The sequence below is a fragment of the Bos taurus genome, chromosome 14 (assembly GCF_002263795.3).
Source record: "Bos taurus isolate L1 Dominette 01449 registration number 42190680 breed Hereford chromosome 14, ARS-UCD2.0, whole genome shotgun sequence".
NCBI lineage: Eukaryota > Metazoa > Chordata > Mammalia > Artiodactyla > Bovidae > Bos > Bos taurus.
Window position 1 is genome coordinate 13553816 of NC_037341.1, and position 144179 is coordinate 13697994.

Genomic DNA, 144179 nt, shown 5'->3' on the forward strand with positions numbered 1-144179 from the left:
GTCCAGGCGCACACAACACTATTTGCAGTCTGAGACACTATCCATCGCATTACCAAGACACTGATAACCAGTTTTCTTAAGGTACAGTTCCTACTTTGTTAAGATGGAACACATGGAAGAAGCAGAAGCATCTAGACTAGCCTGTGGGTGTCAACATAACAAACACACTGCCAGTGCATTAGGACAATGCAATTCAAGGGACTGGTAAAGGACTGTGGAAAATCTGAAAGCACCTGCCTAGCATTTACAGGCATCCATACTTCATTCCAGTTAGTTGATATCCTGGAAATGTGGGACCTCCGCCAATGATTTCAACAATGAGGTAGCCATCGCTAATCCCTGCTACACGTGCACCTTCGCTCATTTATATTAATGCTAAATCATTTTTTGAAAGAACAGGGAATATCAAATAATTCTGTATGGGTTATCTAAAGGTGTAATGAACTGTATGGTATGCTATTTCCTAAATCTCTAACCTCCAAAGAAAAGCCCACCACCTTGTTCAATAGGACTCGTGACTTGTCCAGAAATTCTCAAAAGTTATTTTTCCACCTCTTCTGATTTTAAGTTTGCTATCGTAAATACAAAATGCTCCAGGAACCCTGACGCCCTCCTACAGCTCTAAGGCTCCCTACACCGTGGCCCAAGTCATAACTTTAAATACCATCTGGGCTTAACAGCCATATTAACTTTGCAACACAGTTTTAAGCATCTGTTTCATCATCCTCATCTTCCCCAAAACTTCTGGGGCTGAAGACCATGTTGTGTCCACCTCTCTTGCCATGCCTCGCACAGTACTGGACACATAGTAGGCCTCAAGGTAACAGTTAAATTGGATTGAATGTTTTTTGGAAAGGGACTAGTAAGATATGATCATTCTTTGCAGAAGTTGAACATGTGATACACGAGGGCATGAGGTGCAGAACAGATATTCATTCATCATTTTCTTTACTCCTTATTCTTTGGGTCTGAAGAACCAAGGCCGGAAGATCTCTAAGGCATAAATATACTCGAGAAACTTCCAATAGTCTGATTTCCCTACATGTTATTCTGATTAAACATCCAAATATCAAAGGTAAAATTAAGTATAAGTACTAGTGACAATGCTTAAATTGTTTATGAGGCTGCTGCTGCTGCAAGTCGCTTCAAGTCCATGTATGGATGTGAGAGTTGGACTGTGAAGAAGGCTGAGCACCAAAGAATTGATACTTTTGAACTATGGTGTTGGGTAAGACTCTTCAGAGTCCCTTGGACTGCAAGGAGATCCAACCAGTCCATTCTGAAGGAGATCAGCCCTGGGATTTCTTTGGAAGGGATGATGCTAAAGCTGAAACTCCAATACTTTGGCCACCTCATGCGAAGAGTTGACTCATTGGAAAAGACTCTATGCTGGGAGGGATTGGGGGCAGGAGGAGAAGGGGATGACAGAGGATAAGATGGCTGGATGGCATCACTGACTCGATGGACGTGAGTCTGGGTGAACTCCGGGAGTTGGTGATGGACAGGGAGGCCTGGCATGCTGCGATTCATGGGGTCGCAAAGAGCCAGACACGACTGAGTGACTGAACTGAACTGATGTGGACAATGGGCTAGGTTTTGTGGGAGAACTAGGAGTTGACAGGCTGAGGGGGATCGTATCGGACTCTTTGTGACCCCGTGGACTGTAGCCCACCAGGCTCCTCCGTCCATGGGATTCTCCAGGCAAGAATACTGGAGTGGGTTGCCATTTCCTTCTCCAGTGGATCTTCCAGACCCAGGGATCGAACTTAGGTCTCCTGCATTGCAGGCAGACACTTTAACCTCTGAGCCACCAGGGGGTTTTATGAGGGGGATGGAGAACCTTCAAATAAAGTCGCTGACCACACTCTGTAAACTTAAAGGGTCAGGCAAATAAAAGGCATCTCAGGAAGAGAAACAATGTTTTCTAAAATCTGTGAGACTCAGGTGTCCTGGTGTGTCGTCCTGGCTTTAGTCATGGTTAGCAAGTCTCTCATCTTTTTTAATCCCACCTCCTTTTTATTTCTTTCCTTTCCTTTCCACCTCCTTCCTTTCCTTTCAAAGGAGAGAACATGCCTGTTCTCCCGTCCTCTGGGCATGATGTGCTATGCTCACTGCTCACATTATATATTGAAAGTTGTTATAAAAAGCAGAGAGCATTCATTAGTTGTGGCTAACATATCTGGCTGTGTATTGGCACCGTGAACCCAGTTGCATGATCTCATTATTCATGTATCTATAAAAGAAGGCTGGGATTTTCCCAATAGTCATGTTCGAATGTGAGAGCTGGACCATAAAGAAGGCTGAGCACTGAAGAATTGATGCTTTCGAGCTGTTATACTGGAGAAGATTCTTGAGAACCCCTCAGACAGAAAGGAGATCAAAGCAGTCAATTCTAAAGGATTCAACCTTGAATATTCATTGGAAGGAGTAATGTTGAAGCTGAAGCCCCAATACTTTGGCCACCTGATGTGAAAAGCTGAGTCATTGGAAAAGACCCTGATGCTGGAAAAGATTGAGGTCAGGAGAAGGGGGCAACAGAGGATGAAATGGTTGGATGGCATCACTGACTCCATGGACATGAGATTGAGCAATCTCTGGAAGATAGTGAGGGACAAAGAAGCCTGGCACGCTGCAATCGATGGGGCCGCAAAGAGTCGGACAGGACTGAACAACAATACCACCTCATCAGCTCTGGCTCTGTGTTGGCACCATAAACCCAGTTCTATTATCTCATTATTCATGTACCTATACAAAGACCTCTTTGATGGACAGAGTCCTGCCATCTTTAATGCTGAGACAGCTGGGTGGAAACTATTTGCAGGACTGTTCTGTCAGTTCAGTTCACAAGTTTTCTGTCAGTAGCCTACTAGCTTTTCCAGGATTACACTAAGTGCGTTTATGGGTAGGGAGATGTGTGAGCATACAGGAAAAATAGGGTAGCATTTAAAAGGAAAAGGCAGCTGCTTCCATGAGATGACCAGCTCCTGGTGTTCCGCCTCCTTTCCTCACTGTTCTTTCTCAGCCTCTCACATCTCTCCATTCCTGCCCACACTGAAATGCTGCAGCTCGGGGGTACCACCATTTTGGAACATTTTCTGTTCGTATTCTAAACTTACAGCCATTACCTTGAAAGAGTGGATTTCCCTGGAGTACAAGAGAAGAGAACTTTATTTCCTTATGCTTTCATATCTGCTCTCTGGGGCTCATTTCTCCTAGCCCTGAATGAAATCCAAGGCCATCCCACGATTTTTCTGATCACTCTGAGGTGGGGCTATGTGTTAGTCCTTCAGTCATCTCCTACTCTTTGTGAGCCCATGGATGTAACCCACCAGGCTCCTCTGTTCATGGAATCCTCCAGGCAAGAATATGGGGGTGGGTAGCCATTCCCTTCTCCAGGGTGTCTTCCCAACCCAGGGATCAAACCCAGACCTCCTGCATTGGAGGCAGATTCTTTACCATCTGAGCCACCAAGGAAGTCCCATAGCATCCATTAAAACCAAGCATCAAAATTAATTGAACCTAGAACCAGACATTTAACGTATTGTATCATAAAGGATTAAAGCAAGATTTTTTAAAGGACACATTTGTTTCCATTCATTAAAGGATAATTTTCAAAAAATATAAAATCATACAAAATGAACATGTGTCAAAGATTTTATCTACTTTATTAATTAAAACAAAAATCCATAAGATGATTAATACAATTCAAAGGAAAATCTGAAGAGCAGACATATTTACAGTCACTCAAGAATGCTAAAATGAATTTGCTAATACTTACAAAACTGGTTGATAGCCTGTAAGGCAGCAAACTGTAGAGTTTTGCTGGTGGCTTAGCAGTAAAGAATCTGCCTGCCAATGTAAGAGACTCAGGTTCAATCTCTGGGTTGGGAAGACCCTCTGGAGAAGAAAATGGCAATCCACTCAAGTATTCTTGCCCGGGAAATCCCAGGGACAGAGGAGCCTGGTGGGCTACAGTCCATGGGGTCGAAAAAGAGTCAGACATGACTTAGGAGTAAAAAACAACAACGAGGCAGCAAACCAGTTTTCTATGGGGCAGGAATCAGGTGCACCTCTGCTAGACGCAACTCATTTGCATTTCTATGGGTAAAAATAATTTGAATTATCATCATATCCTTGCTAGTAATCAGTTCAGTTCAGTTCAGTCGCTCAGTCGTGTCCGACTCTTTGCGACCCCATGAATCGCAGCACGCCAGGCCTCCCTGTCCATCACCAACTCCCAGAGTTCACCCAGACTCACGTCCATCGAGTCAGTGATGCCATCCAGCCATCTCATCCTCTGTCGTCCCCTTCTCCTCCTGCCCCCAATCCCTCCCAGCATCAGGGTCTTTTCCAATGAGTCAACTCTTCACATGAGGTGGCCAAAGTATTGGAGTTTCAGCTTCATCATCAGTCCTTCCAATGAACAGTTCTTCTTTGGAAGAACACCCAGTCCTTCCAAAGAACATCAGTCCTTCCAATGAACACTTCAGCATTAGTCCTTCCAATGAACAGCTTCTAATGAACACCAGGACTGATCTCCTTTAGGATGGACTGGTTGAATCTCCCTGCACTCCAAAGGACTCTCAAAAGTCTTCTCCAACACCACAGTTCAAAAGCATCAATTCTTTGGCGCTCAGATTTCATCACAGTCCAACTCTCACATCCGTGGTACTGGAAAAACCATAGCCTTGACTAGATGGACCTTTGTTGGCAAAGTAATATCTCTGCTTTTCAATATCCTATCTAGGTTGGTCATAACTTTCCTTCCAAGGACTAAGCATCTTTTAATTTCACAGCTGCAATCACCACCTGCAATAATTTTGGAGCCCCCCAAAATAAAGTCTGACACTGTTTCCACTGTTTCTCCATCCATTTCCCATGAAGTGATGGGACCAGATGCCATGATCTTCGTTTCCTGAATGTTGAGCTTTAAGCCCACTGTTTCACTCTCCTCTTTCACTTTCATCAAGAGGCTTTTTAGTTCCTCTTCTTTCTGCCATAAGGGTGATTTCATCTGCATATCTGAGGTTATTGATATTTCTCCCGGCAATCTTGATTCCAGCTTGGGCCTCCTCCAGCCCAGCGTTTCTCATGATATACTCTGCATATAAGTTAAATAAGCAGGGTGACAATATACAGCCTTGACGTACTCCTTTTCCTATTTGGAACCAGTCTGTTGTTCCATGTCCAGTTCTAACTGTTGCTTCCTGACCTGAATATAGGTTTCTCAAGAGGCAGGTCAGGTGGTCTGGTATTCCCATCTCTTTCAGAATTTTCCACAGTTGATTGTGATCCACACAGTCAAAGGCTTTGGCATAGTCAATAAAGCAGAAATAAATGTTTTTCTGGGACTCTCTTGCTTTTTTGATGATCCACCGGATGTTGGCAATTTGATCTGTGGTTCCTCTCTGCCTTTTCTAAAACCAGCTTGAACATCTGGAAGTTCACAGTTCACATATTGCTGAAGCCTGGCTTGGAGAATTTTGAGCATTACTTATACTAGCGTGTGAGATGAGTGAAATTGTGCAGTAGTTTGAGCATTCTTTGGCATTGCCTTTCTCTGGGATTGGAATGAAAACTGACCTTTTCCAGTCCTGTGGCCACTGCTGAGTTTTCCACATTTGCTGGCATATTGAGTGCAGCACTTTGACAGCATCATCTTTCAGGATTTCGAATAGCTCAACTGGAATTCTATCACCTCCACTAGCTTTGTTCGTAGTGAGGCTTTCTAAGGCCCACTTGACTTCACACTCCAGGATGTCTGGCTCTAGGTGAGTGATCACACCATTATCATTATCTGAGTCATGAAGATCTTTTTTGTATAGTTCTTCTGTGTATTCTTGCCACCTCTTCTTAATATCTTCTGCTTCTGTTAGGTCCATATCATTTCTGTCCTTTATCGAGCCCATCTTTACAATTAATAGAGTTGTAAAATAGCCTGCTCCAACCCTGGTGGCTCAGAAGGTAAAGAATCCACCTGTAATGCAGGAGACCTGGGTTTGATTCCTGTGTTGGGAAGATCCCCTGGAGGAGGGCATGACAACCCACTCCAGTAATCTTGCCTGGAGAATCCCCATGGACAGAGGAGTCTGACGGCCTATAGTCCTTGGGGTCACAAAGAGTCGGACATGACTGAGTAACTAAGCACATTCCAGCAAGACAATCAAAGATGCAAAGCTCTATAGAATCAGATAACCCTAAAGGGTTTCCTAGATTATGCTCAGCATTCCCCTGAAAGGATACCTAGTAATCTTTTATGCATTTCAAAGACTTTCATAATTTTCCTAATTGCAGTACTCTCACAGGAATATTTGTAATATTATTTTTCATGGTATATATGACTGACAATTTTGGTGGTATTAATAAGCAAATTTAAAGTTATTTTAAAGCAGTTTTCATTTCATTTCCATTTCAAACCATTACATTTTGCATTTTTGTCTGTGCTTTTTAGTGTATATAAAACAATAGAACTTACAAATACCTTATACAAAAATAAACACAAATATATATTAAATATTTAGAATTAAAAAATATTTTACCAATGAAGTACCAGTGAAGATGTACAGTTGCAACTTTGAAGATCGCTGTTCTGAGACTAAAATTCTCAGTATCTTCAAGACACAGTCTTTTAGCGAGAGTTCTCAGTCCTTTTTCCCCTTGTCAACTACACTGGCTATATCCCACACTGTTAGCTGACTTATTAGTCAGAATGGTTAGCTTGCTCAAGAACCACAGTCTCTAGCATTGAAAACTGGCTGCTTGAACATATTTCAGTAAGGGAGATCATTATATTGATAGAGTCTTAGTAGATTTATTGGAGGAGAGAAGGCAAAGGAACAAATGTGTGAGGCTACTGGGGTCTGTTTTAATGACGAGTCATTAATGAGTCATTCAATGGTTTTCTTGGGTTGGGCAAAGAGGTGACAGAATAGTTCCGGATCCGTGGCCAGAGCTAGGTGGTGATTTCTAAGCAAGTACTGAAGAGACAGTTGTTTGATGTTATTTATTGCACCAAGAAGAGTGTTTTCGCTCGAATAAGGATAAACTGACAGTAGAGTAGGCAAATTAATGGTTTTAGGAAGTGCCTTATAACAGTTTCTTGAGGCTGTAGAACAAACTGCCACAGACTTAAAACAACAGAAGTTTATTCTTTCAGAGTTGTGGAGGCCAGAAGGGTAAAACCTATGAGTTGACGGGGCCACACGCCTTACAGAGGCCCTAAGGGACACTCCTCTCCTCTTTCAGTGTCTGGTGGCTGTTGGCCTTCTTCAGCCTGTGGTTGTACCTCCCTCTGTTCCATCATCATGTCAGCTTCTCCTCCATGCCTGAATGTGTCTCTTCGCTCTCTCTCTCTTTTCTCAAAACATATTTTATTTATTTATGGCTGTGCTGGGTCTCCCTTGCTGCATGGGCTTTTCTCTAGTTGCGGTGAGCAGGGGCTACCGTACTTGCGGTGCAATAACAGAGGCCCTCACTGAAACGGCTTCTCTTGTTGTGGGCCAAAGGTTCTAGGGCACGTGGGCATCAATAGTTGCAGCTCCTGGGCTCGACAGCAGAGCCTCACAGTTGCGTAACTCCATGGTTGTGGAAAAAGGGCTCTAGGGTTGGCGGGAATCGGTAGTTACGGCTCCAGGCTCCAGAGCACAGGTTCCGTAGTAGTGGTGCGCGGGCTTAGGCGCTGCACCGCATGGGGATCCTCCCTGACCAAGGATGGAACCCATGTCTCCTGCACTGGCAGGCAGATGCTTTACCACTGAGCCACCAGGGAAGCTCTGTCTTCTGTCTCTGAAAATCCTTAATTCAATTACATCTTTGACCATCTAACATATTATCCATTCCTTTGGTGTGAAGGTGATATTCCCAGGTTCCAGAGATACAACATGGATGTCTTTTGGGCGATATACTGGGTTGAAGAGTATCCCCTCCAAACATCATGGCCACTTGGAACTGCAGAATATAGCCGTATTTGAAGTAGGGTCTTGGCAGATGTAAGTAGTCATAATGATGTCATACTGGGCCAGGGTGGGCCCTAATCCAGGGACTGGTGTCCTTATAAGAAGAGGAAAAAGACACAGAGCACACATGGAGGGGAGAATAGGACAGCTTGTGCTGAGGAGGGCAGAGACTGCAGTGGTGTGTCCACAGGCCAAAGAGCAGCACAGATGCCAGAGCCACCAGAACATAAGACCAGTTCATAGACATCTCTTTAGAGTTGGAGGCAACACACTAAGAGTGAGATGGCTTTTGAGGAGTCATGCCTGTAGCACAAAGTTCATGCCCCCATTTCCCCTTTTCCTTCTGTTGGAGCCAATCAGGCAGAAATTAAAGATCCTCTCTGATCGGGTGACATTTCCAGCCTCTTGGCCCTGCTACAATCTGTGTATTCTTTGTGGCTTTCGGGAAGTCCTATTTGTCAGCTTTGTCCCATCCTTTTCCCCACATCCCCATAAACCTAACACTACAGAGCAGAGGCTTGGGTTGCAGAAGGTGGCAACACACTGGTAATTCTGCTCCTCCACCCAGATCCACCTTCCACCCTTGTCCCTGCTCTGTGTCCCCAGAGCCTGAGCACACGACTGAATGATCAGAATTAATGTTGGTTTTCCTTCTTTCTCCCATCTTTCTGGCTCTCATGGAAGGAGCCTTGGGTAGAAGAGGATTCCCAAACATTGAAAATAGGCCTATATCTTATCCTCTGGCTTAGACAATGGCATTGTTTTTGCATATGAATACATGTGTTTGGTTTCCTTTCAGCAGGAATTGTTTTGACATCTTCTCTTGCCCTACCTCAAGTCAATATTTTCAAACTATACCTAACCCTGATCCGTTTTCCTTCTGGTTGGCAACCTGTCCTTTTTCAACCTGGTGCAAAGTTTTAGAAAAGAATGCCATTCTCATACATTCCAAGGAGCCACATGGAAGTGGGTGTCTATTGCTCTGTTCACTGTGGAGGGTCAAGAATGTGTGTCTGACACACCAGCCTGCTGGACATAAGTTACATCCTAAACCCTCTGTCTCCATAAATAACCCCTGGCAGTTTCATTACAGCCTGGGGTACCCCAGCTAACACTGGCAGCTAACTTAACACCAATCAATCTTTCTAATGCCTTTCATGGTTTGGTTTCATTAAGAGCCGAGGCCATCATTCACCCATGCCTGCTTGGCCACCATGTTGATTTGTGTCTCCTTATTGTGTGAACGCATATGCATCCCCGAAGACCCGAGATTTCCTCAGAAAGACAGTGCTGCTGAGTGCTCCCTATTTATGGCTTAGCATAAGAATATATATTGCCTTTTATTACATGGCCATTAGAGAGTAAAATCTGGGGAGAGATTTCCATTGGAGTGTAGTGAGCATAATTATAAACTTGGAGATGATGTGAAATATGCCCTTGCTAGAATATTCACTGAGTTTTCAAAGAGGGTTTTCTTCTGGTGACACCAATTAATCATGGCCCATGTGAGCCCATGATACTCCCCCCTCCTCGTTATTCCTGTTTTCCAGGCTTTGTTTAGCCCTTGTCTCTGTCCCTGTATCTAGCCAAGAATTGGCCAATTTGAATGAAAAAGAGACCATTGATAGGTCTCTGGTAAAACCTCAGCAAAAGGAGTGTTTCTCTGTCAGTTTTGTGTAGGATTCTGAGGTGAAAATCTAGGTCTTGGGGGAGAGAGGAAGTAAAGGGAATGAAAAAAAAAAAAAAAGCCTCTGTAACAGAGGGTCCAGGAACCACTTTATCCGGCTCAGCACGAATACCTGCAGCATGGGCACAGCCTGCCCCCCAACCCCCCAGAGCACCCTCTTTTAGTGAAACTGGGGGTGAGGAAAATTGGTACTTAAGTTAAAGCTTCAACCAAGCAGTTTTTGATTACATAGCTAGAATTTGCTCACCAGATCCTCATGGTTCATACTAACCTTGGCAGGGTCTCAATGGCCATTTTTCACACTTGACTTATTCTTGAATAATTTCTGAAACACATTAAGCCTAGAAAGCTTTCCCTCTAACCTCACTCACGCATATTTTTCTTTGCCTCTCTACATTACCCCTAAGCCTCTTCGGGATTTTTATCATAAAGGCCACAGGAGAGCCCATTCATCTTTTCTGCCTACATTTGTGTGTCCACTGTGGACATCAATGGGTGGGCTGAAATGGGCTTACTAAGACATGCAACTGAGGGGTGGATAGAACCTAATCTTCCCAGTCTTGTCCTTTCCACCCACCTGCTCCCTTAGCCTGTGTCAGCAATTAACTCCCCCTTCCCCACACCTCCATCCCTTCCATATCCCTAGTGGCTTCACACAGCCAGCTCTCCTCTGTAATCCCTTGCTTCTCTGTCCATCACACAAGCACAAACCTTGATTAGTCTCTACACTCTCTATGGCAGAAACAAAACTAAACTAAACACAAACAATTATAGCAACAAACCCTTCTGGTCCCTTTGCTTTCTGAATCAATGATTTGTGACTGAGTGTGTGTGTGTGTGTGGGGGGGGGGCGGGTGTATCTTAGGATGATGCTGAAAAAGTAAAATCAGAATCTGTAGTAAGGGAGTGTACCTTGAGGCCACATTCAGCATTGTGATTTTACATTTAAAAGATACAGCCTCCCTAGCAAAAACCTGGTTTTATTATCTATATTACACAATGTAAACAGAATTCGATAAGACCTGGAGAAGACTCCAGGAAAATGTCTTCTTTTTTCATTTTATGAAACAAGTTATACAATGTAAATATGACTTGGAAAAACTGGACAAGAAAGAAAAGTAGTTATCTGCCATTACCTGAGAGAAGGTTCACACTGCCTTGATGAAGGGATAAACACTTCGAGAGAGTGTATAAAGATTGTGTTTATCCATTTGTTTCACTCCTTGGGTCTGTTTGGTTAATGAGTTACCCCTCACCATATCCCCTCACCAGGATTGTTTGTAGTGAAATCCTGGTAACTTCTACTAACAAAGCAGTTTGATAGTAAGGGCTGAAAAACCAGAAATGGTGGCAACTTGAGCACTGAGCAAGTTTTCTGATTCATTTCTTCAGGGGTTAAGAAGTTTTCTATCCCATGCTCAAAAATGACCAAAACATCAATGCGTGTCTTCCTTTCCTTGGTTTAAGATATTTGCCCCTGCTTGAAATGGAAGTATCAGTAGGAGATATTGTTCTTTTAGCCAAATTTTAGTCACTATCAGCTCAGAGTGACTGGGTTCCGTCCTAAGAACAAAAGGATGTGAGCAAAGCATGGAGAGGGTGTTAGTACAGTGAGCAGTTAAAAGAGGGAAGGGAGGTGTCCAGATTGATTTTGTGTGTGTGTGTGCCAGTACTTCTCTGCTCCTTATATCCTTATTCTTTGCCATGTAACAAAGTTGTTCTTCCCTTGAAAGGATAGGGTTGTGGGTCTGCAAGGAGATCAAACCAGTCAATCCTAAAGGAAATCAACCCTGAATGTTCTTTGGAAGGACTGATGTTGAGGCTCAAACTTCAATACTTTGGCCACCTGATGCAAAGATACGACTCACTGGAAAAGACTCTGATGTTGGAAAAGATTGAAGGCAGGAGAAGAGGGCAGCAGAGGATAAGATGATCAGATAGCATCACCAACTCAATGGACATGAATCTGAGCAAACTCCGGGACATAGTGAAGGACAAGGACTTTGGTGTGCTGTAATCCATGGGATTGCAGAGTCGGACATAACTGAGTGACTGAACAACGATGACAGAGGAAAAGTTTCATGACACTGGATTGGGCTACAATTACTTAGATATGACACTAAAAGCTCAGGCAACAAAGGAAAAAACAGATAAATTAACTTCATCAAGATTAAAAACTTTTGTTGTATCAAAGAACAATATGATAAGATCAGGCACATTCAGGGTGATAGGACCTTAGAGACAAAACATAGTTTGGACAGAGTGAAAGGCAACACATAGAGTGGGAGAAACTATTTTCAAATTAGATACCTGATAAGAGATTAATTGGGAAAGGAAATGTCAACCCACTCCTGTATCTTGTCTGCAAATTCCATGGACAGAGCAGCCTGGCGGGCTACAGTCTATGGGGTTCACAAGAGTTGGACATGACTTGGCAACCAAACAACAACAGATGAGATTATTATACAGAATATTTAAACAGCCCCGCAACCCAAAACAACAACAAAGCAAACACCCCTATTAAAAAATGAACACAGGACTTTAACTGACATTTTTTCCAAAGAAGATGTACAAATAGCCAGAAAGATGCTCAGAATCACTAATCATTAAGGAAATGCAAGTTAAATCCACAATGAGCTACCACTTAATACCCATTGGGATCATTATTATTAAAAAAAAAATAAAATAACAAGTGTTAGTGAGGATATGGAGAAATTGGAACTTTTATGATGTGCTGGTAGGAAGGTACTGTTATAGCCACTTTGAGGAACTGAAAAATGGCAGTTCCTCGAAAAAATTAAATTGAACTACCATATGATTCAGCAGTTCTTTTAACTATGTACACCAAAATTGAAAACACGGATTCAGATACTTATACACTCATATCTGTAGCATTCAGTTCACAATTGACAGAAGGCAGAAGTAACCAGTGTTAGTTGACGGATACATGAATAAACAAAATGTGGTATACACAAAGAATGGAATATTATTCAACTTTATAAATGAAAGAAAATCTGATACATGCCAAACATGGATGAACCTTGAAAACCTGCTGAGATAAGCCAGTCACAGTACTGTGCACTTAAAAAGGTAAAAGTTTATGTTATATATAAGAAGAAAAGTGGAATTGCTCAGTCATGTCCGACTCTTTGTGACCCCATGGACTGCAGCCTGCCAGACTCCTCTGACCATGGAATACTCTAGGCAAGAATACTGGAGTGGGAAGCCATTTCCTTCTCCAGGGGATCTTCCCAACCCAGGGATCAAACCTGGGTCTCATACATGGCAGGCAGATTCTTTACCATCTGAGCCACAAGAAAAATATACATAACATATATATATATATATATATACACACACACATATGTTATATACATATATGTATATAGTGTGTATATTATATATGTATATATTATGTATATTTGCCACAACAAGAGGTGGGACTAGCCATAGAAGAGGAGGAAGTGATATTCATTGGAAGGACTGATGCTGAAACTGAAGCTCCAATACTTTGACCACCTGATGTGAAGAGCTGACTAATTGGAAAAGACCCTGATGCTGGGAAAGATTGAAGGTAGGAGGAGAAGGGGACAACAGAAGATGAGGTGGTTGGATGGCATCACTGACTCAATGGGCATGAGTTTGAGTATGCTCTGGGAGATAGTGGCAGGCAGGGAGGCCTGGCGTGCTGCTGTTCATGGGTCGCAAAGAGTTGGACACAACTGAGCAACTGAACAACAATAAGCCATAGAGAGGAGGAAGTGATAGTGTGCAGGACTGACCCTAGACTTTGTGAGGCCTCCTGTGCTTCTGCTTGCTGTTTTGAGCCATAGCCAAAACATAGCCATTGGGATGTCCTTTCAGGCTAAACCCTAGAATGACTAAGCACGCATGGAGCGAATTGAATCCATGCCTCAGCTAGGAATCAGGATATCTGTATCCACAGTTTAAGGTGGAACCATCTAGATGAATGCTGCCTAGGTTGGCCAACTCTTGATGACCTGCAATTGGTTAAATGAGTTTAATAATTATTATTGAAGCCTCTAATTTTGGAATAGTTGTTACACAGCCATGTTGCGAAGCAAGAATTAAGGTGGAGAAGAGAAAGTCTAGTAGAGTACTCCATGAAAGAGCAATACTTTTAGCCTCATAATTGTCCCAGTGCCAGCCATTTCTCCTCTAGTGAAGGTATGTTTAATCAGGGTTATCTCTGAGGATCACCAAAATTTCCCTTGCTGCTTCATCCATAGACTAAAAATAGACTCAAGTGCGTTAGTTCTGTTCGATGCCTATGTATCAACCACTAGCTTTGTCAAAACACTATTTATGTTGTCTTATGTGGCTCTTCATTGCTCTTAGGATAAATTCCTAGTTTCCTGATACAGCTTTTACATCTTACTTGCCTGGTAACTTCCTCTCCAGTGTCACCTCTTACTCAGTCCCTCTCATTTTTATCCCTCCTGTCATCTCTTAGTCTCTCTGTTTGTCTCTCCTTCCCTGATTTTTTTCTCTCATTCTTTCTTTGGGCTTTCAGATTTGGTACCCCTCTAACTGGAACATCCATCCACTCTGATATTTTTTCAAACTAGTTCCTGATCATCCTTCCATTAGGTCTTAATTTCAGTGTTACTTTCTTCAAAGGGTCTCCCATGAACCCTCAGAGCAGAGAAGATGGCACATACTCTGCACTGCCGTTGACCCCTGTAACATCCTAACTTTACAAAACACATGCTTGTGCTCAATGTGTCTGTCTTGATCACCCCATCTTCTCAGTTTAGCTGGTACCAAAACATAGGGGAAATGCAATATACTTTAGTTTAAAACACTATAATCAGATGAATTAATGAACCAAAGTTATGGCTCTGAGATCGCTATGTTCTCTTGTCAAGATTCACTAATGGATTCTATTGGTCAAAATTCTTCACTCCAGCTTATAGAAATTTAAATTGAATAAAAACTTAAAGATCATATAATTCAATTCAAATAAGCAAGCTGAAATTTCTTCGAAGATAATTTCCTGGGAGGTATTTCTGTGGTATTTCTAAACTGGCTGCTTCAAAGAGAATTATAAAATAATAAGTATTTTGCCCCTAACCTCTGGATTTACTAAATAGAGCATTTATTCTTGAACCTGCCTTTTAACTGAGTAATACAAGTCAGGGGCCCATCCATAGAAAAGGAAATTTATGGGCTTATGAGTCTTCATTTGCAGTTCTTGAGAGTATAATGATGACTTCTGATTTAGACATTCCCCAGAGATGCGGCTGAGCTGGTGCTAAAAAACCTCAGCTATTTACTAGGATATCAATCCCTCTCATCAGGACATTAATTCCTAGGAATGTTTTAGTCTCTCAATTGGTAATTTCCATCACTCATTCCATGACTAGCAATTAATATTCATTAAGGGTCCATGCTGCTGCTGCTGCTGCTCCTGCTAAGTCGCTTCAGTCGTGTCCGACTCTGTACAACTCAATGGACTGCAGCCCATCAGGCTCCCCCGTCCTTGGGATTCTCCAGGCAAGAACAATGGAGTGGGTTGCCATTATCTTCTCCAATGCTTGAAAGTGAAAAGTGAAAGTGAAGTCACTCAGTCGTGTCCGACTCTTCGAGACCCCATGGACTGCAGCCGACCAGGCTCCTCTGTCCATGGGATTTTCCAGGCAAGGGCCCATAAGACACCTAATTCTCCCGTGTACTGGGCATGTATCTACCGGGGGTAAGAGAATTTGATCAAAGCACCAAATCTTCCTAGGTCATCTTATTAAATAGTCTTTTTTTTTTTTTTCAATTTAAGCAAGTTGTTTTACACTGCGACTTGATACACACACACATTTCCACTTCAAGGGTCTAATTGATTCATCATTGTGTTACATTATTATTCACTAAGTAATATATTATTTAATTATAATACATACAAATGAGATTATTAAATATTACTCACTAAATAATATAATAACTTATGAGAAAGTAATTTATAAATTCTGAAGAATAACATACATATTTCATAAAAGTTCTTCTAAGAGCATAAACTTGTTCATCAAATTCAGAAATATGAGGAAAAGTGGGCCTTCACTTTTCTGATCTGACTGCGTCACTCTCTGCTTGAGAATTCTTCAAGGGTAACCTTGGCATTGTAGGTGATACCCAAATCATCTTTCTGGGCCTGCTCCTGCCCCACCCCTCACCTTGTACCTTTGAGTTCCTGCTCATCCTCTCTCCTCAACCTAGGCAGCTTTTCCACCTAATGAACCCTTGTACTTTCCTCAAGGCCTAACCTGAAGTCACACTGTTCACAGGCCTTCCCTACCCTGTACTCCAGGTAGAAGGTATTCCTCTCTGTACACGTTCATAGCATAACACATGCAGTCTTGGGACAGCCCCTCTCCATAGTAACAGACGTGTCTCATTCATCTTGCCATTTCCCAGCCCCTCAAAGAACGGCTACTCACAATGCTTGTCGCCTCCCATCTTGCAGCATTATAACCAACAAGGGCGTCCTTTTCCTTCCAGAAATGGTCCCTTAAGCCTATCGTTGGTTTCAGAACAATGGGCTGGAGGGATGCTGGCCAGGGCTTGATCTAGGTTGGCCATTTCATATTGCAGTGGCTCCAGGATTTGGGGGCTTTAGGAAATAGACAATTCCAAGAGACAGGGGAAGACCCTGTATCCCACCTGGATATAGATTCCCATGCAGTGCACATTCACCATCATCCCCCAGAGAGATTTGGAAAGATCTGCTGTCATCCTGGGGCTTCCCTGGTGGCTCAGCGATAAAGACTCCTCCTGTCAATACAGGAGCTGCAGGACATGCAGGTTCGATCCCTGGGTCGGGAAAACCCTCTGGAGAAGGAAATGGCAACCCACTCCAGTATTCTTACCTGGGAAATCCCATGGGCAAAGGAGCCTGGCAGGCTATTGTCCATGGGGTTGCAAAGAGTCGGACACTGCTGAGCATGCATGCAGGCATGCCACGATCTTCCTAGTGTGGATAGCTCTGTTTCTGCAGGTACCAGACCCTCCCCTCCTGGAACACAACCACTCTTGCAATGACAGTGCTCTGAGCCCTGCTCAGAAGCGAGGAGGAAAGGAAAATCTCGTTTGTGGAGCACATGCTGTGTGTTTATGAACATCAGCTCGTTATTCATAACATTCAACAGATGAGGTGACCAAAGTGCCGAGGTAAAGGCACTTGATTAGGATCACATACCCAGGGAACTGTGGGAACTCCAGTCACTAGAACTCAGTCTCATCTTTTTCCACCTCCTTACCTTTGGAGAGATCTCTTATAAAATTCCACTCCAGTCACTTGATTAAATCTCCCTGGAAACCTACCCTAGACTTGTATGCCCCTAAGCAAAATGACAAATGACTAAAGGGGAATAGAAATCATCTTTTAATCATCTTTAAGGCCATAGATGCACATAAATGACTTTCTGGGGGGAGTAACAGTGCTTTCAGAGGGCAATCTAAATTCTGGCTGAATACCATCAATAACAATAACAATAGAATAGAGAAAGCAGGGACCACGTGGAAAAGGCTGGTAAGGGCTTTAACACAGTCAAAAGTTTATATTCAGTGAGGGAAATTAATATTTCACATTCACTTTCTTTATTAGCTTAGACATCTGAAGGTCATGGGGAGAGTTTTTCAGGTTACCAGCCTGGCAGTCTTTATCTGGAGATGAGACACTGGGGACTCCCAAGGTGAGATAGAAGATATCCTCCAGGTAGCCAGATGAGATGACTAGCAAGGGATGGTACATAATAATTAGCAAGCTCATTACCACCTGCCATTTCAGAACTGCCTGTCAACCCAGATTCATCTGATGTTCAGTTGCTTTTTGTGAAATGAAGGAGAAGGGTTTTGATATTTTTCTGAAGGTCCACCTAACATTGGGAGATCAGTGTGTGTGTGTGTGTGTGTGTGTGTGTGTGCGCGTGCGTGCGCACGCACGTGTGTGTGAATTCCTGATCAATTGAGAGCTGCTCCGGTGGGGGCTGTCTTATTTTTAATTATACTTTGAGTGAAGATTAATCAGTTAAACAGGATTTCCTGGGGCTCTTCTGGAATGTGGAACATTGAAGAAGACAGTGAAGCGGGTCAGGAAGCTCAGCATGAGCCTTTTAAATATTTTATAAGGAAATAGGAAATAGTCTTTAATAGCAACACCTCTACAAGTATTGAATGGGTGAGATACACACGTGTTCATATGACTTTGCTCATGGTTGGATTGTCAGCTGCATAGTCAGAGTTGGATGAGATACAGCCTTTCATGGAGTATTTGTTGAGAGCCAGGGAAACTTGGGAAGATGACTAGAAGATGAACATTAAAGATGAGCAGGGGTGCAGGGGAAGAGTGGCAGCTCATAGGTCTGCTTGTCTGTTTATCCAGAGACAGAAGGTTAAAAGTTGGTTGGCTTTTGGACCCTCTGTGTTGGGAAGTTTGGAAGACTGAATGCACTGGCTTCAGCCCCTGAGGTAGTAGAGGCTGGCATTTATTCTATTAATAGCTATGCTTTGGTCTTTGCATAGATGAAAAATCACAATGCCCTGCATGTCACATGTTTCCATCTTGTTTCCTTCCACCCAGATAAGTACTCTGGGTTACAAGCTCAATAGTAGGGGGTTCATTTATTCTCTTGATCATTCATTTACTTACATGTTCATTCTATTTTTCAGCATATATTTTACTCAATAAACTATTTTGGACAACTTATTCTGTGCCAGGCATAGCATTAGCTCCTGAGGACACAGAAATGAAAATACACAGTCTTGTCCCACAGGGAACACAGAGGCTCTGCAGATAGTATATGAATTTCAATCTATCTGGGGAAAATCTCCATAAACAACTGTTCTTCTGGTGTCTTCTGTAATAAAGGCATATCAAATATGCTTCAAATGCATACTTTCTATGATCACAGGCCTTCACTGATGCTGTTTCCTGCCTGAAACATCTTAATCATCCTACTTGTATGCCAGGATCCTCATCTGCCCCCGTTCCCTCCACAAAGCCTTCTGACCACTTGGGTAAGACTGTTTCCATCTGCATTCACTGAAACTATCTCTGATCTGTTTTGGATGTGAACTGCCTTGCATGTGACTTAATTGCTTTAGAGGATTGTATTCTGGACAGCAGAAATGTTATATTTCTATGCCTTATAGAGCAAAGAGCTTGTAACACATTCTGATGCTTTTAAATGGTTAAAATTCTTTGACCCGCCTCATTTCAAGAGGTGATGCCTGATACCCTTACCCTTGCATATGGGCTGTACTTTGCCACTTGCTTCTATTAAACAGAATAAAGCTGAAGTGATGGTGTGCAGTATCAGAGACCAGGTACCAGAAGACACTGTGGCTTATTGCTTGCTGTCTTTTGAGTCTCTCCCTCAGGGAGAAAGCAGTGACTATGTCATGAGGACACTCAAGCAGGCTACAGAGAGGCCAAAACAGAAACTGTGGGCTCCTACCAAACATCAGACTAATTTTCCACTGATGCGAGGGGGCCACATTGGAAGCAATTCTTCCAGTTCCACTCGAGCTTTCAGATGATGGTGCCTGAACTGATAATTTTTGACTACAGTCTCATAAACAATTCTAAGGCAGACCACTCAGTTAAGTCATTCCTGGATTTCTGACACTCAGAAAGTGTTGAGATAGTAAGTGTTTGTTATTTTAAACTATTCTCTGCAACTCTGGATTCAGTTGGGTATATCTTTCCCTTTCTCTTTTGCCTTACATTTCTCTGCTTTTCTCAGCTATTTGTAAGACCTTCTCAGACAACCACTTTACCTTCTTGCATTTCTTTTTCTTTGGGATGGCTTTAGTCAACAATTTTAAGCTATAAAATGCTGATGTAATCTGGTATACAGCAATGGATTACCAATATCCAATACTCATGTATTGTTGTTGTTGTTCAGTCACTAAGTTGTGTCCAACTCTTTGTGACCCCTGGACTGTCGCTAGCCCTCGCTGCCCCTCATCATGCCCCAGAGTTCACCCAAGTTCATGTCCATTGAATCGGTGATGGCATTCAACCATCTCATCCTCTGCTGCCCTCTTCTCCTTTTGCCTTCAATCTTTCCCAGCATCAGGGTCTTTTCCAACGAGTTGGCTCTTCACATCAAGTGGGAAAAAATTAGAGCACCAGCTTCAGCATCAGTCTTTCCAATGAATATTCAGGGTTGATTTCCTTTAGGATCGGCTGGTTTGATCTCTTTGCAGTCTGAGGGACTTTCAAGAGTCTTCTCCAGCACCACAATTCAAAGGCATCAAGTCTTTGATGCTCAGCCTTCTTTATGGTCCAAGTCTCACATCCATACATGACTACTGGAAAAAACTACAGCTTCGATTGATTATAAGGACCTTTGTCAGCAAAGTAATGTATACTTGCTCATTAGACTACCAATGACATCCATGTTGCTGAATCCTATGGATACTTTTGAGTGTTCATTTTACTTGTATCAACGTGGCACTCAACACAGAAGTTGAATATGTCTTCCTTCTCTTTGAAGAAATTTTATGAAATATTCCTGGTATATGATTCAAGGCTTTCATTAATCCCATTCTTCTTACCTCCCCAGAGGTAATCATATCTTTCTACAGCTTACTTTCTGCGAGTGCAGCATTATTAAGTTTATTCAAATTTATTAAGGTCTTTGTTGACATATGTAGTACTAGAACATTCACTCTAACTGGTGTCCACTATTCATTCTATGACTATGCCATAATTATTTATTTGTTCTCCTATGAAGGCATTTAGATGATTTTTAGTTTTTCACTCTTATTAATACCACTGTGTTGTCATTCTTGTAAATGAATCCTTAATTCCACATGTAAGATTTCCCCAGGGAACACATTCATCTTTAACTTTCTAGTTATTATCAAAATAGCCACTATGGCTGTGCTAATTTATGCTTCCATCTGATGTACACATTAAGTCCTGTTTTTCCTCATCCTTACAAGACTTTTATATCACAAGGCTTCTTTTTTCCCCCCTCTTCCTTCCTTCCCTTCCTCTTACTTCCTTTGAATCTAAGTTATAGCTCTTATTTAATCATTCATTTTGTGTTTCTTAGCTAGTTACATTTCTTTATCTATGACATTTATTTATATATATTGCCCATTTTTTGCCTTTGGTCACGTACATTTTTTGGATTGATTGATGAGAGTTATTTACATATTTTATATACTAATGTTTTCTTAAATAAATGTATAGCTTGTCTGAGACTTGGTTTATTAAAACTGTGATATATTCTATATGTGGAAATTAAGGATTTTATGATGTACTGCTAAGTCACTTCAGTTGTGTCCGACTCTGTGCGACCCCATAGACGGCAGACCACCAGGCTCCCCTGTCCCTGGGATTCTCCAGGCAAGAACACTGGAGTGGGTTGCCATTTCATTCTCCAATGCATGAAAGTGAAAGTGAAGTCGCTCAGTCGTGTCCGACTCTTCGAGACCCCATGGACTGCAGCCTAGCAGGCTCCTCCATCCATGGGATTTTCCAGACAAGAGTACTGGAGTAGGCAACTGTAAAATCTTTTGTAGTTTATGCATTTTTTGTCCTGTTCATTCCATGGCATGAAAAGAAATGATGGTGTGCAGTATCAGAGGCTAGGTCATACTTATAAACTTTTGTATACATACATTTACAATTGTTACATATTTTTGTATACGTAAATTTTATTTCTTCATATTTAGGTGTTAACGTATAACGTTGACATAACTGACAGATAACATTGTGGCAGTTAGGTATTCAGTTTGTTGATTAATTAATTTTGGCCACACTGTGTCTTCGTTGCTTCGTGCAGGCTTTCTCCAGTTGTGGTGAGTGGGGGCTATTCCTCGTTGCGGTGCACAGGCTTCTCCTTGTGGTGGCTTAGCTTGTTGCAAAGCACAAGCGTTAGGTGTGAAGGCTTCAGTAGTTGCAGCACATGGGCTCAGCAGTCACGGCTCTCGGGCTCTTGAGCAGGGGCTCAGTACCTGGGGTACAGGGGCTTAGTCGCTCTGCCGCATGTGGAGTCTTCCCAAACCAGGGACTGAACCTGTGTCCCCTGCACTGGCAGGCCAATTCTTATCCTCTGCGCCACCAGGGAAGTCATTGCTTTTCGCTTCCTCAGGTCTTAGTGCAAGGTTCACTTTTTCTAGGAAATCTCTCATGACATGCTTATGTTTGAAGTATCCATGAAACCTGTACTTCTCCTATGATAGCACTTATTCTGTTTTAAGCTGGTACTTTAAAGATTATCTGCCAACACACTGGACTTGAAAATTCTGTGTGGAAAGTTTCCACACAAATCTGACTCACACTTGTTTTACAAGAACTTAGCCCAACATTCAGTGCTCAGTCACTAGGCTGGCAACGAGCATACTTTCAATCAGTGGATGCATATCCTTTCCCTTAGAAGCACAAAATATCTGTGCTTCCATTAGACCAGTAACTATTCAAAACTTTGGATGGAGGTCGAGGTGGGCTTCACTTGGTATAGTAAATGTGTTTCTCAAGGAGTAAATTGAATTATGTTTAAGTGTTCTAAAAGAGATTGCTATTTAAAGGGTCCATTTAGTAGATCTTTTCATGAAGTGAAGAATGTGATTATAAAAGTAAGCATTGCTTATCCTTTTGCGTCTCCAGGCTTTTAGAGTCTGCAGAGCCTTGGGGTGGGGTGACTGTGCCTGCTTGTGGTTGTGGGGGTGTGGGGGTAGCAGTTCTTGCTAGACCTGAGATAAGTTTAAACACGGCTTTGATTGTTAACCTAAGTGGTGTATTTTAATGAAACCAGGCAGAATTTTCATCTCCTGTAACAAAGAACCTGCAGGCCAGTGCAGGAGGCATAAGAGAAGGCATGGGTTCAATCCCTGGATCAGGAATATCCCCTGGAGGAGGGCATGCAACCCACTCCAGTATTCTTGCCTGGAGAATCCTATGGACAGAGGAGCTTGACAGGTTACATTCCATAGGGTTGCAAAAAGTCAGACATGGAATGGCACCCCACTCCAGTACTCTTGCCTGGAAAATCCCATGGATGGAGGAGCCTGGTGGGCTACAGTCCATGGGGTCACTAAGAGTTGGGCACGGCTGAGCGACTTCACTTTCACTTTTCACTTTCATGCATTGGAGAAGGAAATGGCAACCCACTCCATTGTTCTTGCCTGGAGAATCCCAGGGACAGGGGAGCCTGGCGGGCTGCCATCTATGGGGTCGCACAGAGTCTGACATGACTGAATCGACTTAGCAGCAGCAGCAGAGACCTAATATTAATATTTTAATCTTTTAATTTACTGATGAGAAAACTGAGACCACTTATTCTTTTCTTGGAAGAAATCTAGTATTTATGGGTAGTCCCTAGAATGACCACATCCCAGAATATCAGGATTGAGATCAACCTGTTCAACCCCCTCATGATATAAATGGGGAAACTGAAGCCCAGGTGGTAAGGAACCTTGTCAAGTCCAAATGATTATTTATTGATTAGCTGGACTGCAACATAGATCTTAGGTCTCTTAGCCCAATGCTTTCTCTAAGAGTTGATTTTCTGTTCAGAAGTTACAGTCCCAGGATTCAGACCCAAGTACACATCTTGGTTGGGAATCCACAACTGGAAATCAGAAAGACCTGAATTTCAGTCCAAACTCCCCTACTAAACATCTCAGTGATTTTAGGTAATTTACACTCTTCTGTTAGTGAAAGCCTCAATTTATTTGTTTGCAAAATAGAGACAGTTATAATGTTACCCACAAGGGCTTCCATTGTGGCTCAGATGGTAAAGAATCTGCCTGCAGTGCAGGAGACCTGGGTTTGATTCCTGGGTTGGGAAGATCCCCTGGAGAAGGGAATGGCAACCTGCTCTAGTATTTGTGCCTGGAGAATTCCATGGAAAGAGAAGCCTGGTGGACAACAAGTCCATGGGGTTGCAAAGAGTCAGACATGACTGAGGGACTAACATACACACACATATAGTGTTACCCTTTAGAGTAGTTATGCTGCCTCTTGTGAGGCAATGCATATGGGAAGCTTGTATGAGGGCCCAGTGTACAGAGGGAGCTCAGAAGCAAAGATAATGGTAACAGTGACAATGATGATGATTTTAATGATGTTGGATCTCTTGTTACTTCTTCTCACCCTTAGATGAAAGGACACAAGTCCATTTTCTGTAATCTAAGATTACAAAATAACTAAATAACTAAAAAATGAACCCTGAATTAAAACAATGAGCTAGAAAGAGATGGTTCTTACTCTGGAATAGAAAGATATTGACTGCATTTAAACTTGTTAAAAGTTAATGTGCTTGCTAACAGCCTCCAATCTAACAGACCTGCTGTCTAGCTCATGCATCAGAAAAAGTATTGAAGAAAGACTTACATGTTTGTTTGTTTGTTTTTTCTCTTTTCCAGTTCTGTTTTCTCCTCTGCCTTACAAATGAACAAATATCCAGCCCTCAAATTAGTAAGTGGTTCAGATGGTAAAGAATCTACCTGCAATGCAGGAGACCTGGGTTCGATCCCTGGGTGAGGAAGTTCCCCTGGAGAAGGAAATGGCAACCCACTCCAGTATTCTTGCCTGGAGAATTCCATGGACAGAGAAGCTTGGCAGGGCTTCTGGGAGGGATCCATGGGATCACAGAGTCGGACACAACTGAGTGACTGACACTAGTACTACAAATTAATAAAGCAAAGCCTTACTTTAAATCCAACTCCCAGCAAAGGTCAGAGAAACATTCTCTAGGTTCCAGAGTTAAGGATGCTCACATTCTGACTGTCTTCTCTTCCTCTGTCTGCCAGCTTTGAATGCTAGGAAATGTGAGAGAAGAGAGTGAGTTTTGCAGCTTCCAGGCAAGCTGATGCCTAAAGCTTTCTGGTTCCCAAGAGAACATATTCTAAAGATCACTGTATTTTTCTTACGCAATATCCCTATTTCTGCCTCTTTACATTTAAAAAGAAGATTTACCCTCTTGGCTGTTTCCCTATAGACTATCAGCTCACAGCACGGAAGGGGAGGGCACTGTCTTGTATCATGAGATGAAATTTGAGCATGACCACGGTCATTTGGAAGAGTGTCACAAAGTATTGGAGTGATCAGTGATGGCACTTAGGCTATGGTAATGGATTTCTACCTCGAATCTGGAAAAGGTTCTGAACCATTAAACAACTTATGTTCTCTCTACCATTCAGTGTGGCCTCCGAGGAGGCAGACATCATTCAGGGTAAATACCCAGCAGTCACATTGTCATTGATCACCTGGCTGAACTGAGTGGTACTCACTCCTCCAGCTTTGGCATCACCCTTGCTTGGATCTTGGCATCTTCTTTAATTCTTTCATGTTGTCCTTGACTGTCTATAGTGACACTGCTACTTGGATGGAGGACTGGTCCCATTGCTGTCTTTTAGATGCTGGTACTGATGTTGCTCGGTGGTTGTTTGATTCCTTAGTCCTTCAACATGGTGAATGAAACTCTCAGTGCCCAAGCTGTCCCATACTTCTCACCATTCACCAAGCGTGTTGTTTTAACTCATCCATCAGGTTACCATCCCTTTGCTGTAAGGATGCCAGAACCATCCTCTTTCAGGGCCTCCACTAAACAGACAAAGCATACATCTCAGTCTAAGGGAAACAAACCATGGGGTGAGCAGCAACAAATTGGATTTCTTTTTGAAGTTTGCAGACCAAAACAGACTGTTTGTTTTCCCTAGAGAGTTTTGAGAAGAGAAAGGCTGTATGGCATAAGAGGTCGAGGGTTGAGTGTAGAGGGCCATTTTAAACCATGTGCAACTGATGAGTAAATGGAACAATATTTGGAACAAAACCAGAACAGAGAAGACACATGTAAAAGGCAGAGATGACATAAAAGAGGAGTGGAGACTGCCCCTTGTGTACTAGAGTGAACATGGCCACACTCCCATGTGTGTGGAGCCCCCTGGAGGCCTGGGAGTCAGACGCTACACTTTCAGACTCTTTTTCCTCCCCTACTCTCCCTTCCCCTGACCTCCCCTCTCTTTCACGTCTTTCTTTTCCTTCTCTTCCCCTCTTTCCCTTCCTTCTTTTTCTTTTGGTTTGGATAGATTAAGTAGGTTTGTTTTCCTTACAATTACAGTTGTCTTTCCAAGCGCACGTGACATATGCTTCCCCGTGCTTTCTCTTTGCATGTGCCAGCTCTCTGACATTTCTGCCTGTCCACCTTTATTACCTGAGAACCCATATGCACCCAGTCATTTTAGCCATTTAGTCAAAAAGAGTCCCCAGTCATTTTCTTGCATACTCTCCGGAGAAGGAATCTGACCGATGGGCTGTGGATTGGTTCCCACTCGTCAGATTTCACCCCTAGCAGTGTGTCCTCTCCTCTCTTCAGTAAGCTCTTCTTATCGCATCCCTCTCAGGATCATTATGCCTAACACTGGGATTAGCAGAGCTCAGGTGCTTGCCACATGCAGTGAATGACTGCAAGACCTGAGGGGAAATGAAAACAATGTACCTCAAAGTTACCATTTTCTTGCAATTTAAAATTTCATTTAGGGAAAAGTCTTTGTCTATATTGATTAGAAATCAATACAAACAGTGAAGAGAAGCATATGATAGATGATATTTCGTACAAGGAAAACATTGGCATCCTTACAATGATAAAACTTAAATACTGGTAAGAGAATCAATTTTCACGGTTACGTGTATTTACCACATTGGTGAAACCATTTACGGCAGAAGCAGCGACCTCCTGGATCGTTTTTCTTGGATCCTGCCACAGCTGTGTGGTTATAGTGGTGGCCTGTGCTGACAGCACCTAAGTTGGCTAATGGGGCTGGGAAGTGTACGGTCAGCTGGGCTGTGTGTCCTCAGCGGCTTCAGTCGTATCTGACTCCTGGCAACCCCATGGACTGTAGCCCACCAGGCTCCTCGGTCCATGGAATTCTCCAGGCCAGAATACTAGAGTGGGTGGCTGTGCCCTCCTTCAGGGGATCTTCCCAACCCAGGGATTGAACCCACATCTCCTGAGTTTCCTGCATCGCAGGTGGATTCTTTACTGCTGAGCCACCAGGGAAGCTAGGTCAATCTAAATTTTCCTCTGAGAGTATTTTGACTTCCCAAGAGAAGGAAAGCAGTCATTCTTTTTGGGTCAGGTTATAAGAGATGGGGTCTGAGAGTATCCAGCCACCGTATTTCATCTATATTTTACCTCTGCCCAAAAGATAAAGCCAGTATGAGAGACTAAGCATGATTCTATTCCAGGAGAGAGAAGCAGAAATGAGAAATGGATGGTGGCTTGGCTTCTAGTTATTTCTGAGACCTGCTGAAGCTCAGCCCTTCATGCATTTAAATGAAGTTTGCAATCAGTTGCCCTTTGTGTTAAATGTAAACCTACCCAAAGTTGGGTTTCGTCACTGGTCACCAAGTATTCTGATTATATAGATGCTAACTATACCACTGGCTCCTTAGGACTGGCTATGCCTGATCTCTTTCCCCAGCATCTTGATTCGTTTTTCACCAACTCAAGAATACACTTTAGAATACAAGATAACCACTAATATTGGTAATACATTGCTTTTTGAAAAGCTCACTATTGATCATGATAAGCCGTTATGCTGTGACTATAATGATTTAGACCCTGCCACTAACTACATGTGATGGCCTGGGCCAAGTCACTTCTCTTACCTGGGCCTCTGTTTCATCTGTAAGATGAAGTATGAGAATTAGATGCCATAAATCTCCAAGTACAAGTTTCCATGGTATTAAATGAAAGTATTTAGAGACTAACAAATGTTCAGAATCTAAACCAAGGATTGCCAATGGTCAGGCACCGTGTTCTCCAGGCTGGAGCTATGGAGAAAACACAAAAAGGAATCTGAAATATTTGCTTTTTCAAGCATGCCTTCCTCTCATCCCTCACCCATTTTGATATACCCAGTGCTGGATCTTGGGAGAGAAGTTAGAAATAAACACAAAAATTACAGGCTAAAAGCACATTTATGGAGCAAGGGCCGAAGTGGAGGAAAAGGCTCTGGAAGCGATGAAACCAGATGAAACAGCCTTTCTCAGCCCAGATCCATGTTGCTCTGGCCTCTTGGTGTATCAAGTTACTTTGGATCTCTCCATCCTAGTTGATCCTTCATATCGTTACCAGGGTGATACTGCTGAAACTCAAATCCTACTGCAGCATCATTTCTGCTTAAAATTCTTCTGAGATTCCTTTTGCCTTCAGGAAAAGCCCAGACTTCTTTATGGCACATCAAAGCTACAAGGCCCCCATCACCGTTCTCATAGCTCAACGTGCCTGCCCACCCCCTCCAACCCCAAAGCCTTGTGATTGCAGGACATGCTGGACAGCTCCCTGCTTATGAACAGGCTAAGCTGTTCATCACCTCTGTGCCTTTGAACAAAGCAGTTTCCTCTGCTTGAGGCTCTCTTCCTCCTTCCCACCCTTCTCTCCCTTTCCTGCCTGGCAAATTCCTCTCCATCTTTTTTTGCAGCTAAAATAGCATCTTCCCCTTGGAACAATCCCTCACACTCTCCTCTCTCAGGCATTCAGTCTCTGCTTCTGTTTTCACACTTCCCCTGGCTTATTGTTTTTATTTATTTGCATCTCTGCCTCCCTGAGAGACTGGCAACAACTTGAGGGCCTCGTTCATAGTAGGTCGTCAGACACTCATTGATAAATAAATGCTTCTGAGATACAGAATCAACCTAATTGTCTTCTTACTTACCTAAAAGGAAGGAGGCTAAAATGTAACAAACATATGGGTTCCCTAAGGAAATCTCGTGAAGAAACATCAGTAAATGTCGAGAATTTGGCTTTGGGGTCATGGACAAAGCCCAGAATATATGTTTTTGGTTTCTGGTTTTTCAGACTCCTGGGGCCAATGACTTCTAGAAGCTGAGCTATTTGACTGCATTAGTCATGACGGCACATCACCTGGTGAAAATCAAAAGGCTGCAAATAACCTGTGTGGTGTTAGAAGCGCTCTTTCTTACAAGTAGGATTTATGAAAATCTTAAAGGACTGTGGGAGAGGCACACTCATCGAGTGCGTGATATTCAGGTAACATTTTCAGAATATTATGGCACTTCTATCAATCACTCTGACACCGAGTGTAATGGCCTCCACCCTCTCCTTGCTACATTCTTGTCTGATACACAGATAAAATACAGGATGGAAACGAATAATAAGGTGTTTCCATAGTTCTGAAAAGAGGAACGTGTCCCTTACCTAAAAATGTCCAGTTGTTTAATGGCAGCTTCCTCCTGACACCCAGGGCAAGGCTGGCCTGCCTCCCTGTGTGCTCACAGTCCTGCGTACCTTTCCTTCCTGGCGGTGTACTCAGTTTTCAGTGTACGCTGTCAGCGCAAGTGTTTGCGTATTGCTCTTCTCTTTCAGTGGGTGGTACGCTCCGTATGGGCAGGGGTCACAGTCTTAATACCGAGCGCCGAGTCTGCCACTCAGTCGAGTCTTGCTGAATAAAGATGAGTAGAAGAACCTGTCCACATAGCATGTGCGTGCGTGTATATGTTGTGCGTCTGTGTACGTGGGGTGGGAAGTAGGGACTTGGGAGGTGGAGTACATGCAAGTGATCTGAGGAGCCGGATCTGTTAATTCTGGGCCCTTGATGCAAGTCAACAAGCTTCTTCTCCCCAACCCTGCCAGTTTACAAAAGCAAGCTGCAAATGCTCGTTAGTATTCTTGGCAAATATTCCTCAGACTGCCTTTTCTGCATGAAGACTACCCCATGCTTTACTTTCTGTAGTTTATGTTATGAGAATAATGGATTTTGCCAGCAGCTGTCCAGTAAGAATGTACAAGATCATTTGGAATGTGCTTTTAAAAAAATATGCAAGTGTCTCTTCCTTGTTTCCTTAACAACATAAAACAGGTTCATAGCAAGGGATGCCCTCTGCTTTACTGATTGAGAATCACTATTCCAGGTGATGGCTAAAGGCAAGCTCCAGATTCCTTGAGGGCAGAGACCACACTGCCTCTGCTTACCATCTCATCCTCGTTGTGGTATTTGGAAGAGTGCCTGACACGTGGCAGATGCATAGTAAACATTTGCTGGATGAATCACTGAATCTCCCTTTAGAGTCTGTATTTGTACCTGCTTTGAGTGGTTTGGTTTGAACTCTTGGCTCTGTACCTTAATGCCCCTCTCTGTCTCCCGAGGACGTGACTCTCATCTCGGTTTGTTTCTTATCAGCTTACACCTCAGTGCTCTTTCCTGTGGTTTGAGCCATCTGTTTGTATCATCTTGGCATCTTCCATCATCTCAGGAGAGCACCCCCTGCCTCAGCACCCTGACTTCCTGGAGCAGGTATTTGCTCCTGCCTTTTGGCTATGGTCTAAGTCTGATTATCTCCCTCTTCTCCTTGGGGTGTGAGATCTGGAAATGTTCAAGCTCCTGGAGCTGTGCAATGCACACAAGTGATGTTTGCCTACTTAACTAATGCACTTGGTGGCATTTGCAGTCAGGTCGTTATTTGTTGAAAGGACACTAGATACGAAGGCTCAGGACTCACATCCTAGTCTAACACCTTCTCCTCGGACAGTGCAGTAGTCAGAGTTCTCCAGAGAAACAGAACCAATAGGATGTGCACATGCTGTTGTTCTTCTTCAGTTGCTAAGTCTTGTCCGACTCTTTGAGACTCCATGGGCTGCAGCATGCCAGGCTTCCCTGTCCTTCACCATATCCCTGAGATTGCTCAAACCCATGTCAGTGATGCCATCCACCATCTCATCCTCTGTTGCCTCCTCTTCCTCCTACCTTCAATCTTTCCTAGCATCAGGGTCTTTTCCAATGAGATGGCTCTTCGCATCAGTTGGCCAAAGTATTGGGGCTTCAGCATCAGTCCTTCCAATTAATATTTAGGGTTGATTTCCTTTAGGGTTGACGGGTTTGATCTCCTTGCAGTCTAAGATACTCCCAAGAGTCTTCTTCAACATCACAGTTTGATTTCTTATAAGGAAATGGCTCATGTAATTATGAAGGATAGGAAGTCCAAAATCTGCCCAAAGTAGTCCAAAATAGGCCCCAGGCTGGAGACAAAGATGAGCTGATACAAATCAAGTCCAGGGTTGTCTGCTGCGGCCTTCCTTCTTGCTTGGGAGAGGTCAGCCTGTTGCTTGATCAGACTTTCAGCTGATTGGATGAGGCCCACCTACATTATGGAGGTCAGTTTGCTTTCTCAGAGTCTACAGATTGAATGTTAATTTCACCCAAAAGCACCTCAGAGAAACATCCAGAATAATGTTGGGCTATGTATCTGGGTACCATAGCTCAGTCAAATTGACACATAACATTAGCCATCACAGGAAGTCTCCAAGTAATCCTGGGTCTCAGTTCTTTTGTTGAAAAATAAGAAAGTGGAATTATATGTCTTCCAACTAAAATAATGAATTCTATGTTTAGGAACAAGGCTAACCAGACAGAGTTCAGGATTCAAGGGCAAAGGATGCTCAAACAGTTCTGCCTCTTTTGATGTCTGATGTGTAACACTACCTGATGCCTGGCAGGGAATCACTAATAATTTGAGGATGGGGCCAGAAGACCTGACTTTGAAAAGAGCCCACTCACACTTTTTGCTAAATGTCAGTGGGTATCACCTTCCCATATCAAATGAGAAAAAAAAAATCCTAATTTTAATTTTAGACACATTGCAATGATTACATTGCTATTATTATTCCTTGCCTTTTATTTTGCTCATTAATTTCCACATGATTTAATTGGCCTTTTGGGCTTTGAAATCAATTTGGTGTCTGTATCCTGGCATCTTCAAGAACTGTTTTTTTCTGGTGCAGTTGACTACAAATCATCCCCTTGGGGCCTGCCACCTTTTGGTCAATGCTACCCCATTCAATAGAGAGGACACATGTTTTTTTTTTTTTCCCTTCACACTTTGCATTTTCATCGAAAGTCTAGCGTGTGATAAATTGCCGAAGCTATGTGGCTTCTATTAAAGTATGGGCCTTGTACCTCTCCAAGAAAAGAAAAATGACCCATGATAAATTGGGGAGTATTTGTCCAGAATTCAGAAGAGGCTGGAAGAGAAGTTAAAGTGTAAACACCAATGTCCATTGAATATTTGCGCAGCCTTTGTAGTCAACTGATGCCACAGGGCAAGTGTGTAGATTTAGATACTACGGAGAGGACTAGGCCAGGAGGAAGAACTCCTGGCTGGGTGTGGTCTTCAGCAAACTGTAAAAGCAACCTCTAAGCTGAAAAAACAAAAAACAACAAACAAATAACTCCTTTGTTGCCAGGTGGAACACAGTGCTACTGGATTTTTCAATCAAAGCCTGAAATCTGGGGTTCTATGTAAAGTGTACTTTTTTAAAGGGCTAGCAGTTCATTCAAATTGAATGTGGGAATCCTGTGAAAACCAACACATCTTGTCTGCAAGCCTGGTCCCAGCCTGCCAGTGGCTGGTTTGTGGCCTCCCTCTGTCTTAAACTTCACAAAATTAAGAGAATGTACTAGACTGGTAAAGAGACATTCCAAAGGTGTTTGTTCCTTTTCAATATATAAACAGGATGCTAAACTCAGGACTCTGCCATCCACCTCTGTGTTGGCAGGCAGGGAAGACAAGATTCATCCTGAAGCTGGTAAAGCAGAAGCTTCAGGATTCCTCAGTCGCAGGGCCGTTTCCAAGGCCCTGGGAGAGCCTAGGCAAAGACGTTATATGATTTTCTGTTTCTGTAGAATTTGCAAGAGTATTTAAAATATTCTAGCTGCAATGCTTTAGGACCATGGTCTATATCCGCTCTGGGTTTTCACTTTTTCACATTCCCCCCAGTGGGCAGTGGTGGTATAGCAGCTAGGGGCATATTTTGGAATTCCGGATAGCAAGATCCAACTTCAAGCCTTCTCAGTCTTGGCACCCTTGACATTTGGGGCTGGATAATTCTTTGCTAGGGGTGTTGTCCTGAACACTGAAGGATGTCTGCAGCATTCCTGGTCTTCATCCACTGGGTGTCAGTAGCAACCCCCTTCCCTACCCACTCCTATAATTGTGACAAAGTCCCCTGGAAGGAAAAATTGAAGCCCAGCCATTGCAAGCACTGGCCTTGTGCTGTATCTACCTTGCATTAGAGCATAACCACGTGGCCCAGGGTCATACTCGTGTCCAGGTTTACAGTATTGCTAACAGTGTCAATACGGGCATGGCTTCCACAAATACCTGGACTCCTCTTAGTGTCAACTCACCCACTCTCGTGACACAAGAGTGCAAGACCAGGATGCCAGTATGGAGGCACACAGGACGGAGCAGAAAGAGAGGTTGGAAATGATGGCGTTCGAGGCCGTTTAGAAATTTCTTCCAAGTCTTACAAATCACGTATGCAAACAACTTGATGGAGATTTTCCAATGATGACAGCAAGTCCCTAAAATATATGTGGTTTATTATGAATTTGAAGGAAAATTATCTAACCTACCAATAATAAAAATAAATTCCAGAGGTGAGACTGAATTATATTTCTTTTTCACACTGTTGAAAATAGTATAAAGTTGTCTTATGTAGAGGAGATAAAAGAGTCTATGGCTAAAAACAGAAAAAAGTCTTACACAGAAGGATCAAGTAGTTAAAAACAATATTATTTTCTGAGTTTTATGTTTGTAGTATTTGTCAGCTTTTTAAATATTTTGTTGTGATTTATTGTCTAGGTTCAGTTCAGTTTCAGTTCAGTCGCTCAGTCGTGTCCGACTCTTTGTGACCCAATGAATCGCAGCATGCCAGGCCTCCCTGTCCATCACCAACTCCCGGAGTTCACTCAGACTCATGTCCATCGAGTCAGTGATGCCATCCAGCCATCTCATTCTCTGTCATCCCCTTCTCCTCCTGCCCCCAATCCCTCCCAGCATCAGAGTCTTTTCCAATGAGTCAACTCTTCCCATGAGGTGGCCAAAGTACTGAGTTTCAGCTTTAGCATCATTCCTTCCAAAGAAATCCCAGGGCTGATCTCCTTCAGAATGGACTGGTTGGATCTCCTTGCAGTCCAAGGGACTCTCAAGAGTCTTCTCCAACACCACAGTTCAAAAGCATCAATTCTTCGGTGCTCAGCCTTCTTCACAGTCCGACTCTCACATCCATACATGACCACAAAAAAAACCATAGCCTTGATTAGATGAACCTTTGTTGGCAAAGTAATGTCTCTGCTTCTGAATATGCTATCTAGGTTGGTCATAACTTTCCTTCCAAGGAGTAAGCGTCTTTTAATTTCACGGCTGCAGTCACCATCTGCAGTGATTTTGGAGCCCCCAAAAATAAAGTCTGACACTGTTTCCACTGTTTCCCCATCTATTTCCCATGAAGTGATGGGACCAGATGCCATGATCTTTGTTTTCTGAATGTTGAGCTTTAAGCCAACTTTTTCACTCTCCTCTTTCACTTTCATCAAGAGGCTTTTGAGTTCCTCTTCACTTTCTGCCATAAGGGTGGTGTTATCTGCATATCTGAGGTTATTGATATTTCTCCCAGCAATCTTGATTCCAGCTTGTGTTTCTTCCAGTCCAGCGTTTCTCATGATGTACTCTGCATATAAGTTAAATATGCAGGGTGACAATAGACAGCTTTGACGTACTCCTTTTCCTATTTGGAACCAGTCTGTTGTTCCATGTCCAGTTTTAACTGTTGCTTCCTGACCTGCATACAAATTTCTCAAGAGGCAGATCAGGTGGTCTTGTATTCCCATCTGTTGAAGAATTTTCCACAGTTTATTGTGATCCACACAGTCAAAGGCTTTGGCATAGTCAATAAAGCAGAAATAGATGTTTTTCTGGAACTCTCTCGCTTTTTCCATGATCCAGCGGATGTTGGCAATTTGATCTCTGGTTCCTCTGCCTTTTCTAAAACCAGCTTGAACATCAGGAAGTTCACGGTTCACGTATTGCTGAAGCCTGGCTTGGAGAATTTTGAGCATTACTTTACTAGCATGTGAGATGAGTGCAATTGTGCGGTAGTTTGAGCATTCTTTGGCATTGCCTTTCTTTGGGATTGGAATGAAAACTGACCTTTTCCAGTCCTGTGGCCACTGCTGAGTTTTCCACATTTGCTGGCATATTGAGTGCAGCACTTTAATAGCATCATCTTTCAGGATTTGAAATAGCTCAACTAGAATTCCATCACCTCCACTAGCTTTGTTTGTAGTGATGCTTTCTAAGGCCCACTTGACTTCACATTCCAGGATGTCTGGCTCTAGGTCAGTGATCACACCATCGTGATTATCTGGGTCATGAAGATCTTCTTTGTACAGTTCTTCTACTTAGTTTTGTATTCATAGTTGTATGTGTGTGTGTGTGGATGGGTGTGTGTGTATATATATATATATATATTTTTTTTTTTTTTGGTAAAGGCACATCTCCACTTGAATTACATATACTTCAGACCCCTTAAAACCTGGGTTTGTATCTGGATTTTGGATATCAACGTGAGTGGAGAGGAATCTCTGGAGTGTATATGGAAGTAATTTTCTGAGATAGTTGTTGGTGTGCCATGGATCACCCCTCCTATCCCCTGCCAGCCCCACTCTCCCCAGTCACCAAGGTGAGGGAAAAGGGTGTTCTGCTTTTCGTGACAAACAAAAAGAGGATGACTCAGAAAGCTTGATGTTTAGCTCCTGCAGCTGATGTAACAACAGGACCAGTGTGTGTGACAACAGGACCTGACTCTGTTTATTTTGTGTGTGTGTGTGTTAGTCACTCAGTCATGTCTGACTGTCTTAGCGACTGCATTGACTGTAGCCTGTCAGACTCCTCTGTCCGTGGAATTCTCCAGGCAAGAATACTGGAGTGGGTTTCCATGCCCTTCTCCAGGGGATCTTCCTGACCAAGGGACTGAACCTGTGTCTCTTGAGCCTCCTGCACTGACAGGCAGATTCTTTACTCCTAAGCTACCAGGGAAGCCCACTTGACTCTAGGCTGGAACCTAAAAGGGAGAGTCAGGTAGCTAGCTGTTCAGGCAGCTGAAGCCAAGGAGGGGTTACTGCATTGATCCATTTACACTCACAGAGTTTATTAGGGGTAAAAAATTTTCCATGGGCCAGAGAGAGACCAAGTGCAGCTCTCTCAAATCCTGCCCAGGAGGTCACTGTAGAGAACGATGGAGGCCCATGTGGTGACAGAGTCCATGTGGTTGATCTATGGAAGAATCAGGGGCTGCGGGGCCACTTCTGGCCAAGGAAAATGTGGCAGTGCATCACAGGAAGTCCGGCTAAGTGTTCCCAGGGGAGAAATCGGAAGATCCCTAAGGGTGCTCAGCCAGTCATGGCCAACTCATTTCAACACCATGTACTGTAGCCCACCAGGCTCTTCTGTCCATGGTATTCTCCTGGCAAGAATGCTGGAGTGGGTTGCCATTTTCTGTCCAGGAAATCTTCCCGACCCAGGGATTGAACCTGTGTCTCCTGCATTGACAGATGGATTCATTACCCCTAGCGCCACCTGGGAAGCCCTCTAAAGAGGAGAGACTCCCCCAAAGGAATACCAACTAAGACACAGTGACAACCATTGAACACCAGCCAGTCCCAGATGTGTGAGGCAAGGGTAAAATGGTGCCAGGTAAGTAAAAATTGTCCCGTTCCCCTCCCTCCCCTCCCTCTCCCCAGTTGCTCTGTACTCAAGGTCAGCTAATAGTTGGGAAGGAGTTAAGAAGAAAGAGGAGGACACATTTCTTTCTACACTCAGGGCAGCTAGCATTTAGAGTGACCATAGAAGCTGCTTATAAGGATGGTCTTTGGCTGGTGTCTGGGAACTTGGATTTCAGGAGGGTTCCCGTGCCTCCATCTCCTTGGAGTAGCTCGCTGGGCCTAGTCTGTGCAAACAGTACACTTTATGCTGAACTCCTGCTTTCCTCCTGGGACCCCTGAATTTTGCTACATGTTAGGCAAGGGTACCCATGAGGCAAAATCCTGAATAGTGTGTCTAATGAACTTCCTCAGTTGGCAACCTTTCACATATGTCATCACAGCTCATTGTTGGGAGGATTAATTTCATGCTGTGTGCCTCCACCAGGAGAGGACTGTGGAAGCTTGTGTCTAATTTACCCCAGATTTTTGCTCTGTGTGCCTTTCCCTTTGCTGATTTTGCTTTGTATCCTTTTGGGTACAGCACAACTATATGCAAATCCTGTGACAGATTCTAGGAAATCACTGAACCAGAGAGGGTCTTGGGGACCTCCTGATACCAGGTCCTGGGTATGGAAATAGAGGGGAGTTTTGCTTGTGAATGAAGCTCAAAGCTCCGCTTATTAGACAAACTAGAAGCTGAGTGACTGAACTGACACTGTATTTTTGGCTTGAAGTAAACAGGAGTGTCATGAGATCAATCAAGTTTTCATGCAGAGATAGAACAACCAGCCCTATAAGCTAACAAAGTGGTAGAAAACAAGAATAAAATTACATTCTGCTTGCATCCTGTAAGGTAGGTTTGTTCCATATGTCGATGCTGTGCCTATTACCCCACTGAACTCTCCTAGTAACCAATGGAGACAGGAAGGACTTTACAAACAAGGAAACCAGTATAGCTAAGGGTTGAAAAGACATTCATAAGCTCGCGTGGCAGTGGAAGTATGACCCAGATATTGCAGTTTGGCCCTCTGCCTCTAAGATTTGTTTTTTTTCCCCACTTGGCCACATTGACTTTGCTGTTTAATATAGAGTGATGGGATCAACCAAAAATCTATAGTTCTCTCCTCTAAAAATAAAACTGACATTACTACTCTGTGGACTCTCTCTGTTCACATCCATTAAACATGTGTCCTTTGACATATATTTATATCCTATCTGGGAGCTTAGTTTGAACAGGCTCATCTGTCCTATTTGAACTGATGACCTTGGAGCAAACCAGCTCCTAAGAGAATACAGCCTGCACCTTTGATCTTGTAGACTGGTAGATCCCGGTAGTAGCCTGTGTGTGTTTGTGTTTACATGCCTACAGAGTGGGATGTAATTCTGTCCCACCTGAATGATATACTGAATGTGTCATGTCTGCTGTAATAGTCATCAATACACAAAAAATCTAGTCTTTCCTTTAATGCTATCAGTTATGGCCTCAGCTCGATGACTTCAACAAGAGCAAAGTCCAAACCAACTTTCTCAAACTTTAACCTGTCTAACAATTGACCAACCATTTTACTAGATATTATGCTAGATATGTGAGATGCAGTAATGAACACAACAGAGCTGCTGGCCCGAGGAAGTTCAGGCTCTAGTGGGGAAGACAGGCAAGAGAATCAAATAAAATTTCAGTGGGATATACTGTAGCAGAGTCAGGTGGACAGATGGGTCATTTATTTGTTTAGTCTTAAATGTTTATTGGAGTACAGTTGATTTACAATGTATTAGTTTCTGCTCTACAGCAAAGTGAATCGGGTATACATATACATGTGTATACGTGCTTAGTCTCTCAGTTGTGTCCAACTCTTTGCGAGCCCATGGACAGTAGCCCATCAACCTCCTCTGTTCATGGGGATTCTCCAGGCAAGAATACTGGAGTGGGTAGCCATGCCCTCCTCACATATGTATATATATACACTCATATGTTGTCCAGTCACTCAGTCATGTCCAACTCTTTGAGACCCCCAAGCAGCTTGCCAGGCGTCCCTGTCCTTAGCTGTTTCTCAGAGTTTACCCAAAGTCATGTCCATTGAGCCAGTGATGCCATCCAGCTGCCTCATTCTCTGTTGTTTCCTTTGCCTCTTGCCCTCAATCTTTCCCAGCATTAGGGTCTTTTCCAATGAGTTGGCTCTTCGCATCAGGTGGCCAAAGTATGTATGCATATACATACACTTTTTAAAAAGTTTTTTCCCATATAGACTATTGCAGAATATTGAATAGAGTTCCTTGTGCTATACAGTAGGTCCTCATTAGTTATCTATTTTATATATAGTAGTATGTGTCAATCCCAATCTCCCTTTTTCCTTACTGGTAACCATAAACTTGTTTTCTACATCTGTGACTCTATTTCTGTTTTATAAATAAGGTCATTTGTACATTTTGGGGGGAAACAGTGGCTGACTTTATTTTTCTGGTCTCCAAAATCACTGCAGATGGTGATTGCAGCCATGAAATTAAAAGATGCTTACTCTTTGGAAAGAAAGTTATGACCAACCTAGACAGCATATTGAAAAGCAGAGACATTACTTTATCCACAAAGGTCCGTCTAGTTAAGGCTATGGTTTTTCCAGTGGTCATGTATGGATGTGAGAGTTGGACTATAAAGAAAGCTGAGGGCTGAAGAACTGATGCTTTTGAACTGAGATGTTGGAGGAGACTCTTGAGAAGAGTCCCTTGGACTGCAAGGAGATCCAACCAGTCCATCCTAATGGAGATCAGTCCTGGGTGTTCATTGTTAGGACTGATTTTGAAGCTGCAACTCCAATACTTTGGACACCTGATGCAACAAGCTGACTCATTTGAAAAGACCCTGATGCTGGTAAAGATTGAGGGCAGGAGGAGAAGGGGATGACAGAGGATGAGATGGTTGGATGGCATCACCGATTCAGTGGACATAGGTTTGGGTGGACTCCGGGAGTTGGTGATGGACAGGGAGGCCTGCTGTGCTGCATTTCACGGGATCACAAAGAGTCGGACACGACTGAGCTACTGAACTGAACTGTACATTTTTTTTAGATTCCATACATAAGCACTATCATGTACTCTTGGTTTTTCTCTGTCTGACTTACTTCATTCAGTATGATGACCTCTAGGTCCATCCATGTTGTTGCAAATACCATTATTTTGTTCTTTTTATGGCTGAGTCATACTCCATTGTATACATGTACCACATCATCTTTATCCTTTTCTCTCTCAATAGACATTTAGGCTGCTTCCATGTCCCGGCTATTGTAAATAGTGTTGCAATGAACACTAAGGTTCATGTATCTTTTCAAGTTATGGTTTTCCCCAGGTATATGCCCAGTAGTGGAATTGCAGGATCATATGGTATGTCTATTTTTAGTTTAAGGAACCTCCATCCTGTTCTCCATAATGGTTGTACCGATTTACATTCTCAGCAACAGTGTAAGAGGTTCCCTTTTCTCCACATTGCCTCTCCAGCATTTACCATTTGTAGACTCTTTGATGATGGCCATTCTGACCGGTGTGAGGTGATATCTCATTGTTGTTTTGATTTGCATTTCTCTAATAATTAGTGATGCTGAGCATCTTTTCATGTGCTTTTTGTCCATCTATATGACTTCTTTGGAGAAATGTCTATTTAAATCTTCCACTTATTTTTTTGATTGGGTTGTTGGTTTTTTGATATTGAGCTACATGAGCAGTTTGTAAATTTTAGAGATTAATCTTTTGTTGATTGCTTTGTTTGCAAATGTTTTCTCCCATTCTGTGGGTTGTCTTTTCATTTTTGATAGACTGCTTGCTTTGGGACATATCCTGTCTCTATTTTCTAGCTTTGTCACCTTGGGCAAATTGCTTAACCTTTTTATACCTCAGGTTTATCATCTATAAATATTCAACCAACACTGACTCTGAGACTGTTCAACTGTATGTGAACCAGTGATATGTGAGACTCTGGGTTATAATTGTGATGGGATCAAGTCTTTGCTTTTGGGAAGTTCCCCTTCTGTTGGTGAGATGCACAAGCAAATAGGTAGCCATTATAATCAATAATAAGACTCCCATGGGGGAAATTCAGAGCGGTGTGGAAGCATATCCCTATTCAGTTGTAAAGGCTGCCCTTTGTTCACGAAGAGTTCTGTCAAGTTATAGGCAGAGAGAGAGACCGGGCACCCTCAGTTATATTCAAAGGAGAATCGGCAGGATGGTGAAGGGTTGCCGAACTGGATGACATGAACAGCAAGGACATGAATTAAGGAGACTTGTTGAACCTGAGAAAGATAAGATTCTGGACACATAAGAGCAGATTTTCATTATCCGAAGGGCCTTCATCTGAAAGTTTCCTGGTTTGGGCCCTATTCCCCATGCTCACATACGGCGGTTCCTGGGACACTGATCTCACCACAGCCCTCCCTCCGTTCTGTGCGCCCATCCCACACTGTTGCCTGTCGGCCTTTCTGGCTCCTCACTCACCCTGCCCTGGCCACACAGGCACCTGTTGCTCCTTACGCACTCCAGGAGCGTTTCCCCCTTAGGATCTCGGTGTTTGCAGGAACCGCCCTCTCCCCAGCTACCTGCCGACACACTTACCTCTTTTGGAACTTGCTCAACCCTGCAGGTCTCCTTGTTGCCCTCATCTGGTTTTTCCTCTGTAAAGCACGTCTCTTCCAACCCAGACCAGATATTTCCCATAACTCTATTGTCTGTCTTTCCCAACTGGAATGTAGTTCCATGAGGGCAAAGATATGTGTAATTTATTTAATGCTGGGTCGCAGAGCCAATGGCAGTACCTGTCGGTGGAAGATGCTCAGGTCACATTTGTTAGATGAAAACACATGAGAATGGATGCTCTGACAGAGCTTTTGAAAGGCTAACTGAGAGCTTTGGGATAAAGCGAGAACACTATCATTGGAAGACTTCAGACTTAGGCTGGACAAACCTTGGCAGTGACCTTGTAGAAATATTGAGAATTAAGTGGTAATTAAGTATTTTGTTCTTTTGAAGCACTCACTGTGTCTAGTTTCTAATTAGATGAAGGATAACTAGTAACATATTTTATTAATAAAAGAGCAATGCTCTTCCTGTCCGGATCTAAGATTGTGCTGCTAACAGAAAGATACCTAATTGCTTTTTCGGTTGGATTTAAAAATAGTTAGCAGTGATTACATATTTATAATTTATTTTAATACATGTCAATTATTAAATTATGTTTAATAATTAAATAATTTCACTAATAAATTTTTTTAATAATTAAAAAATTAAGTTGTGCTGGCTTATTTCAGGTAGCTCATACCATCTTAAACCCAATCTTTTGGGCCACATGATCCTAACACAGGCATTACTTACCCCCAGTGGTATTTTACCTTAAGTGCATGACCCAGTCTTAAATAGGCATCTTGAAATCCAGAGATATAAATTACACTGGCAAAATAATTACAAATATATCAATCTGTGTTGTGTGTTCTGAATAGCCATTCTTTTACATATTTGATTTTCTTAATGGACAGGCAACACTCAATTTTAAAAGCATATTACATTGTTAGGAAGATAGGTCATTTACTCAAATTTTTTTCTTAGTTTCAAATTACTTAAATTTTCTTCTTTTCCTATACTTGCAACGGTCCTAAATCTCTGGCCCCTTATCTTATACACTTATAGAGATACCAAGTCTTAAGCATTTTGAGTTCCTCCCAGTTGAAAAGCTTGAGCATTTTCCTACACCAAATGACAATAAAGTCTATAGTCAGTTTCCTAGGCGTGGCTCATATACTGTATTTACTATGGGCACCTTACCCCCGTATCTCACCTGTAAACCTGTATGAGACCTCTTGTGTGCAAAGACAAGAAGTATAGAATTTTGGAATTTTCAAGAGTTTTACACTATGTGTAACTTATTGTTGTTGGTGGTGTGTGTATGTGCACGTGCAAGTGTTTTAATCCCATTCTAATGAGTTGAATGTTTGAAGCATCGTAATTGTCAATATAAGCTCTAAATTAGTTAGCCTTTGAAACACTAATCAGAAGCCCACAGATTAGCAGTTCTGTTGGAAGGATTCAATTTTCTTTGATCAACACCAGAGAGTCTGTTAATTAGTACAATTGATGTTAGGCGTGATTTTTAAATTGGGGAAATGACTGGGTCCAAGATACATAGTCTAGATGGCTTACAAGGCCTTCTAATCTACTGATACAATTGCTTCACTTTGAGATAAAGCCCTGTCCTCGGGATTCCATCCAGGTCTGCGTGTAGCTTCCAGTGCGGGATTCCATCACCTCCTCTCTACTGGAGGGACAGCTGAATCCTGCCGCTGGAGTACTGTGCACGTGTCTCAAGACAGCCTTTCATCAAATGCATGAGCCAGAGTATAGAAAAGATAAGAGAGAGGAGATGTTGTCAAGCTTGCCCAATTTGTTATATGACTCTGGCTTGTTGTTGTTTAGTCTCTAAGTCACGCCCAGCTTTTTGCAGTCCCATGGACTGCAACATACCAGGCTTGCCTGTCCTTCACTGTCTCCCAGAGTTTGCTCAAACTCACGTTCATTGAGTCAGTGATGCCATCCAAACATCTCATGCTCTGTCACCCCCTTCTCCTCCTGCCCTCAATCTTTCCCAGCATCAGGGTCTTTTCCAATGAGTCAGCTCTTCGCATGAGGTGGCCAAAGTGTTGGAGCTTCAGTTTCAGCATCAGTCCTTTCAATGAATATTCAGGGTTGATTTCCTTTTTAGTTGGCTGGTTTGATCTCCTTGCTGTTCAACAGATTCTCAAAAGTCTTTTCCAACTCTGGTTACTGCTAAATTAGTAAACATTTAAATACCCAATCGAATTTGCTCAGAGACTAGCTTTTGTGTGAATATGCCAGTTGGTAGAAAAACTGTCAAGGAGTATGCCCCTCACTGCAGACTCCAACCAGGGAAGTCACTCATGTCTAATTGTTAATTGTCAACAACCACATTGGCTAATGCCAATGAAGGTATGCCCTTCATGGTTATGGAGAATTTCAAGATGTTAAAAGTCCCATAAAAGTAAGTATATGATAAATTTACAAATATTTCCCAAGAAATAAGTAAAACAACAAATCATATGATTTATACTATATCAAGTGAACTAAGAATTTTCTAAATCTGCTACACTAATAGCTTGTATCCAAGTAGAAATGATCCTACAAACGAATTATGTCCTTTAAAATGGGAGAGAGATTTTTTTCTCTCTGTTAATAGACCTGCTCTTACAGAAAGCCCAAGAAATTAGGATCGTGTGGATGTTCAGAAAAGTTGCAAGGTGAGGAAGGAGATAGAGGTTCTTTAAATAACTGAATACATTATGGAGAGAGGAGAAAATAAAATTAGCTAAGGGGAATGTATATAGTTTGGACATTTTAAACAATGACCTAACTTAGCGATGACCAGAGGTGAACAGTGGAGAGGAGCAAGGGAGTAGTATGACCTGGGTGATTTATCTGACGGGGAAAGAAGAGGGGAGGTTGTGGCAGAAGAAAATCTTTCTAGGGAATAGGTTTCCACACTCATCACTGGGGCACGGTTAGCCGGAAGCAAATGTTCACTTTATAGCAGTGACGACTGAGTCGTTGAGCTGTGGCATGGCAGTGCGTGCAGTGGTCCTATCTCCTTTCCATTGCTTGGGTTTGTAAGTCAGAGACTTTTAGTATTCCTAGAGCAAAACTTATTCTCTGCTTTCAAAACATCAAGTTTAAACCTGGGGGTCCTAACTTTTAGGCTTAATACTCATTTAAAATAGGTTCTACTTGTGACCTAATTTGCAATTAACTACAGTCAAATTTCAGTAATATTTCTGAGACAGCCACTAAGCAATGCAAAGCAAAACAAAAACAACAAAACTATTGACATACAGCTAATTTATAAACTGATGTTAGTCCTTGTTTCCAAAAATAATATCTGAAGACAGAAATAAGGAACTGACAGCATTTAGAGCAATTAGGTACAATTAAGTACTGTAACAGACGCAGTCCAAGGGATGATGTAAATGCTGATTCCTTCATTTTAAATTCTCTAACAAGGAAAGGAGGGTGTCAGAGGATGAGATGGCTGGACAGCATCACTGATGCAATGAATATGAACTTGGGCAAACTCCAGGAGATGATGAGGGACAGAGAGGCCTGGCATGCTGCAGTCCATGGGGTCGCAAAGAGTCGGACATGACTGGATGACTGAACAACAACAGCAATGAGGATATTATTTTTTTCTCCAATATAAAAACAAAAATCAGATATGGAACGTAGAAAGCAACACATACGGGTGAATGGAAGTTCTTGAATCTAGCACCCAGAGTCTGTGCCATGAAGACATGCTGTTCTTCACTGCATTAAGTTCTTAACTTCATCACCAGACAGGCATTACATCCAAAGGAAGAAAGGATCTATCACACTTAACCTCAGAAGGCCTGACAATCAGTCACTTTTTAGCTTTGGCAAGTGAACAGTGAGTGGGGTGGCAGTTGTTGATTGCTCTCTTTGTCATTGTTGCCAAATCCCACAGCCAGACTGAAGCTCCATTCTAAAGGACCCACGTGTCCAATTGAAACAGAGGATGACCTTGTCATAGGCAAGGCTGGGAGGAAGTTCTGTGCCTGCCGAATGAGCAACGGATAGTTCCAGTCATGGTTGATGTCAAAAGCTCTATGAAACCAGGGGATGTCATGCCAACCCTGGTGCTCACATGGGGAACTCATTAACGCACCAATGGTTCTGGGCTTTTTTTTTTTTTTTCATGAAAGAAAGTGCTAAAATTCAAAACAAATGGCCAAGTGCATTTTGTATTTATATCAGTCTAGTTTTTACTTGAGCATAAACGAAATCTTTCCACATATGCTAATGGAAACCCGTTTTGATTTTCTGTTTGTCTCTGGGTTTGCTTCCTAGAAAAGAAAAAAAAAAAAGGTTCATTCTCTGTCATCAAGGGTAATGATTATAGGAAATCAAATCTGAAAGTTAATAATAGCAATTCATTGCTATAAGTATGTATTGAATGGTGTCCATTCTTTCAACAAAGATGTCTTAAGCATCTATTCTATGCAAATCCCTCAGAGGATACAAATATGAATAAGACATAGAGTGTGCCTTCAAGAATTCCAGACTTTAGAAAAGAAGATAAAGAAATTCACATCAATAGCTCTAACAGTGGGTAGAAATGATATCTGCATTATAAAGGAAGCACAAATAAAATGCTAGTGTTTGCGGTGTACCTGGAATTTAAAAAGCAGTGTGTGGGCTTTGGGATCTAAAACACCTGTGTTAGTCTCTTGCTTTGGTCATTTATTGTGACATTGGGTATACTGTTGTTCAGTTGTTAAGTCCTGTCTTGAGTCTTTGAGACCCTGTGGACTGCAGCATGCCAGGCTTCCCTGTCCTTCACCATCTCCTGGAGTTTGCTAAAACTCATGTCCATTCAGTCAGTGATGCTATCCAACCATCTCATCCTCTGCTGCCCCCTTCTCCTCCTGCCCTCAAACTTTCCCAGCATCAGAGTCTTTTTCCAATGAGTCATCTCTTCCCATCAGGTGGCCAAAGTACTGGAGCTTCAGCTTCAGCTTCAGTCCTTCCAGTGAATATTCAGCGTTGATTTCCTTTAGGATTGACGGGTTTGATCTCCTTCAATGTAATCATGCTGCATCTCAATCCCCTATTTGTATTTAATAAAATGGTCTAGCAACACTTACCTCAACAATGAGTTGAGGTTTAACTCAGGGTTCAAGGGCATAATGTATGTAAATTGCTTACACAGAACTAGGCAGAGATTGGTATTATAAAAGATAAAGAGGTTATTTCATGCTGAGACCATTAGGAAACATTTTATCTGAGTCTTAGAAGCTGGATAGAAAGAATTACATCATCAAAAAAGCTGGGGTGGAAGGACACTTGGCCCATTCAGGGAACAAAATGTTGCTCAGTTTTTCAGGAGTACCTTGGTGGCAAGGAATTCTGTTTACCCAGCAATGGAGAGGATCTGAATGTGTTTGTTGGTCGAGCTTGGAGTACAGGTATATAGTAATGACCCTAAGCAAGGGGAAAGATTGGGAAATGGTCCAAAAGTTGGATTACCTGGCTTATTTCCCTCTGCATAGCAACCTGGAGCTAGTTCTCTAAGCAGATTTGCTGTCCTGGGCTGCCATTATCTGTCTTTCTTCCTCCTAGGACAAAAATCCTTTGTGAAAAGCAAATATTTATTTCGATGGAACCCTGGATGAAGAGGGAATATTTTGGGATCTAGGTCTCAGCTAAAAAGAGGCCAGCACCTTGCCAGCTCATCTGTGTCTCAGTGTTAAATATTTCAGAGACACCAGACACCGGGCAGCATTATTTACAGAACATTATCAGTAGCAGCCAGAAGAAATTAGAGGAGGCTTAGCAGGCTGAGGTGTTTTGTTTATGACTAGTCATTAAACAAATTATAATTGCTTAAAAACTTTCTATGCCTTTTGCAGTTTTTAGATACACCAGTGCTGCTTTGCCATAAACAAATATTAATAGTACTAAGATGGGTTAAATGGCACGTGGATATTTATTATGTGCAGATAGTGTTATTATTATTTATAACACAGTTGATTCTCATTCAAAGCAATGGCTTCTATTGGCATGGAATTCATATGCTTGGCTATTCCATGAATTTCTGGATTTCAAATGCTGTTTTCAGTTGTCTTGACAAGTTCTTTCGGTAAAGTGACCTGACCTTTTTGTCGGGTAGATAGAGTTATCGTGCATCTCTGGGGTATAGTTGTCAAAACTGATTTGTTGTGTTGTAATATGAAGAATTGCCTGGTAAGGTGGTTTTCTAAGTTGCAGAAATCGGTCCGAGGTTCTCCAAATGTTTTAACTAGTTCAGTGCTGGCTTCGCCACTTGCCAAGCATTGAACTTAGAGCTAATGGAGTGGACCCACTGGCTGGCTGTCTATTTCATCCCTTCTCTCTTCTTCCCTCTTATAAGCACCTAACTTTTGTTCACATATACACCTCTCGTAATCACATTCAGAAGAAACTGGAGCCATCCCCAGCTCTAGGAATGGTCCTTATTACTTTTAGCATTCTAGCACATGACATTCCTTAGGAACAGTTATTGACTCAGGAGTTATATGACCTAAGTTGTCCCCGTCAGCTTGAGGGGAAAAACAGAAAAGAGAAGGGTTGTCTCTCATGTTGAGAAACAAGGAAACATGTTGCTCCAATTGTCACTGACGCATGAGGTGGACATCAGGTGGTACAGGTACAGGACAGAGATGCCACTGAGGACAGAGAAAACAGGTCCTTGTATGACACCCGGAGGACTTCCGGCCACTGTACTCTCAGTTGCAGCAGCGATGCATTTCCTTGTTGATCGGGGGTTTCTGATACTTGTGGCCAAAGCATTTTAGTGTATGGTTAAGTGTCCTGGAAACTAAGTTCACTCATTTCTAAGCATTCACCTCACAGGCCTTTTGTGAGGACTATTTGAGAATAAGTGCTCAATTAATTTAGCAAGGACTCTTTTGTGTCCCCTTCGTAGATAGTATTGTTCTGGGCCCAAATAATAAATCCTTCTTCACATTTGTTGATTCACAGTTTATGTGAAACCTGCTCCACTTGCCAACTGCTCACTTGGCTTTGTTTTGATTCTATGTTTGTTTCTACATTTGCTTCAATAAACGGTGATGTTTACAACTGGCTTTTAGAAATTAATACTCCTCCTACTTCCCAAGACTCTCTCTTTTGTCCTTTTTCCAATCTTTAAAATGAGATAGAAACTCAGAAAAGAGGTTGATTTGTCCAGAGTCTAGTGAAAGAGCTAGTCTGATGAGAAGAAGATAATTTTTACATTTTGTTTCTTATCGTGAGAATATTTTTATTTAGATTCACTATTAGCAGCAGAGTTAAAGTTAGAATCCAGCTCACACCCCTCCCCCTGTTTTTTGGTCCATTTTTATTTTCTTGTTTGTTTCCCTACCTTATGGATTCTTCAAATAAGTCAATGCTGTCAGGATAGTTCTAAGAATAAGCTACTGTTGTTAGTTTTATTAATTTGCAGAATGTACAATTTGTTAGCTTGCATTTGTTAATCTGCCATTATAATTCTCTCCTGTACATATCATCTTTCTTGTATTAGCATTTGTTTACTAACCCGCATCTGGGGCTAACTGTGGGTGTGTAATTGAAATGATGTTGCTAGTCTTTGCTGGTGTAGGCCACAGGAACCCAGGTGGCACAGTCCTGGGTAATGTGTTTAATTGCCTTGTTAACTGATTATATCTCTTAGACCTTTCATTAAGTAAGTTCCCTTTGTCACATGCTTAGGACAATTGCTCTAGGCCAGTAGATTTCAAATTGCCATTACTCTAGGGAACTTTAGAGGTGCTTTGGGGAGTCATAGACTAAAATGAAGAGGAAATCGAAGTTGTGGGATGCAAGCTGGTCTCTGATAGTAGTTATGAGGGGATTGGAAGATAAATTCTCTTTATCTTATTTATAAATTCTCTTTATCTTATTTATAAAAGATAAATTCTCTTTCTCATCCTAGGTATAATATCATTTTCAAAAGTCATCTTGGAGGTTGGTTAAAGGTCAGAAGGAGAGGAGTAGGAGGAAAACGAGGATTCAGAGAAATCTGGCTGAGTTCTGACTATAGGGGACAGCATCTAACCCTTATAGTTAATCAGTATTAATCGTGTGGCAGACATTGCACCGCTGCTGCTGCTAAGTTGCTTCAGTCGTGTCCGACCCTGTGTGACCTCATAGACGGCAGCCCACCAGGCTCCCGAGTCCCTGGGATTCTCCAGGTAAGAACACTGGAGTGGGTTGCCATTTCCTTCTCCAATGCATGAAAGTGAAAAGTGAAAGTGAAGTCGCTCAGTCGTGTCCGACTCTTAGCAACCCCATGGACTGCAGCCCACCAGGCTTCTCCGTCCATGGGATATTCCAGGCACTGTGTTCTAAACATGAGAGATGGAGTTTGTTGGCTTCTACTTTTTGTTCAGTTCAGTTCAGTCGCTCAGTCGTGTCTGACTCTCTGCGACCCCATGAATCGCAGCACGCCAGGACTCCCTGTCCATCACCATCTCCTGGAGTTCACTCAGACTCACGTCCATCGAGTCAGGGATGCCATCCAGCCATCTCATCCTCTGTTGTCCCCTTTTCCTCCTGCCCCCAATCCCTCCTAGCATCAGAGTCTTTTCCAATGAGTCAACTCTTCACATGAGGTGGCCAAAGTACTGGAGTTTCAGCTTTAGCATCATTCCTTCCAAAGAACACCCAGGGCTGATCTCCTTCAGAATGGACTGGTTGGATATCCTTGCAGTCCAAGGGACTCTCAAGAGTCTTCTCCAACACCACAGTTCAAAAGCTACAATTCTTTGGCACTCAGCTTTCTTCACAGTCCAACTGTCACATCTATACATGACCACTGGAAAACCCATAGCCTTGACTAGACGGACCTTTGTTGGCAAAGTAAGGTCTCTGCTTCCAGTATGCTATCTAGGTTGGTCATAACTTTTCTTCCAAGGAGTAAGCGTCTTTTAATTTCATGGCTGCAATCACCATCTGCAGTGATTTTGGAGCCCAAAAAGTAAAGTCTGACACTGTTTCCCCATCTATTTCCCATGTAGTGATGGGACCAGATGCCATGATCTTAGTTTTCTGAATGTTGAGCTTTAAGCCAACTTTTTCACTCTCCTCTTTCACTTTCATCAAGAGGCTTTTTAGTTTCTCTTCACTTTCTGCCATAAGGGTGGTGTCATCTGCATATCTGAGGTTATTGATATTTTTCCCGGCAATCTTGATTCCAGCTTGTGCTTCTTCCAGCCCAGTGTTTCTCATGATGTACTCTGCATATAAGTTAAATAAGCAGGGTGACAATATACAGCCTTGACATACTCCTTTTCCTATTTGGAACCAGTCTGTTGTTCCATGTCCAGTTCGAACTGTTGCTTCCTGATCTGCATATAGGTTTCTTAAGAGGCAAGTCAGATGGTCTGGTATTCCCATCTCTTTCAGAATTTTCCACACTTTATTGTGATCCATACAGTCAAAGGCTTTGACATAGTCAATATAGCTGAGAAATTAATGGGAGCAGGGCCTGAAAAATTGCAAAATAGAATATAGATATCAGGCACTATAGAGGTTGACTTAAGTTGAGAAACAGCTTATCTGGAGACTAAATGCAGTTTCTCTTTTCATATCAGTCACAGAGCTGGTCACTTTGTGAACTAGCTCTTAAGCATCACTTCCATGTTGAAGGCTCCCATGGCCATTAATTCACAATTAAAAATAGACCTAGGTCCTAGTCCTTGGCATTGGCCCCATCCTCCTGCCTCTTCTCTGGACCAGTCAGGCTTTGATCTTTAACTTTTCTCCTTCTTGTGGCTCAGCTGATAAAGAATCCTCCTGCAATGCGGAAGACCTGGATTCGATCCCTGCATTTATCCCCTGGAGAAGGGAAAGGCTACCCGCTCCAGTATTTTGGCCTGGAGAGTTCCATGGACTGTATAATCCATGGGGTCCCATAGAGTAGGACACGACTGAGCGACTTTCAGTTTCACTTTCCTGCCTCTTCTCCGGACCAGTCAAGCTTTGATCTTTAACTTTTCTCCTTCAGACCCCTGACCAACCAGCCATGTCATTTGCCTGCCCACGTATCCATATATTTCCTTATATCGGGCCACATCTCTTCCAACACAAAGTGGATCGTCAGGTACATGTACTAAAGCTCTGCTCACATAGAACCTTAAGCTCCCCACTGTTCCCAGGGGGCACCCTCAGTGTGTCTTCAGGTTAGAAGTAGCCCATTTTCAGCTTCAAACCACATACCAAGCCAGCCCACATTGAACCAAGCCTGGCTATTTTCTTCCTCAGTCTGCTGGTCATATAGTATGAGCACCAGTGCAGGAGTGGTGGGCGACCTGAGGAGACGGACCGCCTCCTTAGAGAGACTACCAGAACCTCACGAATGTGTCTTCTTTGCTTGTCTTTCTCAAATGGTGTGCTCGTTGAGAGCAGAGACGGTGACTCTGAAAACCTAACCCCCAGAAGAGATCCTGACACACAGTGGGTCTTTAATAAATGCTTATTGAAATGAAGTTAATGATTAGTGGGTGACAGAGATAGGACAAAGAGCCAAGTGTACACACTTAGTTCAAGGTGTCTTCCACCACATATTCAGGAATAATCTCCCAGGAAATTCTTAGTGAAAGGGCTGAGGGGCAAAGAGGGAGATGGATATAGTGGAAAGTGAAAACGTTAGTCCTCAGTCATATCCAACTCTTTGCAACCCAATGGACTGTGGCTCCTTTGTCCATTGAATTCTCCAGGCAAGAATACTGGAGTGGGTTGCCATTCCCTTCTCCAGGGGATCTTCCTACTCAGGGATCAAACCTGGGTTTCCTCCATTGCAGGCAGATTTTTTATCATCTTAACCACAGGGAAATCTAGATACAGTAGGGGCAGGGGTGTTTCTCTGTGAGGCCTTGGTGATCATCCTAATTGATCAAATGACCTGGTTTTAACTCTGCAGCTCCTATTTCTCTCAATAATAGCTCAAATAAATGCACAGAATGACCGTAACTTCTGCTTTTTTCAGCTCTCTTTGGAACCTGATCTGTGAGAGGCTTCAAGCCCCAAAAGAACCCAAGCCAGGCCTTCCTCCTTTTCATTTTCTGTTTACTTCTTCCCTCTTTTTAAAATTTCTTCCCTTGTGAAGTATTGCTGAGAACACAAAGACTGAACAAGTTGTTACATAATTACATTAAATGCTCTTAATGTCTGCAATAGAGATTATTTGATAGTGCATAGTGAGAGGCACTAGGATTAGAGGAGTCCTCCCCAGGGAGACTTGAAGGTTAAGAAGACTTTATTAGAAGCGCAGCCACACCCTGCAGTAGGAAAGGAGTGTGGCATTTTTGAGAAAGTGCTTTAAAATAGCTGGAGTCTAGAGATGGAGGAGGAAAGATAGTGAAAGTTGTGTCTGACTCTTTGCAACCCCACAGACTGTAGCCCACCAGCCTCCTCCATCCATGGGATTTTCCAGGCAAGAATACTGGAGTGGGATCTTCCTGACCCACGGATCAAACCTGAGATGGAGGAGGAGATGTACCCAGTTACAATGGCGAGTTAGGTTGATGTCAGATCATGAAGGGCTGTTGCAAGCTGTGCGAATTTTTATCTTTGTTCTTAAGAGTGTTGAAGAGACATGAAAGTATTTTAAGGAAGAAGTTACATTTTTTAAATGTCAGATTTAGAAGTTTTTATCCTTGTAACTAGTCAGGGGAACAGACTGGAGGGAGGCTAGAGAAACTGTGGGGGGGTCAAGTTAGGTGGCTGTTGTTACAGGAACAAGATGGCTTGGATTAAGTTGGTGGCATGGGAGAAGTGGAGTGATTTGAGAGAAATAGATTCAACCTGCTAATTAATTGGAGGTAAGGCCCAGGGAGAAGGAGATGCCAGGTTTAAGTTCCAGTTTTCTGGCTTGAGTAGTTGGATGATGGTGCCAGCTACTGAGCTCAGAATGTAAGGAAAAGGAGCAGATAGAAGGACCAAAACATGATATTCTGTGTCTTGCTCATGTTTACCTGTTCCAAGGTTTGACGCATAGACAGATCTTCTTGGAGGTCATCATTAAACCACTACAGTTTCCCTAGAGAATTCCTAACGGTCTCTCAACACCCACTCAAAAGTCTTCCTGCAGTGAAACCTCTGGACCTCGTCAGACCACGAAGCCACAGAGCCTTCTCCCATCATTGGTGCCAGTGCTGTTCTTGTAGAGTTGTCTGTTACAGCACTTGCCATATTTGACTGCAATTTTTGTTTTTCTGTCAGTCTCCCTATAGGCTTTGAGCTCCATGAGAGCAGAACCTCATCTTTTTTTTTCTCCATGGTCCCAAACCAGCCATTGCATATGCTCAGTTAGTACTGAATCAGATGATAAGAGAGGGGGTGGTGGGCATTGGTGTCTAGAAGCTATGCTCTCAGGCAAGAGTTAAATGTCTTGTGTGGAAACCTCACTGGGGATGAGTCATATTTATACTGTCTTTTTGTACTCAGTACCTGAATTTGTCATTGTAGTCAGACAACCAGAGGTTTGAGAAGAGGTCTCCCTGGAATCCTCAGTGATTAACAAAAAAGCATTAGTTCATCTTCAGTCACTGTATCGCCTGAAGGAAGTCATTCATTATCATCTCAGTTTTTCTATTTAAAAAATGGAGAGAAAAAAAAAAACTTTTTTTTTTTTTAAACTTAGCTCTTTGTATCCTAAGAGCTTTATTAAACAGTCTTGACTACCTACTATATCACACAGCCAGGAAGTGACAAAGCCAGACCTTGAATCCAGAGCTATCTGATTCCAGCCACTAAACTGTATGGACTATTTTCACTCATGGTCTAGCAAACATAACAATGAAGACATCTAGTGGACGAGATAGTTGAAATGCAGCTCAAGAAGAGCAAGTAGAGACCACCAGCAGAGTCATAGATTCACATAATACAGAGTATGCTGAAGGAACAATGAGTTAAAAAAAAAAAAAAAGAAAAGAAAATCATCAGGAAATGTTCTATCCAATCAACCCTTGAATTTGGCATTTCACGTTTGTGTCTAACCGATTTGCTTGGATTCTATTTTCGAGTACCCTGGGAACACTGGGGCTTCTTGCCTTGAAGGGCATTACAATGATTTCTGGTTATGTTATTTGTTTCTCACTGTTCAGGTATGATCTGGCCATGTGCTTCTGTGGAATTATAGCATCACATCTGATTACAGGAAGGTAAGTTCTCAGTCAGGCACTGTGTACAATGAGCTCAATTTGTTTTTATTCAATAATTATTGCTTTTGATTTCTATAAGCTCAATTGTCAGACGTGACTGAGTGAGCACACACGCACCATGGCAGGAGCAGGTGATGGTACGGCAGGGCAGCAAAGGGAGGGGAGGCTATATGGGTGTATGATTTGCCTTGAAATTTGCTTTGCTTTCTGAGTTTAGGTGTCTAGTCAGTCTAAATTTCAGGGCATAATTGATGGCACCATGAGTAATAGGGAGATAATTTCTTAACACCAGCACAAAGGTATTAGCAAACAGGTAGGACAAAGATAAAGCAAAGGGGACCGAAAACAACCTCAGACTATGTCTATTTTGGAAAATTCAAGTTGCTTTGTAAAACCCCTGATGCTATGCTATGCTAAGTCACTTCAGTCGTGTCCGACTTTGTGTGACCCCATGGACGGCAGCCACCAGGCTCCCCTGTCCCTGGGATTCTCCAGGCAAGAACACTGGAGTGGGTTGCCATTTCCTTCTCCAATGCATGAAAGTGAAAAGTGAAAGCGAAGTTGCTCAGTCGTGTCCGACTCTTAGTGACCCCATGGACTGCAGCCTACCAGGCTTCTCCATCCATGGGATTTTCCAGGCAAAAGTATTGGAGTGGGGTGCCATTGCCTTCTCCGAAACCCCTGATGATATACTTTCAATTTTAGGCTAGAATAACCTCCTAAAGGGCTTCCCTGAGAGTTCAGTTGGTAAAGAATCCACCTGCAATGCAGGAGACCCCAGTTCAATTCCTGGGTCAGAAAGATCTGCTGGAGAAGGATTAGACTACCCACTCCAATATTCTTGGGCTTCCCTGATAGCTCAGTTGGTAAAGAATCTGCCTGCAATGCAGGAGACCCTGGTTTGCTTCCTGGGTTGGGAAGATCCACTGGAGAAAGGATAGGCTACCCACTCCATTATACTTAGGCTTCCCTTGTGGCTCAGCTGGTAAAGAATCCACCTGCAATGTGGGAGACCTGGGTTCAATCCCTGGGTTGGAAGAATACCCTGGAGAAGGGAAATACCCACTCCAGTATTCTGACCTGGAGAATTCCTTGGGGTAGCAAAGAGTCAGAGATGACTGAGTGACTTTCACTTCACTCTCCTAAAAGTGAAAGCAATAAAAGTCAATAGAGTCATAGATTTTGAAAGGAAAAAATGTTTATTTATTGACTTCTCCAAAAATCATACAAGTATTTTGGAATGTGTTCTGAGATTGTCACTGTATATGACACTTTGAATACATTGTATTCAAATGTATGGGAAGGCATTTGAAAATATGTACAAATGCATGTAGAAAAAGGTGGGTCTCTGCTTCTGGGGAGTGTTTACAATGTGGTTTTTTTTGCACATTCTGATACTTTAAAATTGAGGTAGTATTAATAATATACATACATGGGCTTTCCTGGTGACTCAGCCTTAAAGAATCCACCTGCAATGCAGGAGAAGCAGATTCAATCCCTGGGTCAGGAAGGTCCCCTGGAGGAGGACATGGCAACCCACTCCAGTATTCTTGCCTAGGAAATCCCATGGACAGAGGAGCCTGGTGGGCTACACTCCATGGGGTCAGGAGAATATATATTGGACAGTATCAACAGCAGATGTTTGTGAAAGCTGGAGCACTGGAATTGGAAACTGGATCTGTTTGATACAAAGAACGATGACCTTTCCATTATTCTGGGCTGCCCACAGTAACTGGATCCCCTAAGATTAACTATCTACTCTAGAGTTGGACACTCCTGTAGCTATACCTCCTGATTATTTTTCCTTTCGTAGAATAACAAACACACCAAATCACCCGGACCAGGTTATGAATCTGCCCCCAGAAAATCCAGGTCAGTACCTTTGTAGGATGACACAGAGCCATCACTTATAAACCTAGGTAGGTGAGTAAATCTTGCCTATTTCTTTCTCAGCAGTTAATGACTAACCAAGCAGCATCCCCAACCAAATGTTGGTGTGACACTCCCTGTCTTTCAGGATTCTCAGGGACTTAAGGGTACGCACAGGATCAGAAGAAATGAATGTATAGTGCAGACTTTTTTATCCTACACTGTAATTTTCATTTATTTATTTATTCACTCATTTATTCAGCTAGTGTATATGGAGCACATATTATGAACCAGAAATGGCTCACATTTATTCAGCTAAATTAACATCAAAGCAACATTATATAAAATCATAGTATATAAAAATTAATTTTAATATATACTTTTAATGACATAATATACTTTATAATGAGGCTTCCCTGGTGGCTCAGACGGTAAAGCATCTGCCTGCAATGCGGGAGACCCAGGTTCGATTCCTGGGTTGGGAAGATCCCCTGGAGAAGGAAATGGCAATCCACTCCAGCACTCTTGCCTGGGAGATCCCATGGATGGAGGAGCCTGATAGGCTACATATTATGAACCAGAAATGGCTCACATTTATTCAGATAAATTAACATTAAGGCAACATTATATAAAATCATACTATATAAAAATTAATTTTAATATATACTTTTAATGACATAATATACTTTATAATAGTTATATAATATTTACCTATATACTTAGCTTCTTATAAACAAGCATTGACTTTAAGCTATACTCATTGCTAATACACAGGTGGCATGTACACACTTTATCACTAAATGTATTTTTATTATTATCTCCATCTTACAGACAAGGACACTGAGGTTCATGGACTGTAAGTGGATTTCCTGATCAAGCTATTATTGGCGACTAAATTCAGTCCTTTATTTTTTTTTTTTACTAAAGTTTGTCAGTCATATCCTTATCTAAGGTCTATAAAGTTTAACACTGAACAAAACCCTAGAGCTGTCTAATTCTAAAACAGCCCTAAAAATGCCCTTCAGTCAAGAAGTGGCCGTCCAGTCTCCAAGTTCAGTCTGTTGTATAATTCTCCTTCTCTCTCCCTCATTTATTCTTTTCTTTCTTTTCCTCTTTCCTCTTACTCTAACTTCCTAGGTGGCACAGTGGTAAAGAAGCCACCTCCAAATACAGGAGACACAAGAGACAGGGGTTTGATCCCTGGGTCGGGAAGATCCCCTGGAGGAGTAAGTGTCGACCCTCTCCAGTATTCTTGCCTGAGAAATCCCATGGACAGAGGAGACTGGCAGGCTATCGTCCATAGCGTCTCAAAGAGTCAGACACGACTGAAGCAACTTTGCATGCACACACACTCTAGCAGGTTTGTTGATATTCAGAGTCCCCAGAAGTTCCAAGGCAGATTTTATTTCTGTTAATGAAGCAGTCTGGAGTTTGAAATGATTTAAAAGATAGCTGGCATCTTGCACAGAGAGTGTAAGAGGATAAAAACATCTGGGATGTGTCTATACGAAAAGGGAAACACTCGGTTTTGATTTCAAGTTCACTGTGTTTAAGGAGGACAGTAGTTGTCAAACATCCACTTCCTGTCATTAGCTGTTGTTGCCCAGTGACATAATTCAGTGGCTACCATCAGGCACAAGTTAAGTTCCCAAAAGAGAATCAGTGGCTTGAATGACAACACTGTAGTTCAGGGGTTGGCAATTTTTTTTTTCTGTAAAGGGTGAGATACAAAATATTTTGGTCTTTGTAGGCCATGCAGTTTCTCTCAACCCCTCAGCTCTGCCACTAGAGCTCAGAAGCAGTCACAGAGGGTGTGGGAAAGTGTCTTATTTCCGCAGAGAACGTCAGAGGAGGCCAACGTGCCAGGAACAGGGCTGTAGTGGGTGGTTTTTGATGGGTAACGCATCTGAAGAAGTACGCGTTACAGGATTACAGGAGATTTTAAAGGAGAGTTTGGGTAAGAAATGTTTACATTCTCTTCAAAGCAGTGGGAAGCTACCCAAGGTTTTTAAGCAGCTATGTGACATAATTGGGTTTGCATTTTAAAGTAGTTATCCGGTTGGCAGCAGGGAGAGTAGATTAGACCAGAGAAGGGTAGACTCTGAGGAGTCTTTGGAAGGCCTGTTAGTAGCTTGTCTAGACAGTGGTAGTGAAGATGGAGAAAAGCAGGTAAATTCAAGAAGAGGTAGGAAGCTAGATTTGATTGGACTTGGTGATGGATGGATTCATTGTAGGGGGTGAAGGAGGCCTCAGTGAGGGCAGGGCCAGGTTTCTGACTTGCAAACTAGATTGTGGGAGGCAGGGGATGCCATTCACTGAAAAAAGAGATTTAGGGTGGGGTTCGAATATGCTGATCAAGAAAAGTGGAAGGGCTTGCTTTTGCCACATTTGAGATACTAAGTGAGTGTGCTCCTGAGTCAGGTGTAAGTCTAGTATTCAGAGGTATATTCTATGCTAAAGATAGAAATTTGCCAGTTATTGGCATGTATTTGGTTAGGGAACCGAGATATTAATAGATGGAATTTCTTGGGGAAATAATATAGAGAGGAGAATTTACACATTTGTTCTTCTCTAAACAGGGTACAAGGACCCCAGAGGAATATCCTCTGTGTCCAAAAATGCTCAAGAAAGGTAAGCAGATTTCTCATTGTAGGAACCACTCAAATTCCTACAGCAACAATTTCATTTGCATCTTTGGAGTGGGGAATCCTATGGGGCCGAACACAAAACTCACAGACATCAGGCAACCAAAAGAAGGTAATTAAACGATGTGTTTGAAGCTGTTGCCTTAGGCTAAAACCTCAGTTCCCCAGCCCAGGGTGTGAGAAATAACCAGCCAAGAAGTTGGATCACAATTATAGCTGCTTATTAAACAGCTATTCCTTTTCTTTCCTTTCCATGTATACAGTTATTGATTTAAAAGGGAGGGAAGAATGTCCTGCATGTGTGACACCTGCTTGGTGACTCCAAAAATAGAGTTAGTGCACTTTAGTAGATGCGAGAGGGGGAAATTGACTGAAACCCTGTGGTCTAGCAAATGGAATTGTAATCCAAATGCTTCACAAGTAGCAAACTGAAATGTAGGATCCCAGCGACAACATAGGAGGGCTTCCCTTTCTCCCCATTTGGGTCAGCGGTTTCTTTTTCCAGACTTTTTCATGGTGGCCATTCTATCTGTTCCCTAGTGATTGCTTGTTGTCGCTGTGAATTGAATTTCTCTACCAATAATCGACAATGAGCATCTTTCCCTGTGCTGCTTGTTTGAAATCTGTATGGAAGAAATTTATACCTGCAAATGGTCTTCTTGAAAGTCCGCCCGTTAATGAATTCTCTACTATGTGCCCCAGGACGTTTGTTGAGGGCAGGTGTCATTCACAACAGGAGAGGCCTTTTGAATGTGAAGTGTCCTTTGTTGCTGTTCAGTCACTCAGTCGTGTCCAGCTCTGCAGCCCGATGGAGTGCAGCAGGCCACGCTTCCCTGTCCTTCATCATTTCCCTGGGTGTGCTCAAACTCCTGTCCATTGAGTTGATGATGCCATCCAACCATCTGGTCTTCTGTTGTCCCCTTCTCCTCCTGCCTTCAATCTTTCCCAGCATCAGGGTCTTTTCTAATGAGTCAGCTTTTCCCATCAGGTGTCCCAAGTATTGGAGTTTCAGCTTCAGCATCAGTCCTTCCAAGGAATATTCAGGACTGATTTCCTTTCGGATTGACTGGTTTGATCTCCTTGCAGTCCAAAGGACTCTCAAGAGTCTCCAACACAACAGTTCAAAAGCATCAGTTCTTCAGCATTCAGCATTTTTTATGGTCCAACTCTCACATCCATACATGGCTACCAGAAAAATCATAGCTTTGACTAGAAGAACCCTTGTAGGCAAAGTAATGTCTGCTTTTTAACATGCTATCTAGGTTTCTCATAGCTTTTCTTCCAAGGAGCGGCTTTTAATTTCATGGCTGCAGTCACTGTCTGCAGTGATTTTGGAGCCCAGGAGAATAAAGACTGTCACTGTTTCCATGAAGTGATGGGATCGGACGCCATGATCTTAATTTTTCAATGTTGAGTTTTAAGCCAACTTTTTCACTCTCTTCTTTCACTTTCATCAAGAGGCTCTTGAGTTCCTCTTTGTCTTCTGCCCCAGGGGTGGTGTCAACTGCATATCTGAACTTATTGATATTTCTCCCGGCAGTCTTGATTCCAGCTTGTGCTTCATTCAGCCTGGCATTGCATGTGATGTATTCTGCATATAAGTTAAATAAGCAGCATGACTGACAGTTGAATAAGCAGAAATGCCATTAGGCACTGGTTTTCATGGTGTAGTTATGCCAAGCAGCCACAAGGCAGCAGGATTTCCTCATGCCCCACCCAGCTTGCTAGGGTAAGCAGAGCCTTGGTGAAATTCCGCCTTCTGGCTTGTAAAGGAGAGCTGAATGTGCCAGAACAAAACGCCAAGCCCTGGTGTCCCATTTCTCCCTCCCCCGTATTTTTTGCCCCATTGGAGAAATCCCAAACCCTGCAGAAGCTCTGCTGAGGGTGCTGTGTTCCGTCTGAAGTTTGGGCAACTCTAAGGAAGGAAGCGGGAGGTGAGAGCCCCAGCACCAGGAGACCTGGGGACCAGCTGGCTCCTCCACCTTGGTTTAGTTGTAGGAGGTTCTGCATATTCTGGACACTGTCATCCAGTCCACAGGGGACCAGGCATTACAGGTCCAAAGGGATCTCGCTTGCACATCCTTCAAAGCTTCTTCAGCCACATGATAGTCCAGACTTGGGAACCAAGCCTGTTCAGGCGCCAGGAATGTGAACTAGCCTGGGACACTGAAGTTTGAAGGGAATATATTAGGCATTCCATTTTTTAAAGTCAATTATTAGGTAATATTGGAGTATAGTGGATTTATTCTGTTATGTTTGTTTAAAGTGTACAGCAGGTTGTTAAGTTATATGCAGACATAGCTGTACTTGTTTTCAGTTATTTTTTTATGTAGGTTACTACTGTGTTGTGTCTAGGTCCCTCTGATATATAGTAGGTCCTTGACGATTATTCATTATATATATATATATACATATATATATATATATGTATATATATATATATATATATTGTGGGTATGTCTCAATTCCATCCTCCTGACGCATCCTTGGCTTCCTCCTTTCCCCTTTGGTTAGAATAAGTTTGTTTTCTAAATCTGTAAGTGTATTTCTGTTAAGAAAATGTACTCCATTTCCATCAATGTTTAGTTTCTACCTGTCAGTCACAATCGGGCTTCCCAGGTGGCACCAGTGGTAAAGAACCTGCCTGCCAGTGCAGATGATGTAGGAGACATGAGTTCAGTCCCTGAGTCGGGAAGATCCCCTGGAGGAGGAAATGGCAACCCACTCCAGTATTCTTGCCTGGAGAATCCCATGGACAGAGGAGCCTGGTGGGCTACAGTCCATGGAGTTGCAAAGAGTGGGAAATGACTGAAGCCACTTAGCACAGCACAGCGTATCAGTCACATCACAGGGTGTTTGTCTTTTTCTGAACTGCATCACTTCGTGAGATCATCTCCGAGTCCATTTCTGTTGCTGCAGATGTCAGTACTGCATCCTGTTTTCTGGCTCAATCATATTCCCTTCCATATATGTACTGCATCATCTTTATCCATCTGTCCATGGACACTTTAATTATGTGTATGTTCAGGTATTGTAAGTATTGTTGAATGAAGGTTGCATTTGTCATTGAGAGTTAGCATTTTCTTCAGATATACATCGAGGAGTGGGATTAGGGGATCATTTCGCAGGTTTTTTGTTTTTTTAAATAACTTACATATGTTTTAGTGGCTCTCCAGTTTACTTTCCCACCAGCAGTATGGGAAGTTTCTCTTTTATTTACACTGTCTCCAACATTTGTTATTTGTAGTGTTTTTCATGATGGCCATTCTGATGTGTATGAACTGATACCTTCTTGTCATTTTGATTTGCATTTCTCTCATACTGTGTGATGTTGAGAATTCTTTTTTATATGAGCTGCATGAACTGTTTGTATCTTTTGAGACTGATCTATTGTTGGTCACAAGTTTTGGAAGTGTTTTTTCCCGTTCTATAAATTGTCTTTTAATTGGTTTAATATTTTTAAAATTTTATTGATAAAAAGAATAAAATCAAGGGGAGTCATATCTTTTTCCTCACTTAACTGATTAAGCATGTTCACTGTGATCATCAATGGAGTGCGTCTATATATCATATGTTTATAAAAACTGGAAAGAAAATACCAAACTGAACAATTATTATTTGTGATTGTGGAAATGTGGGTGAATTTCCTTTACCTTTGTACTTTTCTGTAGTTAAAAGAAATGTTCTTTAGTAAACACATAATGCCTTTGAAATCCCCAAAAAAATGTTTACAAAATAACGTATAGGTTCTTTTTGCACCATTGGAAGGCACGTTTGTCCCTTTTCCCTGACCTCAATCTCCTCTCCTGGCTCCTCAGTCTCTATAATTTTGTGTATCTTGTACAAAGCATAGTTTTATATGACTTGGATTTTTAAAGAAGAATTATACTGTAATATTTTTCTTACTTCTCAGTTATAAGTGGTAAGACTGCTAATAGTTTCAAGTCAGGAAGGTTGATTCCTCCAGCTCCATTTTTCTTTCTCAAGATGGCTTTGGCTATTTGTGTTTCCATATAAACTGAATTTTTTTGTTCTAGTTCTGTGCAAATTACTATTGGTAGTTTGATAGAGGTTGCACTGAATCTGTAGATTGCTTTGGGGAGTACAGTCATTTGCTAAGCTTCTGTTTGATCCCACAACCGTGGCTAGTAGCAGAGCTCTAGGGTCCAGCTAAGGGAAAATCAGATCTTCTGTATGAGTTTAGGAATAAAACCACCATTTATCGCAATGCCTGGCACACAGCACAGCAGACACTGAATCAGTGTTTACTGGATAAATAACATTTTTCTGTAAAGTTCTAAGCTGTCCAGCCATACTTCCCCCATTGCACTCCATATCATCTATAATCTCTTGCTGAACTGACTCCTCACTATTCCCCATGCTTACTGCCTCCAACCCCACACTTTCCTTCTCTTGAAACAACTTCTTCCTTGCCTCCTCATAGCTAAGTTCAAATGTCACCTCTTCCATGAAGCTCTCCCTGATCCCTCCAATTAGTAACAGTCCCTGACTCTGAGACCACTTTACAATGCTTTTAAAGTAATTCTGTACATATCTTGTATCTTCCCTAATGGCTCAGACAGCAAAGAATCTGCCTGCAATTTGGGAGACCCGGGTTTGATCCCTGGGTCAGGAAATCCTCTGGAGAAAGGAATGGCATCCCACTCCAGTATTCTTGCCTGGAGAATTCCATGGACAGAGGAGCCTGGTGGGCTACAGTCCATGGTGTCACAAAGAATCAGAGTTATTGTTATCACAGTCACATTCACCTCATCTGCCAAAGCAAAAGTTCCCCAGTGAATTGCCACTGATCTTTTTGTCTGAACATCAATGTCAGTCTTTACAGCCTCTTCTGGGACTACATGTTGGTATTTCATAAATCACCTGATAAAACATAGTAATTAATTTATTAAATATGGCCTTTGAAATATACACTAAATTCTAATTACTGCATTTAATCAGCCTTTAAGATTCTGCAAAGGAATAAGCCACAGAAAGGAAAACCATCTCCCTCAATCCACTCTTCTGCTGGAAAAAAATAAGAAAAATCTTTCTCATATAAACTGCTATCCAGTAGATAAGTCTCAAGCAAAACTCATGTAACAACCCTATGAAATATATTCTATTATCATCCATATTTTCCAGATGGCTGAGACACGGGGAGGTTAAGTGTCCAAGGTCACACTATTATATGTCAGATCCAGGACTTGAACCCAGAATATCTGGTTCCAGGGTGTATTCTCTTAACTATACCAAGCAGTATCCACGTTGGTCATCCTATGAGGTCAGCCCCCTCTGGATAACTCAGGATCAGACTCTCTTCCCAGAAGGAAAGAAGGGCAAGACAGTTCTCTACCAGCTAAGTGTTATTGCCACTGCCCCACCCCCCCTTAACAATCTCCATTTACAAGGAGTATGTTTATGCTCCTCTCTCTAGTCTGCTTCTTTTTTTTTTTTTTTTAAACTTTAGATAATTGTATTAGTTTTGCCAAATATCCAAAATGAATCCACCACAGGTATACATGTGTTCCCCCTCCTGAACCCTCCTCCCTCCTCCCTCCCCATACCATCCCTCTGGGTTGTCCCAGTGCACCAGCCCCAAGCATCCAGTATCGTGCATCAAACCTGGACTGGCATCTCGTTTCATACATGATATTATACATGTTTCAATGCCATTCTCCCAAATCTTCCCACCCTCTCCCTCTCCCACAGAGTCCATAAGACTGTTCTATACGTCAGTGTCTCTTTTGCTGTCTCGTACACAGGGTTATTGTTACCATCTTTCTAAATTCCATATATGTGTGTTATTATACTGTATTGGTGTGTTTCCTTCTGGCTTACTTCACTCTGTATAATAGGCTCCAGTTTCATCCACCTCATTAGAACTGATTCAAATGTTTTCTTTTTAATGGCTGAGTAATACTCCATTGTGTATATGTACCATGGCTTTCTTATCCATTCATCTGCTGATGGACATCTAGGTTGCTTCCATGTCCTGGCTATTATAAACAGTGCTGCGATGAACATTGGGGTACACGTGTCTCTTTCCCTTCTGGTTTCCTCAGTGTGTATGCCCAGCAGTGGGATTGCTGGATCATAAGGCAGTTCTAGTTCCAGTTTTTTAAGGAATCTCCACACTGTTCTCCATAGTGGCTGTACTAGGTTGCATTCCCACCAACAGTGTAAGAGGGTTCCCTTTTCTCCACACCCTCTCCAGCATTTATTATTTGTAGACTTTTGGATCGCAGCCATTCTGACTGGCGTGAAATGGTACCTGATAGTGGTTTTGATTTGCATTTCTCTGATAATGAGTGATGTTGAGCATCTTTTCATGTGTTTGTTAGCCATCTGTATGTCTTCTTTGGAGAAATGTCTATTTAGTTCTTTGGCCCATTTTTTGACTGGGTCATTTATTTTTCTGGAGTTGAGCTGTAGGAGTTGCTTGTATATTTTTGAGATTAGTTGATTGTCAGTTTCTTCATTTGCTATTGTTTTCTCCCATTCTGAAGGCTGTCTTTTCACCTTGCTAATAGTTTCCTTTGATGTGCAGAAGCTTTTAAGGTTAATTAGGTCCCATTTGTTTATTTTTGCTTTTATTTCCAATATTCTGGGAGGTGGGTCATAGAGGATCCTGCTGTGATGTATGTCAGAGAGTGTTTTGCCTATGTTCTCCTCTAGGAGTTTTATAGTTTCTGGTCTTATGTTTAGATCTTTAATCCATTTTGAGTTTATTTTTGTGTATGGTGTTAGAAAGTGTTCTTTTGTGTGTGTGTGTGTGTGTGTGTGTATTTATTTTTTTTAAATTTTATTTTATTTTTAAACTTTACATAATTGTATTAGTTTTGCCAAATATAGTTTCATTCTTTTACAAGTGGTTGACCAGATTTCCCAGCACCACTTTTTAAAGAGATTGTCTTTAATCCATTGTATATTCTGGCCTCCTTTGTCAAAGATAAGGTGTGCATATGTGCGTGGATTTATCTCTGGGCTTTCTATTTTGTTCCATTGATCTATATTTCTGTCTTTGTGCCAGTACCATACTGTCTTGATAACTGTGGCTTTGTAGTAGAGCCTGAAGTCAGGTAGGTTGATTCCTCCAGTTCCATTCTTCTTTCTCAAGATCGCTTTGGCTATTCGAGGTTTTTTGTATTTCCATACAAATTGTGAAATTATTTGTGCTAGCTCTGTGAAGAATACTGTTGGTAGCTTGATAGGGATTGCATTGAATCTATAAATTGCTTTGGGTAGTATACTCATTTTCACTATATTGATTCTTCCAATCCATGAACATGGTATATTTCTCCATCTATTAGTGTCCTCTTTGATTTCTTTCACCAGTGTTTTATAGTTTTCTATATATAGGTCTTCAGTTTCTTTAGGTAGATATATTCCTAAGTATTTTATTCTTTCCGTTGCAATGGTGAATGGAATTGTTTCCTTCATTTCACTTTCTGTTTTCTCATTATTAGTTTATAGGAATGCAAGGGATTTCTGTGTGTTGATTTTATATCCTGCAACTTTACTATAGTCATTGATTAGTTCTAGTAATTTTCTGGTGGAGTCTTTAGGGTTTTCTATGTAGAGGATCATGTCATCTGCAAATAGTGAGAGTTTTACTTCTTCTTTTCCAATTTGGATTCCTTTTATTTCTTTTTCTGCTCTGAATACTGTGGCCAAAACTTCCAAAACTATGTTGAATAGTAATGGTGAAAGTGGGCACCCTTGTCTTGTTCCTGACTTTAGAGGAAATGCTTTCAATTTTTCACCATTGAGGATAATGTTTGCAGTGGGTTTGTCATATATAGCTTTTATTATGTTGAGGTATGTTCCTTCTATTCTTGCTTTCTGGAGAGTTTTTATCATAATTGGGTGTTGAATTTTGTCAAAGGCTTTCTCTGCATCTATTGAGATAATCATATGGTTTTTATTTTTCAATTTGTTAATGTGGTGTATTACATTGATTGATTTGCAGATATTGAAGAACCTTGCATCCCTGGGATAAAGCCCACTTGGTCATGGTGTATGATCTTTTTAATGTGTTGTTGGATTCTGATTGCTAGAATTTTGTTAAGGATTTTTGCATCTATGTTCATCAGAGATATTGGCTTGTAGTTTTCTTTTTTTGTGGGATCTTTGTCAGGTTTTGGTATTAGGGTGATGGTGGCCTCATAGAATGAGTTTGGAAGTTTACCTTCCTCTGCAATTTTCTGGAAGAGTTTGAGCAGGATAGGTGTTAGCTCTTCTCTAAATTTTTGGTAGAATTCAGCTGTGAAGCCATCTGGACCAGGGCTTTTGTTTGCTGGAAGATTTTTGATTACAGTTTCAATTTCCGTGCTTGTGATGGGTCTGTTAAGATTTTCTATTTCTTCCTGGTCGAGTTTTGGAAAATTGTACTTTTCTAAGAATTTGTCCATTTCTTCCACATTGTCCATTTTATTGGCATATGATTGTTGATAGTAGTCTCTTTGATCCTTTGTATTTCTGTGTTGTCTGTTGTGATCTCTTCATTTTCGTTTCTAATTTTATTGATCTGATTTTTCTCCCTTTGTTTCTTGATGAGTCTGGCTAATGGTTTGTCAATTTTATTTATCCTTTCAAAGAACCAGCTTTTGGCTTTGTTGATTTTTGCTATGGTCTCTTTTGTTTCTTTTGCATTTATTTCTGCTCTAATTTTTAAGATTTCTTTCCTTCTACTAACCCTGGGGTTCTTCATTTCATCCTTTTCTCGTTGCTTTAGGTGTAGGGTTAGGTTATTTATTTGACTTTTTTCTTGTTTCTTGAGGTGTGCCTGTATTGCTATGAACTTTCCCCTTAGGACTGCTTTTACCGTGTCCCACAAGTTTTGGGTTGTTGTGTTTTCATTTTCATTCGTTTCTATGCAAATTTTGATTTCTTTCTTGATTTCTTCTGTGATTTGTTGGTTATTCAGCAGTGTGTTGTTCAGCCTGCATATGTTGGAATTTTTAATAGTTTTTCTTCTGTAGTTGAGATCTAATCTTACTGCATTGTGGTCAGAAAAGATGCTTGGAATGATTTCTATTTTTTTGAATTTACCAAGGCTAGCTTTATGGCCCAGGATGTGATCTATCCTGGAGAAGGTTCCATGTGCGCTTGAGAAAAAGGTGAAATTTATTGTTTTGGGATGAAATGTCCTATAGATATCAATTAGGTCTAACTGGTCTATTGTATCGTTTAAAGTTTGTGTTTCCTTGTTAATTTTCTGTTTAGTTGATCTATCCATAGGTGTGAGTGGGGTATTAAAGTCTCCCACTATTATTGTGTTATTGTTAATGTCTCCTTTCATACTTGTTAGCATTTGTCTTACATACTGCGGTGCTCCCGTGTTGGGTGCATATATGTTTATAATTGTTATATCTTCTTCTTGGATTGATCCTTTGATCATTATGTAGTGACCATCTTTGTCTCTTTTCACAGCCTTTGCTTTAAAGTCTATTTTATCTGATATGAGTATTGCTACTCCTGCTTTCTTTTGGTCCCTATTTGCATGGGAAATCTTTTTCCAGCCCTTCACTTTCAGTCTGTATGTGTCCCCTGTTTTGAGGTGGGTCTCTTGTAGACAACATATGTAGGGGTCTTGTTTTTGTATCCATTCAGCCAGTCTTTGTGTTTTGGTTGGGGCATTCAACCCATTTACGTTTAATGTAATTACTGATACATATGATCCCGTTGCCATTTACTTTATTGTTTTGGGTTCGAATTTATACACCGTTTTTGTGTTTCCTGTCTAGAGAATATCCTTTAGTATTTGTTGGAGAGCTGGTTTGGTGGTGCAGAATTCTCTCAGCTTTTGCTTGTCTGAAAAGCTTTTGATTTCTCCTTCATAGTTGAATGAGATCTTTGCTGGGTACAATAATCTGGGCTGTAGGTTATTTTCTTTCATCATTTTACATATGTCTTGCCATTCCCTCCTGGCTTGAAGAGTTTCTATTGAAAGATCAGCTGTTATCCTTATGGGAATTCCCTTGTGTGTTATTTGTTGTTTTTCCCTTGCTGCTTTTAATATTTGTTCTTTGTGTTTGGTCTTTGTGAATTTGATTAATATGTGTCTTGGGGTGTTTCGCCTTGGGTTTATCCTGTTTGGGACTCTCTGGGTTTCTTGGACTTGGGTGATTATTTCCTTCCCCATTTTAGGGAAGTTTTCAACTATTATCTCCTCAAGTATTTTCTCATGGTCTTTCTTTTTGTCTTCTTCTTCTGGAACCCCTATGATTCAAATGTTGTAGTGTTTAATATTGTCCTGGAGGTCTCTGAGATTGTCTTCATTTCTTTGAATTCGTTTTTCTTTTATCCTCTCTGATTCATTTATTTCTAGCACTCTATCTTCTAATTCACTAATCCTATCTTCTGCCTCTGTTATTCTACTATTTGTTGCCTCCAGAGTGTTTTTAATTTCATTTATTGCATTATTCATTATATATTGACTCTTTTTTATTTCTTCTAGGTCCTTGTTAAACCTTTCTTGCATCTTCTCAATCCTTGTCTCCAGGCTATTTATCTGTGAATCCATTTTAATTTCAAGATTTTAGATCAATTTCACTATCATTATTCGGAATTCTTTATCAGTAGATTCCCTATCTCTTCCTCTTTTGTTTGGTTTGGTGGGCATTTATCCTGTTCCTTTATCTGCTGGGTATTCCTCTGTCTCTTCATCTTGTTTAAATTGTTGAGTTTAGGGTGTCCTTTCTGTATTCTGGCAGTTTGTGGAGTTCTCTTTATTGTGGCGTTTCCTCACTGTGTGTGGGTTTGTACAGGTGGCTTGTCAAGGTTTCCTGGTTAGGGAAGCTTGTGTCGGTGTTCTGGTGGGTGGAGCTGTATTTCTTTTCTCTGGAGTGCAACGAAATGTCCAGTAATGAGTTATGAGATGTCTATGGTTTTGGGGTGACTTTGGGCAGCCTGTATCTTGAAGTTCAGGGCTGTGTTCCTTTGTTGCTGGAGAATTTGCTTGGTATGTCTTGCCCTGGAACTTGTTGGCCCTTGTGTGGTGCTTGGTTTCAGTGTCGGTATGGAGGCGTTTGATGAGCTCCTGTCAATTAATGTTCCTTGGAGTCAGGAGTTCCCTGGAATCAGGGTTTGGACTTAAGCCTCCTGCTTCCAGTTATCGGTCTTATTTTTACAGTAGTTTCAAAACTTCTCCTTCTATACAGCACCATTGATAAAACATCTACATTAAAGATGAAAAGTTTCTCTACTGTGAGTGTCACTCAGAGAGGTTCACAGCGTTACATGGAGAAGAGAAGAGGGAGGAGGGAGTTAGCGGTGACCCAAATGAGATGAGGTGGAATCAATAGTGGAGAGAGTGGGCTAGCCAGTGGTCACTCCCTTATGTGCACTCCACAACTGGACCACTCAGAGATGTTCACGGAGTTAAACAGAGAAGAGAAGAAGGAGGAAGGAGACAGAGGTGGCCAGAAGGGTAAAAGGGGGGAATGAAAAGGAGGGAGACAGATCCAGCCAGTAATCAGTTCCCTAAGTGTTCTCCACCGTCTGGAACACACAGAAATTCACAGAGTTGGGTAGAGTAGAGAGGGGTTAGGGAGGAGACACAGGCGACCTGGTGGAGAAAAAGGAGAGTCCAAAGGGAGAGAGAGCAGTCAAGCCAGTAATCTAGTGAAAAATGGGTCCTGAAGATTGGGTTCTTAAAGGTACAAAATTGGTAACAAATACACAGAAGCAAAAATTAAAAATCTAGAGTAGAGTATGGAATTTCAAAAATATGATGTTAAAGAAAAGAAGAAGGAAAAGAAAGAGAGAAAAAACAAACAAAGAAAAACAAACAAGGTCACGAAAATTATAAAGAAAATATAGGTACAAAATCGATAACTAATACCAAAAAGCAAAAATTAAAAATCTAGAGTAGAGTTTGGAATTTCAAAAATACAATGTTAAAAAAAAGGAAGAAGAAAAATAAAGAGAGAAAACAAACAAACAAACAAAAACAAACAATGTTGCAAAAACTTTAAAGAAAATACAGGTACAAAATTGATATCAAATACCAAAAAGCATAAATTAAAAATCTAGAGTAGAGTTTGGAATTTCAGATATACAATGTTATATAAAAGAAGAAGAGAAAGAAACAGAGGGGAAAAAAAAGTCACAGAAATTATAAAAAAAACTATAGGTACAAAATTGATAACATATACCAAAAAGCTAAAATTAAAAATCTAGAGTAGAGTTTGGAATTTCAAAAATACAATGTTAAAGAAAAGGAGAAAAAGAAAAAAAAAAAAGGTCAAAAAATTATAAAATATATATATATGAAGTTTGCTGAAGAAGAAAAAATAGGGTTTTTTTTTTTTTTGCAAAGTAATAGGTTATAAAAGTGAAAATTAAAGGAACAATAGAGGACTTAAAATTTTTTTTTAAAAAATTAAAAAAAAAAAGAAAGAAAGAATGATTGTAAAAATAGTAAAAATATATCTAGGACTTTCTCTGGTTTTGTTGTGAGTATTGTGGGTTCAGTTCATTTTTGGCTAGTTCCTTGGTCCGACTTATATTTCTCAAGATCTATAGGCCCCTTCCTATGTAGTCCGTAGTAACCACAGGGTTTTAATCTCCGAGGCATTTCCCTCTGTTATAACTTCTTCTGTTTGCTGGTCTCTTCAGTGTCTGGTTTCTGCCCTGACACAAAGGGCACGGTGGAGGACACTTTTTTTTTTTTTTTTAGGCTCACTTGTTCAGTCGCGCTGTGGGGAAGGAGGGAGGGATGCTGCAAACAAATAACACTGGCGTGCGCTCGCACTGCCTTAGCCACCCTGGGTCTGCCCCCGCTCACGGCGCGTGTAGCCTCCCTGCCCACACTGCTCAGGCTCTAGGTTGCTCCACCGGGAACAATCCAAGGCCGGCCCTGGGCTGCATGTACCTCCCAGGTCCAAGCCGCTCAGGTTCAGGCACTCGGGTAGTCCTCAGAGGCGCAGACTCAGTTGGGCCTGCGTTTTGTGCTCTTCCCAGGTCCGAGCAGCTCAGGTGATGAGGTGTTTGGCGAGCGCCAATGCTGCGACTTATCGCCTCCCCGCCACTCGGTTATCTGGGTGTAAAACCGGCACACCTTCTCAGGCAGATGTTGACCGTCCAGATACCCAAGAAGTTTTAGTTAGCAAAGAAGCCTGCTTACAGTTTTATAGATAATGTCTCTCTGGGGCTGCGATTGCCCCCTTCCGGTTCTGGCTGCCTGTCACCGGAGGGGGAAGGTCTGCAGCCGGCTATCTCTGTTCAGTCCTTTGTTCCGTGAGAGGGCCTGGCGGTGTCTTAGGTTAGGGCTGGCTTTTCGCATGGTAGATATCCCACAGTCTGGTTTGCTAGCCCAAATTATTTCGCTCAGATAGCACTCAGGGTATTCAGGCCAGATTCTTACTCTAAGCCATGCAGCCTGTGCCGCGCCTCCCTGCCCAGCCCCCGCTTGCCAATGGCGTGTGCAGGCGTCTGCACTGCTTCTCTGCTGGGGGAGTTACCGTAGGGCTCGCAATCTGCGAGTTTTAATTGTTTATTTATTTTTTCTCCCTGTTAAGTTGCCCTCTGTGCTTCCGAAGCTCGGCACATATTCAGCAGTGAGAAGGTTTCCTGGTGTTTGGAAACTTCTCTCTTTTTAAGACTCCCTTCCTGGGACGGAACTCCATCCCTCCCTCTTTTGTCTCTTTTTTTGTCTTTTATATTTTTCCTACCTCCATTCGAAGAGTTGGGTTGCTTTTCTGGGTGCCTGATGTCCTCTGCCAGCATTCAGAAGTTGTTTTGTGGAATTTACTCGACGTTTAAATGCTCTTTTGATGAATTTGTGGGGGAGAAAGTGTTCTCCCCGTCCTACTCCTCCACCATCTTCTCTAGTCTGCTTCTTGTGTTCTCAGTAGTTACAGTTCCACAACGCCATACCTTATACCTACTGCATGGAAAACCTCAAACAAAATGAGAAAGAAAAGCATGGCTTTGGATATGAAAGCCAATTCAGCAATTGTCATATGACACAACATGAGGCTTCCAGTGATGGTGGGTAATTTTCTGGGCGGAGCGAGGAGAAAAGACTAGGAGCCTATGGACACCACCTGGCTGTGTCCTTAGAACAAGACCTTTCTCAGAGGAAGACCAAAGCCTAATCAAGGTGCATTGTCAAGATTCCGACAAGCAGCTTCTGTATCAGGTTGTTGCAAAAGAAGTGAATTGTTTTCTGCTGCCTCCTGGCACTTGACTCTGGGCTAAGGTGGCACATTAACAGACTGTTGACAGATAGCAGGCATTCACCTTCTGCTGCCAGTGCTCCCACTTCAGGCTCCTTTCCCACCCCAATATGCACATTAGCCCTCTCATGTATAAATTTGATTCCAATCACATAAAACTGTAATTCCTAAAAGCAACTGCTGTGAAGAGCAGAGACACAAAGCTGCCCCCTATGCGATGAAATAGCAGAAGTGGACATCAAAGATACTCATCTGGAGCCAGGTAACAGCAGGTTCAAGAGTTTTTTTTAAGGCACTACTTTCATAAATCTAATTCAAAAGACAATAGGGAATTTATGCCGGATCCAAAACTGATGTTCTTGAGGCGTGTTCTTCAATCAGGACAAAGTCAAGATGATATGGTTCAAATTCACATTGTGATAACAGTCAGTCTATAGCTATAAGTACGTCTGTTGACACTCAGTTCAGTTCAGTTCAGTCGCTCAGTCATGTCCGACTGTTTGCGACCCCATGAATCGCAGCACACCAGGCCTCCCTGTCCATCACCAACTCCCAGAGTTCACTCAGACTCACGTCCATCGAGTCAGTGATGCCATCCAGCCATCTCATCCTCTGTCGTCCCCTTCTCCTCCTGCCTCCAATCCCTCCCAGCATCAGAGTCTTTTCCAATGAGTCAACTCTTCCCATGCACTGGAGATTCAGCTTTAGCATCATTCCTTCCAAAGAAATCCCAAGGCTGATCTCCTTCAGAATGGACTGGTTGGATCTCCTTGCAGTCCAAGGGACTCTCAAGAGTCTTCTCCAACACCACAGTTCAAAAGCATCAATTCTTCGGCACTCAGCTTTCTTCACAGTCCAACTCTCAACATCCATACATGACCACAGGAAAAACCATAGCCTTGACTAGACGGACCTTTGTTGGCAAAGTAATGTCTCTGCTTTTGAATATGCTATCTAGGTTGCTCATAACTTTTCTTCCAAGGAGTAAGCGTCTTTTAATTTCATGGCTGCAGTCACCATCTGCAGTTGACTCTAGAGTTAGAGTTTTCTGAGTTTGTCAAGACTGTGGCAACAGCCACTTAATAAGTTTCTTATCAAGACTCTTGTTTCAACCACATTTTCCACCTACTTTAAGCTTGTACAGTTAAAAATAAAAACATTATAGAGTGGTGATATATGTATCCTTAAGGCTAATTCATGTTGTTGTATGGCAGAAACCAATACAACACTGTAAATCAATTACCCTCCAATTAAAAATCAAGTACAGAGTGGTGAAAGTATTTGGCATGATCCTATGTGACATTGTCATTTATGAAACCTGACAGTAGGCCTTGGTAAAACCCATAGAACTGTTCCACACAATGAGGGAATTGAAATGTGAACTTTGGACCTTAGTGATGATAGTGATCAATAGTAGTTTATAGATTATAAAAAATGCACCGCATAGTGCACGAAGTTACTAGCAGGGGAAAGTGTGGGGAAGGAGGGAACCAGGGATTTAAAGGAATCTGCTGTACTTTCTGTGGGATTTTTCTGTAAGCCTAGAAACTGCTCTAACAGATACCACTCCCCTTTGCAAATTAAACACTCAAGTAACCTTCCCCCAGAACAGCTTGACATCAGGGTCCTACCAGAGGCTTTTTGACCTTGTCCTTTTGGGGGCTATGGCTCCAACTTGGGGAGCTTCAGCTCCATTTGTGGGGCTTTGGCTCCAATTTGGAGTGTTCTTTCTGTGAAGGGAAACTCTGTATATAAGGCACTTCGGACAAGGGTCACAGGTCTAGTAGGACTTGGAGGTCACATTTGGGGCCATTTGCCATTGACTTTGAAGGTGACTTTCTGGTTGGTGAGGTTTTGGTTCGATTTGATTACTTTGGTTTGATTGGGCTCCCAGGTGGTGCTAGTGGTAAAGAACCCACTTGCCAATACAGATGCATGAGATGCGGGTTTGATCCCTGGGTGGGGAAGACGCCCTGGAGAAGGCCATGGCAACCCACTCCAGTACTCTTGCCTGGGCAATCCCATGGAGAGAGGAGCCTGATGGGCTACAGTCCATGGGGTCACAAAGAGTCGGCCACGACTGAAGTGGCTTAGCGCAAAACTGCTCTAAAAAACTAGTCTGTTCACTTAAAAAAAAAATCTGATTATATTCCTTCTCTGCATAACATTCTTCAGTAGTCTCCCACTGTTCTGAGAATAAAGCCTGTCTGGAAGAGGTCCTGTCCTGGTGGTCCAGCCCTTGCCCACACCTCCAGGCTCATTTCTCACTCTTCACCACCCTGACGGTGTCTCTGACCATAGGAGCCTTAGCTCTGTTCCTCAGAAGCAGCCAAGATCTTCAACCTGTGCCGGGCACCTGACATTTCTCTGACTGGGCGTTTTATCTCCCTTAAGTCCCTTAACTAACCCTCATCCCCTCAAACTTTGGCTTTCAGATTCAATGACACTTCTTCCAGAGAGGTGTTTCCTCACCATTCAATGAATTAAATCACTCCACAGCCTCATTCTTTTCTCTCACATCCCCCTAATCCATTCTATCATAATATTTATCATGATCTAATGAGGCACAGCGTCTATCTTATTCCCTCTCCAGTACTCAGCACTTCTTGTGGGGTTGGAATATGCAGATGCATGGGGGGAAATGACAGTAAAAGTAACACTGACCTAGTGTTCACAGTGTGCCAGGCACAGTGTTAGTCATCTTATCTACAGCTCATTAAATCCTCTTTGCAACTTAATGAAATAGACACATTATCATGCCTGCCTGACATGAGTAACCTGAAGCCAGAGAGCTTAAGGAACTTGCCAAAGGCTTCACAGCTTGGCTCTGGTGGAATGGAATTCGATTCTAGTTCTCTGGCTACAGTGTCTACACTTTGAACCAGTATGCCATGCTACCATTGTCAAGTGAATTAAGAAACGAATGAACTAGTGAACTTTGGTACATCTGACTCAAGACTGTGAAGTGAACGTCACTTAGTCATGTCTGACTCTTTGCGACCCCATGGACTATACAGTCCATGGAATTCCCCAGGCCAGAATTACTGGAGTGGGTATCCTTTCCCTTCTCCAGGGGAATCTTTCCAACTTAGGGATCAAACCCAGGTCTCCCGCGTTGCAGGAGGATTCTTTACCAGCTGAGCCATAAGGGAAGCCCAAGAATAATGGAGTGGGTAGTCTATCCCTTCTCCAGTGGAGCTTTCCAAGCCAGGAATCGAACCAGGATCTCCTGCATTGCAGGCAGATTCTTTACCAACTGAGATATCAGGGAAGCCCAAGGCTGTATCAGGGCCATGAAAGTGAAGTCGCTCAGTCGTGTCCGACTCTCTGCGACCCCGTGGACTATAGCCCACCAGGCTCCTCTGTCCATGGGATTCGCCAGGCAAGAATACTGGAGTGGGTTGCCATTTCCTTCTCCTGGGGATCGTCCCAACCCAGGGATCGATCCCAGGTCTCCCGCATTGCAGGCAGACGCTTTAACCTCTGAGCCACCAGGGAAGCATTACACTGTTTTTGTATTATACTTCCTGTTCCCTGATAGTCACCAAAACTTTCTTCACCATTTCTTTTTTTTTCTCTCTCTCTCTCATTTATTACTTCTCTTCTGAGTTCACAAAACTGAAGTGTCTTCATTATCATCACTTCAAATCTTCATCTTATCTTCTTTTCAATTGTTACAAAGGGCACGTGCTTTTTAGGTTGTTTGGTTAAGTGCTAATAAAGATAATACTTTTTTGTCAGCAAAGAGTGGGTGGTGTTCTGATTTTAGAAGTGATCAGTTGACTTTAGAAAGTACTGAAAGAAAATTCAGTGTGTCCCTCATTCAACTACTCTCTTAGTGGGTTTTTAGTGAAAGATCCAGCTGGATTAATGAGGGAAAATCCTCTCTAGAGAAATACTGCTGTGTTATCACATTTTGAGTCAATGGAATGCATTCTGCATTTGTTAGCTTTGGGGCTTTCTGCTCATAGTCTGGACCTGACAATGTGGGCAAAAAGAGAGAACAGAAATAATCAAGAAGATATACAAGAGTTGGTATAGTACTATTGCAAAGACTCCTCTATAAATTTAGTTGTGGAAACACAGGCAGTAGCATTCGGAGAGATATCAACTGACTCAGAATAATATGATCCATGGGCTTAACTCAGAACTTTGCCAGAGGGAAGTCATACACTTAAGTGGCTGCTGAATAGTCATGATTTGAATCGTTGTTCTGCTCTGGGGGCCCAGATGACTTTAAAAAGAAACTGCAGTTCCTTTCCATTAGCTTACAGCATAGCAGCAACTGCTTCTTTAAAAGATATATCTAAATAAGATGCCAAGATGACACATGCTTTTCAAGGAATGTCGGTAGAATGTTCAACACAGCTATGGCTCTGTCTGGCACAATTCAATAGAAGTTCTCAATTTTCTTTGAAGGGAAATATTCCATATGCAAAAAGCCCACACTCTATAGAAATGACAAGTGCAGTTGTCAGATTGAAGCAATGTTTTTAGTTATGGTTTTAGGATGTTAATTTAGCTTTTCAGTGGTGGGATTACTCTTCTGGTTAGTTCATTAAGCTTGCATTGTTAGGATGTAGACTTATTGTCTGAATTTCCCTTTGGGCATCTGTGCAATGAAGATGAAGAAGGGAAGGTCAAACACAAGCACATTGGGGCTAATATTTTTTAAAAGAAAATGGACAGGGAGGTAGGAGCTCTGAGCTGTAATCTTGGTACTAATCAGTGAGCTGTTTGATCTTAAATAAGTGACAACTTTTCTAGCCGTCATTTTCATAATTTGTAAATAATGAAAAATGACCTCTATTGTTGATTGGATTTAATAAAGTTCAGTTCAGTTCAGTTCAGTCACTCAGTCGTGTCCGACTCTTTGTGACCCCATGGACTGCAGCACGCCAGGCCTCCCTGTCCATTACCAACTCCCAGAGTTTACCCAAACACATGTCCATTGAGTCGGTGATGCCATCCAACCATCTCATCCTCTGTCATCCTCTTCTCCTTCTGCCTTCAATCTTTCCCAGCATCAGGGTCTTTTCCAATGAGTCAGCTCTTCATATCAGGTGGCCAAAGTAGTGGAGTTTCAGCTTCAACATCAGTCCTTCCAATGAACACTCAGGACTGATCTCCTTTAGAATGGACTGGTTGGATCTCCTTGCAGTCCAAGGAACTCTCAAGTGTCTTCTCCAACACCACAGTTCAAAAGCATCAATTCTTCAGCACTCAGCTTTCTTTATAGTCCAACTCTCACATCCATACATGACTACTGGAAAAACCATAGCCTTGACTAGATGGACCTTTGTTGGCAAAGTTAATAAAGTTATATATATTATATATATATATATATATAAACTTTGTTAATAATGTTACATATATATAAACTATATATATATATACAAAACTGTGTAACTTTGATATCAGGGATATAATAGTGAGCAAAGAAATACATAATAAGTCCTATTATTGTGCTTACAGTCCTTTAGGGTGAAAAATCTTAAACGACTAATCCTGCTGTGTGTGTGTGTGTGCTCAGTTGCTTTAGTCATGTCCAGCTTTTTGTGATCCTATACACTGTAGCCCCAAGGCTCTTCTGTCCATGGGGATTCTCCAGGCAAGAATACTAGAGTGGACTGCCATGCCCTCCTCCAGGGAATCTTTCTGACCTAGAGATCAAACCTCCATCTGCCAGCCTGTCTTGCATTGAAGGCATATTCTTTACCCACTGAGCCACCTAGGAAGCCCTAATCCTTGTAATAAAGGTGTAACTATATTCTGAGCTCAGGGCTTGACAGTAAAGGAGTGTGGTTCTATGAAGCATAACTAAGGGTACTGACTGGTACAGGGAAGGCAGGGAGAGCTTGTCTACAAAGCTATCCTTTAGTTGAGATCTAAAAGAGATAGCAAAGTGAGAGAGAAACAATGTCCAACTGATGAAACAGTCTGTGCAAATATCCTGGGGTCTGAAGAATGGTGGCTTTGGTAAACTGGAAGAAGGCCAGGGTGACTGGAACAAGAGAATGAATTGGAGCAAGTTTCTGGAGGCAAAAAGAGAGGAAAGCAAAGCCAGGATCAACAGTTTTACAGCATATTTTCAGAGTTTTTGTTTTCTTCCCAGTGACAGGAGAAACTCAGTTTTTTCAGTTAGATGTTGTGAAGATTAAATGGGACACTGTATGCAAAATGCACATTTGTGGACATAGAATAAATGTTCATTAAATGAGACCTAATTGTAATCATTTCAGGAAAATCTTTATCTAAAAAATTTAGACAATGGGGGAACTATTGTAAGTGGAAATACTGCCTTGATAAAAAATGTTCAGAATAGGTCTAGAATCATGAAAGAATCAAGCCAATGTAGGTATTTACTATCTGCTGCTGCTAAGTCACTTCAGCCGTGTCCAACTCTGTGCAACCCCATAGATGGCAGCCCACCAGGCTCCCCTGTCCCTGGGATTCTCCAGGCAAGAACACTGGAGTGGGTTGCCATTTCCTTCTCCAATGCATGGAAGTGAAGTCGCTCAGTCGTGTCCGACTCTTAGCGACCCCATGAACTGCAGCCTACCAGTCTCCTCCATCCGTGGGATTTTCCAGGCAAGAGTACTGGAGTGGGGTGCATTGCCTTCTCCGATTTATCTATCACAACCCATAACTTGTAAGCAGGTTTTACCCATCCAAGGATCATGTCCTTGATAAATAATGAAGTCAATACATGGAAGCTTGAGCATCACAGTTACCCTGGGCCCCTGATGCTCTCCTCCTGGCTTTACACCTGTACTGTCCTGTCCTACTTATGTGTTCACCCTTGGCATTCGCTTGTGATTTCTGAAACTCTTTTGCTCTTTGGGTTTGCACATTGATTTTGATTTTTACAAATTGACCCTTGCTGTTTTCTGTGCCTAAAACTGCAATTTTCTCTGCAACTCTCTTCACTGCCCAGTCACTTTGTCTAGGGTCCTGTCCTTTATTTTTAGCCTACCACATCTAAAACTCGAAAGAGATTCAGATAGTCATTGTGCTGAGCATATATGGGGCATTCAATACGTAGATATTGATTGGCATATTGGCTGCAGATTGGAATCATGGTAATCAGTGGAAGCCTAATAATAAATTAATGCAACAAGGTCATTGGAGTGACCCTCAGAAAACTATTTGCTTGCTGCATCATTGATTACAGAGGGGAATTATAACCGCCCCAGGGTAGCTGTGAAGGGCTAATTCACGTAATACTGTCACAGTTCTCTGACTTTCCTGCTCATCGACAATATTCAATCAAAATTCTTGCTGCACTACATGCTGATGCCAACAAGACCTCTGAGTTGTCACAGAGCTCTCCTGTGAATACAGAGAACTCGGTTACCTGGCGTCCATCACTACTTAAGTGACCTACAAACAGATGGAACTTAACATGTCCAGGGTACAACTTATTACCATATCCTAACCATTTCTCCTGTGTTTCCTAACTCCTGTCAGAAACCTGGGTATCATCTTTGATACTTCCCAACACTCACCTACCACATTCAATCGATCTCCAAGACCTGCCTGTCTTATCAACTAGTCTCTTTAGAATTTGCCTACTTCTCTCCCTATCCACTCAGTTTTCTTAGAATGCATAGTTTCTAGTCTATAATTAACACACAAGACTTCCAACTGACATGCTTGTTTTTTAACTTGATTGCTTCATCCCCACCCATGCATTCTCCATCCTATATGCATTCCAGGAGGTCTTTCTAAATTTTATACTTGATCATGTCACTTTCCTGCTGAAAAATTCTCACATCGTTCCTTCTTGCTATTTGAATGAATTCAGGCTATTTAACATGGACTATAAATTCTTTCATGACTTTTCCCTCAGGGGGTTCATCACTCCTAAACTTTTCCTTGCCAACCATTCTGAAATATTTGCTTTTCCATGAATATGTCATTTTCTCTTCCATTTCTGGACCTTTGCTTATACTCTGACTTCCCCAAGCAGTCTCCCTCTCATTAAACCTTTTCTAGGCTGGCCTGGCCCCAGTTATCCTCAGATTTCCATGTCAATGTCAGCTCCTCCAGGAGGGGGCTAGTTCTCCTCCCCTTCCACTAGTATCCTGTACTTACTCCATCCAACCAGTTGTTGGCTTTGTTGACATTACTTGTTTACTTGTCTTATCTCTCTCTCTCAAATACAAACTGGTTAAGAGTGGAGATAATCTATGTTATTTTCATTTTATTACCAGCATCAAATACGACACATGGCCAAGTACTAACTTAAAAACACATTTGTTGAATAAATCAGTAAGTGCATGGAAAGTTAATCAAAGGTGTGCTTATAGAAAGACATCCATAAATGCCATTTTATTCTAAGATGATTGTATACTAGATATCAAACCAAAAGCATCTCTGGATTTAAAAAATACACACTTAATTCAAATTTGTCCCGGAAGAGGCAGATAATCTGGCAAATGCTAGATGCTAATGGGCTGCTTTGAAGTAAATACCACATTCCAGGCAAGTCATGTTTTCTGCATGTCATGTAGAGAGGACATCGCTGACCCAATAGCATTTATTTTATTCTTTCCACAGATGTTTACTGTTTTCAACAACAACAACAAATCCAAAGATTATAAAATTGAGTTGTTTCCCATTTCTTGAAAGGCAATGTTGACTTATACTTGGAGTTATTTTTGCTATCTCAGTATCTAGTGGCTAATAGGTAGCTAGGTTAAATAAGAATGTAACTATAAATGTATGTTAAAATGTATTTGATTTGGAATCAAATGACTGGGCTTTGCCACTTACTAGCTAAAGAATATTCTATCAATTCCATCACCAAAAGACATCTTTAAATCCTTTTACTTCTCCTATCTTTCTGTTACTAAGTCCAGACCAACATTATCTATCACTTAGTCTCCTCAGTAGCCTCAGTTCCCAGTTTTTTGCTTTTGTTTTTTTTGTTTGTCGTATGTCAATCCATTCTCCATTCTTCAGATGGCCAGGACTCTCTTTTCAGAGGACACACTTGGTTCTGCTCTCTCTCTGCTTAAAACCCTTCAGTGACTTCCCAGTGATTTCAGGATAAATTCGAACTCCTTATCATCATCTAGAAGGGTTTGCCTGATTTGGCCTCTGCTTACACTTTCCCACCATTTTTCTTCCATGTGATACCACATTTCCTCCAGCTCTTTTTATTTTTTTATTACCCCCACTACAGTGGCTTTTCTTGGGAAGTCATTTGAGCAATGCTCAGAGTCATTAACATCCCCTGTTGCTTGTGAACAGGTCAAACCCCTTGCTATATAGTCCACTGTCTTCTCCAGGCAGGACTTGGAGCTTCTGCTGCTCTCAGAACAAGGCCTATTTCACCCTGGGAACATGGTGAATTGTAGAATGCACAGCTCTGAACACAGACAGGCCTGGGTTCAAATAGCCAAGTAAATCACGATTTAATAATAAGAATAAAAATATTCACTTATTATTAGTGTAGATACCATATTAAGTTGGTTTTCATGTATCACCTCTTTTAGGCTTCAAAAAATCATACTATATCATTATTCCAATTTATGCATAAAAAAGTTAATTTTTAAATACTGTTTTCTCAAGTCTTAAGTGGGGATTTAAAGCAAAGTCTGGAGACTTTAGAACCAGAACTTAGCTTCTGTCATATACATCATATACAGAAATATGATATAGTCGGTACTTAGCACAGCGCCTAGCATATGTTAACCTTTTATGATAAATAACTTTCTTTGTTATTTCTCCTTTAGAGGAGGAATCACCCTTTCCCCTCTCTGTCTAACCATATTCTTTTCTGTTCTTCAGCACTAGGTTCAGTCATGCTTTTCTCAACCGCTGGTGTGCCCTGAATCCACCACTCATTTTGACTTTTCTCACTCACTGTGCAGGATCATAAACTCCTGCAGGGCACCGGTTGTTTTCCATGTTTTTGTGGCATTCCTCTCAGCACCTTGCACAGTGCAATGTAATTGTAGGCCAGTCAATAAATGCTTGTTGAATGAATGCATTAAACCTCATGATCGATCTTCTGACCTTGAACTCACTACAATGTCCTAAAGAGCTGAGCTAACTTGTTAGGCCAAGCACAATTAAAAATCATATGTATATATGCATTTCTTAAAGGAGAACTTTGTGATCCCAAATTATTGGTGAGCCCAGTGGTTCTTGACTGGGGAGATTTCCCCCCAGAAGACATTTGGCAATGTCTGGAAACGTTTTTGGTTGTCACAATTGTGGGGTGTACAACTGGCTTTCAGTGTGGAGGGATCCAGGATGCTGTTAAGTATTCTACATTACACATCAGCTTCCCACACAAAGAACTATCCGGCCCCAAATGTCAACCGTGCCAAGACTGAGGAAACCTGGGTTAGATAAGATATCAAAAGAGATTATAGAATTTACATAGAATTTATCGAACACTTTATAAATATGTACTATGCATCTATGTTGCATGTGATTTTGGATCGTGTATAAATGCATGAGGGCTGCTCTGGTGGCTCAGTGGTAAATAATCCTCCTGCAATGAAAGAGACATGGGTTTGATCCCTGGGTTGGGAAGACCCCTTGGAGAAGGAAATGGCAATCTACTCCAGTATTCTTGCCTGGGAAATGCCATGGACAGAGGAGCCTAGTGGCTACAGTCCATGGGATCCCAAGAGTTAGATGTGACTTAGCAACTACACCACCACCACCATAAATGCATGGAAAATAGGAAGAAATCTCTACTGTTAAATTCTTTTTGAATCAAAATTTCAAAGCTACTAGGAAAAAATCATATGTTGTTAAACTCTGCTAATTCAGAAGAATGTAAGGGAAAGTCATTACCTACCATGTGATTTATATAAGAACAGCCAAGTTTATGATTTGACACAATATACAGTAATTAAATGTGGCAACTAACAAATGATGCTCATAAAGAGATTCTCAAAATGGCTATGAATTGCCTGTAATTGATGAGTTTATATTCAAAGGAGTGATGAAAAATAATTTTTTAAATTTTGGAAAGTTTTTGAAATAGCTTTTAACACTTCCCTTTCTCATACCTTTATAATCTGAACTAAGAATTGCAAACTGTGCATAAAATTCCCATCGTTGTTGTTCAGTTGATAAGTCGTGTCTGACTCTTTTGTGACCCCATGGACTGTAGCCTGCCAGGCTCTTCTGTTCATGGAATTCTCCAGGCAGGAATACTGGAATGGGGTTGCCATTTCCTTTTCCAGCGGATCTTCCTGACCCAGGGATCAAACCCGTGTCTCCTGTACTGCAGGTGGATTCTTTACCACTCATCCCCCAGGAAGGCCCCCAAATTCACATTAGAAGCATCCAAATTAACTAATCTTTTGATGAGAAAATCATAATCACATAGTTCTTAAATTGAAATACTTTAAAACACACACACACACACACTCATAGCAGCCAGATCTTTTCATGGAAGCTAGTAACAGATATGGGTAAAGCAAAAAGAAAAAAAAAAAAAGGCTGTAATAGAAGTCAGGCTTATTTGGTATACAGCTTATGTATCTGCAAGAAAGATGTTTTATGTCAACTATTCTAATCTATTTTTTCAGTAGATTTTATTTTGGGGGCTTACCTGATGGCTCAGAGGTTAAAGCACCTGCCTGCAATGTGGGAGACCCGGGTTTGATCCCTGGGTTAGGAAGGTCCCCTGGAGAAGGAAATGGCAACCCACTCCAGTATTCTTGCCTGGAGAATCCCATGGATGGAGGAACCTGGTAGGCTACAGTCCACAGGATCACAAAGAGTTGGACACGACTGAGCAACTGCACTTCACTTCACTTCTTCATTCTCATCTATTTTTCAGTAGATTTTATTTTTTGGAGCAGTTTTAGGTGGACAGCAAATGAACATAAAGTATAAAGATTCCCATATATCTTCTGCCCTGACCCCTGAACAAGGCTCTGCATCACCAACATCCCCCAGCAGAGTGATGACCTTTGTAACAACGGATGAATCTGTAGTCATACATCATTATCACCTGAAGCCATGGTCTACTTCAGGGTTCACTGTATATGTGGGATATTCTATGGGCTTTGACAAATGCTTACTGAGATGTATCCACCATTATAGTATCATCCAGGGTAGTTTCACTGCCCTGAAAGAATTATTTTTAAAATAAAAACCAGAACAAATGAGGGCTCGTAAAGTTACTTCACTACCAGGAAGATAGTTTTCATGTTAAAGAAAAGCCCGTCTTTCTTAGGTTATTTACACAAAGAAATTTCATTTCCAAAAGAAAACTGGGACGTCTATAACTGGAAACCAGACATAGAAATGCTTGCACGTTCAACCCTAACTTTTCTTTTTAACCACATTGTCTTTTGGAATATGAAGGAATTTGCTTTATAAAAATTTCCATTCTTGGAGTATAGAGAAACTTGTGAAACTTCAGACAATGAGGAAAAGACTGGTTATAAAAGAAACTTCTTGTAAAACAGTGAGTTATAACCATAAATTCTTCCAGTTCTGAACCCTGAAAGATCAGGGAAAACTTGACAAAATGAAAATGTTAAAATTTTCAGGCAAGCCAAATGAACTTGTAAAAGCATATTTGCATCCATGTAAAAGAACCTGGTACAAGAAGGTGTAACGGGGGCAGTTTGGATGAAACATGAAATTAAACACATGCATGACTGTTACCAGCAAAGCTAAAATAAAATGAAGCAGATGTCTACTTGCTTAAATAGGTGATTTCTGTGTTAGGAAGTAAAAACTGAGCTTGAGAAATAATAGCATAAATATCATGTTTAATCACTAATGACTGTATGGTTCAAATAATTCCATCACTCCTGTGAAAAGTAGACTTTTTAGTAACTTTGCTCGAAACATCTGAGACTTTTGAAAGTGAGAGTAATTCTGATAGTATGAAAAACACATTTCCAACGTCATAGTTTTGTTTTGTTTTGTTTTGTTTTTAACAAATATTAGGAGAGGCGTGAGTCGGACACAAGTGAAGCGACTTGGCATGCATGCATGCATTGGAAAAGGAAATGGCAACCCACTCCAGTATTCTTGCCTGGAGAATCCCAGGGACAGAGGAGCCTGGTGGGCTGCTGTCTATGGAGCTGCACAGAATCGGACACAACTGAAGCGACTTAGCAGCAGCAGCAGCAGGAGAGGCATGCTGGTGCCATGTAATGAGTAATGGATTAAGGGTGTAGAGGTCAGACAATTTGTGTTTTACTCAGCCTTGCTATTAACTAACTGTGTGGCCTGTTATGTAACTTCTGTGATCAACAGTTTACACCTTTAAAATGTCATTGAGTATGGGGGCTCACTTCTGATTTTCTTGACTGGGAGAATGCTTGCTTAAATCCTAGGGACAGGAAAATGGAGGACAGTTGGGGATGAGGGATTGACAGGAAGACAAAGACAAGCTCAGTGCTGGAGGTGACATGTCTTTGGTTAGCAGGAGGATTAATCCACGAGGAGTTTCATTTCCTCATAAAATACAATTTTGAAACGTGCCGCTATTATGAAGGTATAGAGGTAAGACCTTCACTGGGAAAGAAGTACATGCCAGGCCTCAGTAGACTGTCTGATGGAGGAATTAAGCAATGAACGATAGATGTGCCATGTCCGCCTATACTCCCCATCCTCAGCATTGCCTGTCCTCGCATCTTTGAGTGTAAGTGGCTATAAGCCACATCCCTTTATGAACACGGTTGGGTGGGGAAGAGAGATGAATGGGTCCTTTGATTTGGATCTTGTCTTTTAATTATTTGATGACTATCTTCTATTCCAAAACTTATGAGCCTCTCTCCCATTATAAAAATAATAATAATTGTCATCGCATGTTGGGCATAATTCACATATAAATTCAAAATTTTATAAAGTATATATTATTACTTGCATTTTACAACGAGCAAATCTATATTCAGATAGGCAAAGCAATTTGAGCAAGTCCCCACAACTGTTCAGTAAAAGAAGAAAGGCACCATCTCTAGGTCTGGTTGGATGAAATCTGAATTTTCCTGGTATTCTCTTTATGAAACCCTGTGGCTCTCTTTTATAAAACTGGAGAGGTCCTTCATGCCCAGGATGGACTCCAGGTCTATCGTTGTTTCTAATGATGAATTATGGCCTTGGTTGCCTTGTAACCCACGCTTCTCAGAACACTAGCTTTGGTGACCACCTGGCTAGAGTGATTTATTGAAAAGTGACTGTTCTTCCTTCGATGCACACAAGTTCATCACCAGTACACCTTGGGGTAATTATATCATGGATGAAGGACTGCAATGGCAACCACCCATGGAGTTGTTTATGTCCTGGAGCTGCAGTGCATGGCACCCCAGAGGGCTCTTCCTCCTGCTGAGGTTCAAAGGCTGTGGGCATGGAGGTCAGGGTGGGGGTGGGGGATGAGCACTAACCTATTACCATGGAGACAGGGATACTGATAAAGAACAGGCATCCTGAGGAAGAAGCATCTAGAGTAGCCGTATTGCACTTCTCAGAAGGTCCTGGTGGAATTAAACAAAAATGCTGACCTTTTTCAAAAGGCCCATGCATAATTTATAACCCACCTCCTAAATTGGTTCCCTCAACCTTTTTTGCTTTAAACATTCAATGGTTTATGCCACATTCAAGTTCCAGTTCAAATATATAATCAAATTCTAAAAACATTTTCACCTTAATAGGCTCTTTGGTTGAAATGAGGTGATGATGCGGCTCATCTACCTTCAATAGCAAAAGTGGACATTGGCAGATTTATTTTTGCATTTGAATTCCCTTTGAATAAAAGCTTCACCGAAGAGCCTCTATTTTTAGCTGTATTTAATTAAAATTTTAAGAATAGGCCTTCCCTTCTACACTGAAATCCAACCAAATTTTGTGGATAAAAAGTGAAGAAGAAAGTTAACTAGTATGTATTAAGCAACATTTTAAAAAATCAATTTTATACAAGTAAAATTGTTCTCAGGAAAAGGCAATACTTACCTCATAAAGGTGTTTTAGGGATTAAGATGTGACACAGGTATGGCAAATTCAAAAGCCCTCAGGGAACCAAGAAGACAAAGTATCGCGTGACGTCCCTTGTGTGTGGAATCTAAAAAGAAATGATACACGTGAACTTATTTACAAAACAGAGACTCACAGACTCAGAGAACTAACTTATTGTTGCCTATAGGAACAGATAGTTAAGGAGTTTGGGATGGATATGTACACACTGTTGTATTTAAAATGGTTAACCAGTAAGGACCTACGGTACAGCACATGGGACCCTGCTCACTGTTATGTGGCAGCCTGGATGGGAGGGGAGTTACGGGGAGAATGGATACATGTATATGCATGGCTGAGTCCCTTCACAGCATTGTTAATATCACAACATTGTTAATCAGCTATATCCCAATATAAAGTAAAAAGTTTAAAATTTTTTTAAAAAAACAGCCTCTTCTGTTCTTCTTAGTCTGATTTAATGAAATTTCAATGTGTTGCTTGAACTGTTGTGCAAGAAAACGCACACTTCAACCTATCTCTGAAAAGAGATGTAGTTATGTAACCTGCTAATCTGCATAAAGTAGATGTCAAAAGAAAAAACAAAAGTCTGCAGGAGCCAAGAAGACTGTATACATAGGAGAATGGGCTGAATGCCATGCAACAGGGCAGGGTAGGGCCTGAAGCAGTTTGGAGAGTGCATGTACAATCTGAAGTAGGCATTTGCTATTCAGCTTTGCCATTGTTTAAAAAAGAATAGCCATTAATGGAGAAAATGGTGAAATTTCCTAAGCTTTAAATAAAGGCAACTGATTCAAAATACTAAAACATCCATCAGTTAAAAAAAAAAAATACAAATACACAAATAAATATGTCATAGACTGCCAGTGTGTGAGGCCTCAGATGATGTCTACTAAAAGCTTAGCGTAGTGCCTAGCACCTAGTACATCTTAATAAAGGCTAACTATTCTTATTTGTTATACTTGGAGATATGCTGAGAGGTTTGAGCTTGTTTCTTGTTTATGGATCGGGAGTTTTAAGGCTCCACAACCTGAGTTGGTGGTGACAGAGCCTAGCCTAGTTTTCTTTGATCTCAAGTCTCAGTTACCTACCCAGTAGTGACTGGTTAGGAGTGTTCCTTAATAGCTTATAGTTTTTTATGTTAACCTGATCCCCATGATATTTATGTATGCATGTATGTTTGTGTTTAAAAGGAAGAGGACTCATACATAGATGTCTCCATTAAAAAAGTTGAGTGGTATTCCAGATTCACTGCTTCTAGGCGGAATTACTCTCATTGTGACAACATTCCAACAGGGTCTGAATTCATAGTTGTAATACCCCTTTATTATGTTCAGAGAATGAGTCTTTAAAGACCCTTTGTGGCCGCAGCCTAAATGTTAGGTTCTCTAATATTTTGCCACTTTGAAGACAAAGAGATTTCAGATAGACAGAGGTCTCTTTCACTCTTGATAACGCTCATAAGGCAGGAACTATGAAGGTGATAGTTCTTATTTTCGATGCTTTGTTTCCCAGGCTCAGTGGGAACCTATAGAACGTCTACATTCCAGTCAGGAGAGCCAAAAAGCAAATAAAAGCCAGTGAAGAGATGTGCGCTAACGATCCAGGAAGTAGAACAGTGAGTGGAAAGGTGAGCTTTGGATGCAGGAAGTAGAACTAGATCAATAAAGTGAAGGTGAACTCATGTCCCAGGAAGTAGAAGGTGATCAGTGAGTAGAAAGGTGAGCTTGTAACCCAGAAAGTAGAATAAGGTAGGCAAATAAAAAAAAAGAGAAAGTAGCTCTTAGAAGCCAAGGATGATTATTTTTTAAAATTTCTGTCCTTATGCCAAGGAAAGGCCAATAGCACCAGGGATTATTTGAAAACAGGAAGCTCAACCCAGTGTTCTTTGACAACCTAGAGGGGTGGGATGGGGTGGGAGATGGGTTCAGGAGGGGTGGGATGTATGTATACCTGTGGCTGATTCATGTTGATGTGTGGCAGAGGCCAACACAATATTGTAGCGCACTTGTCCTCTCTTAATTGTATTTTGCTCTGTACTTATCAATATCATACAATTATAACCTTTGATGATTAAAAAAGAAAGAAAATCAAAGCAGAAAAAAAAAAGAATGACTGATTACCTTAAATTAGACTTTGTAGGCTTCCTGCCTCTGCAGCTGTGAGGTTTTTACTTAACCTTTCTCTGACTCAGCTTCCTCATCTGTAAAATTGAGGTAATAATACTGCTTGCCTCTCCAGTTGTTCTTAGAGTTAAATAGTCGATGCAAGTGCTTAGTATGCTGACTGATATATAGTAAATACTCAATAAATATTATTATTATCGGTATTATTCTCATTTTAAATGTTACAGATTGTCTTTCTCCTGCTTAATGAGCACATGCTTTCATCTACTGGAGTGTCTCTCTCACTTACCTACTGGTTTCTTTATTGCAGTGAAGCATCTATAGTTATTTAATTAATAGTTAATGAGAGAGTTTTTGGCGAGACAGGCTCTTTGCACTATTTAATGCTACTGAAAGCACATCTGTTAATTCTGTAGCACAGAGTCCCGTGGTCCCAGGGCACTCTCTCAGTGTCAATCTATGATAAATTGATAACAAGTGAGTTGTTTATTTCCTGGTAAAATGATTGTATAGGGGGTGGAAGGTGAGAGAGATTGGTTTGTACTGTAGAACAGCTTTTCATACAAAGCACAGCTTCAAATCAGGAAGGCTGGGCTTGGTACGCATAATGCCTCAGGAAGGAAAGAGAACCCAGTCTTGTTTTCTCAGGACCACCTGTCAGTTGAGTGGAAATTTCCTCCCTATTGTATAGACATAAGTATGATAGAATCATATCTACCTGGCCGGAATTCTTACAAAGATGAGTTTGGGCAAGTGCTACATAAGTATTAATAAAAAGCATACTGAATTTCTTCCCCCTATCCTCATAAAGGTATGTGTTCCCTTCCAGTATCTCTTTTGTTATTTCCTTCTCAGTTTTCATTGCTTATGGATGTGCATTTTATTAAAATGCTGCAAAATATATATTGGATGTGCATTTTATTATAATACTGCAAAATATATATATATATAATATTATAAGGTGTAATTATAGGTCTCTGGCAAAGTAAAGGTCCATATTAATATGTTGTATTTGTCCAGTGTTCATAGCCTGATTCCCACTGATTTGCTGGCTACTTAAACCTCTGCACTGTATCAAAGCAGGGCCACGGTACACAGTGTGTGCCTATGTCCTGACCCCAGTTTCCACGTCTCTCATAAAATGACTTGGGGATGTCGTTTCTGCGAAACAGTAGCCAGTCTTCCTGTGTGCCTGGTGCTCTACAGTTCCAAAAGCACTTTCCCCTGCGTTTCTCACTTGATTTTCATAACAAACCTGTGAGCCCAGAAGAGCTTTATGAATTCTATTTTATATATAGGAAAATAAGCCTGAAAGAATGGAATCAGTTCATAAAGGAACAGGGTAGGGATTTGAACTCAAGAATACATGACTCCAGGGTCCTTGCTTTGTCTTCTAGTCACAGGCAAGGAGAGGTGATTTCTCAGAAACCTCCCTATTAGTTAGAGTGCCTCTTTTTTTTCTTTTTTTTTTTTAAAGGATCTGTATACCAAAAGAATGCTTAGAGGTGCAATCAAAGCAAGGAAATGAAGTCCTTTTTTATCTTCTGATCCTGTTCTGATTCTTTACCTCTTCAAAATTTTCGTGATAAGGTCACAAAGGAGGGTAGATTCCTTCTGAAGTTCAGGTCTTTAGGGAAAAGAAAATCATCCATAGGTCACTGATGTCACTTGACACTGGTGAGAAGTATCAAGAAGTGAAGGGGAATCAGACGTGGGTGTGGATACTGGATCCACCGATTTCTAGTTGTAGTACCATGGATGTTCTCTCTTAAGTCTCTATGTCTTCATCCGGTAAATGGGAAAAATGAGAGTATATGCCTTTTACGGATGGCATAAAGATAGAAGAAAACATAGTTCCTTTAAACTACTTAGCAAAGAATTGGTGCTGTAGCCTCATAAATGGGAGAAGGCAATGGCACCCCACTCCAGTACTCTTGCCTGGAAAATCCCATGGATGGAGGAGCCTGGTAGGCTGCAGTTCATGGGGTCGCAAAGAGTCGGACTCTACTGAACGCTTTCACTTTTCACTTTCATGCGTTGGAGAAGGAAATGGCAACCCACTCCAGTGTTCTTGCCTGGAGAATCCCAGGGAGGGGGAGCCTGGTGGGCTGCCAGCTCTGGGGCCGCACAGAGTCGGACAAGACTGAAGCGACTTAGCAGCAGCAGCAGCCTCATAAACAATAGCTATTGTCACTATTACTTATACTAATTTTACCTTTGATATTTGGATGTTGTAATCAGATAACATGTAGGGAAATCAGACTATTGGAAGTTTCTCGAGTATATTTTGCCTTAGAGATCTTCCAGGTCTTTGGTTCTTCAGACCCAAAAATAATGAGTAAAGAAAATGATGAATAATATGTGTTCTGCACTCATGCCCTCTGTATCACATTTCAACTTCTGCAAAGAATGATCATATCACTTACCATGTCCCTTTCCAAAAAAATTCAATCCAATTTAACAAATGTTACCTGAGGGCCTACTATGTGTCCAGTACTGTGCTAGGCATTGGGAAGAGAGGTGGACACAACATGGTATTCAGCCCCAAGAAGTTTTTGGGTGAATGGGGATGATGGAAACAGATACTTAAAAATTGTGTTGCAAGGTCTATGACGGCTGTAAGCCCAGAATGGTATTAAAGTTATACTAGGGCCACTTAGGGAAGCCTAGAGCTTAGAAGGCAGTCAGAGGATTCCTGGGAGCATTTTGGTATTACCAGATAGCAAACTTAAAATCAGAAGAGGTGGAAAGTAACTTTTAAGAGGATTTCTGGAGCCAAGTCATGGGATCCTATTGACAAGGTGGTGGGCTTTATCTTGGAGGTTAGAAGTTACAAAATAGCATACCATAAGCCATATACACCTTAGATAGCCCATACAGATTATTTGATATCCTGGGTCTTTTAAAAAATGAATTTATATAAATATAAAATACGATTTCACTTACAAATACCGATGGCTACCTCATGGTGAAATCATTCATCCCACATTTCCAGGGAGTATCAACTAACTGGAACTGAAGTATGGATGCCTGTAAAATGCTAGGCAGGTGCTTTCAGATTTTCCACAGTCCTTACCAGTCCCTTTGAATTGCATTAGCCTAATGCACTCATTTTTGTTATGTTTGACACCCACAGGCATTCTAGACTGCTTTCTGCTTCTTCCATTGTCCATCGTTAACAAAGGTAGGAAACTGTACCTGTAAGAAAACTGGGTATCAGTTTCTTTAATGCATGGATAGTGTCTTCAGACTACAAATAGTTTGTTCCCTGGACACCAAGTTCATCAAACCATTTCTATCCAGCTTAAGGTCAGAGCAGGAAGAAGGAGACAGCAACTTAACAGCCAAAATATTGGTACTACTAGTTATGTCTACAAATAACGGGTTCAGTTCAGTTCAGTAGCTCAGTCGTGTCCGACTCTTTGTGACCCCATGAACAGCAGCACGCCAGGCCTCCCTGTCCATCACCAACTCCCGGGGTTCACCCAAACCCATGTCCATTGTGTTGGTGATGTCATCCAACCATCTCATCCTCTGTCATCCCCTTCTCCCCTCCTGCCCTCAATCTTTCCCAGCATCAGTGTCTTTTCAAATAAGTCAGCTCTCCGCATCAAGTGGCCAAAGTATAGGAGTTTCAGCTTCAACATCCGTCCTTCCAATGAACATCCAGGACTGATCTCCTTTAGGATGAACTGGTTGGCTCTTCTTGCAGTCCAAGGGACTCTCAAGAGTCTTCTCCAACACCACAGTTCAAAAGCATCAATTCTTCGGTGCTCAGCTTTCTTTACAGTCCAACTCACATCCATACATGATGAATGGAAAAACCATAGCCCTGACTAGACGGACCTTTGTTGGCAAAGTAATATCTCTGCTTTTTAATACGTTGTCTAGGTTGGTCATAACTTTCCTTCCAAGGAGTAAGTGTCTTTTAATTTCATGGCTGCAATCACCATCCACAGTGATTCTGGAGCCCAGAAAAATAAAGTCAGCCACTGTTTCCACTGTTTCCCCATCTATTTGCCATGAAGTAAGTGATGGGACCGGATGCCATGATCTTAGTTTTCTGAATGTTGAGCTTTAAGCCAACTGTTTCACTGTCCTCTTTTACTCATCAAGAGGCTCTTTAGTTCTTCTTTACTTTCTGCCATAAGGGTGGTGTCATCTGCATATCTGAGATTATTGATATTTCTCCCGGCAATCTTGATTCCAGCTTGTGCTTCCTCCAGCCTAGCGTTTCTCATGATGTACTCTGCATAGAAGTTAAATAAGCAGGGTGACAATATACAGCCTTGACGTACTCCTTTTCCTATTTGGAACCAGTCTGTTGTTCCATGTCTTGTTCTAACTGTTCTTTCCTGACCTGCATATAAGTTTCTCAAGAGGCAGCTCAGGTGGTCTGGTATTCCCATCTCTTTCAGAATTTTCCAGTTTATTGTGATCCACACAGTCAAAGTCTTTAGCATAGTCAATAAAGCAGAAATAGATGTTTTTCTGGAACTCTCTTGCTTTTTTGATGATCCAGTGGATGTTGGCAATTTGATCTGATTCCTCTGCCTTTTCTAAAACCAGCTTGAATATCTGGAAGTTCACGGTTCACGTATTGCCGAAGCCTGGCTTGGAGAATTTTGAGCATTACTTTACTAGCGTGTGAGATAAGTGCAATTGTGCGGTAGTTTGAGAATTCTTTGGGATTTCCTTTCTTTGGGATTGGAATGAAAACTGACCTTTTCCAGTCCTGTGGCCACTGCTGAGTTCTCTAGATTTGCTGACATATTGAGTGCAGCATTTTCACAGCATCGTCTTTTAAGATTTGAATAGCTCAACTGGAATTCCATCACCTCCACTAGCTTTGTTCATAGTGATGCTTCCTAAGGCCCACCTGACTTCACATTCCAGGATGTCCAGCTCTAGGTGAGTGTGAGTGATCACACCTTCATGATTATCTGGGTCATGAAGATCTTTTTTGTACAGTTCTTCTGTGTATTCTTGCCACCTCTTCTTAATAATGGATAATGTCTACTTAATTATATGTGCCAGCAATTCTGCTATTAAGTTTACACACATCATTTCAAGTAATGATCTTACAAGAACAATTCTTTAGTATCCCTATTTTACAAATAAAGAAAATGACATTTACAAATGTTGATAGAATGGTCAAAGTTGGACTACCGTAAACACACTCTTAAACAGTCTGTATTGCTGCAAGCGGGTAGTGTAATATTTCTAAGTGGTTTTATGAGTAGGAAGAGCAAGGTAAAAACAGGAAGAATATGATGGAGTACATATACTAGGATGTATAATGCTTCTTATTCTATATTTTTATATGTTCAAAGAGATTATCTTTTAGTCTAATTAAAGTATACTCAAGGAAAGCCTACTAAGAATTGCCTAAAAGTTGTGCATATCAAGTTGCCATTCAGGTATAGGTCTCAGTCTAACACTTGACCAGATTGTAGCTAACAGGAAACAGCGTAATAGTGATCTACTAATTTTGTCAACACGTTTGGAAAGATTTTCTCCTTAAATAACAAATAAAGTGAAAACCCAGTTTTAAAAACTTTTTGGAAAATTGCAGGATAAAGAAAAGGGAACTTTGTCCAGAAGAATAGAAAGAAAATTTATTTCTTTCTATAAATAGAATAGAAAGAAAAATTATTTCTAATTAATAGAAATAAAATTATCACAATTTTAGAAACCAGTTGATATAAAAGTAAAGAAATAGTGCCTCTTGGAAACAGAAGCAGATCATCATAATAAGGTAACATCAGCTGAGAGAAACAATATTAGGATAAGCTGAAAATACAGATAAGTGTTGTAAAAGATGATAAGGAAACTAAAAAAGCAAAACCAAAACTTCAGTTGCATAATTAAAATAATTTGTGGGGGAAAAAAAATGAAGGAAGAGTCAGAAATCATTCTTCCTGAATGACAGCTTATATAGTTCCAACTGACTTGCTGCTGAGAAAAAGAAAATGGACAAAATATTTACAAAGCTTAAAAAATACACACGTATACACATACAAGGTGGTAAGATATAATATCAAGAAAAACAACAAATACCAGAATAAAGCATATAAAGACAAAAGAATGAAAATACAGAAAAGTGTGTAACATACATAAGCGTCCAATAAGGAAGTCTAACGTGCATACAATTGGAAACCCAGAAGGAGAGGAGAAAGGGGAAAAAAGGCAAAAAGCAATACAAATTTCCAAAAAATAGTAAAGAAATTGAGCCATCAATTCCAGAAGTCCTATAAACACCATGAAGGACGAATATAAAGAAAACTATACTGAAGAGTATCATAAAAAACTGCTAAAACTAAGAACAAAGATAAAAATCTTAAGGAAAAAGGGAAAGTGGGGAAGGCATATTATCTTCTGAAGAGCAACAATAAGACAGACAGCCGATTTTATCAATAGAAACTATAGAAAGCAGAAGACAAAGGAATGGTATCTTTAAAGTGCTGAAAGAAAATGAGAGACAATCTAAAATGTTAACACAGAAAAAAATCCCTTCAAGAATTATCGTGAATTTAAGAGATTCAAACAAACACAAACTAAGGGAATTCATCACCAGCAGAGCAGCTCTAATGAAACAGTAAAAGGAGTGATTCAATGCCAATTAAATATCTGCCACATGGAAGCCAAGGAATGCAGGAATGAATAAAGAATGTCAGAAAATAGTAAACATGTGGGTAAACATAATCGCAACATACACACAGAATTTATAGGAAACTTTTACACAACAATGAGAAAAAAGACAGTCCAGTGGGAATATGTACACCGTTCTCTAACCAGTCCCGTAGGAAAGTCTTCTGTGGCCAAAACCATGTGGAAGTGTTCGTCCTCGTTGGTAATCATGTGGTACAAATTGAAATAAAAACAAAGTACAACTAAATGCTCACCAGAGTACTAAAATTAAAAGACTGACAATACTGAATTGATAGCAAAGTTGTGAAAAAACAGGAGCTCTCATAGGCAGTTGGTGGAAGTTAAATTATTGTAGTTGTTAAATCACTGGAGTTAAGTTAAATTATTAGAGTTATAAAAATTGAAAATTAATATGCCTTATAGCACAGAAATTCTACTTATATTTATATAAGATAGAAATAGCGGCATGTGGTCACAAAAATACATTCTCAAGAAGTTTCTTAGGAGCATCATTTGTAAAAACCCCAAGCTTGAAACAACTCAAATGCTCATCAACAGCAGAATAAATAAATTGTGGTACTCAATAAGGTACTGTAGATTAAGCAGTTCTGCAAATTATAGCCCATGGGCCAAATCTGACTCACTTGCCTGTTTTTTCAAATACATCTTATTAGAATACAGTCAATCTCATTCTTCTATATATTGCTAATAGCTTGTTTCATGCTATAACAGAGTTGAGTCATTGCAGTAAAGACCATCTGTTCTTCAAAGTCAATTAAAAAAAATATATATATATATATGTATGTTGCCTTTACAGAAAAAGTTTGCCAACCCTTCTGTAGGTCAGTGAACATAAGTGGACTACAACTATGTTTGTTAACATGTATGAATATTACAAATAAAATCTTGAGTAAAAAGAAACCACCCCTCCCCAAGAAAAAAATTACACAGATAACATTCTTCAAACAGTGTTTTTGAGCTCCTTTCTCTACCTCTCCTAGAATTTTCTCTGTTTTAAAATTTAACTCTGTCCTTCCAGTTGCCCAGGACAAGAATCTACATTCTCACTTCCAATCTATCAGAAAGTCTTATTGGTTTTTTAATGTGCCTTACCTTTGAGGTACATTAAGTGTTCAACCACATCACCACTTCTTCCCTCATCATTCTGGTTCGTGGCACCATCACCTCTCATCAGGACTATGGCAATAACCTCACTGGTGTCTCTCCTTCTGCCCTTGGCCCTATTCACAGAGATAGAGCCATTCTACTAAAAAGCAAATCAGGCTTCCCTGGTGGCCGAGTCCTTAAGAATCCTCCTTGCAATGCAGAGGACACCAGTTCAATCCCTGATCTCGAAAGATCTCACATGCCTAGGAGCAGCTAAGCCTGTGAGTCAACTACTGAGCCCATTCTCTAGAGCCAGTGCTCAGCAGCAAGAGAAGGAACTGCAATGAGAAGCCTGCACATCACAATTAGATACTAGCCCCTGCTCACTGCAACTAGAGAAAGGCCATGAGCAGCAAAGAAGACCCAACACAGCCAAGAAAGTAGCTAACTAGATGAATAAAAAATTTTTAAAAGTCAGCTCACTCTACTTCTTTGCTCATAACTTTTCACTGGCCTGTCTTCTGAGAGCAACTGCTAAGATTCTTACTCTTACCATCTCTTCACATGGCCTTTCCTGATCTGCCTTTGTATTACCCCAGTGGCCTCCTCTCCTGCTACTCCCCTCAACCCCTCCCCTCTCCCTACCCTTGCTCACTCTGGCTCACTCTAGACCAGGCACACCGGTCTCTGCTCTTCTTTGAAACCACGCTAGTCAAGGTCACTGAACTTGCTGTTCTAACCAGTCTGTTCTTCTTTTAGATATCCCTTTGGTTCACTCCCTCACCTACTTCAGATCTTTACTCAAATGTTTCCTTCTTAGGGCTTCCCTGGTGGCTGAGATGGTAAAGAATCTGTCTGCAATGTGACAGACCCAGGTTCAATCCCTGGGTCTGGAAGATCCCCTGGAGAAGGGAATGATTACCCACTTTAGGATTCTTGCCTGGAAAATCCCATGGACAGAGGAGCCTGGTGAGGTATAGTCCATGGGGTCACAAAGAGTCAGGCACAGCTGAGCAACTAACACTCTCACTTTCACTTTTCCTTCTTGGTAAGATCTTGCTTTCCCTTCCTATTTAAAAATGCAACTTTCCACACTCCTAGCACTCACTTACCTTCCTTATTTGTCTCCAGATTATTTACAAATATCTGAAATATTCTATTTTCTTTTGTAGTCTCCACAAAGGTGGGGATTTTTGTTTCTCTTATTCAGTCTTGTATTCTAAACACTTAGGACAATGTGTGGCACAGAGTAACATTTAATTAATGTCTGTCTTCTAAAGAAATAAACTTTAGGAGGAGTTCTGAAATTCTCAGAAAAATAAAAGTGAGATAAATAACAGAAAAGATAAATATGGAGGACAGAGAAAGGAATTTTACTTAAAAGTAACTAGTGTTCACAAGGGAAAAAATCAGAGTAACTACAACATAGGCATCAACAATATAATTTTTTTAAATCCTGATAAGTAATTAGATTAGAAAGTAAAGACAAAAGGGTTCTTGCTGCTCTGATGAAGTCAGGGGAGAAGAACTGACAGAAACATACCTTGGCAAAATTTATGATGGGTCAGAACAAAGAAAACTGTGACAAGTGCTCAGGTAAGGGGAACATTTTAAAAAGATAAACAGGATACTAAACACACACACACACACATGTCAGTCTGGCTTAGACTCCATGATATCAGAAGTTAGGATGTAAGGAGTGACAACTGATGGATTTTAATGGAGGAGGTTTGGATTCAAAGTCTTTACATACATCCCAGTTATCTTTCAAGTATGTGACAATGGAAACACAGTCTCAGATGTGCAAAAACAAAGATATGCCACCTGTGTATTTTTTTTTTTTTTGAAAGAAATTACCTGAAGAGATACTCTGACTACAAAATAAATTCAAATTTAAACAAAATCAAGAATGGATAGGCAACAAGTTAAACATACTACTATATTTTGTTTTTTATCATTGAGTGCCTAATACTGGAGAAAGAATATATGGAACAGCAGAAGGAACTTACTACGAAACATCTGGCTGTAAATCCCAGCTCTCTCACTAATTAACTTTGTGACTTTGGGCAATCACTCCAACTCTTTGAGCCTTAATTTCTTTATAACATTAAGATAATGGTACCTAACTGTCACAGGTAGGATAAGCTAGATGAAACTAGATAATGGATGCAAGAGACTAGTAAACAACTCTAAAAATGCTAGTACTAATTATTACTCACTTAAGGGTTTATTCAGCTTCCAGATAAATTATCAGAGCAGCTTTATTATATGTGTCCCCCCCAACATCCATATGCTACCTCCCGATGTGATGGCATTAGGAGCTGGGAGGTAATTACTTTGGGAGGTAATTAGGTCACGAGGGTGGAGCCTATATGCGTGGTATTGGTTTCCTCATATGAACAGACAGGAGAGCTTGGCCTTGCTCTCTCTCTCTGCCATGTGTGGATACGGCAAGAATCCTGAAGCAGGCTTTCACTAGTCATCAGATCTGCAGGCTTCTTGATCTTGGACTTCCCAGCCTTCAGAACTGTGAGAAAAGAATGTCAGTTGTTTAAACCACCCAGTCTATGGTATTCCTCCATAGCCGCCTGAACGGACTATGACAGGCTTTCAGTTTTCTTTTCAGGGGATAACCATTTCTATGAATAAGGGATTGGTTGTGACACAGTGAAGACAGCTCACTGTATGTGGAAACATAAATCTTTTTATTATAAGCTACATAATGATAGGTGTTGCTTCCTTCTACAAAATTCTGTGGGCTTCCCTGGTGGCTCAGTGGTAAAGAATCTGCCTGCCAATGCAGGAGACAAGGGTTCGATCCCTGAGTTGGGAAGATTCCCTGGAGAAGGAAATGGCAACCCACTCCAGTATTCTTGCCTGGGAAATCCCATGGACAGAGGAGCTTGTGGGCTGTAGTCCATGGAGTTGCAGAGAGTTGGACACGACTTAGTGACTAAACAACAGAACTGTTGTTGAACTCTGTAGAACTGCATCTCATCCTCAAGTCTTTGTGATTAATCAGTCGGGTTATTCTCTTAATAGAAGCTAGAGTCTGTATCCTGAGCTCATTTCTTACATCCTTTCATTCTGACCAGAGCTGCCTTGATTTTGTGTTTTCAAATTCCTTTTCTGCATGAAGGCTTTCCACCTGTCTCCAGACACCACCATCTCTGGTCAGTCCCTTTAAGTCTTTTAGTGTGAATTACACAAGTACATGATTTACAGGTTAATTATGTTTAGGATTGTGATTTTAGGATTCTGTTGGTTACATTTTGCATAAACATTTACACTGGAATTCCACGAAAATCTCTTCAATGGTAAAACAATATAGCATTACAAAGGAAAAGGAAGTAAAAATTTTGTTACCATATGATCTACACTATGTACAAATGGTAGCAAAAAGATTAAAAAGAATTGGTCTTGAGAATGGTAATGTCTTGGGAGTTGGAATAGCAAGTTATTTCAGAAAATTGACTTTATGAAGCAGTGGTTCCCTGAGATATTCCAGCTTGTCAAAATATTCAAGAAATTCTACAAGTGAAGGCGTCGTCTCAGAAATTCACAAGTAAAATTATTAAGTCATATGATAAATAATTTAGTGGAAAAAATGCTGTTTGTTGTTTTTTTTTACCCCAGATTCACAAACTTATTTGGAAGGAGAATTCTTTAAATTTACCATCAAATACAATTCCCTGGAACACACTTTGGAAACTAAGCATTCTAAAATGTCCCCAGTGGACATAAAGTATTTACAGATTTTCTTCTTTTCTCTTTTTTGTATTAAGAAAGTAACATACCCTCTTCCGAACCAATAAAACAATGTAAAATCGTATTTAAAAATTAATGATCTTATCCCATAACATTTTCATTTCTGTCTCCCAAGATAACACATTAACAAATTGATGTGCATTAAGAACAAGTGTATATGCTCACATGCACAAATGCTTAGGGCTAATGATATTCTGTTAGATATCAGTCTTTTACAGAAGTAATATCATATTCACGTTATTCTGCCATTTAAAATTTTCACCTAAATACAGCTATCTCCCATCTGGAGATATATGAGATATGTATATGTACATGTATTCTCAAGTATAGGCCATTCTCAAACATAGGCCGTTCCTCCTGACCCTGCTTTGGTCTGACTCTCTTTGACAAGTCTTCTCTTCATCAAGTCCCTCTTACAAAGAAGACCTTACTTTGCTCAGGTTCTGGCACTCCATACCAAGCCACTCCTCAACAGGCGTGCCTCCCTCACCCTGCTTGGGATCTCACTGTCAATGTCGCCTCCCCTCTCGTCCTGCATGGACCCCCAGCTCTCCTTGCTCTTGTTCTGACGCTCTTTGCAGCAGTCCTGCTCACTGTTGTCTAGTTGCTCTGTCTACACTGACGGCTTCACAGCTACATCATTCAGAGAAGGCACATGAAAGGGAAGGAAAGCATGAGAAAGAGAGGGCATGTTTTCCGTATTTTCTGGAGAGCAGATGTTTTACATGCATTCTATTTCTTCACAACATGTGTGTATGCTACCTTCTGGGTAATGTCCTTGATTTTATGTTTCTCTTCTTTGACACTTTCTTCAGCTATGTCTCTCATGTTAGCTTTTATATTTGTTGCATTGTTTTATTTTCAATTTCCTGAACAACCAGTGGGGCTGACTACATTTTATTATGTGTTTAATACTTACTGAATTTTTCTCTTCTGTGAATTGCTTACCTATATTTGTTGCCCAAGTTTCTGTTGAGTCTAACAACATTCTAACAGTGGTTATCTCTGAATCATTGCATTCTTGTTGATTTTATTGAATTATTTATATGTCTATTTTCTAAATGCTATTTAATACTACATTGCATTCAGCACCAGAAAATCAGTTTCAGAGCAACTAAAAAGTAGTTTTGTGATTTATGTATGTATTATTTATGTGTGTTGTTATTGTTTAGTTGCTCAATCACGTCCAATTCTTTTGCGACCCCATGGACTGTAGCCTACCAGGCTTCTCTGTCCATGGTATTTTCCAGCAAGAATACTGAAGTGAATTGCCATTTCTCCTCCTGGGGATCTTCCCGACCCAGGGATCAAACCTGCATCTCTTGCATTGCAGGTGGATTCTTTAGCACTGACACACAGCCCACGTGTGTGTGTGTGTGTGTGTGTGTGTGTGTGTGTATGTATGTATGTGTGTGTTTTACCAGAAAATGACAAATGGTGAGGAGTGCGATGGGATGAGAGTGATGTTTTATCTCCTAACTAACTGGATTATCAAGTAGGATCCATTTCCTCCATAAGCTCCCATATTTGTTCTTCAAACCCAGTAATTTATTTCTATTATGGCTTTTGAGTAATAATTAAAGCCACTGAAATATTCTACACCTGGGAATGGAGGAGGGTTAATTTTCATGAAGCCTTAGGAGAAAGCTGCTGTCAGATTGCCAATGAAGTGTAAGCCTGCTCATGAAAGGTATTACTTTATTTCAAGAATTCAGTTTCTTGCCCTTATATTTAATAGATTAATTTTGCTTTTATTGTTTTGTCACCAACACCATCCTCAATATCTGTAGCTACATGCTGTTCATAAAAGGATTCATCTTACAGAAGAACATCACTAAGCTTTAAAAGCAGAGGTGTTATGGAATTGAGAGGGCTGACAAGCCACTGTTAGGGCTCCAACTGAGATGATCAATATTCATCTACTTATTTTACTTCTTTTTCTTCTTGCTTGCTTCACTGCCCTGTCATCTCTACAGATATCTTTGTAGATTATAAACTTTTGCTTGATATATAACTCAAATCTTGAAGGTGATTTTAGCTAAAAATAACTCGAGCCACATGGAGCCTATGTGTTATGTACTATGCTCCTGGGAAGTCAAGGACCGATCTTGGGACCCAAGAGGTGAAGAGACAAGGAAGAACAGGGCGTTGACACGAGACACACCTGAGTCTTAGCCCTACTTCGGACTGCCGCTGGAAGCCACAGTGTCCTCATCTATAAAGTACTGACTGTAAGTAACTGATTAATTCATTTGTTAACTCAGTAAGCATTTACTGTGGGTGAGTAATGTGAACCACCTAAAGTATTAAATCAGAAGACAAAGCCTCACTTTTGACAGTTAATAAATACGAATTTCCTCCCCACACGTGAGAAGCGTGTGCAGAGTGCGTTGCACTATAAGTGTCCAGATTCCTGACGACTGTAAACTGAGGCTACCCCACTATTGGTCCATCAACTTCGGCCTTTGTCATGAAAAGTGATTATCTCATTACTTGCAAATTGACTTGTGAGTTTAATAACTAATAACATTCACCACCCTGTAAATCCAGGAGAGAAATGATGCAGAATGTAATTGAGATATTCTCCTACAATTTATCTAGTGGCCATTGAGGAGTGAGTACAAATACCTTATGCATGAGCAAGAACTCAATATTTAAAATCCTAATAATCATCTTCATCATTTCAAATGAGATGTTTTACACTGAGATCTGGGATGGTAAAAGGATCAGAATCACACAATCAGTGCTTCAATTAATTACTCTCTTCTACATTGTGATAAACAACAACATACCTGAGACTCATATATTCAACACACACCACATACCTAGAGCTCCTTAAATGGTGGCATATTTCCTTGGGAATTGAGAGGGAGTGATGGTTAAGAACAGGCTCCATGTATAGTCACTGTATTTGCCATAGTCCTCCACCAATCAAAATATATAGTTTGCTATTTTAAAATGATGGCTATTTTTGTTTTTCCAAGTATAAAATTATATCAGAATATTAATCCAGTATTTTCTCCAAACATGTACTCTGGAGAATTACTGATGTAGCTAATTTCTAGGTTTTTTAAATCCATAAGTTGAAGCCAAGAGAGGGGACACAATTTGCCCAAAGTACACACAGCTCGTTGACAGAGTCAGAATAAAACATAGGTTTCTTTTCTTCCAGCCAAGTGCCACTCCTTCTGTTCTTCATTCTGACTTCTTTAGAATCAAGGGGAATGATAACAGGGTCTAAAATAAAGCCTATCTCAACTTCAGAAGTTTTCTTCGATTAATTGAATCAGTAGGCTTGAGGCTTCTTGGGAATCATTCCGTTAGACATGGGCTAGAAATAGCCTATCCCTTGGCTGAAACAGGTTACATTTAAATTGACATGCTTTCTCCAGTGTGCAATTAGCAAAGAACAGAAGCCTACTTTTGTAAATGCTGTTCAGGGAACATGGAGCAGCTGTGTCATTTCTCTAGGTCAGTCATATTCCTGAAATCTCTCTTTGTCTGGATGCCTATGGTTATTCTAATTGCCAGGAGTAATTCTCCTGGTGGCAGTTGAGGATTGCTTCCGGTGAAAAGACAGATTCACAGGGCTATAGAAAGGAGACACCTGGCATTATTCTCTACACTGGCTGTTCAGGCTTCACAATCACCCTGCATGCCAGGCAGTGTCATTCCATCATGTATTCATCCGTCCATTCCCCTAATACAGCGTTATTAGCATCTGCTCTGTGCCAGTACCGTGGAAGCGATACAGAAGAAAATAGACATTATTCCTGAGTTTGTGGACCTTGCTCTCTAGCACAATAGTCAGATGATAATGAATAATTAAATATAATTATCAATATCAGCTCCATTTTAAAGATGAAGAACCTGAAGTTTAGTCCATTGACGGGACTTACACTTTACACTTATATTCACCCATCAATCAGGAGAGTTCAAAATCCACAGCTTGCCCATGTTCCACCCACTGCCTCTTAGCTGTATGCTTCCAGAGAGGATGTGCGAATGTGTGAAGTCTCAAGGGAAAATATCCTTTCACAAAACAAAGGGCTGAGGCTTCATCAGAAAAAGCGGACAAATACAAAGGATCAACAGCCTGAGGGACACACCCAAGGGGGATATACCATTTTTTCAAACAGAACTCCTCAAGCAGCCCTTTCACTTTAAACAGATACATAATAGTGTGTATCTGCCATCATTCTTCAGCTTGCCAGGTGGCTCAGTGTTAAGAATCCATCCCCCAATACAGGAGATGTGAGTTCAATCCCTGGGTGGCAAAGATCCCCTGGAGCAGGAAATGGAAACCTACTCCAGTATTCTTGCCTGGAGAATCCCATGGACAGAGGAGCCTGGCGGGCTACAGTCCCTGGAGGCGCATAGAGTTGGACGTGACTGAGCATGAGCATTTAGCGTTACCATTATTCTATCCGACAGAATAGTGTCACTGCCCTAAAAATCCTCTGTGCTCTGCTGATTCATCCCTCCCCATAACCCTTGGCAACGACTCATCCTTTTATTGTTGTCATAGTGGTACCATTTCCACAATGTCACATGTTGGGATTAGACAGTGTCTAGCCTTTGCAAATTGGCTTTCTCTTAGCTCAGTTCAGTTGCTCAGTCGTGTCTGACTCCTTGCGACCCCATGACATGAATCGTAGCACGCCAGGCCTCCCTGTCCATCACCAACTCCCGGAGTTCACTCAGACTCATGTCCATCGAGCCAGTGATGCCATCCAGCCATCTCATCCTCTGTCATCCCCTTCTCCTCCTGCCCCCAATCCCTCCCAGCAACAGAGTCTTTTCCAATGAGTCAACTCTACACTTTTACTTACTAACACACATTTAAGATTCCTCTTTCTTTTTAGTGCTGAATAATATTATATCATTATTGGCATATTCTTGCAATGTTATTCCAATAATAGTCTGAATGTGTAACTGCACAATTTTAATTCTCTTTTCCCCAACAATTATTTTTTGAGATTTGGAACATAGGCTTAGTTGACTAAAGCAGGTAAAACCACAAGCATTAAAAAGGGAAAACAGTCTGAAAGGGAGGGTGCTAGGATCTGTAAAGACATACTCTGTGTATTATGCAACTTCTCTGAGTCTCAGTCTTCTCACCTGTGAAGTGCCTATGGTAATAGCTCGCTCTGCTTTTGTGAATAAGTGAGTCGGCATATGACGGCACTAGGGGGATGCTAGGTGCTTTTTCTGCCTTTCAGAGCCTAGAATGCAATCCATAGTAATGTTCTTCCAGACTGTGGTGGAGGTATATAGCTGCATGATGTTTTTCTGGGATAAAGAAAGATCTGTCTGCCTCATAGACAGAGTACCTGCCAGACTAATATTCTGGAGACCATGTTTTGGGGAAGCAGCAACCTTATTGCAGTTTCTCAAATTTACATAAAAGCACGTTTTCTTCCATTTACTTTGTTGTTGTTGTTTAGTGGCTCAGTCGTGTCTGAGTCTTTGCGACCCCATGGACTGTAGCCCACCAGGATCCTCTCTCCGTGGATTCTTCAGGCAAGAATACTGGAGTGGGTTGCCATTGCCTTCTTTAGGGGCTCTTCCCAACCTAGGGGTCAAACCCTTGTCTCCTGCATTGGCAGGCAGATTCTTTACCAGTGAGTCACCAGAAGCCCACTTTACTCATCGGTTGCTTTTATCCAGACACTTTTACACATCTGTGTCCCCTGGTAGGCTGAGCTTCTGGAAATACCCTACTGTATTTTGTTCCTCCTCTTGTTTGTGCCAACAAGTCTCCTACATATTAGATGCTCAGTAAATGCTTGCTGAACAAATAAAGAAATCAGATTATCAAAATCTAATGCAGACGATATACAAATTCTAAAAACATCCTTTTTACCCCTTCCTCTAACGTAGGGTCTCTTGACTTCGCTGCTATTGACATTCTGGGTGGGATAACTCTTTGTTGTGTGTTGCAGGGTGTTCAACAACATCTCAGGATGCTTACCCGGTAGATGTCAATAGCATTTGCCTCCCCCCCTCCCACCCCACCTAAATTGTGACAATCAAAAGTGTCTCCAGATATTGCCAGATATCCCCTGGGGGCAGAATGCCCTTGCTTGAGAATTACTATTCTAAGATAACGTGATGACTATCTCCCTCACCACAAATTCCCAATTAAATGTTTATCCTCTCCACAAAATGCCTTTACTTCTCCTTCTTATATATAGTAGTATCCCAAGGCTCCCAGCGACTCAGGCTAACAACCTCAGAGGCTGTAACTTCTTTTTGCTGATGTTTTTCTCACATCAAATCCATAGTTAAATCTTGAAGGTTCTACGCTCCAGTTGCCAGACAAAAATACAGGACACCCAGTTAAATCTGAATTCCAGAGAAGCAACAAATAATACGTTTGCATAAGTATGTCTTGAATGTTGTACAACACACATTTATACTATTGCTTGGGCTTCCCAGGTGGCTCAGTGGTAAAGAATCTGCCTGCAGTACAGGAGCCACAGGAGATATGAGTCTGATCCCTGGGTCTGGAAGATCCCCTGGAGGAGGCAATGGCAACCCATACCAGTATTCCTGCCAAGATAATCCATCCCATGGACAGAAGAGCCTGGCAGCTACAGTCCATGGGGTTGCAAAGTGTTATAGGTGATTGAGCACACACGATTCATTGTTTTTCTGGAATTCAAATTTAACTGTGTGCCTTTAGTTTTATTTGCTAAATCTGAGAATCTGACTCTATGCTTAAATTGCCTTTCAAATGTATTCAACTCATTCTGTTCCTGAGGACACTGTCTTAACTTAGGCCTTAATTACCCTTTGCCTGGAGAGCTGTAATGGTCTCTTATCCATCAACAAGTGTTTGGCTTTAAGTATTATATAACTTTGACCCTTACTGGCTTGAATAATAAGTCCATGTGTTTTCTCCATAATAAGGAATCTAAAGTGGTTCCAGAGCCATAGACATGGGGCCACTTCTCTGCATTCTTTTGGTTCTGTACACCTGATTGGTCAGCCTTACCCTCAGCCTGATTGGAGGATGGCGGTAGCCATTCTGGAGATCGTGCCCCTGTGCTAAGTCACTTCAGTCCTGTGACTCTTTGTGGCCCTATGGACTGTGCCCTGCCAGGCTCCTCTGTCCCTGGGATTCTCCAGGCAAGAATCCTGGAGTGGGTTGCCATTCCCTTCTCCAGGGGATCTTCCTGACCCAGGGATCGAACCCACATCTCTTACACCTCCTGCCTTGGCAGGCTGGTTCTTTATCACTAGCGCCACCTGGAAAATGCCTAGACATCACACACAGACACGAAAACATCCAGAGGCATGAAAAGGGCTCCTCCTGTTTACCTTGTGTTTCTCTAGCAGAATCCCCCTGTGTCTCCCTAGGCAAGTGTTCCAGTACACACCCATGCTGAAACCAACCCCTGGAAGGACTGCCTGAATTATTCTGGCTGCTGCTGCTGCTGCTGCTAAGTCGCTTCAGTCGTGTCCGATTCTGTGCGACCCCATAGACGGTGGCCCACCAGGCTCTCCCGTCCCTGGGATTCTCCAGGCAAGAACACTGGAGTGGGTTGCCATTTCCTTCTCCAATGCATGAAAGTGAAAAGTGCAAGTGAAGTCTCTCAGTCGTGTCTGACTCTTAGCGACTCCATGACTGCAGCCTACCAGGCTCCTCCATTCATGGGATTTTCCAGGCAAGAGTACTGGAGTAGGGTGCCATTGCCTTCTTATTCCCTGGTGCTGGGGCCAACCTTCTCTGAAATACATTCCTTCATGGAGGAGGGAGAAAGCCAAATTCTGTTTGAAAGGAATGGGGTGGGGTGATGGGTTTGAGTGTGTGACCAACAGTGTGTTACAGCCTCTAACTGGATTCTCTACTCGCTGCTTCTGTTTTTTCACAGCACGTTTGACTTTGCTGCCAGTCATCTAGAGAACATTGGTTGAGTATCTACTCTGTGCCAGATACTGATGGGTGCATTTTCCTAAGACACAAATCTGAACATATTCTCATTCAGCCTGAAAGTTTCCATGGCTCCACTCTGTTGCCTGATTAAAGATCCACTTGTAGCTTGTCCTTCAAGGGCCTAATCCTATGTTCTTGGCTCACACTGTGCTCAGCCAGGATGCTCTCAGTGTTCTCTCAGCCCTTACATTTTTCTGATCCCACTGTTGCTTATCACGTTTTCCCCTGCCTTGACAACCTCCATCACCATGCCCATCTCCTCTGGTCAGAATTTGAAGTCATCTTTCAAAGAGTAACATGCTACATAGCAATCATCCAAATTTTCTCAGCAACAATATCAACTATTTTCTATTTTGCCTGCTAGATTACTGGTATTTTGTATGGTATCATTTATTCCACACAAAGAGCACAGGAAATGAATATAGTTTTCCCCACTTTCTAAGATGCTTACCTGAGATTCACATTCTTAGCAAGCTGGTGAGCCTGAACTCACACCTAAGATTTTTTATTTGCAAACTACGGTTATGCATCATAATGCCTAAACACACACACACGAGAGACAGATCTAGTTTCCAAACTCCATTTTCTCTAGCTGTGTGGCTTCAAAAATCACTGAAGCCTTCTGCTTATCAGTAGTCCATTGGTTCCCTGGGCCCTAGGCAAACTGGAATTCTCTTAATTCTTAACAAAGTGCTCTTCAGAGTACCAGGTCACACACAGCCCGTCAGTTGGTCATGACCAATAATTTTTAACAGGTTTCTTTAGATATAATTCACATGTCACCCAATTCACCCATTTAAAGTGTAAAATTAAATGTTTTTAGGATATTTTCAGAGCTGAACAACCTTCATCATCGTATAATTTAGAACTATTATTACCTACAAAAGACACCGTGTACCTTTTAGCCATCTCTGCTCCCCTACCCCTCCATCTTCCCAACCACAGACGATTCATCTACTTTCTGTGTCTATAAATTTGACTATTCTGGACATTTCATATAAATGCTACCATACAAGGCAGAGCTTTTTGTGACTGGTTTCTTTCACTTAGCATGATGTTTTCAAGGTTCATTCATATTGTGGCATGTATCAGAACTTTATACTTTTCTCTTCTTTGGCCACATAATATCCTGTTGTAAGGTTGTACCACATTTTACTTATCCATTTATCATTTCTTAGACCTTTGAGTTGTTTCCACCTTTCGGTTAGTATGGTAATCCTGCTCTGAAGATATGTATGCCAGATTTGTGTAGACATATGTTTTAATTTTTCTTGGGTATATTACATAGCTAGGAGTGGAATACTGCGTGAAATGGTAACTCTATGTGAAATTCTTTAAGAGACATCCAGACTATTTTCCAAAGTAGCTAAATTCTTTTTATATTTTCTACCACTCAAGTGTGAAGGTTTTGATTTCTCCACATTCTTGCCAATACTTATTGTCTTTTTGATTATAGCTGCCTTAGCATGTGTAAAGAGGGTATTCCATTGTAGTTCAATTTGCGTCCCCCTGATGTTGAAGCTGAAACTCCAATACTTTGGCCACCTGATGCGAAGAGCTGACTCATTGGAAAAGACCCTGATGCTGGGAAAGATTGAGGGCAGGAGGAGAAGGGGACGACAGAGGATGAGATGGTTGGATGGCATCATCGACTCGATGGACATGGGTTTGGGTGGACTCCAGGAGTTGGTGATGGACAGGGAGGCCTGGCGTGCTGCGGTTCATGGGATCGCAAAAAGTCGGACATGAGAGACTGAACTGAACTGAACTGAGCTGATGACTAATGATTTTGAGCATTTTTCAGATACTGTCTTCTTTGGAAAAATATCTCTTCAGTTCCTGTGCCTATATTTTAACTGGATTGTCTTTTTATTGTTGAGTTGTAAGAATTCGTTATATATTTTAGATTCAATTCCCTTGGCAGGTATCTGATTTATAAATATTTTCTCCTGTTTTGTGATCTGTCCTTTCATATTCTTGATAGTGTCCTCTGGCAAGATCATATTAATCTACTTTTGGTTTTGGGGGTATTTTGGTGTTATAAGTAATAAATCATTGTCTAATCCAAGGTCATAAGAAGCTAATTGTATGCTTTCTTCTAGACTTTTGTAATTTTGGCTCTTAGATTTACGTCTCTGATCAATTTTGAGTTAAAGTTTTGTGTGAAGTAGGAGTCCAACTGCATTCTTTTGCATGTGGGTATCCAGTCATCCCAGGATCTATAAATGATCTTAATCAATATTCTTAATCAATGATTTTGATGCCTCTGTCAAAAATTAATTGAAAAAATATGTACCTATTATATATATATAAAATAAGTTAGGTCTCACTTCCATTCTGTGTATCTTGTGCCAACAATACTGTGTCTTAATTACTGTCGCTGTGTAGTAAGTTTTGCAATCAGAAAGTGTGAGTTTCAACTATACTCTTTATTTTGAAGATTGTTCAAGCTATCTTGTGTCTCTTGAGATTCCATATTAATTTTAGGATCAGTTTGTCAATTTCTACAAAGAAACCAACCAGAATTCTGACAGAGATTATACATAGTCTGTAGATCAGGGAGTGTTGTCATTTTAACAATATTAAATCTTCCAATCTATAGAGCTAAGATGCTTTTCCATTTATTTAGAACTTCTTTATTTTTAATTGATTTAAACACCATTTTATAGTCTTCACAGCATGATATTTTGTACTTTGTTAAATATATTACTATACATTTTATTATTTTTGACTCTAGTAAGCAAATTATTTTCCTAGTTTTATTTTTGGGTTTTTATTTCAAGTGTTTAGGAAATACAATTGTTTCTTATGTTTTGACCTTCTCTCTTGCACCTTTTCTGATCTTGCTTGTTAGTTCTGATAGGTGTTTAATGGATCCCTTAAGATTTTTATATGCAAGATAATCATCTGTAAAAGGAGATAGCTTTATTTCTTTTTTTCCAGTTGTATGACTTTTGTTTCATTTTCTCACCTAATTGTCCTGACTAGAACTTCCATCAAGTACAATACTGAATAGAAGTGATGCATGCTGATCTTAGGTAACAATATTCAGTTTTTGTTTTTGTTTTTTTTTACCAATAAGTTTCATATTAACTGTGGGTATTTAATAGATGTCCTTTATCAGGTTGAGGAAGTTTCCTTTTATTTTTATTTGTTTAGTGTTTTTATCATGAACAGGTATTGGATTTTTGTCAAATGCACCTATTGAGATGATCATGTAGTTTTATTTTTTTAATTCAGTCAATGATATATTTTATTAATTGATTTTGAGATTTTTAAGCATATCTTGTATTCCTGGTATAAATTCCATTTGGTCATTACAACTCTCTATATAAATTCTGGATTTGGTTTACTGGTATTTTGTTGAGAATTTTTGTTTGTGTATTCATAAGATACAGTGGTCTGCAATGTTCTTGTAATGTTTTTGTTTGGTTTTAATATTAGAGTCTTACTGATATTAGAGTGATACTAGAATGATTTGGAAATTTTTTTTTTAAATAAAAATAAGTTTTATTTTTTGAAAGAGTGTAAATTCTTGGCATTATTTTTAAAATTTTTATTTATCTATTTTTTGCATTTAAAAAAAATAAATATTTGGTGCAGTTCACTAGTGAAGCCATTTGGCCCTGGTCTTGGTGCCTTTGCACTTGCACAGACTACATTAAAGCCCCACCCCCTTCTTCTCTTTACTTGGCTAATCACTGCTATTTTTATCAGCTTAAGTTCAGATAATACTTTCTTGAAAGGGACTTTCCTAATTCTAGCTGACAAGAGAAGTTATCTTTGCTGCATGTTCCCATAGTCCATGTAGATCTTGCTGGGATGATTTATCCCCCTCTTCCTTCCTCTACTGTAAGGCTTGTAAGACCGTGGCTTGCATACACTGTGTTCACTGTTCCATCTATATCGGTAAGCAGTTGCTTGGAAAGTTGTCCATGTTCGGGAAATACTGACCATACCTAATATTATACTAAAGACTCATAAATAAATATGCCTATGAGAATTTGTTGTGTGTTAGACATGAGTGATGTACTATAGCGGTTTCCATTATATAGAGGAACAAACTGAGCCTCAAATTAGGTAACTTGCCCAATGTTATACTGTCTTGTTTAGTAAGGAACTAACAAAAGTATTACAAGGATTTAGGAAAAAATAGATGCTCGTAGACTAGAAAGATCAGTGATGGCTTGTGACAGGAGAGGAAGCCACCCTAGACCTTGCAGAATGCTGGAATCTGGGTCAAGGTTGATGGGAAGGCAGGCAGCCCGTGTTCAGAGCTGGGGAATGGGAGAATTAGAATTCATCTCATGATCTGTGTTTGAAAATACTCAAACTCTTACCACAGCATCAACAGAAAGAAAAAAAAAATTAGAAAGCTCTCTTTCAAGTTAAAGCAAAGCAAAGATGTATTAGACTCAGTTCCTTCTCACAAGATCATCAGCAAGTAAGGCAGGCAGCCGGAATGACAAATTAGGATAGCTTTCCGGTAAGAGTGAGTCCCTCGTAAAGGACTAAATTCCCTTCTGGGCTTTAAGTGTTGTTAATGAAATGTGAAGATATTGCGCCATCTAGTGGTCTTATTGAACACACATCTCTATGACGCTGCTTTCTTGGTTGGTTGTCACTAACATTACTATATACAATGGAGACTAGTTTTCTGCAGGTTTAAGATAAAATGTGGCCTTCAAGATTCTCAAGGACTGAGATGTAGTCATACATAAACAAATGAATCAAGACTTTCAGGCACTATTGTGGATGGAGATGCCTTAAGGTCTGTTTTACTGTTCCAAACATAGGGAAAATCTTGGGTTGATTAACAAAAAATTGATTGGAGAGGTTATTGATCTTGAATTCCAGAGAGATAAAATTTCCAAATATCCCAACAAAGATATCTTAAAGCCAAAGCCTTTAGCCTCAAGTTCAAATCAAAGTCTCTCAGGTTATGAAAACAAATTCCATTTTCTGTCATTTCTGAGTCAGTTTTGGTTTGTTGATTTATATCCTCATTGTAGATATTATGCTGCTTTTGCACACCTGGTCATTTTTTATAGGATGCCAGACATAGTGAATTTTGCCTTGTGAGTATTGTAATACTTTATATAAATTTCTTTGAAAATATTAAGGGATATCTTAAATTTAAGATTAAGATTAAATTAAGATTTCAGAGCCCACATTTACATTCACAATTCCATACCTTTGATGAGAAGGGATGTACAAATATATTTGGGTGTCTATGATCTTTCAGACACTGTGCACAATCTGTATATTTGCTCCCTCTTTTCATCCTCATCAAAGCTCAATGGTAGGTACTATTAACCTTGATTGATGGAGAAGAGACTTGAGTTTTACGATAACTAAGCTGGTCATACTTCAGAATGTCAGGGATTAGAGCTCAGGTGTCTGACCTCGAACCTGTCATCTTATGTGTCATGATATACAGCTCCCCAAAGCAGTCAAGGAAAACCTAGTCAGCTGCCACGCACAGTCAGCAACTTATACCTCCAACAATCTTTCCCTGTTCATTCATGCGTGGTGGCCATTAGGAGCTTGAGATCACTTTTGATGAGCAAAGTCTGAGACTCCTGGCCCACAGTAACTCAGGATTTTCCTGGGAAGAACAATCCAGATTTGATACTTTACACATCTGCTTTACTAAGGCTGAGGGCAGTGCTTTGGGGCTGGTGCCTTGATTAACACAAATGTTACTGTGAAAAATTAAATGCTCTGAACTGATATATAAAATTCGAAGATTCTCAGCAGAAATAATTGCATATGAATATTTAAATTGATCTAGTTAAATGGCAGTTACTCTTGCTGTTAAAAAATTTAAGCATAAAGCATAATAATCCTTTGTGTAGTCTGACCCTGGTTTATTCATTCAGTCATCTATCGATGGACATTTGGATTGTTTCCAATGACATGCTATTTATAACAAACAATGTTTCCTTTGTATCAGCTTTTGCTACAAAATGCCATGTAGTAAACAACCGCCAAGACTGAGCTGAATATAAAAATAATCATTCATTGTTTATGTCTCTTAAAGCTTAGCTTTGGGGCTAGCACACTGTTGTTTCCACTGACATGGCATCATTTCAAAACAAGCCTCCAGGTCAAGCCCAACATCAAAGATGAAGAATCGCTACACCCTCGATGAGGCCATGGCAGAATGTGGGTACTAAGGAAGGCTGGAGAGAAATATAATCTACTGCTGCTGCTGCTAAGTCGCTTCAGTCGTGTCTGATCTGTGCGACCCCAGGGACAGCAGCCCACCAGGCTCCCCCGTCCCTGGGATTCTCCAGGCGAGAGTACTGGAGTGGGGTGCCATTGTCTTCTCCATAATCTACTGCAGTCTTGGGTAAAGTTTTGTCAATGTATCTTTGAAATACATTCCTAGAAGTGCGATAACTGGGATACAGATTAAGTACACACGTAATTTTTCTAAATATCACCAAATTCTCCTTCATAGTACTTTAAACATTAAAAACATTTTAAAAAATCAAGAATCAATATATGACGTTGTTGGGACTTCCCTGGTGGTCTGGTGGCTAAGATTCTGTGCGCCCAACGCTGGGGGGCGTGGGCCTGGGTTCTGCCCCTGGTCAGGGAACTAGATCCCACATGCGGCAACTAAAGATTCCAAAGGCTACAACTAAAAAAAAAAAAAAAAAAGGTTCTGCATGCCGCGAGTAAGACCCAACACAGCCAAATAAATAAACAAACATTTCTGCTTTGCAGTCAGTATAGTTTTAACTGTTATTTCTCCTACTATAAGCAAGGATAAGGATCTTTTAATGAATTGAAAAGCCATTTGCATTTCTTTTTCTTCTGTGAACACTTGGTAACTGTTGAAGGAAGTGATTGAGAGGATGTGACTCCCAGTTGACCTGAGCGCTGGGCCAGGCATTTGGAGTCTCCTCCCCTCCCCAGTCCTTGGGATGTACTTTCTGCCCTCCATTCCCACTGTGGGGGCTCTTTTCAGGAAGCAGCCTTGAGAGAGTAGGGTGTGTTGAGACCCTCTGGAAAGTGTCCGTGACCAAACCCGGTTAAAGCCACTACATACTCTTGTAAGATTCTGGTGGGTGGATGCCAAGGTCTACTTGTCCGGTGTCTGCCCTAGACGGGTCTGGTGTGTAAGTTCCCTTACTTATTAAACCCACCACCTACCAGTTTGGAGTGGATGCCCCTGTCTTTGCTTCTTCAGGCACTCCTTACCCTCTCTGTATGGGGGTAGGTTTCAGATTTTACCCAGGAAATTTCTGGGTTTGTGAATCAGCAAGATCGCTGCTTACCTCCACCCGCTTTTGGCCTTTTCTCTCTGCTACTGCTGCTAAGACGCTTCAGTCGTGTCCGACTCTGTGCGACCCCGTAGACGGCAGCCCACCAGGCTCCCCGTCCCTGGGATTTTCCAGGCAAGAGTGCTGGAGTGGATTGCCATTTCCTTCTCCAGGGGATCTTCCCGACCCAGGAATCGAACCCGGGTCTCCCGCATTGCAGGCAGACGCTTTACCATCTGAGCCACCAGGGAAGCCCACACACATGTATACATGTACACAAATGTACTATATGTGCATATATACACACATACATACGCATATACTATCTCTTGAATCCATGCATTAAGGACCCATCTCTCATTTCCTGAGCTCTGTCTTTAGCTGCATAGAAGTGTACTGATATTAATTTGGAGAGTAAAACTGAAATTTTTTTTCTGTTTTCAGAATTTTCTTCACTCTATCATATTGCCCAGATAGCACATTCCATTCCTGTCCACTAAATCTCAGGGAATTCCTTCTAACCAACTGGGGTATGACCCCCTTTCTTATATTCTTCCTTCATTTAGCTGAAATCCCCTATCGCCTTATTTAAAAAACCCAAAGAAAGTCCTTTGTTTTCTCACGTTTGTTGTTCAAGGTATCCTATTTCTTGCATTTTTGTCTGTAAAGCTAGATAACTTTTAGATTACACAAGGATATCCGACTTTTGCACAATTACTGGTTAAATTTAGTCACAGCCATTATAATTGCTAACCATTAAACAAAATCATGATTGTGGCATCTGGAAGCTATAAAGGTTGTGAGAGTGGAAAGAGAATTAAGTAATCTAGAAAAGAGCAGATGAGAAAGCAGTAGAATGTTTTAGAGGGGATGATAATTCGGATGTGAATGGAAATGGGCAATGCATATTTGCACATTCCTTTAGAGAGAAACTGTTGTTGGGAGACGTGACATCTACTCTTTTGTAGAACTTTATCGTTTGAAAGAACAAGTTCAAATATTCAAATGTAGAAATCATCTTTAACATGCCATCAACAAACAGATTTGAATGCAAAGTCTGATGATTTCAATGTCTCAACTTTGAAGAATCGAATTTACAGTTTTGTTGTTTTTTTTTTAATAAAAGCCCATTAATATGAGAAGCATTATTTGCCTGTATGTGTGCTGAGTGATACAGAAATGTCAGAAAATGCTACTATATCAAACCCTTATCTGTCTAATTCAACACTTGTCAAAAGATGGAGCACAAAAATAAAAGTGGGTTTTATTGCTCTGGGTTTTATTACACATTGATTCAATGGTTATACCAAGTATACCACCTTTGAGAAATACATGCGTATTTTTAAACCAGTGATGTGATTTACCTGGGAGTTTCATTTCGGATGATGATAAGGGGATGAAAAGATTTTGGTGGCCACAAGGCAGATTTTCCTTTTACTTCAGGAAAGAACTTTTGGACCAGATGAAGTTGACTACACTCAAGGGTGAGAGATCATTACAGAATGGACTTGCTCCACTTCTCAGACCTAATCCTGGCAAGGCTCAGTTGTGTCTCTTTGTGACCCAGTGGGCTATATAGCCACCAGGCTCCTCTGTCCATGGAATTTCCCAGGCAAGAATACTGGAGTGGGTTGCCACTCCCTTCTCTGGGGGTCTTCCCAACCCAGGGATCGAACCCATGTCTCTCGTGTCTCCTGCACTGGCAGATGGCTTCTTTACCAGCTGAGCTATCAGGGAATCCCAAAGATCTATATGCTGTCTAGCTTATTAGAAGCCACAACGTCCCATTTTGCTCTCATTGAATCCAGGGTGTCTGGAAATTTGGAATCCCAACTCACCTAAACCCAGACATCTGTTTGTTCACCAGGCAGTGGATAAATCCTTCAAGGAGGATGGAGGTGTTTCTTCTAAACTCATGTAGGGCTTTTTGCTGTCTGTCATTCTTATCATCACAATTACTGTTGAAGGTATTATCATTATCTTCCTTTTGTGAATGAGACATGGCTACAGAGTGGTGAAGTGAGCTGCGAGGTGAACCCAGAGGGTCTGCCTTCTTTGCTCTTAACCACTATTCTGAATGGAGAATCCCGTGGACAGAGGAGCCTGGCAGGCTGCAGTCCATAGGGTTGCAAAGAGTCCCACACAACTAAAGGAGGTTGAGCACATGCATATCCTGAATCGCCATGGTCAAGTGCCCACAGGGTGCCTGAACAGAAGATAGCCAGTAAACCCAATACACATGCGGCTCCCAGAATCGTCGTTGAAAAAGTACTGCTGAATAGTTAGAAACCTCCATGCCGCCCTGCAGTATTTTCAGGCTTCTGTCTGTAGGCCACACACATCAGAATATTGGACTTTACATCGCACGTACAGAATCGGAAATGCAGGGACTGAGACATACGAATGCTCAGTTTTAGACTCTTCCCTCTGGCAAATGTTTTGAACACCAAAGCTTGAAAACGCCAGTGGAGTAGGACTTGGGAGTTAGAATATCTGGGACATTCATATAATATCTAGGGCATATTATGTTACAATCTGGGACAGCTGTCTATAATTTACTACTTATTTCTGTGTGTATATTCAAAGTCATTAAAATATGTATATGCTAACCCTAACCCTAACCCAAATAGGAAAAGGAGTATGTCAAGGCTGTATATTGTCACCCTGTTTATTTAACTTATATGCAGAGTACATCATGAGAAATGCTGGATTGGAAGAAACACAAGCTGGAATCAAGATTGCTGGGAGAAATATCAATAACCCCAGATATGCAGATGACACCACCCTTACGGCAGAAAGTGAAGAGGAACTCATAAGCCTCTTGATGAAAGTGAAAGTGGAGAGTGAAAAAGTTGGCTTAAAGCTCAACATTCAGAAAACTAAGACCATGGCATCTGGTCCCACCACTTCATGGGAAATAGATGGGGAAACAGTGGAAACAGTGTCAGACTTTATTTTTCTGGGCTCGAAAATCACTGCAGATGGTGACTGCAGCCATGAAATTAAAAGACGCTTACTCCTTGGAAGGAAAGTTATGACCAACCTAGATATCATATTCAAAAGCAGAGACATTACTTTGCCAACAAAGGTCCGTCTAGTCAAGGCTATGGTTTTTCCTGTGGTCATGTATGGATGTGCGAGTTGGACTGTGAAGAAGGCTGAGCACCGAAGAATTGATGCTTTTGAACTGTGGTGTTGGAGAAGACTCTTGAGAGTTCCTTGGACTGCAGGGAGATGGAACCAGTCCATTCTGAAGGTGATCAGCCCTGGGATTTCTTTGGAAGGAATGATGCTAAAGCTGAAACTCCAGTACTTTGGCCACCTCATGCGAAGAGTTGACTCATTGGAAAAGACTCTGATGCTGGGAGGGATTGAGGGCAAGAGGAGAAGGGGACGACAGAGGATGAGATGGCTGGATGGCATCACTGACTCGATGGACGTGAGTCTGAGTGTACTCAGGGAGTTGTTGATGGACAGGAAGGCCTGGTGTGCTGCGATTCATGGGGTCGCAAAGAGTCGGACACGACTGAGCGACTGATCTGATCTGATCTGATGCATATTCAAAATATTTAATAGAAAATCACAGGGAACTAGCTTACGGCCAGCTCCACAACATAGTTACTACAAACAGTAGGAATGGTTTATGGTGACAAGGAAAAAATAATCCAATGATACATCGCTGACAACCATCCTTTCTGCTGGACAATAGCTTTGTGGAGCCATGGTCAATCCCTCTTGCTCTCTGTGTACCCTATATTAAGAACAATATTTTATGCTTCTCTGCCCATATAATTCTCCAGGTAAGAGTAGTGGAGTGGGAGGCCATTTCCTTCTCCAGGGGATCTTCCCTAACCCAGGGACTGAACCTGGGTCTCCTGCATTGCAGGCAGATTCTTTACCATCTGAGCCACCAGAGAAGCCCCCATCCTATATTAAGAACAATTTATATTGCCCACATATATCTGACATTTAATAATTTGAGGGAAAGAATTCTGTACAATGGAGAATAAGTTTTTCCACCAATACCCAATCCAACTATTACACTTTTCTTGCCTAACGCCAGGAAGGTCTGCAAAATGCTTTTTACCAGAGCCAACATTTTTGTAGTGGCTTTCACAGGCAAAAGGAATTTATCAGATCAAGTTCACACTGGAGGACCTCCATGCCTTCTGACAGTTCAGGATTCATCCAGGTTTTGCATTGCCAAATTAGTTCAAACTCAGGCGTACAATTACACAAGGAGATTACAAGAGCTCCCTGTCATCAGCATGTTACTTCTGAGATAAGGAAGAGGCAGAACAGATGCTGAATTAGGGAAACAAAAAGAAGAGAGGGCCTTCAGTTGTTCTCCAGAGGAAAAAGGTGATATCCTAGTAAAATTGATCAGGACAGTTGGTAGTGGACGCCGTAACTACACTTCAGCTAGTTTTCAAGTTGTATGGAGTATAATTTGCCATGAATATAGGCACAGATCAGATGTCTGCAGGAGCAGTTATTTCCATAACTTCAACCAAAGAACTGCCCATGTTCTCATTAGCCTAACTCATAGAACAGTAAGTAAGAAACGGGAACCCATCAGCCCTGATAACTTGATTATCCCAACAACCTTAATGATCAGTAGGAGGAAGGCAATGCCAGCAAAATACTACCAGGTAAATAACGCAGTTCAAAGAATGGTCATTGGATCTGTTGTCCTCTTGCTGAGATGGGAAACCGAGACTGGAGGGGATCAATAGTTTGTAGAAGGCCATACCTAGGGAAGATATGCATAGTATTCAAAAAAAGAGGTTTCCTGACCTGGTACGGTGTCCTTGGGCCGCATACAATTCCTATTAACAAGCTTCACTGAGTGAGGCTCTTCATCCCCACCTTGTTCATTAAATGAATGGAATGGAGTAGAAAACATTAATACTCCGTGTCCTTTCCGTGTTACTGGTCTCAGCACCAGTTGCCAGCAGAGGGCGCCAGAGTCCTTTGAAAGTAGGTTTTTGGTGTCTGTCGCAGTCTCCGCATTCAAATTAGCCAGAGTGAATCAAATTATTGCTTGGGGGTTAGAGGTGGGGGCGTCTTGGAGTTATCTGACTCCCTCTTTCACTTTCTTAAGGAGGGAGAAAAAACCCTTTTCATTAAATCAGAAGAGATATGCTGTTACAGTGTAACTTGTTAATCAAAACAGGCTTCCCAAATCCAAATGCAATTAAAATTGAGTTTTCAGACCTTTATCTCCTTCCTCCTGGGTGTGTAGTCTGCTCTGGGAACTCCTGCTGGGAATATTGCTTTGAAAACACTAATGCTGTAGCAGGCCCCTGGATATGGCACCAGGGAAGGAGAGGGAGGGTGGGGGGGAGGTCTGTACTGTCAATTAAAGTGAAAGGAATCTGAAAGATGAGGACAGACACAGTGGCGCTCTGCAGGGACAGACGTCTCTGCAAGGCTTGCCCCAGAGACCAGTAGCTCCATCATTCTCTCTTGTGGTCTTGGGTTGAAGAATTGCTATCCCAGAATCACATGCCAAAATCATGGGGAGTTATTTTGCGGGGGAGGGGGGAGAAGAGAAGTGAGGTACCCTAAAAGAGAAGTGATGTATTGGATGAATTCATGTCTGATTCCTTAGAAAGCCTCTACAGCACACTATTTAAGGACTTCACGTAACTGTGGCATTCCCAGTGATACAACTCCCCCACTGTAGAGCAATTATACTTGCAGCATCTTTGAGCATCTTAGTAGCTATTTTGACTCAGTTGAGTATTTCTGAGAAGAATCGTCTGAGAAAATAAAGATGCCAGGCTCTCCAGTCTTTGCTAATTTAAAATTTTTTTCTTCTAAAAATTAGACCGAACTCGGGTAGACCACCTCAACATGAAGGCATTCTAGTTGCTCTGCTCACTACCAAGTTAGGTATAACTTGACATTTGCATTCCTATCCCTTTTCTTTCAAACACTGGTTTTCAAGGATACTATGGGAACAAGAAAGAATGTTATCTGTCCCAGCTTGGGAAACACAAAAGGGATGCCAGGGAAGTGGTATCTAATTTGAAACTTGAAGGGTGTGTTAGTTCTAGCCAGACATGAAAGGGCTGGGATATGTGTTTTGGACAAGAGGAAGGCTCAGAAGGGAGACTGTGTTCTTAAAGCATGCTGTGCATTTTTCCAGACAGCAACGCAGTGGAAAATGATGACTGATCATGACACTGCTGTGACACAGAAGAGGAGTCAAATCAATTCATTAACAATATCAAATATAAGCAATGGAAGAATTTCATTTGATAGAACTTGTTTATTCCAAATCGAGAATCAGATGTTGGATAAGGTCTAGAAAGAATTATCTATTGCTTGGAAGTCTTGTGGATACAAGAGACTTGGATCTGATCTGAAAACAACAAAAGAACAATTGATCTAAAAGAAAAATATATTTTAACCTGTATTTCTGTGAAATCTGATAGAATGGAGAGAAGAGAAAGATCTCTGACCTCAGTAGATGTAATGGGAACTTCCTGGACTGGATTACCCACAAGACCAACTCATTTCCAGTGTAATTTGTTTGAGATGTTCCAGATCTATTGTTTCATATGTGAATGACTATCAGATGATCTTTGCCAGGCCTGTGAGCGTATGCCCTGTTTTTGTTGAAACATGCCTTTTCTTGTCACCTCAATTTCCCAACAACACGTAGTGAAGACGTCAGGAGAAAAAAATCCAAGTTTGAAGTTCTTGTTTTATTTCTGTTTTATTCACCTGGCTACAAGCAACTGAAAGATCATTATCACCAAAAAGATGTTGATATCAAGAAAGACCTGATGAAAAGTCTTAGGAAAACAGAACTACGTACATTCCTGTGGTTGTCAACTTTTGTGTTTAGAGTCTGAGGAACTGGTATAGGATGCACGGGTAGGGGGTAATAAAGACCATCTTCTAGGGGCGTCTGGAGGCAGTGAGTTCTGGTGATGTGAATTCTCTGCCTCTAGAGGACAATGCACGTGTGTGTGTGCTCAGGCGCTTCAGGAGTGTCCGACACTTTGTGATCCCATGGACTGTGTAGGATGTGACCCTATGGACCAGGCTCCTCTGTCCGTGGGATTCTTCGGTCAAGAATACTGGAGTGGGCTGCCATTTCCTCCTCCAGGGGATCTTCCAGACCCAGGGATCAAGCCGGCATCTCGTGTCTCCTGCACGCACAGGCACGTTCTTTGACCAGGCGCAGCGCCACCTGGCAGCCCCTAGAGTACAGTATTTGAGGTTAAAAGGAAATGCAGGCATCGTATGGTTCAAATCCTAAGTGTGATAAAAGGAGAAATGGAAGCCCAGACAGATTAACCAAGAGTGTTAAAGATGCAAAAAATAGGTATTTGTATTTGTATTTTTGGCTGTGCTGAGTCTTCGTTGCTGTGTGGGTGTTTCTCCAGTTGTAGCGCTCGGGCTTCTTCTGGCAGTGGCTTCTCTTACTGTGGAGCATTGGCCCTAGGGTGAGCAGGCTTCTGTAGCTGTGGCGCAAGGGCTCAGTAGCTACGGCTCCCAGGCCCTGAGCACAGGCTCAGTAGTTGGCGCACATGGGTTTACCTGCCCCTTGGCATGTGGGATCTTCCTGGACCAGGGATCAAACCCGTGTCTCCTGCATTGGCAGACAGATTCTTTACCACTGCACCACCAGGGAAGCCATTTCACCCATCATTATCAGTCTTAATTCCAACTTCAGTCCCTCATATGTTCACAGCCCAGAGGCTTTGGAGACTCAGAGATGCTCCAGACATGGCCACTGCAAGCAGACAATACACAGAAAAGTCATGAGACTGGCAAGCATTTGATGGTAGGAATTTTGTCTTATTCTATTCATCCTGAATTTGGCATTGCAAAAAAAAAAAAAAAAAAAACTTGAGTGACTGAATACTGGGTAGTGCAGAAGGGCACAAGGAAGGTTTATGTGCGCTGGTGACCCCAAGATGACATCAGAAATGCCTTCATAGGAGTTGTTTTAGCAAAACAGTGGGCTTCCCTGGTGGCTCAGATGGTAAACAATCTGCCTGCAACGTGGGAGACCCAGGTTCAATCCCTGGTACAGGAAGATCTGGAGAAGGGAATGGCAACCCACTCCAGCATTCTTGCCTGGAGAATTCCATGGACTACAGAGGAGCCTGGTGGACCATAGTCCACGGGATTGCAGAGTCAGATATTTCTGAGAGGCTAACACTTTCACTTTCTTTTCAAAAGAGGAGAGAAAGCTTCCAGAGAGACAAGGCAGGGAATGGTGTGTCAGAAAGAATTAATATGTGTATAAGACTAGAAGAATTGTCAAGGTGCCTCACAGAAGAGGGGTGTTAGGTACAGGAGTCTAGAAGACGTTGGAAGAAACCCAAAGATCAGATCATGAAGGATTTGGGGTAGTCTTTGGACTTTATCGTGTAGCACCGGGCTTCTTGAACCATCTATGGTAAGAGGCAGTTGCTGGTTTTTATTCCCCAATATGTCACAGGCCAAAAGGAGGATGGGGTTTGTGATTCATCACGTGGGTTCGGAAGCATCCTGTATTTACCCTGTTCAGTGACACAAGTCCACTCATCACATGCTCAGATATCATGGCGATGTCAAATGTTTATAGTCTCCAAATGCTTGCTCTCCATTTCTGCACTTACTTATCATGAACAGACTGGCTGCCCCTGCCTCTGGAGCACATTTTGAATGGCACAGTTGAGGATGAGAAACCACCAGGAATGATGTCAGCAGGGAAATGCTTCAATCAAATGTGTGTCCTGGGAATGTCACGCTGGCAGCAAGGTGGAGAAAGACTTACTGAGTCAGGAGATGAGGCAGGAAACGGGTGCAGAGAAGAGATGGTAAGGATCTGAACTGGGGTCATGCCTATCCTAATGGGGAACAGATCATGCATTTAAGAACCATTTCCGAGACAAAAATGCCAGGACTTGATGTTGGAAATATGAGAGGAGGCAGAGGAAAGTTTAGAGATTTCTGAAAAAAACTAGGAGTGTTGAGATCCAGTTAAGAGTTTTGAGCTTTAAACTTGAAAGGGGATCCTGAAGACTGTCCCAGGGAAGAGGATGTGTGTATTCAGTCGTGTCTGACTCTGTGAGACCCCATGGACTGTAGCCTGCCAGGCTCCTCTGTCCGTGGGATTTTCCAGGTGAGAATACTGGAGTGGGCTGCCATTTCCTCCTCCAGAGGCTCTTCCTGACCCAGGGATCAAACTCATGCCTCCTTCACTGCAGTATGATTCTTTACCACTAAGCCACCCGGGAAGAAGACAGCTTCACTAAATAAGGGAACGGAGTTTTTCTTAGGCCAAAACAAAGATAACACTCAAACTTTGAGAATAAGAACCAGCACTAAGCAGCCAAATTGGCCTAAACATATATATATATATATATACACATACACACACACATATACATACATACATAAAATTTAGACTTTGTTGCAGCAATGCTGTTTCCCAGCAGAACATTCCTCTGCTCTAAAGTCATGAACAAAATTACAGATTTCTCACTGTAACCAGATCCCAACTTCCTGTTTGAAAGCTTCCTATCTTTCCACAGACTCAAAAACAAGCTCCAGCTGGCCTGATAAAATTACAATTGCTCTTTAGGTGCAAAGAGTCACCATTTTTGCTGTGCTGCACAGAACGGAGTTTTGCTGCTGTGATTCATTGAGCAATTTGCTGGAGACTTGGGGGTGGGGGGACTTGTAACCCAGGACACTAGCTTTGTGTCTCCTATATGGGGAGAAAGAATTCTGGTCTTTCCAGTTTGCTGGGCTTCCCTGGTGGCTCAGACAGTAAAAAAAATCTGCCTGCAGTACGAACGACCTGGGTTTGATCCCTGGTTTGGGAAGATCCCCTGCAGAAGGAAATGGCAACCTACTCCAGCATTCTTGCCTGGAAAATCTCTTGGACAGAGAAGCCTGGTGGGCTACAGTCCATGGGGTCACAAAGAGTCGGACACGACTGAGTGACTAACGCACACTTCCAGTTTGCTAGTACATGCTCAACTCTCCCACCCGTTTACACCTCTATAGTCCACACAGCTCAGATGTTCTACCCACTCGCTAGTTTCCAAATGCATGTGTGTTTCTTTCCTATGATAACTCCCAGGTTCCCAACCCTATTGCCAATATAAGGCCTGTTTTAGACAGACTGAAGAGGGCTAGCTTGAACTTCCAGTGCTATGATGAATAAGAATGGTGAGAATAGGTATCTTTGCCTTATTCCTGATCTTAATGGTGAAAGTATTCAGTCTTTCACTTTTAAAATAATGATACTAGTGACAGGGTTTTTGGTGCATTTTATTTATGAAATTAAAGTAATTCTCCTCTATTCCTAATTTGCTGAGAATTTTTATCATAAATAAGTATTGGATTTTGTCAAATGCTTTTTCTGCATCAATTGATAAGATCGTATGATTTTCTTCTATAGTCTATGGACATATTGAATTACATTAATTGATGTTTGACTATTGAACCAGACCTTACATACCCAGAATACATTGTAGTTGGCCATGACATGTAATTCTTTTTATACATTGCTGGATTCAGTTTACTGATATTTCACTAAAGATTTTTGTATCTCAATTTATGAGAAATATTAGTATGCAGTTTTCCTTTTCTTGTACAGTCCTTTATCTGGTTTAATATTTATCATAGTAATACCACATAAAAACACGTTGAGAAGGGTTTCTTTCTATTCTATTTTTCTGGAAGGGATTATGTAAACTTGGTATTAATTCTTCTTTAAATGTTTGGCAAATTTCTTTACTGAAACTGGGCATGGAGATTTCTTTGGGGGGAGCCTTATATTACAAATTGGAGTTTCCCAGGTGGTGTGAGTGGTAAAGAACCTGCCTGCCAATGCAGGAGACATAAGAGACGTGGGTTCGATCTCTGGGTTGGGAATATCCCCTGGAGGAGGGCATGGCAACCCACTCCAATATTCTTGCCTGGAGAATTTCCATAGACACAGGAGCCTGGCAGGCTATAGTCCCTAGGGTCTCAAAGAATCGGACACAACTGAAGCAACCTAGCACGCACATATTACAAATTAAAATTTTTTAGTGGTTATAGGAACCTTTACCAGCCTATTAAATCTTGACTGAATGGTGGTAGTTTGTGGGTTTTAAGGAGTTAGTCCATTTCTTTAATGTTGTCAAACATATAAGCACAAAGTTGCGTTATTCTCCTATTATCCTTTTAATGGCTGCAGGATCTATAGTAATATCCTCTGTTTTATGCCTGATGTTGCTGATTTATGTGTTTTCATCTTGTATCTTTGTCAGTCCTGATAAAGGTTTTATAGCTTTATTGAAGAAACCAGCTTTTTGTTTCACTGATTTTCCTGTATTGTCTTCCTGTTTTGAATGGTATTTATTTCTGCTCTTATCTTTGATACTTTATTTTTCCCTCTTGCTTTGTGTTTATACTGCTCTTGTTTTTCTAGGTTTTTATTGATTTATTTTTGATAAGAATCCAGATTATTGATACCTATTATCATCTCTGATGTTTTAGGTACTATAAATTATCCTTTAAGCATGGCTTAAGATAGGCCTCACATATTTGGATATGTTGTATTTTTATTCAGTTCTGTGTATTCTTAAAAGAATTTTGCTTTGAGACTTCCTTTTTAATCCATGTGTTATTTAAAAGTGTGTGTCTTAATTTCTAAGTATTTTGAGATTTTTCCTACTGTTGTTTACTGTTGATGAGTTTTAGTTTGACTCCATTATGATTAAATAATACACCCTGTATGATTTCAGGTCTTTAACATTTGTTGAGGCTTGTTTTATGGCCTGCCATATATATGTGTACTGGTGCTAGGTCACTTCAGTCGTATCCAACTCTTTGTGACCCCATAGACTGTAGCCCGTCAGGCTCCTCTGTGCATGGGATTCTCCAGCAAGAATACTGGAGTGGATGGCCACGCCCTTCTCCAGGGGATCTTCCTGACCCAGGGATCGAACCCACATCTCTTACGTCTCCTGCATGGGTTCTTTTACCATTAGCGACACCTAGGATGCCTGTACATATATATATATATATGTGTGTGTGTGTGTGTGTGTGTATATATATATATACAGTAAATATATATATATTAGTAAAATCAAAAGCAACTAGATAAACTATATATGATACTCTGTTTTCATTTAAGATATTATTATCATCAATGTTTCAGTTGATATATGTCTGTATAACTGGATTTTTTTTAATGCTTTTGGTTGCAAGAGTTACACGCTGAATGGAAACTAACTTTAAGCAGCAAAGTCCGAGTTAAAAAGTTCACATAACTGAGAAGTTTCAGGATGGACATTCTACTTTTGGACGTAGCCGAATCAAAGGAGAGAAAAGTCATTCTCTCTTGCTTTTTCTCCTTTGTCCCACCTCTGTTTTCTCTATTAACTTTATTCTCACTCATACTTTTTCCACACAGTGTCTAATATTGCTACCCACATTTCTTCACATGATCTAGCTATTTCAGATAATCTAGATAGCTTATTATTTCAGATAATCTCCCCCTCACCCGCCCACAATGGCTTCAGGGAAACATCCAAGTGTGGCTCTGATTTGCTGGGGCCTGTGTCATGTCTTCATGCCTCAGTCAGTCACTGTGGCCAGGGAAGAGATACCCTAATTGAGCAGATTGGATTGCGGTCTGACTCGATGTGCCATATGATTGACCAGCTCAGAAAGAGTAGAGTGGTGGTGGTGGGAAAAACAGTGGTGGGTAAAGAGCAACCCAAATCTTCTACAGCATCCTGAAGTCAAAAGATACTGTCACCCAAAATATATCTCCCCTTTTGTATACTTCAAGTAGAAATGATTTGAGTATGCTGCTGCTGCTGCTGCTAAGTCACTTCAGTCGTGTCCGATTCTGTGCCACCCCATAGACGGCAGCCCACCAGGCACCCCCCGTCCCTAGGATTCTCCAGGCAAGAACACTGGAGTGGGTTGCCATTTCCTTCTCCAGTGCATGAAAGTGGAAAGTGAAAGGGAAGTCACTCAGTCGTGTCCAACTCTTAGCGACCCCATGGACTGCAGCCCACCAGGCTCCTCCATCCATGGGATTTTCCAGGCAAGAGTACTGGAGTGGGGTGCCATCGCCTTCTCTGTGATTTGAGTATGTGATGAGGCGATAACAGTGTGAAACCAAAATGAATCCCCTTTTATATAGGCATCTTTAACAACCATATTTATTCTCTTGTGCATTGTTAAACAAGCAGAAATTAGTTGGTGCAAAAATCTTTGCCCCATGTGTTGAAAGATAAGTGAAAAATGTTAGTTGCTCAGTTGTGTCTGACTCTCTGCGACCCCATGGACTGTGGCCTGCCAGACTCCTCTGCCCATAGAATTCTCCAGGCAAAAATACTAGAGTGGATTGCCATTTCCTTTGCCAGGGGATCTTCCTGACCCAGGGATTGAACCTGTGTCTCCTGCATTACAGGCAAAGTCTTTCCCATCTGAGCCAACAGGCAAACCCAAACAAGCAGAAATTAGTGGATGCAAAAATCCCTGTGCCATGTGTTGAAAGGTAAGGATTATTTAAAAATATTTATTTATTATTTGGCTGCACCGGGTCCTGGTTGTGGCCTGTGGAATCTTAGGTTGGGACACTTGAACTCCTAGTTGTGGCCTGTGGGGTCCAGTTCCCTGACCAGGGATCGAACCAGGCCCCTTGCCTTGGGAGCGCAGAGTCTTAGCCACTGGACCACCAGGGAGGTCCCAAAAGATGAGTTTAAAAATAGACAGTAACAGGAAGATAGGACTTTAATGGCGGGTGGATGAATATACTGAAAGCACTGGAGAGGGCGTACCGCATGTCAGGAATGAAGCAGGTACGCATGTGAACAGGCTGGAAGTCTATAGTAAGATGGAGTAAATTGGAAGTGGAATTGTTGAGAAGAAAAAAAAAGTTGAAAAAATTCAGAAAAGGAACAGAATACCAATTAACATTTATATGAGAAGTCGTGAAAGACCACACAAGTACAAATGCAAAAAACGGGGGCAAAGAGACCACTGTGCACCCGGGCAGCCTGACCTTGCTTTCCCATTGCCGCACGAGCCTCCCTGTCTTCTTTATTCCCCATATTCAGCCCTAATCTCACCTCTCCTGGCTTCAGCGTCTGCTCCCAAACCTCCACTGTAGCACACGTGCCCCTGTGTTGTAGTCACCTGTTTACGCGGCGCTCTCCACCTTGTTACTGTTTGCACACTTAGTCTTGAGCTCATAAGAAAGGCCGCATTGGGGTCTGAATAGGATTTGGAGAGGTAGAAAACATGAAGAGGTAATGATGTAAAAGCCAAGAGATAGGAAAAGCAAAAGCAAGTTTGAGGAAGATGGATATAGTGTTTTGGCCGAAGCAGATCTGCCTTAAAAGATTAATCGTGTTGCGGATTTACCTGGTGGTCCAGTGGTTAATGGAGAAGGCAATGGCACCCCACTCCAGTACTCTTGCCTGTAAAATCCTATGGACGTAGGAGCCTGGTAGGCTGCAGTCCATGGGGTCGCTAAGAGTCGGATACGACTGAGCGACTTCACTTTTCACTTTTCACTTTCATGTATTGGAGAAGGAAATGGCAACCCACTCCAGTGTTCTTGCCTGGAGAATCCCAGGGACAGGGAGCCTGGTGGGCTGCCGTCTATGGGGTCGCACAGAGTCGGACACGACTGAAGCGACTTAGCAGCAGTAGCAGCAGCAGCCAGTGGTTAAGACTCTGAGCTTCCAATGCAAAGGGCGTGTGTTTCATCCCTGGTCAGGGAACTGAGATCCCACATGCTGTGTGTCCTTGCCAAAAACCAAAAACATCCACACAAACAACAATAATGAAAGAGATTAACAGGGATGTAATTGGGTAGAATTAGAACAGGAAAAAATTCAAGAAATGAGGCAAAAGAGAAGTTTGTTGGGGTTATCAGTCCATGGGGTCTCGAAGAGTCGGACACGACTGAGCGACTTCACTTTCACTTTTCACTTTCATGCATTGGAGAAGGAAATGGCAACCCACTCCAGTATTCTTGCCTGGAGAATCCCAGGGATGGCGGAGCCTGGTGGGCTGCCGTCTGTGGGGCCGCACAGAGTCAGACATGACTGAAGCGACTTAGCAGCAGCAGGCATGAGTGGTAAGGGTCAGAACAAAAGGGGCCTTGGAAGGAAGGAAAAAGGGAGTGCAGATGAAAGCCTTCAAAGAGAAATCAGCAGGGCTTGGACACATAAATGACAGGTGAGTAAATGGAAGAAGACAGAATAACAGCAGTATTTTCACTTAAGTTGGTGTGGCATGTACGATGGCATTAAGAAGAGCGAAAGTAATATTTAGAAGGGCAATGATAGGTGTGAGTTTTTATGTTGAATATGAATTACTAGAGAAACGTTTTAAGTAAAATGTCCGGGGCATTTAGAAAACTTAGATTGCTCTGGTCCACAGATGGAGTTGGAAGTCATATGCATGGAGGACAGAACTGAAGGAGGTCTTTATTTTCCAGAGATTTAAAGTGGAAAGATCATTTAAATAACTTTGTAAAGAACAAGGCTACATACCTGTAAATAGTGGAAAAACTTAAAAGGGAAAAAGTAATTACAGTTATTTGTATCTTATATTTAAAAAAAATGTCTATTCTAATTCCATCTGTGCACTAATTCCTAGAATGAGCAAAGAATTAATTTCTTATTGTCACTGTTTTGTATACCCAGTGAATCTGAGCACTAGTCTCTAGGAATCTGCACTCTGTCTTACTTTCTAAAAAATTGTGTAAATGTACATTTATTTTCTAATATTTTTGTCATCACAAAGTTTAAAAAAAAACGAAAAACAAAAATGATTGGTATATTGATTTGAGTTTTGTCTGGTCTTTTATGCACAAATTTCACACATGGTAAAAAAGTCAGTCTTGACTGTTTGACATGTAATGAAATTTTAAATATTCTTTTAGCAAGCAATCTGAATGCAAGATTCTTTGACATTTTTTTCATTATTGTTTCCCTTGAACTATCTTTTTGATTTTTTTTAAATGTGGTAAAAGACACATAATATAAATGTATTAATACCATCTAAAGCATTTTCAAGTGTGCAGTTCAGTAGTGTTAATTATACTCACGTTGTCGTGCAACCAATCTTCAGAAATCTATAGTCATGCAAAAGTGAAATTCCATCACCATTAAACAACAATTCTCCATGTCTCCTTTCCCCTAGCTCCTAGAAACCACCATTGTGACATTTTCTTTTCTTTCTTTCTTATTTATTTATTTTTTTTACTGTTTAACCATAGTACAAGGCATGTGGGATCTTAGTTCCCTGACCAGGGGTTGAATCCATGCTCCCTGCAGTGGAAGGGCAGAGTCTTAACCATTGGACTGCTAGGGAAGTTCCCATTATATTATATTTTCTGTTTCTCTGAGTTTGAGTACCTAGATACTTGCTGTAAATGTAATCCAACACACAGTATTTGTCTTTTTGTTACTGGATTGCTGCTGCTAAGTCGCTTCAGTTGTGTCCGACTCTGTGCAACCCCGTAGACAGCAGCCCACCAGGCTCCCCTGTCCCTGGGATTCTCCAGGCAAGGATACTGGAGTGGGTTGCCATTTCCTTCTCCAATGCGTGAAAGTGAAAAGTGAAAGTGAAGTTGCTCAGTCGTGTCTGACTCTTAGCGACCCCTTGGGCTGTAGCCCACCAGGCTCCTCCATCCATGGGATTGTCCAGGCTAGAGTACTGGACTGGGTTGCCATTTCCTTCTCCCTGTGACTGGATTATTTTAGTATTCTGTCCTTTTGGTTTGTACAGGTTATAACACATGTCAGAACTTTCTTTTTATGGCGAATACTATTCTGTTATATGTTTGCATCAGATTTAGTTTATCCATTCATCTATCAGTGGACCTTTGGGTTGCTTCCACCTTTGGGCTTCTGTGAGTAGTGCTGCTAGGAACACGGGTGTACAAGCATCTCTTCAAGACCACGCTTTCAATTCTTCTGAGCATATTCCAAATGTAGACTTGGTGGACCATACAGAAATTTAATTTTTAATTTTTTGAGGAACCACCATGCTCTTTCATGGTGACTACACTGTTTTACATTCCTATAAATAGTGCAAAAGGGGAGTTGTCTGGTGGTCCAGTGGTTAGGAATCTGTCTGCCAGTGCAGGGGACACGAGTTCAACCCCTGGGCTGGGGAGATTTCAGATTCTGTGGGGCAGTGAAGCCTGTGGCCACAGTTACTGGGCCTGTGTGCTCTAGAGCCCGTCCTCTGCACCTGCTGAGGCCACACACTGCATCCAGAGAGTTTCCTCCACTTGTGGCCACTGGAGAAAGCCCGCATCCAGCAGCAAAGACCCAGCGCCGCCATGAAGAAATACATGTGAACATAGTGCACAGAGACTGCCGTTTTTAGCATCCTTGTCAACAGGTGTTCCTTTTTCTTTTATTTCTGTTTTCTTTTTATAGCAGCTACTTCAATGGGTACGAGCTGGATGTGTCACTGTGGTTTTGATTTGTATTTCCCTGTTGACTAGAGAAGTGGTACATCTTTTCATGTGCCTATTGGCCAGTCGTATATCTTCTTTGGAGAAACTTCTTTCAAATCCTTTACTCATTTTTTATTATGTTCTTTTTGCTTCTGTTGTTGTTAAATCTTAGAAATTGCCCTTATATTCTATATTTTAACTCATTGTAGATATATGGTTTGCAAATGTTTCCTTCCATTCCTTGGGTTGTCTTTTTACTACTGATTGTGTCCTTGATGCACAAACGTGCATCCACGTTTGTGGATTGTAATTACAATATTAACTGTACAATATTAATAATTACAATATTAATTGTAATCCAATTAATCTCTTTTAATTTTGTTTGTCTGTGCTTTCGGTGTCATATCTTATGGAGTTCAGACCATGCTGCACTAAAATATGACACCTTGGCATATTTTATATTTTAAGTTGAAGGACTCTGAGAAAACAGCAGGAGTAGGAAGGTTACTTTGTCCCTCTGCTCACCCTTCACCCCTAAAGTAGGTCATAATACTCTTAAGTGAGAAGTGCTTTCCCTATAGAAGCAAAGGTGCGTCCTCATCTCCAAAGACAAAAGGATGCGAGAAAGACTCCAAATAGGCCTTGCTAAGTTTCCCCCAGAATACTACACTCCCCTCATGCTCCTTGGCCTATTATATTTCTTCATGACTATCCACTCTTCATCAAATCTGGTGTGCAAACACTCAGGTTTCACTGTTTCTTCAGATCTTGGTTTTCTTATGAAGGCTCCCATGTTTCTTAAGACTTATGTTAATACATTTATATGCTCTCTCCTATTACTCTGTCTTGGTCAATTTGATTTTCAGAGTTAGCCAAGGATCCGAAAAACGTGTTGTAAAAAAAAAAAAAAAAATTACCCCGAAATTTCTAAGAAATTACAATGAAATATGTCATGAAGCTTTTCTTCTTTGTTTTCTTCTAAGAGTTTTCTAGATTGAGGTCTTGCATTTAGATCTTTGATCCACTTTCAGTTCTTTTTGTCTACAGTGTAAGGTAAGGGTACAATTTGTTCTTTTGCATGTGGATATCTAGTTTGTCCACAACTGTTTGTTCAAAAGGGTTCCCCGCCCCCCCGCCCCACCCATTGAATGGTCTTACCTTCCTTATCAGGAATCATTTGGCTGTGATTGTGAGGGTTCATTTCTGGGCTCTCTATTCTTTTCCACTGTTCTATCTATATTTATACACATACCACACTGTTTTGATTACAATAGCATTGTGATAAACTTGAAATCAGAAAGTGTGAGACATTTAACCTTGTTCTTTTCCAAGATTGTTTTGGCTATTGAAGCTCTCAGCTTTACTGTTATGGCACAGTTATAAAGAGGGCAAAACATAAAATTTGCAAAACATACATGAGGATTCATCATTTTTTTTTTCTAAGTCTCCTAATTTTTTGATATTCAAGTAATTTTCTGTAAAGTCTTTGAAGTCCCCATTCTGTCATCAGCCTTGTAAATTTATCTTCATTTGGTCAGTAGAGTAACTCTTCCATACGAGCGCTTTTCTAAGTATCTGAACTGTGTTTTGACATCATGAAATCCTGCATCATTTGCAAGAAGTGCAATTCTGTTCTGAAATAGATTTGCTCTTGTATTTCATAGTGAAAATAGTTGTTTACATGTACTAACCAGTGAATGCTACCTCACTTGCCTCAATGCATTAGGAGATCTTTGTGTTAAGTAGGGAGGGATGTGAAATGGAGACTAATTTTAATAAATTGTCAGTTGTGTAGTGAATATATTTTACAGAATTAAACTGTGAATTTGGGGTTTCTGATGTTAAATAATCAGATAAAGATAAGTTGTCACTGTTAAGTCCACGAGAATAGGTATGTTCTTCAGAGTAAAGTGCTTTGTGAGAAGTGGAAAGAAAACCAAAGGACACATGAGGCCCCTGACTTTAAGAGTTGAGGACAAAAACATTGAATGTTCCTGGGTGGGGGAATGAATTTTCAAAGAATTATGAGAAGAATTTTACTAATGAAAACAGATATTAAATAAAAATTTTCAGCTTAGTTTCTCAGGAAGACTGATTAGGGAGGAAAGAGAACTATGAGATGTGGTGTAATTCTCTAAGGAAAAAAGAGGACAAGAGGCTGATAGACAGAAAGGGAACTTGGGTTTCAATTTCTTTTCAAATGAGAGGTAAGAGATGTGTCTCCCATTGGGCTCACATTGTCACACATGTTCTTATTTTTGTGCACAGATTTTTTGCAGAGAGACAGTTAGAGACCATACAAAGCTTCTCAGTTTTGAATTTATATTGAACACTACAGTCTCTCCATGTTTCCTGTCCCGTGAACTACTCCTGAAGGGCTTTTGTCACAGCTGGCATCCACCCACCTTGATGTTAGTTAGTAACAGCTGAGAGTATTTCCCCTTGGCTGCTACTGAGGCTAAGTCGCTTCAGTCGTGTCCGACTCTGTGCGACCCGACCCCATAGATGGCAGCACACCAGGCTCTGCTGTCCCTGGGATTCTCCAGGCAAGAACACTGGAGTGGGTTGCCATTTCCTTCTCCAGTGAATGAAAGTGAAAAGTGAAAGTGAAGTCGCTCAGTCGTGTCCTGCTCTTCGCCACCCCATGGACGGCAGCCTACCAGGCTCCTCCGTCCATGGGATTTTCCAGGCAAGAGTACTGGATGGGTTGCCATTGACTGAACTGACTGAACTGAACTGAATCTAAGTTTTCCAAATGCCCCCTGACATTTTTACTTTAAACTGTTTCTCTATTAATTCAAATTCAACATAAAAATGTCAAACCTATCATTGCCCTTCTAAATATTACTTTCCCATTTCTCAATGTCATTGTACAGGCCACACCAACTTAAATGAAAATACTGGTGTCATTCTGTCTTCCATTTGCTCACCTGTCATTTAATGTGTCCAAGCCCTGCTGACTTGTCTTTTGAAGGCTATCTTTCATCTGGACTCCTTTTTCTTCCCTCCAAGTTTCACTCTTTCTGGCCCTTACCTCTTATGCCTAAGTGAGCACCATAAACTTCTCTTTTGCCTCCTCACTTCTTCAATTTTTTCCTGTTCTAAGTCCACCCAAATACATCCCTGTTAATCTTTACAGTTGTTGTTGTTGTTGTTTATGTGGGTGTTTTTTTTTTTTGGTGTGTTTTTGGCAATGTCACACAGCATGTGTGATCTTAGTTCCCTGACCAGGGATCGAATGCATGCCCTTTCCATTGGAAGCTCAGAGTCTTAACCACCGGACCACCAGGTAAATCCCCAACACTAAAATCTTTTAATGCAGCTCAGTTAGTTCTGTCACTCAGTCTAGTCCAACTCTTTGTGACCCTGTGGACTGCAGCATGCCAGGCTACCCTGTCCATCACAGGGAATATCCACTCCTGGAGTTTGCTCAAACTCAGTTCCATTGACTTGGTGATGCCATCCAACTGTCTTATCCTCTGTTGTCCCCCTCTCCTTCTGCCTTCAATCTTTCCCAGCATCAGGGTCTTTTCCAATAAGTCAGTTCTTCACATCAGGTAGCTAAAGTATTGGAGCTTCAGTTTCAGCATCAGGCCCTCCAAAGGATATTCAGGACTTATTTTCTTTAGGATTGACTGGCTGGATCTCCTTGCAGTCCAAGAGACTCTCAAGAGTCCCCTCCAACACCACAGTTCAAAAGCATCAATTCTTCGGATTAAAGATTTACTGAACATGGCCCCACCCATCAGAACAAGATCCAGTTTCCCCCTCAGTCAGTCTCTCCCCGGTCAGGAAGCTTCCATAAGCCTCTTATCCTTCTCCATCAGAGGGCAGACAGACTGAAAAACCACAGTCACAGGAAGTTAACCAATCTGATCTCACGGACCACAGCCTTGTCTGATTCAATGAAACTATGAGCCGTGCCATGTAGGGCCACCCAAGATGAACGGGTCATGGTGGAAAGTTCTGACAAAATGTAGTCCACTGGAGAAGGGAATGGCAAACCACTTCAGTATTCTTGCCTTGAGAACCCCATGAACAGTATGAAAAGGCTAGCGTGTAAGATGAGTGCAATTGTGCAGTAGTTTGAATATTCTTTGGGATTGCCTTTCTCTGGGATTGATATTAAAACTGACTTTTTCCAGTCCTGTGTCCACTCTGAGTTTTTCAAATTTGCTGGCATATTGAGTGCAGCACTTTCACAGCATCATCTTTCAGGATTTGAAATAGCTCAGTGGAATTCCATCACCTCCACTAGCTTTGTTCGTAGTGATGCTTCCTATGGCCCACTTGACTTCACATTCGAGGATATCTGGCTCTAGGTGAGTCACCACACCATTGTTATCTGGATCATTGAGACATTTTTTGTATAGCTTTTCTGTGTCTTCTTGCCACTTCTTCTTAATATTCTGCTTCTGTTAGGTCCACATCGTTTCTGTCCTTAATTGTGCCCATCTTTGCATGACATTTTCCCTTGGTATCTCATTTTCTTGAAGAGTTCTCTCATGCAGCTCTGCTTTAGCCAAAACGCATTATTCATTCTTCTACAAACTTTTTTCCTTTTCCTATCTCTTGGCTTTTACTTCATTGCCTCCTCCATGTTTTCTATCTCTACAAATCCTATTCAGATCCCAAAGCTGCCTTTCTTGATGAGCTCAAGACTAAATGTTCTCTCCCCAGGAACACATGTTTGCCTACATCCCTCCGAAGGCAATTCTCCATGCATGTAAACCCAGAAGTAGGCGACCAGGATACTTCTTAATTGTATAATCATGTCGAATGTGCTCAGTGCATATAATGACAACAAACAGTTGTTATTTATTGAATACCTGCTAAACACTTTGTATTTACTAATAATAGCAACCATTTGTTGAGTTTTTCTTGTGTGCTACATCCTAGACACATTACATCAATGAGTCCACATAAAAGTTCTGTAACGTAGGCAGGATTATTAGCCCATTTTTTCCAGATGAGGAAACTAAGGTAGAGAGAAAACATACAGCCTAACAAAGAAAGTTGTTAGTAATAGTGGGCAGAGCTAGAATTCAAACCCAGACAGTCCAGCTTCTCAATCCACATTCTTGACCACTACCCTGTGTTAAATTATAATGTGTCATTTAATCCTACACTAACCCACAAGGATAAATATTAGCTTGCCCACTATGAAAATTAACAAAATGAAATCCAAAGAAGACACGAAATACCTTCAGTCACACATATGGTTAAGTGGTAATGTTCAACTTTATACCCAGGTCTGTCAGACTCCATTAAACATTATTTTATATGCTTATGCTCTTGAGATCAACACAACTATCTTAAAAGGTTACTATGGGATTTAAATAAGACCATGCATATGTTTTACAAATGCTAATACACTATACTGATGTTGGATTGAATTTCCTGTGAGCATACCCTTATGTCACCACCATACCTATTAAAATTAGGCATATAGTCTCTAAATTTTAATCCTATATGTCTATTGAATCTGTTCATTGGTCTTACAATCTAATAGCTCATGTATATGCATTACTATACTAATACATCTTCAGTCTGTCACATATTAATTAATTGTTCCTAAGCCAGTTTCTTATTCTATCTCTGCTTGAGCTTCCTAATTCTTTAAATGGGAACAATAGCATATATATTAGCTGTTGTGAGAGTTTAATTAATATAAGTAGAATATTTGTAACAGTACAGGGTACACAATAAAATGTATAAAACATCAATTATAATTATGATCATGTCTATAAGAAAATATATAAAAATAAACCTTAAAGAAATGAGAAAATATGAGCTAAACAAATTTTATTTTAGTGTATTGATTAATGATATGCAATTTTCTGCTTTTTGTAAAAGTATTACTAATATCACTAATTTTAGCAAAGAAGTATGATTGAACATATACCATGCTTTTTAAAGTCTGGATATAACATTTTGTGATACAGTGATTTGATGGCCTGGTGATTTTGATGATTTTGATGGCCAAAATTTATTTTGTTTTTTTATTTTAATGACAGTCTCCTTGAAAAATACACTTCACAAAGAAACACAGGTCCTTATGAAAAAGCTTATTCATATACAAGTCTTATTTTTGATCAATACATTCCATCTTATATAATGGTAATCTCTTTTTACAAATTAAAAGAAGGTATATAATGCTTATATTTTTACAGATGATCCTAAAACCTACCTAAAGTCTTCACATGGACAGGCTTTTAACAAATTAGAAAATTTATTTTCAAAGTATTATTAATATTGAAATATGAGGGTTTTACAGGTAAAATAAATCCGTCTTAATCTCAGGAACAAAAATCACATAGTGATGGAAGCATTCTTAAACATATGCTTTCAAAATTCTTTCTCCAAACCATGAATTTTCTTCAAAGGCCATTATTTTCTCATTTATTATCAAAAAGTATCACTTTCATTCAAAAAGATTGACAAAGTGGGTATCTTTTGTCAAAAAAAAAAAAAAAATGCTGCTAGATAACATATCACCAATAGCCTTTGTTTTTAGCTCATGATACAGCCGAGAAAGAGTTCAAACCAGGAGGGGGCATACTGTTTTTCCATTTTCTCGCTCTTCTTATTGGCTTGAATTATTAGGATCATCTTGACCAGCAGTTTCTTTGCAGAAAATATATTAAGTCACTTGTACATTTTAAGAGTGTTAATTTATCATCATCATATAGTGTAGAAATCCCTTTCACCAAGAACATGTAATCTACAACATGTCACTGTATGTTCAGAATGAGGTAGCTGCCACCAACTCTGAGTTACAGAGCTCCCATTCCTCTTGCTGGAGAAGGAAATGGCAACCCACTCCATTGTTCTTGCCTGGAGAATCCCAGGGACGGGGGAGCCTGGTGGGCTTCCGTCTATGGGGTCACACAGAGTCGGACACGACTGAAGTGACTTAGCAGCAGCAGCAGCATTCCTCTTGCAGACCATGTGACCCAGAATCATCCACCCTAGTGATTGAGTGGTGGAGCCAGTATCAATCATATATTCAATACTAGCAAAGATTAGTGTATTTCTATTTTCTCAAGATTAAAAACTAAATAGAAATTAAAGTTCTAATAACTAGTGGTTTGGTGGTTAAAAAAAAAAATCTGTTTACCAATGCAGGAGACACCAGTTTGATCCCTTGATGAGCAAGATCCCCTGGAGAAGAAAATCACAAGCCACTCCAGTATTCTTGCCTGGGAAATCCAAGGGACAGAGGAGCCTGGCGGGCTATAGTCCATGGGGTTGCAAAGAGTCAGACCTGACTTAACAATTAAACAACAAAACAAAATATTTTCTTCAGGCACCTTAAAGGACAGCCTTGCACATCCCTAGAACGTACAACCTTATTTTGGAAATGACAGTACTAAGCTGTCTCATGGCAACAGTGACAGCACATGGTCACCAAAGAATAACAGGATTACTTTTTTCCCCTCAGACCTCTATTCTTCCCTTTAAGGAGACTCAAGCACTCACAGCTCTCCTCTTTCTGTTCTTCACTATCCTTAGTATCAAACTCACATGTATTAACACACACACTTTTAAACTCCATTTCTCTTGTTTCACTCTTATCTCTCTCCCCATCCCCCATGAATGTTCCTATTTCCCACTTTTTTTTTTCCCTTTATCTGTGAACTGAAAAATTACCGAACTCATCACATGGACCACAGCCTTGTCTAACTCAGTGAAACTATAAGCCATGCCATGTACGGCCACCCAAGATGGATGGGTCATGGTGGAGAGTTCTGACAAAATGTCTTCCACTGGAGGAGGGAATGGCAAACCACTTCTGAATTCTTGCCTTGAGAACCCCATGAACAGTATGAAAAGGCAAAAAGATACAACACTGAAAGATAAACTCCCCAGGTCGGTAGGTGCCCAATATGCTACTGGAAGAGTGGAGATATAACTCCAGAAAGAGTGAAGAGACGATCCAAAGTGAAAAAAAATGCCCAGTTGTGGATGTGACTGGTGATGGAAGTTAAGTCCGATGCTGCAAAGAAGAATATTGCATAGGAACCTGGAATGTTAGGTCGGTGAATCAAAATAAAATTGGAAGTGGTTAAACAGGAGATGGCAAGAGTGAATATCAGCATTTTAGGAATCAGGGAACTAAAATGGACTGGAATGGGAAAATTTAATTCAGATGACCATTATGTCTACTACTGTGGGTTAGACTCCCTTAGACGAAATGGAGTAGCCCTTATAGTCAACAAAAGAGTCCAAAATGCAGTACTAGGGTGCAATCTCAAAAATTACAGGATTATCTCTGTTTGTTTCCAAGGCAAGTTTATTTCAGTTCAGTGGTGTCCAACTATTTGTAACCCCATGGACTGCAGCACGCCAGGCTTCCCTGTCCATCCCCAACTTCTGGAGCTTGCTCAAACTCATGTTTATCAAGTTGATGATGCCATCCAACCATCTCATCCTCTGTTGTCCCTTTCTCCTCCTGCCTTTGATCTTTCCCAGGATCAGGGTCTTTTTCAATGAATCTTTTCCAAGGCAAACCATTCAATATCACAGTAATCCAAGTCTATGCTCCAAACACTAATGCCGAAGAAACTGAAGTTGAATGGTTCTATGATAACCTGCAAGACCTCTAGAACTAACACCAAAAAAAGATGTCCATTTCATCATGGGAGACTGGAATGCAAAATAGGAAGTCAAGAGATACCTGGAGTAACAGGCAAGTTTGGCCTTGGAGTTCAAAATGAAGCAGGGCAAAGGCTAATAAAGTTTTGCCAAGAGAAAGCACTGGTAAACACCCTCTTCCAACAACACAAGAGACAACTCTATGCAGGGACATCACCAAATGGTCAATACTGAAATCAGATTGATTATATATATTTTTTTCGCCCAAAGATGGAGAAGCTCTATAGAGTCAGCAAAAATAAGACCGGGAGCGGACTGTGGCTCAGATCACGAACTCCTTATTGAAAAATTCAGACTTAAATTGAAGAAAGTAGGGAAAACCACTAGACTATTCAGGTATGACCTAAATCAACTCCCTTAGAATTACACAGTGGAAGTGACAAATCGATTCAAGGGATTAGATCCGATAGACAGAGTACCTGAAGAACTACAGACAGAGGTTCATGACATTGGACAGGAGGCAGTGATCAAGATCATCTTCAAGAAAAAGAAATGCAAAAAGGCAAAATGTTTGTCTGAGGAGGTCTTACAAACTGAGAAAAGAAGAGAAATGAAAGGCAAAGGAGAAAAGGAAAGCTATAGAAAGGAGAGATAAGAAAGCCTTCCTCAGTGATCGATGCAAAGAAATAAATGAAACAATAGAATGGGAAGGACTAGAGATCCCTTCAAGAACATTAGACATACCAAGGAACATTTCATGCAAAGATGGGCACAATAAAGGGCAGAAATGGTATGGACCTAAAAGGAGAAGATATTGAGAAGAGGTGGCAAGAATACACAGAAAAATTGTATAAAAAAGGTCTTAATGACCCAGAAAACCATGATGGCATGATCACTCACCTAGAGCCAGACATCCTGGAACGCAAAGTCAAGTGGGCCTTAGGAAGCATTACTATGAACAAAGCTAGTGGAGGTGATGGAATTCCAGTTGAGCTATTGCAAATCCTAAAAGGTAATGCTGTGAAAGTGCTGCACTCAATATTCCAGCAATTTGCAAAACTCAGAGTGGCCACAGGACTGGAAAAGGTCAGTTTTCATTCCAATCCCAAAGAACGGCAATGCCAAAAAATGTTCAAACTATGACAGAAGTGCACTCATTTCACACGGTAGCAAAGCAATGCTCAAAATTTTCCAAACCACGCTTCAACAGTACGTGAACTGAGAACTTCCAGATTTCAAGCTGGGTTTAGAAAAGGCAGAGGAACCAGAGATCAAATGGCCAACATCCATTGGATCATAGCAAAAGCAGGAGAATTCCAGAAAAACATCTACTTCCACTTTATTGACTATGCCAAGGGCTTTGCATGTGTGGATCACAACAAACTGTGGATAATTCTTCAAGAGGTAGGAATACCAAACCACCTGACCTTCCTCCTGAGAAATCTGTATGCAGGTCAAGAAGCAACAGTTAGACCTGACATGGAACAATGGACTGGTTCCAAATTGGGAAAGGAGTATGTCACGGCTGCATATTGTCACCCTGCTTATTTACCTTACATGCAGAGTACATCTTGTGAAATGTAGGGCTGGATGAAACACAAGCTGGAATCAAGATAGGCAGGAGAAATACCAATAACCTCAGATATGCAGATGATACCACT

At 41.2% G+C, this 144179-nt stretch overlaps 1 long non-coding RNA gene across 5 annotated transcripts; it reads left to right on the forward strand.

Annotated features, from left to right (window-relative positions):
- The first annotated feature begins 6617 nt into the window (after nucleotides 1–6617).
- LOC112449612 (uncharacterized) lies at nucleotides 6618–120409 on the forward strand. 5 transcript variants are annotated; one of them, XR_009490458.1, is made up of 10 exons: nucleotides 6618–7988; nucleotides 18564–18669; nucleotides 28476–28667; nucleotides 36028–36169; nucleotides 48710–48968; nucleotides 53883–53939; nucleotides 55753–55811; nucleotides 56946–57168; nucleotides 58388–58439; nucleotides 119159–120409. It is a non-coding gene; the product is annotated as an uncharacterized lncRNA (long non-coding RNA). The 5 variants fall into 5 exon arrangements; XR_009490457.1 differs by lacking the exon at nucleotides 119159–120409 and adding an exon at nucleotides 85579–89715; XR_003038209.2 differs by lacking the exons at nucleotides 58388–58439; nucleotides 119159–120409 and adding an exon at nucleotides 85579–89715.
- Nucleotides 120410–144179: the final 23770 nt, after the last annotated feature.